At 42.8% G+C, this 114,068-nt stretch overlaps 3 protein-coding genes across 3 annotated transcripts in view; 2 read left to right on the top strand and 1 right to left on the bottom strand.

The window, feature by feature from the left end:
• Positions 1-227, top strand: part of SLC1A4 (solute carrier family 1 member 4) — a 24,218-nt gene extending 23,991 nt beyond the window's left edge. Inside the window, 1 exon segment of the mRNA XM_036873800.1 lies at positions 1-227. This exon segment is cut by the window's left edge and continues 2,435 nt beyond it. The gene's annotated coding sequence lies outside the window, so the exon portion shown is untranslated.
• Positions 228-36,341: 36,114 nt separating this feature from the next.
• On the top strand, positions 36,342-63,249 carry CEP68 (centrosomal protein 68). Its single transcript, XM_036873691.1, is given in 8 exon segments — positions 36,342-36,615; positions 45,530-45,718; positions 45,720-45,914; positions 47,941-49,470; positions 50,908-51,030; positions 54,683-54,779; positions 58,630-58,802; positions 59,774-63,249. Coding segments are annotated over 7 exon segments (2,289 nt in total). The 5' UTR covers positions 36,342-36,615; positions 45,530-45,571; the 3' UTR covers positions 59,798-63,249.
• Positions 63,139-91,769, bottom strand: RAB1A (RAB1A, member RAS oncogene family). The gene is made up of 6 exons (XM_036873692.1): positions 91,524-91,769; positions 76,097-76,169; positions 71,368-71,463; positions 66,634-66,729; positions 65,139-65,270; positions 63,139-64,885 (listed from the first exon to the last, which is right to left on the bottom strand). Exons 1-6 carry the CDS (start codon positions 91,544-91,546, stop codon positions 64,688-64,690), a joined length of 618 nt encoding a protein of 205 aa, XP_036729587.1. The 5' UTR covers positions 91,547-91,769; the 3' UTR covers positions 63,139-64,687.
• Between the last annotated feature and the right edge of the window lie 22,299 nt (positions 91,770-114,068).

The following is a 114,068-nucleotide window of genomic DNA, read 5'->3' as shown; positions in this document are numbered from 1 at the left end:
TCCCTTGGCTTTCTCCCTGTTTTTCTGTCCGCAACAGGAATCAGACCAGGAGTGACCCGGCTGGGGAAAATGCCACTTTCTCATTGTCTGAAGATGTCTCCCCTGCTCTTCTAACATGTTGTCGTAAATACTGTTCATCTCTGACTGTTTTGTATGTGTGACACTTGCCTTAAAACATAGCAGTCCTCAAAAATGAATACAGCCTTTCTACTAGGATCTGCATGTTCCTTTATTCCTTCCTTGTGTTTTGAAGTGGTATTTACTGGTGGAGCTCTTCTAGGGGAGGGCCTGGGGGTGACTGAATTGATTTTTTTTTCTAGGAGCGTTTAGCCAGCACGACCCCCTGAGGCATGGCAGGCCACTCAGGTGGCAGAGCTGCTGCAGGACAGTCACTGATGTGACTTGCCGTGGTGAGTGTCCAGGCTCCTGGGCACCTCCCACTCAGCACTAGCAGGGATCCTGAAACAGTGAGTGGTTTTGCCGCATACCTCCATAAAGTCAAGTCTCGTTAGGACAAGTAGGTCAACAGGCCTTAATTGACCATCTACTGTAAGCCTAGAGCCAAGCTGGAAGAATGCCCCAGTCTGTAGAATTACTGAGAAAGTCCCTGCCTAAAACAGTTGCCCATGCCTACCATCCTTGCCACCACACCCAGCCCATTCTTTTATATCATCTCATTTTCAGTGACACAGCATTCCAGCACAATTAGGGAATTTAGAAACCTCTTATAATACGATTATCCTACAAGCTCCCACTAGCAGCCTTAGTTTTCAGACCCTGGGGCCTTTGAAGGAAGAGATCTCCGTTCTTACCTGGACATTTCCAGCCCTTCATATAATATGGAAACCGGTTTTATTTTCTGGGCAAGGCCCAAAGGGGTGAGGAGAGAGTCTGCACAGATCAAGGGCCTGATGGGGCCTGTTACTAATGACAATTTAGATTCCCACCTTGGAGTGTGGCTGCCTTGATTCTCTGTTGTGCAGAGTGTTTGGAGGCTGATTAGCACTCAGTGATTCAGCTTTTCAATGTAGTCAAATCAAGAGGAGCAATTCCACAAGCCACCTCTTCCCAGGGGAGCAGAAAGGGCACTGATCTGTTTGTTGGGTCACCTGAGCCTGCTCAGAGGAACTTCCCATGACATCGTGAACGGCATAAACGATGGAGCAAGGAAGAGCGTGCACCGTCCGGGTACAGTCCCAGCTCTGCCGCTTGCTTGCTGTGTAACCCTGGGCACGATAACCTCTCTGTGCCTCAGTCTCCTTGTCTTTAAAATGGGAATAATAATCCTACCAATGGCATAGGCTTGTGAAGAGTAGAGGAGCTGATATACGTAAAATGCTCAGAAGAGTGCCCAGCACAGGGAAGGTCCTCTGTTAGTGCTGGCTCTCAAATCAGACACAGAGTGGCAGGAAAGCTTCCCAGCCAGTCTGTGGCCCTTTGCATCAGGCCCAACAAATGGCATGTCCTTGTTTGACCCTTTTCCCCTTGGAGAGACAGAAAGGAAGATCTATTTCAACTAGTAGGCCCCTCTGCCGATCCGTGCCTATGTGGTATGAGAGCATGCCCATTTTGAACATTTGTCCTAAAAATATTTGGATAACTGCTTAAAGGGAGCTAGGCTTTATAAACAGGTGTCAAGATGCACTTGAATGTCCCTTATACACAACTGAAGCCCTCTTCTGGAAAACTCAGGCTTTCCTTTCTTCAGCTATATCCTCCCAAGTTGCAACTCCAAATGCAGACAGCTGCTCCCAGCAGCGCCCTGCCTTCTCCACAGGAATTTGCTCTCCTGGGCTAAGCTCATTCCCTTTTCCTCATGCTCAGGGGAGGCAAAGGCAGGCTTCTGGTCTGCCTCCCAATCTCAGAGCCCTTGACCTGCAGCCCCCCTTACTTGGGGCTCTCAGTGAGTGAGTGAGCACATTAGCAAGAGGGAAATCTTGTCAATTGAAAGAAAATCTTCCCACCTCAAGGGAAGACTGCCATGAATCCCCACTGGTTTTTCATCTTTTCAAAGCGTTGGAACTGAGTAACCTAAAATTTCTTAAATCAGTGTCTCAAACCTACATTATTTCCTAGGAGCAATATATAAAAGAGTGTTGGGTTAGATTTTTTAGCAGATTTAGGATTATTTGGAGCTAGACACGAGACTGAGATGATAGTCTTGGGATTCTTAGGGTGGTTTGTACAGCTGAACTTCCCCAGGTGTCCCCTAGCTCCACCTTTAGAGGGAAAAGAAAACCATGCATCAATCTCAGGAGTGTTCCTTCTTTGGAAAAATTTTTTCAGCGAGTGTCCTGAGGTCAGTAGAGATTCAGTGTCTCTTCACTTTTGTAAAAAATAATACCTTTATTGAGATATAATCCACACACCATAAAATTCACCCCTTTAAAGTATACAATTCAGTGGTTTTTAGTATATTCACAGAGTTGTATAACCATCACCACAATCTAATTCCAGATTTTCATCAGCCCAAAAAATAAACCCAGGACCTCTGACAACCACTTACCTACTTTCTGTCTCTATGGATTTGCCTATTCTGGACATTTTGTACATGTAGATACAAAATGTTTCTTTTATAGATACATCCCAGATAAAGAGAATTGGTGTTCAAAATGTAAACACTGCCCACCTTCCCACTACTTCCATTCTCCCCCCACACACCCACAGGAGAGCCTGTAAGATCTCATTAATCATCAAATACAGATTCAATCATTTTAACCTATTGGGGCAAAAAAAGGAGGGGGTGGATTCCTGGATTAATAATGGATTAACGGACTTCCCTGGTGGCACAGTGGTTAAGAATCAGCCTGCCAATGCTCGACATGGGTTTGAGCCCTGGTCCGGGAAGATCCCACATGCCACAGAGCAACTAAGCCCGTGCGCCACAACTACTGAGCTCGTGCGCCTAGAACCCTCGAGCCACAACTACTAAAGCCCGAGGGCCTAGAGCCCATGCTCCGCAACAAGAGAAGCCACCGCAATGAGAAGCCCGCACACCACAACAAAGAGTAGCCCTCACTCGCCACAACTAGAGAAAGCCCGCGCACAGCAATGAAGACCCAACGCAGCCAAAAATAAATAAATAAATAAATTAATAATAACGGATTAACCAGAACACTTAACTAATTTGAAGAACTTTTCCCCAAACATGTATAACTGATGAAGGTCTAGGTACCCAGACCACATGTTAAGTTACAATGTGGTCTGGATCGAGGCAACTGAGTCTGCTAACATTCTACTCCCCACACTGTGTGGTTCCATGCCCAGCACCAGGCACATCATATTCTTTGTAAACGATGCCCCCTGGAGTTATGCAATGTGCAGACTTCATGGTTGTACATGGCAGCCCTGAACTCGGGAGGTGAGTTGCAGTTAAAAGATTTGACTCACGCTCAAACATAAAGCATGTGGAATACGTCTGCCCTGTAAAAAAAATTTTTTTCCTTTTAATAAGTAGTGGTTAATGAGTCTCAGAGGCAATGAGGCTGAAGTTAAGAGGAACATCCTTAATCAACTTCCCCGGTCAGGTTGGTTTTCCTGTTAGCGTGCCTGTCACAAGGGTTTGTTGCCAGCCTCTTTGTAGCATGAATGTACATTTTATCGCTAGGCCACAGAGCACCCTGGGCTGCTTGGCTGGGCTGCTCACAGGCCCTCCTGACCTCCAGCCAAGCCCATGTAAGAGAAGCAATCTCACGACAAAAGGATCCTGTGAGTGGTGGCCCACTCCATTCAGTCCTTCCAGAAACACAAGAGCAACAACGGCCAGGACTGAAAGAGGCCAGACACCGAAGAGAGCAATGCGCTGTGTGGTGTTATTCCATTTACACCAACAAAACTGACCTACAGAGTTAGAAGTCAGTTGAGTAGCCTGTTCAGGTGGAGAGAGGGGGTGGTGATTAGAGGGGGACAAGAGGGGCCTCCAGAAGTGCTGGCTATGTTCTTGATCTGGATGGGTGTTTGCTTTGTAATAATGAATTAAGTTGACCACATATATTTTATATACTTTTCCAGAAGTGAGTAATACTTCATTAGGAAAAATAATAGGGGTGGGGAGCAGGACCCAGCAGGAGATCCAACTCTCTGTAGGGGGTTCCCAGTTACTTTGGGTGACCATGTCTTTTCTTAGGTGTCCTGTGGCCCACGGGAAATGCTCTCAGCTAATTGCATCTTGGTCATCTAGAGCAGGGGTTCAGCCAAATGGCCTCCACGTCAAATCCAGCCTGCTTCTTGCTTTTGCGTGGCCCTCAGGCACTGCTCCAACAGACAAGCATTGTGAGCCATGGAGACCAAGCTTGGGTGGCCCCATCCACTGGGTCGGGGCCAACTCACCCATTAGGCACAGTACACACAGGGCCTAGGGCCCACAATATGTGTAGGAGCCCACAAAGATAATTTATTTTAAAATCAGAAGGAAAGCATATAGCCCATCCTGGATTATATTTGTGTTTATAAAATATAATCACAGTTATAAAATATAATCTTTAATATGTGCTTATGGTGGAAGGGTCCATGTGACAGAAGGCATGTGTGGCCCTGGTCCCTGTTCCTTCCTCCACTCCCAGCACCAGCCTCCCTGGTTGGTGGCTGCATATTACCCCTGCCCAGGGTCCACACTGGTCACCACCTGCATGTTGGGGACTTCACTGTTGGCAAATGCTGGGGACCAGGCAGTAGAAGTCCAGTCCAGGTGTTGGCAACTTGGCAAATTGCCTCCCCTCTGGTCAGTGGCCCAAGTTGAGATGACTGGACTTATGCTCCAGGCTCAGGTGACACTGGCAGAATGAAACAGACTGTGGCAGCCCAGCCTCCCGCCCCGTCTATCAAGCCTCTCCCCATCAGGCCAGTGGCTCTCTGTCCTGAAAATGTCTCCAAGATGATGGCACCTCGGCATCAAGGTGTCCACTCCTGGGAATGGCCCACCCCAGGCAAATGGGATAGGATGGGGCAGGGCAGGAATTTTCTCTTCTGTTATATAAGAACCTACACGATATCCTCTATTTGGCCCTTCTCCCAGAAAGCCTAAATAACTTACCATCTGGTCCTTTATGGAAAAAGTTTGTCAACTCCTGCTCTGAAGAAAATATGTTCCCTCTCTCCTGACCGATTTGCCACTGGTATGGTTTGGTGGAAACTGGAAAGTCATGTAAACTGTGCTGTAGTGTTCAGCCCAGGAAAGAAGGCCCAGCCACCTCAACGCTAGGACAATGGCCTGAGGTTTGTTGGTCGGCTGGTTAGAAGTTTTACTAGCTGGAAGACAAACAAAGGCACGTATCTCCGGGAGACTCCAAGAGGGCCCCCAGCAATCCCTGCCTGCAAGTATTCGTGCCCTGGTGGAGCTCCCATCCACACCAAGAAGGCCTCATCTGCGAACGAGTCTTTTAACCATAAGTTGGTCTCCAGCCACAAATCCTACTTACTAGAAAAACTTAAATCCTCAGATGCCAATAGTGAGAGGAGAAAAAGCCACATTCATGAGAATAAATGAGGCAAAGTAGAAAGTCCTACCCAGTGGTTCTCATTAGAATCACCTGAGCTTAATAAATGCTTAAGCCCCACCCTCAAAGAGTCTGATTCGATTGGTCTGGGTTTGGACCTGAATAATTTTCATTTTTTAAGTCCCAGGTGATCTAATGTGCAGCCAAGGCTGTGAACTGCTGAGCTAGTGATTTATAATAAATACAGATTTGGTTGTTCAGGTGACCAAAATCTACTTCTCATGTAGAGTTGGTCTTCATCCGCAGTTCCTGGCTCACAGCTCCCCAAACGCTTGGAATTCCCTGAGTGCTAGGAGCACGGCGGCATCTTTTGTCATAGTATTTGATCTCTTGTGCTCAGTTCCTGAAGTTGCTTCAGAGCCATAAGGGTGAAATGAATATCCTGTTGTTCATAACCAGCCCCTTTCTACAACGTGGTTTATGTTAATGATGTGACTTTTGGGAAGCACCTAAGGATGGGAGCTGGTTGCCAGGGGAATCAACAGGTATTAGAGGTTGGAAATTTCAATCCCACCCCCTAACTTCAGGGAGGGGAGACGGGCTGGAGGTTGAATTGATCACCAGTGGCCAATGATTTAATCATTTTTCTTTAAATAAATGCCATTTATTGTACGTCAGTATCACAATAAAGGTGTTAATAAAACCTAAATCTCTTCCTCTACAAAAATCGTATCTGGCAAGGTAGTATGTAATGAAGCCTCTATAAAAACCCAAAAGGACAGGGTTCGGAGAGCCTCCGGATTGGTGAACACATGGAGATTTTGGGGGAGAATAGCACATTCAGAGAGCACAGAAGCTCCACGCCCCTTCCCACATATCTTGCTCTACGCATCTCTTTCATCTGGCTGTTCCTGAATTATATCCTTTTATAATAAACCTGTAATCTGGTAAGTATTTTCTGTGAGCCCTAGCAAATTAATCAAACCCAAGGAGGGGACCAAGGGGACCCCTGATTTATAGCCAACCAGTCAGAAGCACAGGTGACAACCTGGACTTGCGATTGGCATCTGAAGTGGGGGCAGTCTTGTGGGACTGAGCCCTTAACCTGTGGAATCTGATGTTCTCTCCTGGTGGCTAGTGTCAGAATTGAGCTGAATTTTAGGACACCCAGATGGTGTTGGAGAATTGATTGGTGGTGTGAGAAAACCAACCCCCCTCCCACCTGCACGCTGGGATTTGGTGTTAGAGTTGGAGCTAGCCACTTTAGTCCTTTCTTAGCACAGGTGCCTTCTCTCAGTGTCTAGTCAGTGCTATTGACATGAAACATCTCTAGGCGGCCTTCAGTCCCTATATTCGATTTTCCTGCCATGTGTCTTTTTGTGCAATAAAAATATACTACATTTAGCATTGTTCTATGCAAAGCTGATAGTGCCATTCACATGAGGAATTACAGTATTGAAGAATAGGGTTAACAGATTTTTTTTTTAACAATACCCATTAGCAAGTAGATGGAGTATTATACGCCCTCGGCTGAGAGCTCTCATGGCATCCTGTACTGTAAGCCCTGATCAATGAGCACTTGTGCTTTGTTTCTTCATTTTGAGTCATGAAAGTCAATGTGTTCAGTACTCCGTGGTGTTTATGTTCTCATGGTAATAGCTGTCAAAAAATATCCAAGTGACAGTGCTGGAGGTGCCACAAAAGTGCCAAGGAAGAGTGTCAGCTGGCTTTCAAAATGAACACCTTCAGGGAACTGGATGAGGAAACAGCAGAATCTGCAGTCAGGTAGGGAGTGCTAGAACCTCCCTGACTGATACGCATCAGAGCACCTGGGAGGAAGAGATCCAAACTGTGAACAGGAACTAGAAGAAAGGGTAACAGGAGATTTGTTGCAACTTCAGGGGATTTAAAGAGAATGATGTCACATTTCCTTGAGCCAGTCTGAATAGCTTTGATTCAGACAGAGTAACCTATTGGTAAGAGTTCCGAGTTACAGACAACAGAATCCACTCTAGTTACGAGAAGCATCGATTACCAGGTATTAGTAAGAAGCAGAATTTCTGAGAATAATAGGGAAACAGACAGGTTGCTAATAGCCAGTAGCCAGGAACAATGCAGCTAAGAGTTATGAGTTCTAGAAGAACTGTTCTAACAGAAGTTCCATTGCTGGCACTGCCCACTGCCCCACACCTTGGCTACAAGGAACCAGGCAGTAGAACCCCGGCCCCAGCTACTGCATCTCGACGTCCCAATATAGCTCTACCCTGTATTCCTCACTTGCACCTTCCCAGGTGCACCTTTTAAGTTTCACACAGGTGCCTCTGCTCGGCAGAGCTTCGAAGGAGTCTGGAAAGGGGTTTCTAGGTTTTCAGGCTTTACTCCTGAGGGAGTTACAATGAGACTTGAGGGGTCAGTGGGCAGGGTCTGCTACAGCTCCCCTTTACAGGACATATCTCCCTACTCCAGACAAGGTCTGGATTCCCCTAAATGCCTGCATTATGACGCATGCAGGTCTCCACAAGTGAACAAATACCGCAAACCCTCTCGTGATACTGCTGCCCACTAGCCAGTGGGTGTGTCTCTGCGGTGTCGCCATCTTCGTTCAGCAATATCTGTTTTACAGCTATTTGAAGCTTTACTTCCCCTTGTTCTTTTTTCTCTCAAATGAGTAGAAAACAGAGATATGAGAGTAATGATATTTGTGATAAGAAACAAAGTTCTCATAAACTTAATAAAACTGAAACAAAGACTAAAGATTACCAGTAGTCCCCAAAGAGGTCCACCTATAGCCTCAGTGAGACCCTTTTACGTGACAAAAAGATCAACACATAAAGAACACATCCTTTCTGGGAATGGAAACCCCCTTGTAATGTGGAAGGCTGTTTTTTGTTTTTTGGTTTTTTTTGGAGTTCTGAGTATTTATTTAGATAATACTGTATAATACTAAATTATATATTATATATAAAAATGTATTTATAAAAATATAATTTATTTAATTATACGTTTTTGTAATTTAATTTTTTTGAATTTTTGAATTTTGTTTTATTTATTTTTTTAGACAGCAGGTTCTCATTAGTTATCCATTTTATACATATTAGCGTATATATGTCAGGAAGGCTGTTTTTAACTTTTGCACATTATCACTTGGCTGCATTTTCCGGGCTCCATGAATGTACGAAATGTAGGTATGTTTCAGCCTACAAAGAAAGAGAAGCAAGAGAACAGGTGTGCAGGGGAGAAGAGAGAGGAGCCATTCACTGAGTCCTTGCGTGCTGCCCCGCCCAGCACTCTCCACTTTGGCCCATCAGCTGCCAGCCCAGCCCCTCCGCAGGTACCAACACCTCGCCCAGGAAAGCGATAAGCCCTGTTCTCAATCCTCCGTCCTTTTCTCCGACTCCTGCTGGTCCAGGGCCCGCTTGGCTGGCTGGGAGTGAAGTGAAGACGCCGGGGAAGGGCGGGTGGCCGCTGGAGGAAAGGCGCCCTCCTCACCACAGTAAGGAGGGGGATGGAGGGGTGGGAGGGGTTGAGAGGCTGATCCGCCTATGCGGTGTCTACTGTGTGCAGGGCGCCTTGGGCTACACAGAGCTGGACGTCTGTCCTGTGTGTGTTTCCTTCCTTGTAGGCTACAACGAAATCTCCTTTCATTTTCTGATACAGTGTCTTCTCACACTTACACACCTATTTTCCCCTGCGTCATTTCCATGTGAAGGACAGTGGTGATTTCTAATAGAGCGCAGAAGCTTACATTGCTGAGGAGGCCACCAGCATGCCCCATGAGACAGCCTTTTGTGAACAGCAAACTACTGGCCCTACAGCTAAATTCACCAGAAAATAGGGAGGAAGGGAGGGAGGGAGGGAGGAAGGGAGGGAGGGAGGGAGGGAGGAAGGAAGGAAGGAAAAGAAAGAAAAGAAATGGTTGGGAACTTCTCCAAATAACAAAAGCTGGTTTAATTGGGGGCCAGTGGAGTCATTACCGGAGCTAGGGGGCCACCTTGTGGCTAAGTATTAAAAAAAAATGAGATCCGGGGTTTTTTTTTCCCCACGCCTGAACACCAGGAAAAAATTTGCCAAAATTTGCCAAAATTCTGCTCAGAATGTTCAGTTGACCTTCCAGGCTGGAATATTTAAGCCAAAGTATGTGCCTGAGTCGGAATCATCAGTCTCACCTGGGAAGTTATTAGAGATGCAGATTTTTAGACCCACCCCAGATCTACTGAATCTGAAACTCCTCTAGGGGTGGAGCCAACCACCTGAGTTTTAACAAGCCCTTCAGGTGATTCTGATGCCAGGTAAAGTCTGAGAACCACCAGTTTAGACCAGTTGGATAAAAAAAAGCATCTCCCTGGGCTGGGCTAGCGTAACAGCTTGTACTAATTGTTATATTGATTACAATTATTGTAGAATTTAATTCACTAATTCATGCATTCAGCAACTATTGGATTTCATTCATTCAGCACAGATTTATTGCATGTTTCAAGAGCAGCAAGAAAGCTCATGTGATGGCAGCAGAGCCGCCAACAGGGAGAGTGGAAGAAATGAGTTTGGAGAGGCAGGCAGGGGCTGGCTGTGTAGACAGTCAACCATGATGAGACGTGGTGTGTCATGGGAGCCACTGGAGAGTACAGAGCCGGGAAGAGACAGGATAAGACTGTCTTCTTATAAACAATCACTCCAGGTACAGATAGAGAACAGACAGTGGTGGAAGTTGGGGACAGATAAGGAGCTAAAACAAAACTCAGGAGAGGGAGAGAGGTGACCTGGACTGGGGTATAGTGGCAGAGGTGTCGGCTCAATCCTGGATGGATTTTGAAGGTGGGGTCAGCAGGATTTACAGATGGATTGGATGTGAGATGAGACCAAGGGAAATCTAGGATGACTCCAAGGTTTTGTGCCTGAACAAAACTATATTTAGTGAGAAATAAAGTGCCTACTAAAGATACACTTAAGATATATCTCATAGTTAAAGATCAAACGTTTTAGTAGGAAAGACAAACTGAAGATTATGGGTTTTTCCTTCCACACAATTTACCTAATTCTTTGTTTTAGTCAAAATATCTCATCATCTTTTATAAAAATGTGTTTTAATTTCAACAAGTAGCCTGGAATTTCAGACAATACTTTCGTACACTGGTATCTACAATGAAGGTAGGGGTTGTACTTAAGGTAATGAAGGGCTGTTCTTCATATTAGAAGTGGAACTAGAACTCCTTTATCAATTTGCTACTATTGTTCTTCCTGCGGTACAAATCAGCAGCAGTTATGTATGCCTGCAAACATAAATTTTGATGCATACTAGAGCCGCATCCCCCATTTAATTCTGTAGCCAGACTCCTGGCTACCTCAGCCATTTGGAACTCAGGTATGAATTCCCAAACTACCCTCAGTGGCTTAAGGGATGTGTCTAAAATTAAAGTTAATGATTTAATAAGCTTAATCATTTGATTTCCTTTGGCAAACTTCCATTCTTCCCAGGTTTAATCCAATTCAGTAAATGGTTATTGGGTGCTTACTGTGAGCAGGGCACCCTATTAGGCTGCTATGAGGAGTGTTAAGAGGGATAGAGAACAGACTACAGTTACAAGGTGGGGACGTGGGGAGCAGATATGCTGACTGCAGCAAGGAGGAGGAAACGGGAAGATCACCATCTAGAAGAGAATCAAAGCCTCAGGGCTTTTGAATTAACACTAATAACAGCAGGTAATTAAATAGCCCCTTAGGCTAGATTACAGCCAGCTCAGTGCCTGAGGTTTCCTGACAATGATTCTGAGTCATAAAGTTTTTTTTAAAAAGTTGTTAGTGACTGGATTTCCTAGGACAGGGAGTGATATAAGACATTAAAAAAAGTTTAATCAAAATAATTAGTATTTAACATAAAGAGGTTATTTTTTAGTCGCCTATATGATTAATTAAATCTATCTAGCTTTCATAAGAATCAATAGGGGGACTTCCCTGGCGGCGCAGTGGTTAAGAATCTGCCTGCCAATGCAGGGGACAAGGGTTCGAGCCCTGGTCCGGGAAGATCCCACATGCCGCAGAGCAACTAAGCCCGTGCACCGCAACTGCTGAGCCCGTGTGCTGCAACTACTGAAGCCCACACGCCTAGAGCCCGTGCTCTGCAACGAGAGAGACTACCCCAATGAGAGAAGCCCGTGCAAAACAATGAAGAGTAGCCCCCTCTCACCACAACTAGAGAAAAGCCCCGAGCACAGCATCAAAGACCCAACGCAACCAAAAATAAATAAATTTATTAAAAAAAAAAAAAAAGAATAAGATGTTATTACAAATGTGCCTGGAAAGTTCTATTAAGGAAAAATTTGAAAACTGAAATCTTGACTGGCCAAATATCAACAGATGGCTAGTCTTTGGATCTTTTCACATTAATGGGCTACAGGCTAGCCAGAGGTGTAGGTCTGGGAATAGAGAGGGTAATTGCTAACTTGTTGTCACCTTGTGTTCTTTCCTTTAAAGCCTTTTTATTATGGAAAATTTTAAATACACACAAAAGTAACAGAATAGCATAAAGAACCTTTATGTGCTCATTACCCACTGACCAATTCCATTTTATCTATACCCATCCACATCCCCCTCCTGCATTATTTTGAAGCAAATACCAGACATCATATAATTAGCCATAAATGTTTCAGTATGTATTTCTAACAAGTAAGGACTCTGAAGAAAATCCCCGAAATTCCATTATTGTATCTAAAAAACTAACAATAATTCTTTAATGTAATCAAACTTCTAGTCAGAGATCAAATTTCCAATCACTTTATAAAATTATAACTTTTAAAAGGTTTATTTGAATTAGGATCTGTATCAGGTCTGCACTGATACCGATTGATAGGTCCATACGTTCCTCACCCCCCTCACCTCTGCCCCATTTAATACTTTTTCATTGAAATGAATTTGTTGAATACAACAGGGCTTTTGGCCTGGAGAATTTCCCATAGTCTGGATTTTGCTGATTACAACTCTGTGGTGGCCTCATGTACTGTGTTTCACTTCGCCTTTGAATTTCTTATAAATTGGTTGTAGGCTCGTTCAGATTCAGGTTCAATGTTTTTGTAAAACAGCTTCCTAAGTAGTAGTATATTCTAGCAGGAGGCTGGCTGTCTCTTTTTGTTCTGACAAGAGGTGTTGACACTCAATACTTAGATCCTTTAATATATTAGGGCTTATCAAATGGTGATAGTCTAATTCCACCATTCCTTATATAGCACTGAAACAAAGAAAACACCCTTCATTTACTCTTTGGTTACCCAGTGGTACAGTTCAGAAAAACAGGATAAATGCTTGATTCTTTTTCTTTATTTACTGGTTTTCAAAACACTGAGTTGATTTCCTAGCATCCTCCAATCAGGAACAATACACTTCTTTTTAGTAGCATTGTTAACTTGTAACTTTAAAAATATTTGGCGTGTTTTAATCCATTGCAGTTCTTATCTTTATTGAGGCTGAAATCACCCCATCTTTGGCCAGTGGGAGGCATCTCAAGTTGGCTATTGAGTCCTTTGGGGATGACTCAAGTCATCTTTGAAAGCTTTCTTACTTTCTGGTATGACAAGACCTTCCAGGCTCATCTCATATATTTCCTGGAGCCAACAATTTCTCCAAGGACCGACTGGTTCCTTTCAGGGGGAAATGAATGGTATTTTGAGATGTATTAATCATGTTTTAAATTTATGATGTTTTGACATCTTGGGGAGCCTTGCTGACTGGCAGGAGACTGCCTCTCCCAGAGCTAGCTAATTCCTAAAATAATAAACAACTCACCTGCACTGTACCTTTCATATGCAAACCAACAAACCCTTAGTCCATACTCCCAACCACCTCCTTTATCTAACTCTCACATACCAAGCCAATATTTCCCCTGCCCCAAATCAACCCAGGGCCAGGTACCAGACAGCTAGAGACCATCCCAGAGCCCACCAACATTATTCAGACTATTCAGTCCTAAACTGTTTATCCTGCTCTGCCTTGCCTTTCACACAGAAAACACAATAAAGGCTCTGGACCATGCTGTCTCCTCACTCCTTATGCCTTCTGTCAAAACCTGTTGCTTCCCCACATGGCCCAGTGTGGTGTAACATGCTCCGCTCTTGGAAAATGTTAGTAATAAATTCTTTTAATGGCATTACCTCACTGTGTCATCACTCAGTCACCTCCATAAATTAATATCCTGTGGGTACATTTTAACACATGATGCCACAATCTGGAGGCTAGGAGTGCTCATAATTGGTATGGGTTGGTCATTATTTCTAGGACTTTTCCATGGACAGAGCTAAGAAATACATTCTGAATTCATCCCAATAGTTCCTATTCAAAATCAGGACCATAGCGATTTTACTTGACCTCTTCTGCCTTATACCCATATCACCTTTATCCCACACTGAGAATTCTGACTCTCATTTACTCTGGGAGTGACAGAATTGCAATGTCACATATTGTATTGCTTTATCATACTGCAACAAACACAACAATCTGAGAATAATACTTCTGCTAGCAAAAACATGATTACTTTATACATCTTAATACTTTCATTTTGGCCGTTCTTTTTTTGTCCTCAGGGTATATTGGACCAGGGATGTACACTTAAGGTTACTGTGTTTTGCACTTAGTAGAGTTCCTTCTCTGGGTAGTTATCCCCAAAACTGATTTATTTTTTACTTTTAGGGATGACTTTAAAATTTTAGAATGTTATTTTATATTTATGTAAGTCATTTACATGGCTCCAAAGTCAAATCTACAAATGAATTTGTGTTCAGAGAAGTCTGGCTTCTCTGTCTTTCTCCTCCCACATGACCTTGTTCCCTCTGTCCCCATAGGTAACCATTTTTAAATTTTATTGATTATTCTCCCATTATTTGGTTTTTAAATATAAGTATATGCATAATATATAAGTATATATATTTAATATTTTATATATTTAATATGGTTGTACACTTTTCTCTACCTTGCTTTTCTCACTTCACAATACATGCTGAAGACCACACCATGGTAGCATTTAGAGATATTCTTTTTTTTTTTTTTTTAATAAATTTTATTATTTATTTATTTATTTATTTTTGGCTGCCTTGGGTCTTCGTTGCTGCACGCGGGCTTTCTCTAGTTGTGGCAAGTGGGGGCTACTCTTTGTTGTGGAGCATGGGCTTCTCATTGCAGTGGCTTCTCTTGTTGCGGAGCACGGGCTCTAGGCACGCGGGCTGCAGTAGCTGTGGCACGCGGGCTCAGTAGTTGTGGCTCGCGGGCTCTAGAGCGCAGGCTCAGTAATTGTGGCACACGGGCTTAGTTGCTCCGCAGCATGTGGGATCTTCCCGGACCAGGGCTCGAACCCGTGTCCCCTGCATTGGCAGGCAGATTCTTAACCACTGCGCCACCAGGGAAGTCCTAGAGATATTCTTTATTCCTTTCATGTGGATAGCTGTCAACTGTGATTGAGTGCTTGGTTTACCATGTGCCAGGCACTGTGCTAAGTGGCTTACACAGATTATCCCATTTAATCCTCAGAACAGCCCAGTGAGTTTGGCACTATTGCCATTTTACAAACAAAAAAATTAAAGGTTAAGTGATTTGTCCAAGGTCACCCAGCTGAAAAGCAGTGAATAATCTTTTAAGATAGAAACAGGAAATGGGTAAATTTTAGGCCTACATTATACATGTATTTCTTTCTCTCTAGTAAAACATAGAGTTAGAGAAACCATTTATACCAGTGAATTGGTAGACATCAGTGCCCCAGAATACTCAGAAGTCCTGAATCGTTTGTAAACAAGGATTCATGGAGAAGTTTCCATGGATGCAGAGGGCTTATCAAGCAGGCAGAAAATTTAAATAGACCCATAAAATAACTTGAAAACCATTTTTTAAAGTTATCCTGGCATGTGAAAAAGAGCAACCTACTGTGTAGATTAATTATATATATAAATAATGAGGTAACTTGGAATCAGTGAGAAATCAAAGTAGACAAAAGTCATCTTGGAATTGTCGATTCTTTGGACACAAAACCAGAGATATGTCTACAGACATGCTCCACCTCGTTCTTCATTTTACTGTTGTTCTTTGTTTGTTTTCTCATAGGAGAGTCTCCTTCTGCCATCAGCTGTAGTTGGCCTCTACCCAAGGGCAGGTGGGCCAGACTGTAGAGAAAGGGGAATGAATGGCGGGTGGGGTGCAAACATACCCCAAATGGTATCTGTCTCAGGCCTTATAATGCTTTGTATCCTAGTTATTTGTGTGCTTATTTTCACCTTTTTGAAAAATTGTTAGCAAATTTAGGCAGTCCCTCATACACTCACTCCCGTATACCTTCCCCCATCTCAGCGTAGCTAGTGGACCAGGGCGGGGCACTTGACCCAAAGGGAGCCAATCAGACTCTTGCCGGACTTTGTGGTTAGGACCTGAGATGTGGAGCGGCCTTTGCTGGACACTCCTGATTCTCACCCCCATCACCACGACTCAGTATTCAGGCCAGCAACTGAGGAGTTCCTCTACTTCTTCTCTCACCTCCTACTCACCCACTTCCCACCCATCAGTAAGTCAATCATGCTGATTTTACCTCTAAAATAGGTCTCAGATTTGCTTGCTTTCTCCATCCCACGGTTGGCACCTGTCTGGGTCTCTGCCATCTTTCACCTGGACTATTGCAGCAAGTTCCAAATTAGTGCCCTTTTTCCTCAAGTGATCTTAAGATGTGAATTGGAGTAAGGCTCACCCCTGCTTCAAATCCTTTGGTGGCTCCTCTCTGCACCCAGAATGGAATCCACACCCTGATTCAGGAAGCCCTGCTACCTCTCCTGCCTCATCCAGGCAGCTGTGCCCTTTGCCCACCTCACTCCAGCCACAGCCACCTGGCCTTGTGTAGTTTCCTCAAGCACCTGGCACTTACCCACTCACAAGCCTGTGCACATCAGGATGCCTGGAATTCCTGCCTTCCCCCTGCCCTTGTTGGCTCCTCATCTCTCCAGCCTTGGCTAATGTCACCTCCTCCAAGGAGCTTTCCCTGACCACACCATCTAAAGTAGGTCATCAATATTTTTCTTCTCTCAGCACCTCATTTGTTTCCTTTCTGGCACTTAGCATAATGTAAATCGTCTCCCTAACTACACTGTAAGCTCCATGAGGGCAAGAACCACACCTATCATGCTGGCCATTACATCATATCCTCTTGGGGAAATAAGGACAGACTTTGTATTAGTCAGAGTTCTCCAGAGAAACAGAACCAATAGGAGATATAGAATGTGTATTACTCAGTCTACCTATTCAAATGCTGGTCTCTTCCATAAACACCCTCCTAGACACACACCCGGAAATAATGCTTTACTAGCTCTCTGGGCATCCCTCAGCCCAGTCAAGTTGACACGTAAATTTTACCATCACAGGCTTCAAAGAAAGAGATGGCACTTGGGGCGAGTGTGCTGCATCCCCTCCTCTTTCCATTTAGGACAGCCGCACCTTTGTTTTGTTTTGAGGGAATCACCCCTCATCTATTTCAGGCACAGGGTTTGGGTTGAAATGACCCCAACCTCAGCACCAGGGAAGACTCTTATTCGTTTAGGTGCATCAGCACATTTCCGTTCTCATCACCGTCACCGTCACCACCATAGTGATTGGTTCAGGAGTGGGTGAGTATACAGTGGAAGCCAAAGAATATCAATATATGTGCTGGGCTTCCAGGCAAGAAGCTTCATCTTCCTTTTATTGAAGCAGCTAAATGAGAACTGCTCCCTCCCTTGAACCATGCAGGATGAAGATGTATGATGTGGGACTGCTGCAAATCATTTTGCTACCATGGAAGGGGAAAGCCTGCTATATCAGTCAAGATCCCAGCGGGAAATAGAAGGCACACTCAGTGGGGCAGTTTGAGGAGCAATTAATTAATGGCCTATTTACAAAGGTAGGAGCAAGGTGCAGGGAAAACTCAAGGAATAGTAAAGTATCTTGGGGCCGTTACTACTCTAGACCCACAGAGGCTGGTTACTGGAATGCAGAGACAGCGAGCACTGTGTAGAGACTGTCACCTCATCGGGGAGGGATGTGCCCCATGAAAGACAGAGGTTTGATAAACACCCCAACCATCTTCTGAGCTCTTGCTGGTGCTCCACACTGGCCAAGCCCAAGTGGAAGGCAGAGAACACAGGAGCCCACTAATGTAATCCAGGTCAGCCTCCAAAGACATGGTGCACACCTACCACTGCTAGGAGAGGGGAGAGGGAGCCAACAGGGAAGAGAGGGTGTGTGAAGACAAGCTGATCCTGCAAGAGGCAGAAAAGAAGGATAGAGCAAAACCAGGTCACTTGTGGTGCTGAGTTGCTGGATCAGGCATCACCTGAAGCTACATACCTCTGTGTTTCCCAGTTATATGAGCCAATAGATTCCCTTTATTGTTTGAGTGTCACCTGAAACATAAAGAGCCCTCGCAGATGTAATGAGTCTTTGAATGTGATTGAGATTTCAACAAGCAGACATGGGAAAAGAACTTTCCAGAAATAGGGAACAGGATAAGCAAGACAAAGGTAGGAAAATGAGGGACATGTTTAGGGATCTATGTTTGGGTAGGCAGTTGGCTAGAACCTATAGGTCGAGTAGAAAAGTATTAGGAGAAGATACTGGAAAGGTCAGTTGGGATTATAGAGTGAAAGCCCTAGAACTTCCAGGTCAAGGGTCTGGGAGTCCTGCAATTGGCAATGGTGAGGCATGAAAAGTTGAAATGTGCTTATAATAATTATTTTCTTTATGATTTCTTTGGGGTGCTGTGGAGAGGGGGGCACTGAGGCTGGTACATGTCATTGTGATTAACTTGATAGCTTGAAAAATCAGTCACCACAAGGCAGGAGAAAGGCTAGATGGGACTCAACTGCAGAACTAGGCTGAGGGCTCTGTGGCTGCCGTGGAATCCTATCCTGCACCCTGCTAAGCCCCTCTCCTGCCCGGGTTAAGCCGTTCCCACTTCCGGTGTCCTCCCATGAAGCACCAAATGGTCGCCCACCTGGCTGTAATAATCACTGCAACAGTCAGCAGCACACCCGAGTGCTACTCCTTGTGCTGAGGAAGCTGGGTGCTCCTAACAGACTGTCAGAGAAGTTTGGACATAACCTCACCTCACACTCCCTTTCTCCTGGCAGTGACTCAGCTATTTACTTCCAGGAGTGGAAGGAAACAGTCTGACCATCAAAATATGAGGGACATGAAATTAGCTGGGGACTAGTAATGATGCCTTATTTCGAATACATTTATTCCCTTGGAAACCAACAAACTCAAGTTACATAATAAAACTGTCAGTCCGTGTTAGTCTACTCAGGCTGCTATAACAAAATACCACAGACTGGGTGGCTTAAGTAACAGAGATTTACTTTCCTGATTATGGAGGCTGGGAAGTCCAAGATCAAGGTACTGGTCAATTTGGTTTCTGGTAAGTGTTCTCTTTCTGGTTTGTAGACAGCCGCCTTCTTGCTGTGTGCTCATCTGGTCCTTCCTTAGTGCATCCAGAAAAAGAGAGAGAGAGAGAGCTCGCCAGTGTCTCTTCTTATAAGGACACTAATCCTATCAGATCATCCTTATGATCCCATTCAACTGTTATCACTTTCTTTCACCAAATACAGCCACACTGGGGGGTAGGGCTTCAACATACGAATTGGGGGTGGGGGAACAGATACATTCAGTCTACAACACAATTAACATAGTGATTAAGACTGCAGGTTGTGGAACCAGGTTGCTTGGGTTTGAACCTTGGCTCCATCACTTACTTATTGTATGGTCTTAGGCAAGCTACTTAATCTCTGTGTGCCTCAGTTTCTTCATCTATAACATGGGGATGAAAAAGTACATGAATATCAATAATAGTATTTAATGATAATAGTAAAACTGTTGGTGATTAAATGAGATTTATTAATATGTAAATTCCTTAGTGCTGCTTGGTACCTAGTAGATGCCTATGAAATGTTAGCTAGTATTATTGTAATGGACATTAGAAGTTTCAGTGGAAGCACCAAGATACAATAGATTTTGGATACTAATGTGAGTTGTGAGTAAGAATAATCTGTAGGATTTTCAAAGTAGAGGGCTGAGATCTATTAGACAAATTACCCAGATCAAGTGTATCAGAGAGTACTGGTGGTTGGAAATGAGAATAATTTCTGGAGCATTTCTTTAGAGTAACAAAGAAAGGATGTGGCAGTCATTAAGCTATGGTCTCTCAGCTTCAAACCCACCCTCTTCACTAGGCTTTGTGATTCCTGGTGGCGACTCTCCTTTGCCAGCTGCTCCTTTTAGGCTCTGCCAATAGGGGGCGATAGAGGAGCTCGCAAGGCTGGAGCGGGAGGAAGGGCTCTTCCCCTAAGTCAGCTTGTTTCTGTCGCCATCACCCTAACGATGCTTCTTCACCTTGGCAGCAGCAGTTCGTTCCAGTAGCAGCAGTTGGTTCCAACGCACAGTTTTCCCCCCTCTCTCTGATCCAGCTAATCACACCCCCTTGGGCATGCAGCACCAGCTGGCTGGCACCCCGTCCTCAGAGGTCTGAGTTTCAGCTCTGCCGGCCCCTCCAGCAAGCTTCTCCATGTAAATAATTCCAACGGCTTCTCTGTGCTCCCAGCCTTGGGCACGGTAGTGGCTTCCTGTCGTTGCCACCTCCGTGATATCTTCATGCTCTTTTGCTTTTTCAGTTCTTCAATACCTCGTTAACAATTCTTCACGTTAAATTCTCTTGGTTAAAATAACAGATGTGGTTTCGGACTCCTGACTGGACCCTGACTGATGGGGTAGGGCAGTGCCTGCCTTTGCCCAGGCTAAGCGACAGGGGCTTCAACCAGAGCCCTTAGAAAGCCGGATGCGTGTCCCCTGCAGCTACGGAGGCAGAGTGGATGAGTGCCTCGCCCTCACTCAGGAAATCTAGAGGTGAGAGGTGGTCTGCTGAGCTGCTGTGGGAGGAGAATGGAGAAGAGTTGCCTCTGCCCTGGGATGGACCTGCATGCCCAGTTTCTCAGGCCATGGAGAGTGAGAGTGTGCCTCGTGGACCTGACGGTAGCAGAGAGAAAGAGAGCCACTGGGGTCGTCTTACGCCACCACCAATGGGGCCGTCTAGAGGGACATTGGAACCTCAGCCAAAAGAAGACTGAAGTGGATTCTTAGGGACTGTGGAGGGAGCAAAGCAACTGCTGAATTCCCGGGTCAAGAGAACTCAGGTGAAACCAGCAGTGCTGGGATTCTTGAAAGAGAACCCCATGAGAAGAAAATCAGCTTTAAACACCTCCAGACCTGAAGAGCAGGAAGCCATCCTACTACAGTACCAGCTGAGTAACAATGAACCTGGCCCCCTCCCACCTCCTGTAATCCTGAGGGTCCAAAAGCAGAGTTAGAAAGTTGGGGTGGAGGGGCTTTGCCTGGAGCTGGGGACAGGAGCAGACAGACGCCTCCGTCCCCGATACACACTGCGTAGCGCGCCCTTGTAGGGAGAGGGGAGAAGGCTTGAAACAATGTTTGGAGTTTTGATTATCTAGGACTGACATCTCAATGGCTAAACTGAGACTGATGTGGAGTGATGACCTCTTTTTACTTAAAGTAACTAGAATAATACCGGGGCTTGCAGGGTTTAATGCAGATGAAGGGGGAAAATTACTTACACCCCACTCCCAAAAGGGATAATGGGATTTAAAACTAAATTTGCTGTTTGGATTATAACACATAAATCCATCTTCTTCAACATACAGTTAGACTAATAATGCTGATAACACCGTACTTCCTATTAATAAGGCATTTTATTTTCTCTAGATAGGAGAGGTTTACTGTCCCCCAACGCTCTCTACAGGGAAGATGTGTGCCTTCGGTCAGATTTGCGCTTTTCAAATGGGTCAGTGTCCCCGGTTTTTTTTGTTTTGTTTTTTGTTTTTAAAGGACTGGAAGGTAGGAAAGAGCTTTGGTAGAAAGCCCCAGGAAATCTCTTGAGTTCTGTTAAATGTTCTCTTTTTTCTAAGTGCATTGTCAGAAACAAAAAAGTACTTCAGGCTTAGGGAACTCAGTTTTGCAGTTCACTCTGCACCTGGTCAGATATATCAGTGACCAACCTGGAAGGAAAACTTCCCTGATTAGGTAAAGGTTTAAAACCCTACAGTGGTAAAAAGAGAAACTCACTGCCCTCCCACCAAGCTGAAGCCCCCACTATACAAGTCAGGAAGCTTCTGGAAGGCAGAGTCCAGTACAGAGAACATCTCCATGGATGTTTGGCAGATGAATACGGCGCTCCCACCCCATCAGTCAACAGTCTAGGGAGCTTTTGGAACAAAAGGGCCTCCACCTTGTGGTCATACTTGAGAACTGCACCACTGCCCAAGGGCAGCAGGATCACCACCCCTCTTTTCTAGTCCTTCTCATACATGTGGGTCTCTTAAAATAGTACAACAAGATAAACTCTACTGCATGGAACCTCCTGCAGACACCTTAAACACAGTTTCTCTCAAACCGCATATATTCTTTATTCTCCAAGTCATTATATCCTCTTCTATCCATATAATAGGTTTTCCTTAATTTCTTCAAAGCCACAATAGGCCAGGTGCTTTAAAAACATTTTTATATTTAATCCTGACAGTAACCCAGGAGACTAACATATGTTACTATGGCCATTTCACAAGTGAGGAAATCTAAGCATGTGGGCTCAGAGAGTTTCAGTAACTTGCCCAAGGCCACACAGCTAATTAGTGGGGGGTGGAGGGCTGGGATTTGAACTAGGTCCATTAGATCCATGACACAGGCTCTTTCCACCAAAGCTCACTGCTTCCTGATTGGATTTTCATCTACCCAGTTTTGAAACTGGAAATTAGTAAGGTGCTCTTGGTTACTCTCTCTCCTTCACCGATAGGCAGAGATGGTTTACTGACATCACCTCCTAAATGACACTGGAATTTGTCCCTTCCTCTTTCCCCACTGCCATAATATTACTTTGGCCTTTCCTCATGTCTCATATGAAATACTGCAAGAGCCTCGCAACAGGTTTCCCATCCCTCCCCACCCAACCTCACTGGGGAGAGGTCCTAGTTTTAAAATCTAAATCTGAAAAGTCACAAAGCTTCCAGAGGACATTAGGTCATATGTATCAAGAGCCTTAAAAATGTCTATACCCTTTCAATCAGTAATTCTTCTACTTCTGTGAATCTACCTTTCAAAAAGCATCCCATAGATAGAAAAAGCTAAGTGCACAAAGATGGTCGAGGCAGTATTATTGATGTAGTGCATTAATCCCCTCCAAGTTTTTAAAAACTCCATTATGGAATAAATTATCTAAATCAAGTTAATTTCACCTCCAAACAACAGGAAAGTCTGTCTCAGGCCATCCTTGGGAGGCCCTTGGAACACCCTGCCATTATGGGTCGTCCCTCGTCACTGCCAAGGCCCCCAGTCTCAGTTTACCTGGTTCCCTCAGTTCGAGGAGCCACTAGCTTACATGTCACCCTTGGGGCATGTGGAGATTTGGTGAGGTTGGGAACCCCTCACTGTTCCCTCCGAGGTCACCCAGCCCCTGGGGTGTTGTCAGGCAGCAGGGCGCAGGTCCTGGCTGTCACAGGAGCCTGGACCCTTCCCCCAGCCAGAGGACATCTATTATTTTGCAGAAACCCCACCAGCGCCTCTGCTCAGGTTTCCCTCAGAGCCATTTCCTGTCTCCTCTCCCCACTGTGCACTAAATCACCTCAGGGGGGCTAGACTTTTGAAAACAAAGCCAGGAATGGAATGTTTCCTAGGCAACTTCTTTCATCTCGCCACAAACCTCCCCTGAGGAAAGTAAACACAGAGCCTGCTACCTGCTTGAGGAAGGGGAAGAGGTAAAAATGGTTGAAGGAATAGATATTATTACAGCAGTGGCCCTCTGCATTTCCAGCTTTCTAATCTCTTCCATGCCGGTGGAAATCTCTTTCCTGTCTGTAGCTTTTGCTATATCATGTCTGCTGATCTAAAACAAATAGACTGCCAGATTTTTCTCCAGCAAAGATGGGTTTATTCGGGATCAGCCAACATTTGCACGTCAGGGTCTGCAAACCTGCTGTGCAAGTTCCCCACGGCAAGGGAAGGAGAACACTTTTATAGAAGGGAAAAGGAAGTGGGGAGAGCTGTAGTAAACAGAGTCCATGGCTTTTCCTTCCCAGGAAAGAAGAGGAGTCTCTTCTTCCTGTTGGGCTCTGCTATGGTCGCAGGGTGGGAGAGCTCCCCATTCTGGTCTCCAAATTATTTAATTGAGGTTTCTGCTTATTAATTTTTACATGTGTATATGACCAGTTATCCCATCTTCACCTCCAGCCCTGACTTCTGAACTTCAGCTCCATGTCTCTCTAAGTGACCACAAATCAGCACCACCTAGACGTCTCACTTTCACTTTATGTCCAAAGTCAACCTTTACCCAAAGTCACTTTCTCTGTGCATATCTTATTTTTGTCAGTGAGATGGAGTGTATAGGCCAAGCAAAGTTCCTTCCTCGACACTATGCCCTTCCAGAAGCACTGATGCCTGCTGAAGCCCCCAAGTTTAGGGGCTCTTTTGCAGAAGTTCTGTCTGGTACCACCTCAGAGGCAAATAAATGGACTGGAAGGTACCAAATAAAAATTGTCACTCGCCATCTGGTTCTATAAGAATGATGTCATTAGCCACTGCAGTCACTGACCTTCAACACACCCTGAAAGGAGTTCAGGGTGGAGATCAGGAATGAGGCCCTCTGTGCTCTGGGAAAAACTGGCAGAACAGGTCTTCAGATAGTTAGATATTTTCAGGAGGAGATTTTATGAGCCCAATTTCTTATATCTCCTCATACCTAGAAAAGCACTAAAATCATTAATGGAGACATCTACGCCTCATGACTAACAGCAACCTTCTGCCAAAATGTGTGCTTAAGTGCAGGTAACCCCTTCACCCAAATCACATACATACTGACCTCCTACTCTACGTCTTCAGAGCAGTTCCTCAGAGCTCTCTGAGAGGCTGTTTCCCAGGCTGGAGTCCTCATTTTGCCCCCAGTAATACTTAACTCACAACTCTCACATTGTGCATTTTTTTTCAGTCCGAAAGGGAGGTCTGTCCCAAGGGCATTGTATGCTAGTGGCCAATCTAGCACTGCTGAAGTAGCTTAAAGGTGAAGGCACTGACCATTGAGAACACCCTCTATTAAGTAGTGGCCAGCCAAACAATCAGATCATCTCTCTGGGAGAGACACAGATAGATGGGGTTAATACTGGCAGGAGAGTAAAAGTAGAGATAAAGATAGACAGTAGTTGAGCTACCATAATGATGTTGACTGAAAAAAAATGCACAATCTAAAAGTTGAGAATTATGTTTTATTCAGTGGACTTATTGAGGACTTAAGCCTGGGATACAGCCTCAGATAGCTGAGGAACTGCTCCAAAGAGGTAAGGGAGTAGCCAGGATATATAGGAGTTTCTGCAAAACAAAGAAACAAACAAAGAAACAAACAAAACCCCAGGTAGTCAGAACATCAAAAGATTACTGCTAATTAAAGAAAACCAGACATCTCAGGTTAATGGATTTAGCCCTTTTCTAACTATAGGAAGATGCAAGAGTCTGGGCTTATTGAAATTATTCCTTTGATATGCACCTTAACTACCTAGGGCCAGTATCCTGTTTTTCCTCATCCTGAATTCCCCTAAGGGTACACCTACCGGGGCAGCTGTGGTAGCTGATGGCTTGAGAGCCTCAACATCCTTTGTTTCCTGAAATGGCAGGCAACATTCTTTGTCTACAATAAGTACCCAAGAATTTAAATTAAGTCATCCTAACTCTCTGTGGATCTCATTCTCCCCTACAGCAGGTAAGCTTTCCAGACAGTTGGGGAACAGAAGAAAGTACAGGAGATGTTTTCTCTTCTCTTCTCGCTCTCCCGGCCCCCCCACCCATCTTCTTTTTTCCCTCCTTTCTCCTCTTCTTACTTTTCCCCATTTTTTTCCTCTTCCCCATTTTTTCCTCTACATCTCCATCATTATTATTTTTTGGTCTACCCAGCATCTGAATAACTTTCCCATCTGAGAGGAATGCCCCATTGCATGAGTCCTGGCAGAAGGCAGGAACACGGTTCCCACTATGGAAAGCTGAGAAAGCCAGGTAGTTTCTGGCCCTACACCTGGAAGCTTGAGCTTGGGCACAGGACGATCCTGCTAGTGAATCCGTTGAGAAATAATTTACTGCAGGAACATCAAATGTCAGCAGTGGCTGGATTCAGTATGCAGGGCCATGGTGCCAATAGCAGTGTGCAGGCCAAAGTGTCCCTGTGGTGAGAAAAACTGCAAATGCACAGAAATATTAAAAGAGTACAATAGATATATCCTTTACTTAGTGAATTAGTTCTCTATCACTGTGAAACAAATTACTCCAAAACAGCTACTTAAAGGAACAAATATTTATCATGTCACAGTTTCTGTGGGTCAGGGCCCCAGGCACTGCTTAGCTGGGTGTCTCTGGCTTAGGGTCTCTCATGAGGCTGCAGTCAAGGTCTTCAGACTCATGTGAAGGCTGGTCTGGGGAAAGATCTGTCTTCAAGCTCACTCATGTGGTTGTTGGCCAGATTCTGTTCCTCATGGGCTGTTGGACTGAGGGTCGCAGGTCCTCACTGGCTGTTGGCTGGAGGCCTCCCTAAGTTCCTTGTCATGTGGACTTCTCCATGGAGTGGTTCACAGCATGACAGCCAGCTTCAGTCCGAGCCAGTGAGGGAGAGAGAATGTCCAAGACAGAAGCTGTAGTCTTTTTGTGACCCAAGCATAGAAGTGATATCCTATCATTTCTGCCACATGCAGAAGCCAATCACTAGCTCATACTCAAGGAAAGAGATTACACAAGGGTGTGAATTTCATGGGGGAAGGACAGGATTCATTGCATGCCATCTTAAAGGCTGCCAACCACAGATTCATTGATTGTTAACAGTTACTATTTTTATATAGATACAGGTACACACATATACTTTTTTTTGTTAACCAAAAATGAGTTATAGACATCAAGACATTTACCTCTAATTACTTCAGCATGTGTCTCCTAACAAGGAGGACATTTTCCTATATAACTACAATCTTAATAATAGTGCTATCATATCACTCCCCCCAAATTTAATAATAGTGCTATAATATAATCTAATATCAGCCCAAATTCAACTCTCTCCAACTTTCCCTCCAAAATCTTTTATAGCTCTTTTTTCTTTTTGCTCCAGTATTCAGTTGAGGTTCCCATATTGTTTTTGGTTGTTTAATCTAGTCTCTTTTAATCTAGAACAGTTCATCCCGATACCATCTGTTTCTATTTTTTCATACCTTCGACATTTCTGGAGAGTCTAGGCCAATTGTTTTGTAGAACATCCCATATTCTGGAGACAATTATTTCCTTATGGTGGTATTAAACTTGTCTGAGTATCCACTGTATTTCCTGTAAGTGGGAAGTTAGGTTAAATATTTTTGGAAAAAATACTTCTTAGGAGGCACACATTTGGTAGTCCCACTGTTAGTGATTTTGGTCACTTGGGTATGGTGATGACTGCTTGATTTATCCTTTATGAATGTGTAACTTTCCTCTTGTAATTAGTAAGTAATCTGTGGGGTGATACTTGGAGTCTGTGTGAATATCCTGTTCCCTAACAACTTTTCCCAATAGTTTTAGCATTCATTAATAATCCTTGACTTGGTTAATTATTATATTTGGGGTTGCAAATGGTGATTATCTATTTTCTTATTCCTTGTACACTTACCACTTTGTAAAGATGAACTTTTCTTTTTCTTCCCCTTTTTCTTATGTTTTGTTTGTTCGAGAATGACAATGGACGTACTTTTTAAATTATTATAATTGATTAACATTATTCTTTTTGATGTGCAAATTGTCCCAAATTTGGCCAATGACAAACTCTTTGAAGCTGACTCCTGTATCCATTTTTTTTAAAGCTTTACTGAGATGTAATTCACCTACCATACAGCTCACGCATTTACAGTGTACAATTCCATGGTTTTTAGTTTATTCACAGAGTTGTGCAGTCATCACCACAATCACTTTTAGAATATTTCACCATTCCACAAAGAAACTTGTTACCCATTAGTGGTCACTTCTAATTCTCCCCAATTTCCTTAGCCCTAGGCAACTATTAATCTGTTCTCTGCCTCTATAGATTTGCCTATTCTGAGCATGTCATATGAATGGAATCATATAATATGTGTTTTTTTTTTTTGTGACTGGCTTCTTCCAACTATGTTTTCAGGGTTCATCCATGTTGTGCAGCATACATCAGTACTTCATTCTTTTTATTGCCAGATAACATTCCATTTTATGGATATACCACATTTTATTTACCCACTCGTCAGTTGATGGACATTTGAGTTGTTTCCACTTTTTGACTATTATGGATAACGCTGCTATGAACATTCATGTACAAGTGTTTATGTGAACATATTGTAAGCTCTCTTAGGTACATACCTAAGAGTGGAACAGCTGGGTCATATGGTAAATCTATGTTTAACCTTTGGAGGAGCTGCCAGACTGTTTTCCAAAGTGGCTGCACCATTTTACATTTCTACTAGCAATGTATGAGAGTTCCATTTTTTCACATCCTCACCAACACTTGTTATTACCTGCCTTTTTTATTATAGCCAACCTAGTAGATGTGAAGTGATATTTCATTGTGATTTTGGTTTGCATTTCCCTGAGGCTAATGATATTGAATCCATTTTTACCCCAGGTCCCTTTGGTCCCTTTGAGGAATTCATGTCTTATTTTATTTCCAGAAAATTGTCTTGTATTATAGTTTCATGGGTGTTTTTGTTTGTTTGTTTTTCTTCTCTGGGGACCCTGATGATACATATGTTGGCTCTTCTTTGTCTATCTTCTGTGTTTCTCACTTTTTCTCTGATTGTTTACTTCTTTTCCAAATTTATTTTTGGTTCTCCTGTGTTAATTTTTTTTCTCAATGTTCCTTACTGAAGTCTTAGTCTAACCCATTTTCCCTTAGACACCATATAATTTAGTTTTCATATCTCAAGATTATTATTTTTTTCTTCTTTTTCTTTTCTAAATCAGTCAATCCTCATTTCTCAGCTTTCTGTTTTGTGTCCATTTCTATCTTGAGCTTTTTAGTGTATGATTTTTTATGTTCTTTTTAGCTGCAGTTGCTTACCAAATGATATTTAATTCATGTTGAGTGCTGTGTTGCAGTATCCCCCTATTTTTTGGTTGTATTTTCATTAGCTGAAAAGGGTTGTTATTTTCTTCTTATAGTTGATTTATATGGATGGTGTTTGCTGTTTTCTGTTTACTTCAGAAAGTCCTGGATCTTCATGAACCAGAAATAAGTTTTTCTAGTGAGGGGAGATTACAGTATAGAAGGCCTAAGGTAAAATAATAGGTCAAGGTTGGAGCAAGAGGTTGGAAGTAAACAAGCAAGCAAGGAAGAGAGGAAGATTTCTTAGGAAGAAAATCTCTAGGGGAAAATGGCCATGGAAGAATATGTGATGAGTGTGAGCATTTTAAAACAATGGTAGAAATATGACACATTTGATGGAAAAAATAAGTATAGATACAATGAAATCTATGCAGTGAAAAAATCATTAGCTCCAGGGAAAATAAAAGTTTTAAGATAAAGAAAATATAACCATGGTATAGAACTTGGCTCAGCAGTAAACAATATTTACAAAGTCATAATGATATAAATGGTGTCTATTTTAAATTATAAAGATTGTGATATAGCAAATAAAAGGTGGATGAGAGAAAATGGGAAAGGGCTAAATTCTCATATAATAGAAAGTCAACAGATTGGTATCAAATTCATAAATCAATAATAACACAATGAGTATGTTATTTATAAATATGAAGATAATAGAAGAGAAAGCTAAAATTTTGAAAATGAAAGCCTCTAATAAAGGAGACCAAGGGGGTGGAATGGGCAGTGGACTCCTTTGTCTTATTAATCTTCTAGTACTACATGATTTTTAAAAAGAATACGTGCATATATTACTTTAATAACATAAGAATGTAATTTCAAAAAAAGATCAGTTCAAGTGCCAGCCAGGAGACAGTACTCTGAGAGTTTTAGTATTGTCCTGCTAGGTGAAGTGTATGTTCCGAACCAAGGACGAATAGAGTTTCTTCCTCAGCAGAATGCAAATGTCAGTGAACCAACTGGTTCACTGGTGAAAGTGGGTGTGGCACCTCTCAAATTATACCTAATGATTCTCCTCCAAAATTCATGCTTCCCTTTTACTCAAATCAGCTGATTTAGATATTCAAGTGCAATACTTTCACCAGAGCCTACAGCAATGGCTCCTGTTAACTGGAAACTGAGATTGAGGTGGTCTCCTCATGCCACTGGAGGTTACAGTGTTGGCTGGTGCCTGGTCCTGACTATCAAGGGGATAGAGGCAGGAGGGGTATGACTGGAACCCAGTAGGTCTCCTGTGACACCTCATCACTCCCACACCAGGGATACAAGTTAATGGAAAGGTGCTGTACTACATATAGGCAGGCTCACCAAGGCAGATTCCTCAAGAATGAAAGTTTAGTTAACCCCACCAGGAAAGAATCCTGGGCAGCTTGAAGGTAACTGGAAACCTGGAATAGGTATTGAAGATGGGAAATCATAAATGCAAATAAAGCCTCATTACTAGTTTCAAAAATGAGGATTGTAGCCTCTACTTGTATTTCCTTTCTTGCTGCATTTATAAATGTAAAGTTTTTAGTGACTGTCTTTTTCTTTCATCTTCCTTCTCTTCATTATTGTATTTAAAGTTTATTAGTGATAGTTAACTCCAAAATTTAGTCTACATATTACAACACTGAAATAGGATGATGAGAAAAACTTAGAAGAAGGATGTGTTACCAACCTGGGTTCTTGGACTCTTCAATCAATAGAAATTGATAAGAGAACAGACGAGGAATTCAGGCAAGCCTTTACTGGGACTCCTGCTGTAGCACAAGGGAGCAAAAACAGGTAAAAGATTCCCTTGCTCACTCCCTGAGGTGGAGAGACCTGGTTCCTGAAATGGGGTGAGGATAGGGGTGGGTCGGTGGGAGCCGGAGGTATGGCTTAGGTGGTCTGCCCACCCCCTTGGTGGTGCTGTGTGCAGGGATCATGCGTGGTACCCTGCTTTTGCTCCTGGCACCTCATTAGAGGCAGTTGGGTTTGGGCCTTTTTGTATTTTGTTGTTCATAATTTGCCCCAACTACTCATGCACACAGTTATTTTTAGTCCCTTATAGTTTCTTTGTATTCTGTTGCTCAAGAAGATGTCTAGGTGCCAGCATTGCAGTAAAGGGTCCCAAGTCCCAGGTCCCAGCCTGTCTCAAATGGACCGTCACCTGCAGACTTGGACTTGGGGCCAGATAAAATGACTGATGAGACTTTGAACTGTTCTCCTTTGAGGAGGGCATGAGTGCATTTTTGTTGTTGTTGTAGGAGAGATGGTTGCATTGTGCAGCCTAAGAGATGGACTATAGTGGAGGTCCTTTTGGCTACCAGCACCTGAATATCCTTCTAATTTGGAGGGAGCCCCCCTACTCCGAGTCTTGGAAGGAAATTGGGCCCCTCCTCCCACACTAGAAGCCAACTGATCCAGTACAAGCCACAGTAGAAACCAGAACTCTCCTTGCTTGTTGGCAGTTAGAACACAGGAACATGACCTACAGTTAGACAAGTCAGTGGTCCTGCCCAAAACTTGAATCTTGAGTGAATACCTAACATCACAGAAGAGTTGAAAAATAATTCATGGTGGCATTAAAAGTACGGGCATACACCCTAACCAGAGCAGCTCAAGCAGCATGACTTTGACTGAGTATCTTGCTGCCTGACCTTCCTGGATTTCTACCATTTCCAGACCTGGTCCTCCAGGTTTTCTGATAATCAGGAATACAACCATACACAGCTCTAGGTTTACTTTGCTTAAGCTTAGAGGCACCTGAGGAAATAAACTCTCTGCCAGCCTCATTCTTTAAAATCCCAGGCAAGGGTTCAGACCATCTCAGGTTGGGTCTCTGTGAAGAAGAGGAAGGAGACTATAGTTGGCCAGGCCTGGGCTCCATGCCTCCTCACTCTCCACCTTTCCCGCCTTGGAAGGCCAGAGAAATGAGATGCCCCTAAAGAATAATCTGGTCCAGGGGATTTCAGACAATTCCTCAAAGGAAAGATTACTTGTCAGGCAAAAGCAAAAGGTGCTCACAACACAAAAGTACAGAATGTCATAGCTGAAAGGAACCTCAGGAGTCATCCATCCTATGCCCTCTTACAGATAAGGAAACCACACAGGGTAGAAAATTATAAAGGCTATGGGAAAGGTGAACACAGATGCTGCAGAGTTCAAAGGAGGGAGCGTGTACATCTGGTTGAGGAGATCAGGATGGGATTTGACCTGGGATCTGACATACAGCAGGTATACTGGGCTGTTTTTTTGCTAACTTCAGAATTACTTTTATGCTCATAGTCTGCTTATCTCAAATTCCACCACCCAGGGCCTCCCGCCATCGCGGCCCCTCCCGTTGCGGGGCACAGGCTCCAGACGCACAGGCTCAGCAGTTGTGGCCCACGGGCCCAGTTGCTCCGCGGCACGTGGGATCCTCCCAGACCAGGGCCCGAACCCGCGTCCCCTGCACCAGCAGGCAGACTCTCAACCACTGCGCCACCAGGGAAGCCCAACTTCCTTGGCTTTTTGAGAGCTTATTCATTTGGGCTTGATTTTGTTTTCAAGTTCCCTTCACTTGGATTTGGTGCTCTGGTTCTATGCTTGACCTGGTTACCCATTTGGACTTGGCCCCATTCTCTGTCCAGCTGGTTGTCTTGTCTGGGAAAGACCCAAGTCTCAACCAGTGGGATTAGGTGACACCACCAGAGGTCTTCTGTGTATTCAGAGAAGATCAGGGGTCACAAACATAAACATCTTTCAGTGTCAGGCAGGTAATAAATGTGTGAAGTGGGTGGCTGTTACTTAATACAGAAGTAGTGCTTGTGGGATTTAAATTCTTTTTTTTTTTTTTTTGTAATGTCTGAAACATTTATATTAACATATTTCCATACAAATACAAATATAAGATTTTTAGAAATTTCATGTAATGTCTGAAACATTTATATTAACATATTTCCATACATATTTCCATACAAATACAAATATAGGATTTTTAGAAATTTCATGTAATGTCTGAAACATTTATATTAACATATTTCCATACAAATAACCCAATGAAAGTTTAGTATTAGTTGTTTTGTTTGTTTTTTTATACTGCAGGTTCTTATTAGGCATCAATTTTATACACATCAGTGTATACATGTCTCAACTTCTGCCCTGCAAACTGGCTCATCTGTACCATTTTTCTAGGTTCCACACACATGCATTAATATACGATATTTGTTTTTCTCTTTCTGACTTACTTCACTCTGTATGACAGTCTCTAGATCCATCCACGTCTCAACAAATGACTCAATTTCGTTCCTTTTTATGGCTGAGTAATATTCCATTGTATATATGTGCCACATCTTCTTTATCCATTCATCTGTTGATGGGCATTTAGGTTGCTTCCATGACCTGGCTATTGTAAATAGTGCTGCAATGAACATTCGGGTGCATGTGTCTTTTTGAATTACGGTTTTCTCTGGGTATATGCCCAGTAGTGGGATTGCTGGGTCATATGGTAATTCTATTTTTAGTTTTTTAAGGAACCTCCATATTGTTCTCCATAGTGGCTGTATCAATTTACATTCCCACCAACAGTGCAAGAGGTTTCCCTTTTCTCCACACCCTCTCCAGCATTTGTTGTTTGTAGATTTTCTGATGATGCCCATTCTAACAGGAGTGAGGTGATACCTCATTGTAGTTTTGATTTGCATTTCTCTAATAATTAGTGATGTTGAGCATCTTTTCATGTGCTTCGTGGCCGTCTGTATGTCTTCTTTGGAGAAATGTCTATTTAGGTCTTCTGCCCATTTTTGGATTGGGGTGTTTGTTTCTTTGATATTGAGCTGAATGAGCTGTTTATATATTTTGGAGATTAATCCTTTGTCCGTTGATTCATTTGCAAATATTTTCTCCCATTCTGAGGGTTGTCTTTTCGTCTTGTTTATGGTTTCCTTTGCTGTGCAAAAGCTTTGAAGTTTCATTAGGTCCCATTTGTTTATTTTTGTTTTTATTTCCATTACTCTAGGAGGTGGATCAAAAAAGATCTTGCTGTGATTTATGTCAAAGAGTGTTCTTCCTATGTTTTCCTCTAAGAGTTTTATAGTGTCCAGTCTTATATTTAGGTCTCTAATCCATTTTGAGTTTATTTTTGTGTATGGTGTTAGGGAGTATTCTAATTTCATTCTTTTACATGTAGCTGTCCAGTTTTCCCAGCACCACTTATTGAAGAGACTGTCTTTTCTCCATTGTATATCTTTGCCTCCTTTGTCATAGATTAGTTGACCATAGGTGCGTGGGTTAATCTCTGGGCTTTCTATCTTGTTCCATTGATCTATGTTTCTGTTTTTGTGCCAGTACCATATTGTCTTGATTACTGTAGCTTTGTAGTATAGTCTGAAGTCAGGGAGTCTGATTCCTCCAGCTCCATTTTTTTGCCTCAAGACTGCTTTGGCTATTCGGGGTCTTTTGTGTCTCCATACAAATTTTAAGATGATTTGTTCTAGCTCTGTAAAAAATGCCATTGGTAATTTGATAGGGATTGCATTGAATCTGTAGATTGCTTTGGGTAGTATACTCATTTTCACAATGTTGATTCTTCCAATCCAAGAACATGGTATATCTCTCCATCTGTTGGTATCATCTTTAATTTCTTTCATCAGTGTCTTATAGTTTTCTGCATACAGGTCTTTTGTCTCCCTAGGTAGGTTTATTCCTAGGTATTTTATTCTTTTTGTTGCAATGGTAAATGGGAGTGTTTCCATAATTTCTCTTTCAGATTTTTCATCATTAGTGTATAGGAATGCAAGAGATTTCTGTGCATTAATTTTGTATCCTGCAACTTTACCATATTCATTAATTAGCTCTAGCAGTTTTCTGGTGGCAGTTTTAGGATTCTCTATGTATAGTATCATGTCATCCGCAAACAGTGACAGTTTTACTTCTTCTTTTCCAATTTGTATTCCTTTTATTTCTTTTTCTTCTCTGATTGCCGTGGCTAGGACTTCCAGAACTATGTTGAATAATAGTGGTGAGAGTGGACATCCTTGTCTCGTTCCTGATCTTAGAGGAAATGCTTTCCGTTTTTCACCATTGAGAATGATGTTTGCTGTGGGTTTGTCATATATGGCCTTTATTATGTTGAGGTATATATAAAAAACAAAATATAATATATAATATATATATATATATAATATATAAAAAAACAAAAGCAAATAAAATCAACATGCTGCCCAAATAAAAACATCTGTGGGCTAGTTTCTGCTCTTGCTGTCAAAGTTTGTGACTCTTGGATTAGACAAAACCTCCAGCTGTCATGACAGGTTCTGGAAAACCCAACAATTTCCTAAACCAGGGGTCCTCAACCCCCAGGCCACGGACGGGTACCGCAGAGCAGGAGGTGAGCAGCGGGCAAGCGAGCGAAGTTTCATCTGTATTTACATCCGCTCCCCATCGCTCGAATTACTGCCTGAGCTGTGCCTCCTGTCATATCAGCAGTGGCATTAGATTCTCATAGGAGCGCGAACCCTACTGTGAACTGCACAAGTGAGGGATCTAGGTTGCTTGCTCCTTATGAGAATCTAATGCCTGATGATCTGAGGTGGAGCTGAGGTGGTGACGCTAGCGCTGGGGAGCAGCTGCAGATACAGATTATCATTAGCAGAGAGGTTTGACTGCACCACAGACCATAATAAATCAATTGCTTGCAGACTCATATCAAAACCCTATCAGTGAGTGAAGTGAAAACAAGCTCAGGGCTCCCACTGATTCTGCATTGTGGTGAATTGTCCAATTATTTCATTATATATTACAATGTAATAATAATAGAAATAAAGTGCACAATAAATGTAATGTGCTTGAATCATCCCGAAACCACCCCCCCTCCCCCCGCCCCGGAAATACTGTCTTCCACAAAACCAGTCCCTGGTGCCAAAAAGATTGGGGACTGCTGTCCTAAACTCTCTGACGCCCAAGAGCTCCATGGTAAATAATTTGTACTCTGGAATTCAAGTTGCCCACAGCTGGGGTTCAGACATTTACAGACATGTTTTATGAACTGGCGAGGCATTCATCGTAACCCAGATTGCTGAAAGTGCTGCTGGGCAAAAGCATCAGAAGGCAGGACCGGTCTGAGAGGGGTTACCATGTGATCCTTTCCCCATCCCAGCCCGGTGGGACTCCGCTGAGTGGTACAAGCTAAAGAGCTATGCCACTAGGCTCCCAGGCCTCATGCTGGCGGGAGCAGAGGGGAGGAGGTGGAGGAAGGAGATGTGCATCATGGCCTCCCACGAGCTGGATCCCACTTCCCCTCAAATTCCATTACCAATTTCCCATCGGACCAGGCTGCTCCGAGAGCCGCTAAGCAGCTCCTGGCTCATTTATCCACAACCCTCCCATCCTTTCCGAGCCTGCCTAAGTCCCACCTGCCCCCTAAGGCTGTCTGCAACCACCCGGCCTGGTGACCTCGCCCTCCTCCGGTGCTTGTGCCCCGTGACACCTGTTCAGGCCTCGGTTCACGCCTGGTTGTTTACATGCGAATGTAAACAGACGCACAAAGACTGTGGGTCCGCCTCCCTGGCAGCGGCGCGCCAGGAACACTGCCCGGCGCTCTGCGCAAAATGAATCATGACTCCGGCTGTGGCCTACTCGCAAGGAGAGCGCCCCAAGTCACCCTCTCCTCCTCGCTGCTCGGGACTACGCGCCCTCTCGCGACCCCATTGGCCCCAAACACGCAAAGCAAGCGGCAAGCGCGGAAAGGCGAGGGAGGACTGCAGATAGAAGAAGGTCAGGCCTCCCATAGGCCAAGACGGTGCCAGAGGTGGGCTCTTCTTGCAGGAGCAGGTCGTGCATTGGTCGAGACTTCGGACTGACGGCTGGGATTGGTCGCGAGGCTCCAAAGGCGCCCTCCGCGCGGAGGCAGGGCGGGCCCGAAGGGCGTGGTCATCACTCGGTCCCGCCCCAGGCGTTCAGGACTCCGGCGGGAGGGCGGCAGTGTCCAGCTAGGAATCTCGTTTCGGGGCCGCTGCGTGCGGCTGCTTTCGCCCCCGGCCCGGTCCGGGAGTCCGAAGGGTTTGAGGCGCGGTATGTAGCTGTCGGCGTACGGGCGCGGGGTTCGGGGGTCCGCGGCGCAGGGGGCTTTGGCCCGGCCCCCTCTGCCCTGCGGTCTCGGGGTCTGCGGAGGCGGGCCGGGCTGGCCGCTGGGCCTCGCGTCCCCCGCCTGGAAGGGCGCAGAGGCTTCGCGGAGGCGGGGGCGCCTCGTGCCTGAGACTCCATTTTGCAGTCCAAACGGCGGGTGAGGTTAGCGGCCGGGAGTCTAGGCGCGGAGGTGGGAGGCCGGCGTTGGAAAAGCCTGAGCGCCGCGAGGCCGGGCCGCGAGAGCGCGCGTGTCCGCGCATCCTCCGGTCGGAGCAGCTGCGCCGCGGGGCTGTCTCGGCTGCTGGGGACTCACTTTCCCTCGCGGCCTCGCCCTGGGCGTGTCTTGTTTACACTGCGCGCTCGCTGGGCCCGGGTTCCCCGGGAGTTAGGGGCCCGCGCTGCTCCCGTATCTGGTCTACCGCAGAGACCCTCTCTCACCCGCTCAGGATCATTACCACTGTTAAGATGGAGACGAACGATGCCTTCTGGTCACCTTGAATGCAGCAGCCCCGCTGCCGAGGGGAAAAAGCAATTTGTCTCACTTTTTTTGCCTGAAGGGGCCACCCTTTCCAACTGTCATCGCTAGAACGGTTCTCAGCCCAGGGGCACAAGTCCAAAACCTGTTTCAGGCCCTTTTAATTATTAGGTTGGGTTCGGTGTATTGTTTGTAATAAAAATGAGCGGAAACCTGCCAGTGCCAGAGCAAATTTGGACCTCACTGGGAATTCATTGGAGTGGGTGGGGGAAGGCGGGCAGGAAGATAGATGGCATTCATAAATACCCTTACGTTCCTGGACCTAGGGTGTAAAGGGTATCGTTAAAATGCATGACAAAATGTGTTGGGTCAAGGAGTCAACGATACAGGGCTTGGTTAAAAGAGGTAGAGGTCACCCCTTCTCATCCCTGTTCCCTCCACTACCTGGGTCGGTCAGTTCTGGGCCACCCGGTACAGAAAAGAGCAAACAATTCAGGTTTCATGTCTTCTGGAAAGCTTTTTAAAGCCCTTGCCCTACCCCACAACTAATAATCGCTCCCTCCTTTGCACAGCCTTCCATAGCCTCTGATTTTATACATCACACTGTATTGTGGTTTCCCCAGCCCGTAGCACAGTTCTTGGAACATAGAAGGCACTCAGTGATTGAAGGAAGCCAAAAGAAAACAAAAAATCAGCAGTGTAGCCAAAAGTTGACAAAATAAAAACTTTAATTCCTTTAACTCGGCCCAATTATTCTTACAGGCGAGGGAGACAGTTGAGCTCTGGCTCTCAAATCAAATCAGAATTTAGCTCCGCCATGTTAGTAACTCTATGGACAAGTTATTTAACTTCTGTATGCCTCAGTCTCTATAAAGTGGGAGTGACAATAGGTCCTACTCCATTATTTCTGAGGTTTAAGTAAAATATTGACATAAAGTGCTTAGCATAGTTCCTGGCACAAAGAAAATGTTCAGTAGCTGTTAGCAGTTGTTAGGATAAAAATAAACGTACTTGAACAGATTCACTAGTGCTAAATATCTGTATAGTATTTGACCCTTCAGGTTCTGTCTGCCTCTTGGTCCTTATCTGTTCCTTGATTTTAAAAAATCCCTTAAGCCATTCCAGACTTTTCCCCCCACTGTAAAAGTATTCCATGGAAGATTACTTGTTTATGCGTTTAGAGTACCTCTACCCACTGGAGATTGATGGAGTGCCAAATAACAATTTGGCCAAGTAGTACAGTAGTATTTGATGCACTCTTCATGTGGTCTGTTACTCAAAATGGTCATGTGAAAACAGAGGAGATGGGGGCTGATACAGCTGACAAAAATGTTGGTTCAGATGGAGGCGGACTTGAAGTGGCTTCTCTTCTTTTAACTTAAATCTGTTCTCCCTTAAAAACTGTCTCCTATCTTTAAAGTTGTTCACAAACATTGTGAAAAGTGGAAGAAGTCTTCTGGTAGCTCTAAAACTATTTGCCAGACCTTGAGGTGGCACATACATCCCCTAGGAGGATGTTGCCTCACTTCCAGGTTTTCCTGTACCACTTTCTGGTCACAGGAAACAGGCTAAGTTGTCCATTTCCTTCCAGCTGTAGGTCCCCTTGGCATGTCAGTTTCTCAAATTATTTGGAGTCCCCAAAGCAAAGACCGTACCTCTTCTCACTTATAACTATCTCAGGAGAATTCTGGTCTCTGATTCTGCTTTTAGTGTAGTCACATGAATCTTGAATCCTTTCTAGGGAATACTGTTCTTTCTGAAGATGCCCTTCCAGTTGTGACATTCTATAATTAACCATTAAAAACCTGCCACAAGGTGTGAGCTTTTTCTAGTGTCCTGTTGGAAAGACCTTAAGGACAAGGACCATAATTTTCCTTCTTTGTATGCCTCGCATAAGTAGGCGCTTGATGAATGGTTGTAAAGCCATCATAGTTCCCTTTCAAGGCCCTGAAACAGGCTTACTAACCTGGTGGTTCTGAAACATTACTGTGCTTACCAACCACCTCGAGAGCTTGCTAAAATGCAGATTCTGATCCCAAAGCTCTGGGGTAGTGCCTGAGAATCTGCATTCCCAACAGGCTCTGAGGTGCTGCATATGCTGCTTTTCCGTGGACTTTGAGTAGAAAGGTACTAACATAAGTATCTACATTTGCTTTTTAGATGTACTGGTAAACAGGCTTTGTTTCCTTCTGGTATTGAGATGAAGTCTTGGATTTAGGAGTTGTTGGGTTTTTTTTTCCTTCTGTTTTTAACAGTTCCTCTATTTTGTTCCAAAAATGATTTGAGGAATCTTTCCAAAATAGTTTCAGTGTAACAAGATTTTTAATAAAAGTGATTGAGGCAGATAGGGTAAAAGAAAATTAAGAGAAATCAAAGATAAGTACAAAAGGTGAGTGCCTCTCTGTGCTATACATTTTACTTGGGTGGGACTACTGATTTGGTTCTGAGCTTCCAAGCAGCAAGAGCAAAGAGGAGAATATTTTTTGAAACCAGTTTTGCCAGTACCTATATAAAGTAAAAACAAACTGGCTACTCAGTGAAACAGCTGTTTCTACTACTGAGACTTGAGAATTCTTCTCCAAAGAGAAGTGTTCTTAATAGTATCTCCAGAAAATCAGTAAGATTCTTATCAATCTTCATACGATGTAGCCCAACAGACTCACGGAAAACTGTCAGTACAGTAAAAGCAATGGCCTGTGGAACTGCAGCCATGTGGTCCAGGGCCAGCTTCTTCAGACAGTAGGAATGATTTTTGTTACAGGGCAGCTGTTTTTCGGCCTTGCTCTTTGGTGGGAACAGTGTCCAGTTGATTGACATGTTCAGTCCCCATCATCCTCATACTTCGAGCTTTGTTGGATGGCAACAATCTACTGACTGCTGAGGAGGCCATAGAGCTTGGGGTTGAGGGGAGGGGTTGCTGGAAGCTCAGCTAAAATCCTTGTAGATGTGACAGTTGCACCTCTTCAAAGGTCATCTAAAGACCTCTCATGACAGGTTAGAAGACTGGCCTTGCTGGGAGGTTCTTTGCGGCCCCAGTCAGCCAGCTATTGAGTGCGAGTGTGAAAGGAGGGGAGAGCAGTCTGGTGGCAGCCTTCCCACCACTTTATTAGAGGGACCCAGTGTGCCTCCTAGGGCCCTGGAGGACTCTTTGACTCCAAGCAAAAGGTAAGGAAGCTGCCCCAGTGGCGGGGAAGGAAAGGGGCTCCTGGGGCCAAGGATCCTGAAGACGGCGTCGACCTATTGCCAAGCTGTGGGAGATAAGTCTACCCCTTCATGGCTTTGAGCCTGTTCTCCCTTTTCATTTTGCTTGCTTTCACCTGCCAAGGAGGGGGACAGAACACTCAGGGTGACCTGCCCCACAGGGAAAGACAGGGCCAGTGTGGAGGGCTGATGGGCTGCAGGGCTCATACGTCCAAGGAAGGAGCAGGTGGAACGGCGGCAGGTCCGCCTCCCAGTCTCAAACCTCCCGCCACAGCGTTCCCGGCACCCCCCCACCCCCCGAGGCGGGCCTGGCCCTCTTGTGACTGCCCCTTTTGTTGGCCTCCCCCGCATAAGTCTTTACCCGCTTTCATGCTGCCTCCCGTGCCTGGACTGGCTTGTGCCTTTGAGCTCCTTGCTGCTGTCCCTCTCGTTCCCCCAGAAGCCTTCCAGCAACCTGACAGTGCTGGGTCCTCCCCACTGGCCCCCTTTCCTTGTGGGTAGCTTTATGTTCCTAGAGAAAGAGTGGCATTGAGAGCCTCTTTGTCTGCTTCTCTGGCCAGATTCTGCCACTGTGTGTGCATGCCGTGACCACTGACACCTGTGGCCTCCTGCAGAAGCAGCACGGAGCTTCAAGGCTTTGGCCCCTGAACTGGTAGGGCTGGCTCTGTCAGGCAGCGCCTGGCCTCCGTGGCCGGTACAGGTGCTGTCTGTGCACTTGGCTACAGAGACAGGCCCTGACCAGAACCCAGCTTCCTGGGCGGAGTTGGTATTCATCAGGTTGTTTGGAAGGGGAGCTTGTGATGTACAGAATTGTGGGGAAAGTCTTTTTGATCAGAGGAGGATTGCTCCCTAAGTCGATCATTTGTACATTTGAATGGTTGAGAGAGGGGCATCACCACCCCCCCCCCCCACACACACACGCACACCTCCCAGTCCTCTGTTCTCCATCCTGGACAGAAGCAAGTGGGAGGAAGTCCTGGTAGCTGTGACAGGCCTGCACGAGGGTGGTGCAGCAGGTACCAGGAAGCGTCAGGAGTCCAGGCTTACCCAGTTAGTGTGACCCCATACTTCTACTGTAGGGCCAGAGTAAGCCACGCCTACATAACTCCTAATTATATCTGGTAGGTCATACGGTCTCTGCAGGTCCTGGAAACTAATGGAGAATTTTAATACCAAACTCCAAGTGGTCCCTAGAACATCGTGAAGCTTATGTGTCTTGTCGCTTGGTTTGGCCAAGCACAGGGCTGAACTGGTGTGTGCAGACCTTTCTCAGATGGGAGGCTTGAATTCATTGTTCATTGTCTGTGCTCAGAGCTCTCCGGTCACTCTGTCCAATCTCCTGTTGCTTCCCGGTTAGGAAGGAGGCTGACTGAGGCCTCTGCCCACCAAGGAGCTGCTAGCCTCCAGAAACACTGTAAAATGTGTGATCAGAGAGCAGGGAGGACCCACGTAGAGTAGTAGGTTGTTTGAAGCTACAGACAGCATAGCAGGTTGTTTTCATCTGAGCAGTCCATTGGGTGTTTAGGAAAGGAGTAAGCTGTCTCTCACTGGAAGGGTTCAAGCAGAATCCCCATCTCCACCCTCACCCTCAGAGGGTTAGAAGGAATGATGATGTGTAAAATCTAGAATCTATGGAAACGAGGACTGGAGTTTCATGCAGTATTACAGATGCCCACCTGGCAGATGCAGACAGAGTTGAGCCCTAGAAATCCAGAGCTTATACATTTGCTAGGCTGATGTTTTCTTCGACGTGATTGATGTATTCAGCAGTCATTACTTCAAGGAGTTTCCCCTGATTATCTCGCTCCGAGTTGATTTCTCTTTTCTTTGTATTCTGTAGTACTTTACATAGAATTTGGAATGAACACTCATGGACTTTTTTTCTTTCACATGAATCTGTCTTAGTTCTCATATAAAACTCCTGTGGCACAGGAAAAATACAGCATGATTTGTTAGGCAGATTAATACGTAAGATTATGAAGGGACTGCGTATCCAGACTGAGAAAATAACCACCTATAATCTGTCTCTTCAGAAGTACCATTTCCATGAAAGTCACTGAATTTCAGACCTTCTTTCCTGGTTGCTGAAGGGCCTCTGGCGACACTGTTAACCTAGTTCAGGTTTGTATGTATACTTGAAAGTTATCTAGAGGTGTATCTCCTGCATAGCTTATAATTCTAGCTCACCACTCACCCCCAGAATGAATGGATACCTTCTTTTTTGAATAACGAGATCCAGACAAGACAAATCAAAAATACGTCATTAAAACAAAGACAGAGATCATTTGTTTGCACCCCTCTTTTGCCCCAGCATCATCTTATTCCAGTCCTGTCTTATGACCACACGCTTTAGTGGAGGGGGAAGGGACTAGGAGAGTAAAAGGGGTATTAGCCACCCATCATGGCCCAACTCTGGCCATTGAGAATTTCTAGAGGTGGAGCAAGAAGTAGAAATTGGGGGCTGCAGGCTAGGTTCAGCCGTCACCCTAATATTTCCAGCTTGTGGGCTCAGCTTATTCCTATAATTGTGAAAACACAGTTTGCCTGAATCGTCTTCATGTGCAGTTTCTTAAATAGCCACTAGGTGAGGATGTGGCTCCATGAAAATCGTTCTTGGCAGGACTTGGTCACTCATCTCTTTGTCCCTGTACCAGCCTCTCCCCTTTTCTACTTTGTGTGTCTTTCTGTTTTGTAACTTGTTCCCCAGTTCATAAAGAGCTTGGGTTCTGGAGTCATACAGGCCTGGATTTGACTCTCTCTGAGAGGTTTCCCCCTCTGTGAAATGAGGATAGGAGGACCTGCCTTCTGCGGGAAACTGGCACTCTCTCAGGCCACCGGTGGGAGTATAAATTGATGCCACCCGGTGGAGGTAGAACATATGCCAGAAGTACGCGTGCGGGCCCCCTTCGCCTCAGCAGTTCTCCTTCTGACTGTTGGCGCTGTGGGTGTGCTAGCACGCGTGCAGTGGTGTGTGTATGTGGTTCACACAGCGTTCTGTGTAGTAGCAAAAGGTTGGATCTAACGTGAATACCCACCAGTAGGGGACCAGTGGAACACACTGGCGTGCATCCTTACAGTGGAGTACAGTGCTGGGCAGCGGTTAAGAAAAAGAGAGCGCTGTCTGTTTATTGCTAAGGAAAGATCTCCAAGATATTTCATTTTTTTTTTTTTTTAACTTCATACCATATTTTATTTATTTATTTATTTTTGGCTGTGCTGGGTCTTCGTTTCTGTGCGAGGGCTTTCTCCAGTTGCGGTGAGTGGGGGCCACTCTTCATCGCGGTGCGCGGGCCTCTCACTATCGCGGCCTCTCTTGTTGCGGAGCACAGGCTCCAGACGCGCGGCTCAGTAGTTGTGGCTCACGGGCCCAGTTGCTCCGCGGCATGTGGGATCTTCCCAGACCAGGGCTCGAACCCGTGTCCCCTGCATTGGCAGGCAGACTCTCAACCACTGCGCACCAGGGAAGCCCGATATTTCATTTAAAAAAAAGAAGAAAGAAAAGCAAGGTTCTGAACAGCGTGTCCTGTACAGTTTGCTACTTTCATGTAAAAAGAGGGGGAAGGATGAAGTAGATTTTTGTGTTTGTCTGCATATACAATCAAGAGATGAGAAACACACACAACTTTAATTAGACTATTTACCTGTTTTTGTGGCAGTATGTAGTGGTAAGCATTTTGCTTGATTTATATGAAAAAATACCTGCTTTTTCTTCCTCTGTTGGACTCCTTCGTTCCTTGCAAGGTGACTTTCTGCACTGATTCCGCCCCTCCCCCCCCAAACACTAGCTGACACTCAGCATGCACTGTGCACAGGCGCTGTCGTCATGCCCCGCGTGCCCTGGCTCGTTTTAGGAATGGGGACAGGGCTGGAGGGAGACTTACATGTGCAGTGTATTTTATATTTGAACCACGTGTGACCGGTTCAGGACAGTCATTCTTCTGATTAGTCCCTGCGCGCGTGCTGCTGGCCGTGAGAAGGAGATGAGAGTGCGTGTGACGTGTGTTGTGCTCTAGGCTCGCCTCTGATTGTCTGGAGCCTCGCCAGGCAGGCGGGGCAGGACACTCTTGTTTTCTGGGCACACGGTCCGCACCAGTGGTGGTTCCCAGTGTGAGGGCCCAGCAGGATGAGCCCGCGGCCCCAGCCTCCTCTGCCCTCCCAGGCTTCCCTGCTGCCACTGGCGCCTCCTCTTGCCGTCACCCGCCTTCTCGTCTCTGAGGACGTGGGGCTGTTTCTGGCCAGGTTTTAGCTTTGAGGTTGACCCAGTGCATTCCAGGCAGCCGCCCAAATCCCGGGCACTTGCGCTTCCCTCACCTCCCTGTCCAGATCCTCCTGGAGTTCTCTTCCTGCCCGTTTTTTGTCCCACCCCATCCGGTCAGGTCTCCTGGCAGAGCCCCTGCCTGCACACTCAGGCTGGGGGGTCTCCCTCTGTGGTCCCTGAAGCTCCTGTTGGAACGGTTCTGTTTTCAGATCCAGCTCCCAGATTGTTCCTTCTCTCGCCCCGAGTGCTCACCCTGGTACACTGCCCCCCCCCCCCCCGCCCCACCTGCCCGCCGCCTGCCCGGTGTGCTTCTCTCTCACTGTCACGTGCACGCACGCGGCGTGACCGTTGCCGTTGTTACCAGCCGGATTTCCACGGTTCCCTCAGTCGCCGGTTACCTGTAACCCAGTCAGCAGGAGGAGAGCTGCCGCGGCCTCCGGTCACGGGCCATCTTGGAGCCCCACAGGCCGGGTGTGGGTGCGAGGCTGCCTCTCGGCCGCTGCGGCCTGGAGCCGCCTGCCGCCGGGTGTGTTGCCAGGACAACTGCTGCAGGCTGGCGCAGGGAGGGCCCAGGCCAGGCCCCTTCCCCAGCGGGGCTAGGCCAAAGCGACAGGGGCGGAAAGGCGACTTGAGGCGGGACAGACCTTGACTCTGATCGGGGCCTGCACTGAGCCTCCTGGCACCTGCTGCTGGGACTGCTGCCAGCCACGCAACAGCAGAGGACACAGTGACGTGCTCCCGTGCCCCTGTGGACGGGTCTGGAGCCGAGGAAAAGCCAGACCTCTGTTTTCCTTCAAGGAGGGAGCCATCATTTGCTCTTTTGGCCAAAAAAGTGTTTGTCTTAATCATTAAAATGTAAAAAAACAAGGTTTCTTAGCCGTAGATGCAGAAAGCTTCTCTTTTTCTCTCCCCTTCCCATTTTGTAGGGAGCTGAAGCTTCAGCAGAGCCCTGATCTAGGAACATCTCGATGGCCCTGGGAGAAGAAAAGGCAGAGGCAGCCGCGGACGCGAAGGCCCCGTGCCCTGGGGGGTGGAGCTGCCCAGAGCAGGAGCTGGATCCTGCAGGACCTGCGCACGGGGAGCAGCTGCCCCACCTGGACGCCGAGGGGGGGGCCTGCCTCCGCTGTCGGGGGTGCCCAGGGGCTCCCTGCCTGCCGCGGTGGGGCTGGCCCTGGCCCCTCGGGAGCCTGCCAGCCGCAGGCCAACGGGGCCAGCAGGGAGCCGGCAGCGGGTGGGTCTAAGCCGGCTCTCAGTTCCCTGCTTCCCCCTGCCAGCCTGGGGACTGGAGATTTGCACTCCGTGAGAAGCCAGGTAGGGGCTGAGGCAAGTGGGGCTGTAGCTTCACCTAAAGCTGTCCTCTGAGAGTACCTTCCAGCACTGTGTCAGCATCTTACACGCTTTCCCAGCCTCCGTACGAGGTGGGGAAGTCGGGGAGCTTGGGTGTGATGATTTCTGTTTTACAGCTTCACATGGAGAGTTGGGCCTTGGGGCCAGCAGGGGGCTCTGTCCACAGCATCTCCTGTTCCTCAAGAGTGTGACTGGTGACCTTTTGAGGGTCAGGGAGGCTATGGCCAAGACCTGCTGTCCAGAGGGCTAGGCCAGGGGAGCCCTGACGGGGGGGAGCCATGTCCTGTTGTTGTTTTTTTTTTTTTTTTTAAAACATCTTTATTGAAGTATAATTGCCTTACAATGGTGTGTTAGCTTCTGCTTTATAACAAAGTGAATCAGTTATACACATACAATATGTTTCCATATCTCTTCCCTCTTGCATCTCCCTCCCTCCCACCCTCCCCATCCCACCCCTCTAGGTGGTCACAAAGCACCGAGCTGATCTCCCTGTGCTATGCGGCTGCTTCCCACTAGCTATCTATTTTCATGTCCTGTTTTTGACTCGGTGATGTGTAGGCTTTACAGGGCCCCTGAGGAGATGTGGGAAAGGAGGGTCCGGGGCCGTGGGCTCCTGAGGGCTCTGAGACTGTATCCCCTTGGGACCCAGGGAACCTGGCAGTACCTTAGAGCCCCTATGGTGGGCAGCACCATCTCTGGGCAAGGAGAATTTTGGGGGCCTCCCTGATGACAGGGCAACTTCGCCTGATGGGAGTCACGTGGAGCAGGGAGTCCTGCCTGTGTCTGTGACCTCAGGCAAATCACTGGATCTTTCAGGCCCTCAGTATAGTCGGGAAGGTTACCTGATGGACCTGTCCCTCCCATCTCTACGTCCTGTTATGTTCTGCTTGCCAAGGCCTTTCATGGGAACGGCTTTGATCTCTTCCGTGTCATTGTGGCATTGACCGCCACATGCTGCCCCCAGAGCCCCATCTTGGGAGGAGGTGCTGAGCTGACTGTTGGGGAGAAAACAGAGGCTAGGCCCACCTGCCTGGGGGCTAGGGACGGTGCAAGGCTCGGGTACCTGAGTCAGATTCAGTGAGGCTGGCAGCACGTGAGCAAATGCAGAAATGGGCTGTTTCCTGAGTGCGGGTCTGGTGCTATTGTAACGCTGCTGTTTGTTGAGCTCTCACCCTGTGCTTTTCACCCTTGAGCTCATTTAATCCGCATTTCCTGAGGAAGCGGTCCTACCACTACCCCCGTTTTACAGGTGAGAGAAGTGAGGCTCAAAGTCGTACATCTGGAAGCTGGCGGCTAGGGCCTGGCCTCAGGTCTGTCTGGTTCCAACGCCCATGCCCTTAACCTCTGTGCTGTCCTGCCCGCCTTGGGGGCAGCCTCTTCACCGAGCATGTTAAAAACCTGAAGTGAAGAGGCTGAGGCGGATGACTCATTTTGCCACGCGTCACCGCTGGGCGTGAGCTGAGCCAGGTGGGCTGCCTGACTGCCGGGTTTGGATGCGAGTCCCGTCAGCGACAGAACGGTTGAGGTTCTGCCCGCCCAGGACACGGTTCTCAAAGGTTAGGCAGTGTGTTCCAACTTCAGCACGACAGAGCTCCGTGAGTTCTGCTCGCTCGCGAACTAGGCATCTGCGGAGGGAGAACTTCGGAAGGGACGGGGGGTGGGGTCAGCTCGGGGCAGGCAGTCTGCTCCCCGGAGCAGGCTGCGTCTCCAGCCGCCAGCAGCACACTCTGTCTGATTCTTGCACCGGGTAGCAGGCTGTGTCTCCAGCCGCCAGCAGCACACTCTGTCTGATTCTTGCACCGGGTAGCAGGCTGTGTCTCCAGCCACCAGCAGCACACTCTGTCTGATTCTTGCGCCGGCTAGCAGGCTCTTCCTTTCAAGACCTTTCCTCAGTATCATCTGGGTCCCCAGAGAAAAGCGCCAACTTGTCATTGAGGGAAGAAATTTGACGTGCTTATTTTCACCTTTTCCTTCCCTCCTGTCACTGCAGATGGAGGAGACTAGGCTTTCTGCCTCAGAGGAGCTACCTCAGACTTGCACCATTCCCAGAACCACCACTCTTTGCTCAGGACATGATGCCGACACTGACGATGACCCGTCCCCAGTGGAGTCGCCGCAGGTGCTAGCCCGCAGCCCACAGTCTCACGTCTCGGGGTGCCCGTTCCCGTCAAGGTGGAGGTCCGCCGTGAGCCCAGGTGCCACTGCACCTCAGTCTTCCAGCTGCAGCATCTCTGCCTCATCCCCGGGCAGCAGCCTCCAGGATCACCAGGAGAAGGCGGAGCCTCAGAGTTGCTCCCTTGCCAAGGTCTCCTCCTCCCTGGAGCTGGCTGTGCCGCCGTCGGCCCCCTCGGTGGTGGGGCTGGGGCCTCGGTTCCAGTGGTCGCCCCAGCCAGTGTCCTCAGGGGGCGATGCTCCCGGGCTGGGCAGGAGGCGCCTCTCCTTCCAGGCCGAGTACTGGGCCTGCGTGCTGCCGGATTCCCTGCCTCCCTCCCCTGACCGCCACTCCCCGCTCTGGAGCCCGAATAAAGAGTATGAAGACCTGCTGGACTATACTTACCCCCTCAGGCCCGGGCCTCAGCTCCCAAAACACCTTGACAGTCATGTACTGGCTGAGCCCATCCTGCAGGACTCAGGCGTAGACCTGGATAGCTTCTCCGTCTCCCCAGCAAGCACTCTGAAGTCACCCACTAATGTCTCGCACAGTTGCCCACCAGCAGAGGCCGCTGCCCCGCCGTTCTCAGGGCCCAGAGAGCCGATCTCTAAGCGGTGGCCCTCTGGAGTACCCCAGAAGCAGGGCAGTGTGGGGTTGGCATCTTGTAGCCCCATTGCCTCTACCCCCAGAGCCCCAGGCAGTAGGGACACTCCTTGGGAGAGCAGAGAGCCAGCCCTGAGGGGCATGAAGCACTGGCCACCTGTGGGCAAGCACCTTGAGCTGGGCTCTCCCCACCTGAGAACACGGGACAGAGGGTGGCCCTCACCCAGACTGGAAAGGGAGAAGGGGGCCAGCCAGGGTATCGGGCGCTTCGCCTGCACGGAGTCTGGATGGAAACCACAAGAGGAGGTGGAAAGTGATGACGAGTATCTGGCCCTGCCCTCTCGGCTGACGCAGGTGTCTAGCTTGGTTTCGTATCTGGGTTGCATTCCCACCTTGGTGCCCCTGCCCACTGATGCTGCCGAAGGGCAGAGATCCCTGGACGTGTCAGACAGTGATGGGCCAGCTTCCCTCCCGTCGGACTCCAGCCAAAGCCAGCTTCCCTCTGGGGCTGCCCTCAGAGGGTCCCGAAGCCCTGAGGACCACAACCACTGTTTGCTGCGCTCCTTCGTCCGTGCAAGGGGCTCAGCGGGAGAGGGCGGTCTGGTGAGCAGCCAGGCCCTGGGGGTCTCCTCTGGACCGCTGAGAACACGCGCCTCCTTGCCGGCGATGTTGGACCAGCGGGCATTCTCGGATCCAGATGCCGAAGGGCAGCCTCCCAGGAGAGGAGGAGAGCAGGGAAAAGAGTCGCTCGTGCAGTGTGTGAAGGTAAAGTCAGCATTTCAGAGGAGTCGTCTTTCTTCCCTCAGCCCATTAACCTCATAATAAAACCTAGTGACACTGAGTACTTATGCGCCAGGCACTGTATTGCACCTTCTCCTGTCTAATCCTCATGACTTTCTACTGGCGTTCTCATATCACAGTTGGAGAAAAAGGCAGTGAGACATGAGGTAACCTACCCGTGCACAATTAGCAAGGGCTGGAGCCTGAGCTGCTAACACTATCCAGGCTGCTCCCCGAGGCACTTGACCTTGAGGATTAACGGGTACTCTGCACAGGAAGGACCTGTGCTCAGATGCCTTCAGGAAATACGGGCTCAGTGAAAGTGTTTCTTGGCCGAAGGACTTCTCAGAGCTTCAGTTTGATAAGGCGGTGTAACTGCAGGGTTGGAGGTATCAGATGCACCATTTCCTAGGCTTCTCGGTCACTGAAGCTTCTCTTGTGGACCACCTGAGACTACCAGGAGGTGGAGCTAGTGCTCCGTGGACTAGGGTTGTCGGCATCAGGCAGATGTGAATTTCGGCTCAGTCTCTTCAGTTTGCTTGTTTGTAGAATGGGGAGCTTTGCCTCTGTGGGACTGTCGTGTGGATTAAATGAAGTAATTCATGTCGAGCGCTTCGCGTAGTCCCTGACACAAGGATGTTTGGAGCGTGGCTGTACACACACTCGGAGAGCCCACGGCCTGCCTTCCGGCTGAGCGCCCAGGTGCTGTGTCCACACGGCAGCAGGGCAGCCAGCCCGAGGGCTGTGTCCCCAATAGCGACATCACAGAAGGGCTTTAACCTGCCCCCCGATGTCCCGTGGATGACTTTATTTGTACGGTGGAGCAGGTAGGACAGGTGTTAGCGTGTGCCCTCCTTTGTGATGAAAGATTGAGAGAGACCGTGGGGTGAAGTGCTTGGGTCACAGCCACCCCTGATGAGTGGGTGGCAGGAGTCTAGGGCCCCAGCTCCCTGGGCGGGTGGGAGCAGAACAGGGACAAGCAGTTTTAATTCAGTCGTTTTCAGGCATAGGATCAGGTCAGTCACGATCATGGTCACGTATTTTACGTCCACGTTTTCCCCAGGAGCAGTTTTAGAGTTGGCGGTAGTGCTGACCCAGGAACTGGTCTCTGTGCCAGGCAGGCCCCTTCTGGGCTGTCCCAGTCCCTGCCCTCACCTGAGCTCCTCTGTCCCTACCTGTGGGGCTGGACTTTCTCAGACTGAGGGGGCCACAGAACCAGGTGCGCTCTTCTTATTGCCCTGGCGGAGGTCTGGAGTCACGGGGTGGGGACAGGCATGGAGGAGAGAGGAGACAACGCCTCAGTGGGGAATGCTCGCGAAAGGCGCACAGTCTGTATCCTGGGATTCCCCCAGGTATTTTTAGCCTTTGAAAATGTAAACAGCGGTTCCGTGTGTAACACCACGTGTTAATTTGTCTACACAGGCATTTTGCTGTCAGCTGGAAGAGCTGATCCGCTGGCTGTATAATGTAGCAGACGCTGCTGACCACCTGACTGCATCCAGGTCCAGCCTTACAGGCCTCAAGTCTTCTCTGCAGCTTTACCGGGTAATATGTGGTCCTGGCATCTGACTGTTCACTCACGAGAGTGGTGGCTAAATTACTTGATTAGAAAGTAGAAGTTCAAATAACTGATGCCATGTATGTTGTGGTCCATTAACTTTTACCTGAAATCTAATCAGAGGTTCTTTTCAAATTCTTAGTGCTGAAAAACTGTAACATGTATGAGTTATTTCCCAGGCCAAATAGAATTTGAACAAAGTGCATTTTATTTATCCTCAATCAAAAATACTTCAGGGTTATTTGTGATGTGATTTTCCAAATATCTCCGGGATTGATAGGCATAGATCTGCACTCTTCGGAAGTCATGAGTCACACATGGCTATTGAAATTAAGTAAAATTAAAGATCAGATTTTTCAGTTATCTGGCCACATTCCAAGTGTTCAGTCATCACATCTGTCTGGTGGCTACCATATTGATTGAACAGAGCATTCAGAACTTTTCCAGCATCACAGAAAGCTCTTTTGGACAACACTGACTGGATTTAAGGATCTGAGCAGCAATTGTACTGACTCCAGAATATACACAAGGCATTTTGATGGTATTTAAACAAAAATGGGATCCAGTTTGCTTCTGAAGGTATTTTTTGGGGGGTGGAGGTTGCCTCTTTTTAGATTTTGTTATTTAAAAAATCTCTTTGTGGATTCTGGTTAACTTTAGAACAGGTGTATTTTGGGTGACAGTTTGTGCTGTTCTGGCATAATTATCAGTATTTGAGCAGATACACACTCTAAGGGGCATCATGCCTGGGTGCAGACATGCTCTCATGGTAGAAAGACACCCTGAACGTCGCCTCTTGTCCTTAGCCTCCCTGTTTGAGGCCTGTGTCCCACAGATGACTGGGCCCCCTCCTGCCAGTCTTTGCAAAATGACAGTCATCTCCCTCAAGCCAAAGACACAGCACTGAAAAGCAGCTACCTCCATGCCCCAACTCCCTGCCAGCTCAGACAAGAAGCAAGGGTCCAAGCTGGGAGCTGCGGCACTAACCAGAGGTGTGAGGGCAGGACAAGGTGGAGAGAGAAGGAAAGGCTGCCCGGCAGGACTGAGGTAGCACATCTCAGAGCAGTGGCCTGTCAGTTAGCCAACAACAGGACTCCGCCGGCTATGTGAAGGCGCCGGCGCAGGAGTGTTTAACCGGGGCCCCATTTATCTGGAGGTAGAATCAAAGGGGCCTGTGAACATGGAAGGGAGGTTTTTTTAATCATTTTCGCTAACCTGTAAATGAAGTATATATTTTTTTTTTTTTTGCTGTAAATGTAGACAAAAAGCCACAGTAGTATTAGCAGTACCTCTGTCACCATCAGAAATCACTTATTTTCATTTCACATTACATATAGTTATAAACAGTTATCTTGAATTATCATTCACGTGCATCACTAATTTGAAACTTAGGTAGTTACCAGACCTGCTGCTGGATCCTGTTATTTGACACGTTAATAAAGAAGCACATCCTAAAAAAAAAAAAAAAAAAAATTTTTTTTTTAACGTGACCTCCATAATTTATTTTGATGTGCCAGTATACATCTCTTTATATTGTGTATCCATTAACATAATATTGTAGATATAGTTATTTTTAACCCTTGTCTCTTAGCCTGTATGGTAGAGTTCAAAGTGATTTACACACCACCACTACAGGATTTTTATTTTTTTAAGGTGTAACTGATGTTTAATATTATATTACTTTCATGTGCATAACATAATGATTTGATATTTTTATGTATTGCAAAATGATCACCTCAGTAGGCCTATTAACATTGATCACCATACATAATTACAAATTTTTTATGTGTGTGATGAGAACTTTTAAGATTTGTTCTCTTAGAGACTTTCAAATAAGCAATACAGTATTATTAATTATAGTCACCATGCTGTACCTTACATCCCCATGACTCACTTATTTTATAACTGAAAGCTTGTACCTCTGACACCTTTCACTCAAAAGTGTTCTGAATTGGATGATAATCAGTTACCCTAAGTATAAACATTAACTTTGACTGAAGTACCCACTGACTTCTAGCATGTCTGGTTGGCCAAGCCTTTCTCACCTCTTCTGAAGGAGCAGAGGTGGTATTTGTGGTCTGAACCTGATGCTAGTCTATTAAGGGTTTTCTGGGACAGTTCTTTGAGTAGGAGAGCGTGGGATTTACTTGTGCCTGAGCCAGGGCCGTACCGCCCAACTCAGAGCTCCCACCGCACCCAGGCAGGAGGGAGGGCCTTTGTTTTACAACTTGGAGCCAACTAAAGTTTGCGGCGGTGGTGGTGGGGGGGCTTGCCTGGGTGGGCCAGCTGCCCTACCCTAGTGGGAACGCTGTTTCCTGCTGTATGGAGAGAGGCTGCCAGAGTTCCTTTCCCAGAGTACGCTTGAGGAAGGAGAGGAAGGCCGAGAGCAAGGGTCCTCTGTGTGGGACCCCCGGAGAGTATGTGCAGAGCTGGGCAGGGCCCACCCCGGGAGGCCCAGGGGCACCACCACTGTGCGGAGAGGATGTTGCCTGGAAGTTGCCCTAGTTGGATCTACCTGGGTGGCCCTTCTGGAGTGCCCCCGCCCCGCTCCCATCAGAGCCGGTGTCATGTAGAACAGCTCCATGCCCTCCGTTTTATCCCGCATTCTGTCCTCCTGCACCTCCACTTCCAGGGTGGTCGTAAGCAACTATCTTGCTCTGTGGGTAGAGCTGAGATCTGAGCTGGGAGTTACCCCTGCAGGTCAGCGAAGCCTAGCCCACTTGTGTCATCCACACAACCGTGTCACAGAGTGGGACCACACTGTCAACCCCTCCCCACACAGAATGGGGCTTGGCTCAGGCATATGTGTGAGCTACCTTGACCTAATATAAGCATGCACGCTTGTGTTCACATATTTTCACTTGTGACTCTTGTCTTACATACTTTGTCTTAATAACACAGTGGGTTCCTGGCAGCATATAAACTGCAGAGAGTGCTAAAGAATAAAATAATAAGTATAGGTATTAGGGCAAAGGAAAACTGAAGACAGGAATACAGTAAATCCAAAAGTAAAATTGTAGATTCAAAATTAAACTGCCAGTTTCTGCACCCTGTACTAAAGGTGGTCATGGATTTGACTTTACATCTTAGCAGCTAAAGGAAAAACCAAAAACAGCTACAAGGCTTGATGCTGCGAGGGGAAAAGAAATCAGCTGCTTAGGAGACTGTCAGCTTCCCTGACGCCTTCCCATGTCCTGAAGTCCACAGAAAGCAGGACATTGAGGGGAGGATGTGGGGCGAGGCAGCAGCTCCCTGTGGTCATGTAAAAGGCGTCGCTCTTGTGGCTCTTACTTACCAGGTCCGTGTTTTGAGACTCTCGTAGGCCTGTGAGTTTAAAGAGAACCCTGTGAGGTGTGGCACAAGCAGGAAACTCTGACTCCAGGCTGTTCATGAGCTAGGCTCTGCCAGGGAAAAGAAAGCTTTTCTTTTGTCAAACTGTAAACAGAAAAAAGGATTGATTCTGTGTTTGCCTTGGGCTCAGAGAAGGTGAAGTTAAACTATTGTACTGTTTACTTGGATTCTGAAGACTGGGTGGGTTAAAGGGGAATCCAGCTACGGAACAAGGGATCATTTTTAATAACTTTTACGAAATGGTAGTAATGAAACTTTTTTCTTTTTTTTTTTTTGATATGCTTTAAGCAATTTAAGAAAGATATAGATGACCACCAGTCCCTGACGGAGAGCGTCATACAGAAAGGGGAGATTCTACTTCAGTGCCTGTTGGATAATACCCCAGGTGAGACGCTTGAGGTTTTGAATTAAGCCAGGGCTTAATCCCTCTCCGTGTAAGTCCGGGACCCACACTGTCACTGGGAAGGAGCCTAGTGCCAGAGTCCCTCCCATCCGTACCCGCTGCCTTCGACTCCCACAGCCGTCTGCCAGCCCCTCGAATCATCACGGCCCCGCAAGCACATGATGAGGCAGTCACAGCCCTGCAGGTGCTAAGAAGTTAGGCATTGAGCCTGCAAGAACGGTGCTCTCTAGTTTCTGCTTTTATCTTTCCTTGGTGGTGTCCTGGATGGGAATGCTGGCTTTAGTCCTGTCCTTGGCTTTCGGCTAGGGTGCTCACAGCGGGGAGCCCCTAGGGTTCCCTTCCTTTCGCAGTGCAGGCTGGACCCCTCTCTGGTTTGGGGAGGGATTTGCTCAGGATCTGAGAGCAGTCAGTCTGTTCTACAGGAAGAGACTGAAGGAAGAAGTGAACTGATGAGAGGGGACAAGTGGACAGCAGGGCACAAACTAAGCCTGAGCCCCTTTTGCAGGATGGGTTCCCAGGTTAGAAAGGTGTGAAAGTCACAGACTTCGAGAGTACATCTCAGCGTGCAGGGTGCAGGGGTTTACGATTGGCCTTGACCTTGCTGGGGGCAGATACGATAGGATGAGCTAGGAGAACACTAGGTTAAAGCAGTGAACTGATCGACCACCCCCACCCCCACCCCCCAGAGCAGTCGCTATTTTCCTGTAAGACTGAACAACCAAGTGTTGAAAGAGCCTGTCTGTATCTTGCCTCAGTTTTGGAGTGAAATGGGGTTTACGCTGGAAGCAAAGAGCGTAAGCAGAAGTGGGCAGGCCCCACTGGCTTGAGGTGGGACGAGGTGGCGCTTTCCTGGCCAGAAGTGGTGGGCGGTGTGTGGTGGAGAGGTGGTGGTGACCAGAGTTTCTCAGCCTGAGCACCGCTGACGCTCTGGGCCGTGCGATGCTTTGCTGTGAGGGGGCCGTCCTGTCGTTGCCGGGTGTTCAGCAGCGTCCCTGGCCTCTACCCGTTAGACGCCAGCAGCATCCCCCCAGTTGTGACAGCCCTGAACATCTCCAGACATTGCCAAAAGTCCCCTGGGAAGACAAAACCAAGATTGAAAACTGAATGGGCAGAGGGGCTTTGATGGGACGAGGAGCCACTGAAGGGTTTTCAGCAGGGCATGGCTTATCCAGTGTGAATTATGTGAGCCCTTGGTGATCCCCTGCCTGCGGGAGGCCTTTGTCTTGGCTCTTCTGATGTTCTCTTGCACTAGGGTTTTTAGGGTTTTTTGGTTTTTGTTGGGGCAGAAATCCAGTATGCCAGGCTCCTTTGCCACGTGTAATTACACCAATATTTTCTTGAATACTGTGTGCTGAAGCAGTTGGCATACCAGTTTTTTCGTTTCATCACAGCCCTGTGAGATGGATGCTATTATCGCTCTTATTTCACAGAGCTGTGCATTTGCCTTGGGCCACGCAAGGAGTGGCAGCCTGGCTCCAGCCCCTGTGCGCTGACCCCGCTCAGGCTCCTGCACCTCGAGACACAGCAGCACAGAAGAGCTCAGTACCAGGACACTTCCTGGAGGCCGCGTGTAACAGTGGGCTTCTGACAAGCTTCAGGTGCTTGGACCTTCGTTTAAAAACGGATTCAGTAGTACTTCTCAGTGCTTAATCTGTAATAACAGCCCACTTTGCCCTCCTCTCCAAAGGAGTCTAGAGGTATTTTACTGCCCAAATAAGAGGCTTTAGGGAATTCCCTGGTGGTCCAGTGGTTAAGACTCGGCCCTTTCATTGCTGTGGGCCTGGGTTTGATCCCTGATTGGGGAACTAAGATCCCACAAGCTGTACAGCGCAGCCAAAAAAAAAAAAAGACGCTTTTGGGTATTCTATGGTTTCAGAGTGACACCCTGCCCCTCCCGACCCTCTGCTTGGAATAATCAGGAACTTGGCTGTTTTGTGAAAATCACAAGTTTCCCTAGACATTCACAGGGTCTCTCCAGCTAGGTGCACAACTCTTCTTTCCAGAGCTTGCTGTCAGAGACAGTGGAGCCTGAGCATGGACACCTCCCGTCCCGTCCCACGCCCTCGCCCCCCTCAAGCTTCTTCAGAGCCTGCTTTCTTCCTCAGCCACAAGTATAACTTTAGGGACAGGAGGTCAAATTAATTCCTTCAAAACGTGCCCACCTCGGTCTCCAGCCAAAGGCCTCCGCAGTGGCTCTCTGGCAGGTTTTCACATTTTGACCCAGTTACTTTGGTGCATGAGTTGACGGTCCTGTCTCACACCCTAATTTCTCATTATACTGGATCAAATAACTAGAACCCATTGGCATCAAGCTGAACCAGGCCCCTGTATGCATGTATTCAATTAAAACATCAAAGTCTCAACTGAGAAAGATAATTTCATCACTGTTCCCAGCTTTCCTTTTCTTAAAATATTTATTTATTTATTTATTTATTTATGGCTGTGTTGGGTCTTCCGTTTCTGTGCGAGGGCTTTCTCTAGTTGCGGCGAGCGGGGGCCACTCTTCATCGCGGTGCACGGGCCTCTCGCTATCGCGGCCTCTCTTGTGGTGGAGCACAGGCTCCAGATGTGCAGGCTCAGCAGTTGTGGCTCACAGGCCTAGTCGCTCCGCAGCATGTGGGATCTTCCCAGACCAGGGCTCGAACCCGTGTCCCCTGCATTGGCAGGTGGATTCTCAACCACTGCGCCACCAGGGAAGCCCCAGCTTTCCTTTTATTTGGAGCCAACCAAATGTTCTAACATTCTAAAATAAAAGTTCAAAAAATAAAGGTCCCCTGAATTCCACTGACCACTCACAGGAGGACCGGGCAAAGGTCTGGTGAATGTGTGAGGGGAGAACCCAGCCCATTCGCCCTTCCAGGTGAGCTGTGCCGCGTGCCCCGGCTGCATTCCTCGGCCTGCCTTGCTGGCTCTCATAAAAGTTGTCAGGTCGGCACTTTGCCCCGGCGATGCTGCACTGACGTGGCTTCCCTAGGGGCTGATCTCAACACAGCCAGCCCCTGTTCTTCTTCCACCCATCCGTCAGTATCCTCTGCAGATATGCAGCTTCCCCTTTCCCTTCCTCTGTTAGCAGATGTTGCAGCTGTGGCAGGAAACCAGGGAGAGTGTGAACACAGCTGATAAAGGCGCAGGAAGCAAAAGCAGCCTTTGTGTTTAACAAAGGAAGTAAAGTTTTTAAGAGAAAAAAACAAGCCCGCTGTGGGTGATGCACTGTGAACCTAGCCCATCCCTTCCTCAAATGAACACTTGACCTGTAGGGGATGGAATCTTGGCCTCACTAACCATCTTGTCTTAGCCTGCTTTCAGGTAATTTTCTTTTGAAGTCTGTTCATTTAGGACCCACAAAAAAGGGTTCACAAGCATTCCCATATTACATTACCAGATCACCCATATACGTGCTAAATGACAGTCCCACAGCCAACAAGCTGATAGGACCTGGTAGCAGGACCCAGAGTCCTAATCTTGGCATGTTGTTTTGTTTCATTTCAGACTTCTGCCCCACAGGATCTGGGTGTGTGCCCTGGGTCTTATCTCCAAAAGTCAGATAATTCCAGTCACCAGACACCTATGTCTCTGTGCCTTTTTGTGGATTATGTAACTCCAAAGTGGAGCCAGTGAAATAATTCTCTCAGCTTTAATCAGAAGTTAACAGCATAGATCCTCCAGTGCAATACAGTCCCTGGAGAGTCACTGTCAAAAAAAAAAAAAAGTGGACATTGTGAAACTATTGCCGTGTTCCTGTCGTGTATAAAGTGCTACACCCTTATATGTTCTTTTGAAACTAGACTTGCATTGTCTCTTTGGCCTGACTGCTTTAAACCTCATTTGTTAGTGTTAAAGGACATCCTCGGGAGGATCTCCAGGCAGCCCAGCGAGCTGGAGAGCCATGCGGATCACCTGTATGACACTATCTTAGCCTCTCTGGACACACTGGCTGGCTGCACCCTCATCCCCGACAACACGCCAATGGCACACAGGAGCGCCAGTGTGAAGGGGATTAGCCTGGTAAGTAGAGCAGCCCAAGAGAAGAACATCTGTCCTTGGACCCCAGTGCCCAATTAGGGTACAGAGCTCCTGCTCTAACAGTTGGCTGTTTCTTACACACTTGTGGAGCTAAGAGCTGGTGAAACAAATAAGAGGCTGGGAGAAGCCCCTGAAACTGAAAAAGGGAGATGCTGCCATTGCCAGGAAGGGGGGGGGGTGTCTTCCAGCGATGATGAAAGCTCACTGTGGTGCTTCCCATTACTCAGTTTCAGCCCTGCACCTGCTGAGGACTAGGGTGCTCTAGCTTCCATTGTCTATGGGAGACCCGACACTACCCGCACCTGCCACGAGAACAACTGCAAACTTTACCTGTACCTACTTTTTTACGTCTGCACATGTACACTTCTCCAGTACAAGCTGCCTCTGTTCTGCAGACTCTTCTCACCCAACTCATTTGGTGCCCCATCTCTAAGCAGCTCTTAACAGCACCAAGTACCCACGGGGATCCAGAATTGCTGACCACTCTCCATACCTCCTTTTCCTGAAAAGGCTCCCTTCCAAAAAAGGCTAGGGGGATAAGATGGGAGTTCCATGCCTTGGAGACTTAACAGTACAACTTTTTATCTCTGGAAAAGTCAAGCAGGAGTCATAGGGAAGGGAGGCCAAGAGAACAGAGGGATCGCTGCTGGCTGTGGGGTTGCCACTGCCCAACATGATGATTCCACAACTGGAGCATACTTTCTCTGAGACTTCCTCTCCTACAGCCAAAGTCTGGCGTTTAGCTCAAGAGATTTTCTGGGTGAGAATTCACTGTAGACAAAAGGCGGCAAAAGATAAATCCAGGTATATCAAGAGCAGGGGAGTCCCTTTGTTTGCCTCAAATAAATCTGAGCGGTAGTCATTTTAATTCTAAAATGAATGCAGGTGACTGCCGTGTCATTTCTTCCTCTGCAGCATTCTGCCTGTAACAGATGCTTCTCTTTCTCTTTCAGGCATCTTCTCAGGAAGAGATGTAATCTGTTAGCCAAAATCTGGCTATTGGGAAACTTTCCGAACTCCTTGTAAGAGCCATTCAATACTGAAATCAAGGGGGAAACTTTCATGTACTAGCTTTAAAATGCCTTTCTCTTCGCTTAAGTAAGGGCTGTTGAGTTACTATTTTTATTTAAAATGAATCCTTCCAAATTAAGGTTTTCCTTTGGTGCCTCTCTACAAAGAGCACGTAGCTTTGCGGTTGTTGATAAAATAATGCAAATAAGGCTTACAGGTCTTTCCTCTCCTCTGTCCAGTTAAAAAGAGGAGAGAGCATTCCTAACTAGTCCACCTGCTGAGATCATTTAAAGAAGGTATGAGGAAGCAGGTACCCAATACTTGGTATTCTCAGGCATACAAGAGGATCCAAGAGACTGGTGGGCCAGGAACTTGGGTCTTTTCATAAAATGAAGCATAGGCTTATAAATCCCTCTTTGAAGATTGTAGAAGAGACTTTTAACTCTCCCAATTAATAGAAGGTTCTGAACAAATAGAACCTCTGTCAATTATTTTGGGCTGTTAGGATATCTTTTATCATCCTAAGTGCTCAGGGCTCCATCTGCCTGCCTAACATCTTGAAGGAGAATATGTTAGGGACTTGGGGAACTGCCATTGAGCTTCAGCCGGACTATGGACTAATTATCCGCTTTAAGGAGGTGCCTTCCTCCATTCCTGCTCTCCCTTGGAAGAGTAGTCCAAGGTCAGAGAAGGGCATGGATAGATCACACAGCCTGGTTAACTACAGAAGCTAAGGCTGTCGAAAGTGAGGGGAAAAAGGTAATTCTTCGTTGCTTTGGGAGTTGACATGTAAGTATCTTGTAGAGAAAAAAAAAAAAATCTATGGATCAACCACTTAAAGCCAATTCTATGGCTTTTTAAAGCAAAATGATCGGCTATTGCTGGTAACCACAGATTCTGCAAAAATAAAAAAGCACTTAAAAAAAAATTTTATTGGGCTGTGAATGAACACGGAAGGAGGAAAGCACTTTCCCCGTTTACTTTTAGTATTACCGTGGGCTAAGACTTGAGGAAAGGTTCTTCACACTTAAAGATCTTTTTTTCAAACTCCAGATTCTCATTTGAGGAGGGTGCTTAAGAAAGGAAGATCTTTTAAGTTTATAAAGAAATGAACAAGTCACCTGAACCCAGAGAAGGTAACATTAGAAGTTATTCTCATAAAGCAGACTTCTGATAGCCCCTCAGAATAAAACATTTAATACAAAATTAGCCTCTTTAAGAGAAGTTGTGGACTTTAGTTTTGGGGGCTGAGCCACATAATCTTAACACCATCTCGTCCACCTCGGTGTAAACTAAAATCCTATGAACCTGACTTTTCTGCTTCAAAATTTCTCAGACTTTATGCTGGAAAATGAGCTGTAAGTTCTAATATTTAAAGATTAACTATGAAGTAAAACTATATATAATTCAACAGTAGCTATATAAAATGCAGTGTTTCAAGTGCCTCTGTTACGCTGGTATGATTTATCATAATGCTTAAGGGCATGATCAGAACTAAACTGTGTATTATGATGCTGCCATCTCTATTTTAATCTTGGTTCCACACATAGTGAGATTTAAAAAGACAGAACACCTTCCTAGCAGATCATTAATATATGTAAAATATTCTTAAAAGCCTAGAATTGGTTAAAAAGGCCTATCTAATGGCCTCTGTTCTTAAACTGATATATTTCACCTTCTCTCTGTGGTTATAAATTGGTACATGCCTTTCCAATGAGTGTGTTACAGGATAGCCCTTGGGAGTTAAACCCATTTATTTACTAACATTTGATTGGCATGAAAGTAAGTCTTACTAGTAAGCGAAAAAATTGAAGATGACAACCCTATAGAAACTAACTGGCTGATGGTATTTTATAGCAGTTGAATGCTGAACATGCCATTCTACCATTCAACCTAATAATTATAATCAGCTTCAGCTGACAGGAATTTTCACAGACTATTTTATTTCGGAGTACCCTGTTTCCCAACAAAGTACTGCTTTTATCTAGAGATGATCTAAGATACTTTTGTTCACCTCCTTTGAAATAAGGTGTGACTGAAGGGTGCCTACTCTGGACCTAGTTGTGAATGCCACTGAAGAGTATCAACACAACTGGTTATGATGTCTTCGGCAGTGCTGTAAGAAGTTTAAGACCCCCCTTACAACTCAAGCTGAAATTGTTTCTGACTAGGAAGACGCTGCCAGCAGCATTCCGTGAGCAAATACGGCCAGGTTAGATTCAAGTGGCCTGGCTGGCCAGTGCACTGTGGTACATATTACCTTAAGGACAGCAGTGGCTTACAGTGACATATCATGTAGTTCCAAAATCCCAAGTTTACCTGTATTATAATTTCCTAGTAGTCCCCTTAAATTAGTAGAACTTAAGTCCACAGGGAAGTGGCAGTACTAGGAGCTGGATTGGCAGTTTCAAAACCTGGGTTCTTGTTGAAGCTCCATGGCTAAGCTCATCTGCAAATAGGAGACAGTGTCAATACAGGGCTGTTTTGAAGCTTAAATGGGAACATAAAGAAGGGCCGATGTAAAATATGCTGCAGTGGCGACATACATGCCAAAGGAAATTTTGGTCCAAGATCAAAGAACAGGAAGTTACTGCTCATACCAGAATGGCTATCATCATTCTGTAAGGATTCCCAGAGACTGTGACTGCTTAGGTTTAGAACACTCTTCACTTCTGTAAGCTAATTCATGGCAGCCACTTATATTTAAAATATGGCAAGCAATAATTCCCTTTACTGAGTTGAACGGATTATTAAAAGCCCATAATAGCTTGAAATATTTGTACTTGAAAATGGGGGTAGGAATGGGAATTCCCCCCCCCCCCTGAAACTGCATTTATTGGCAAATTCAAAATAGCAAGTAGTGAAGCATGCTGAAACATCCTGCAGTAAGCCCCAGTCTGGACTGCCATGGGGGAAAAAGAACGCTAGAATTTTCCAAACTAAATAAGTATGTAAATGTGCTTACATCTCAAATTCATGTAATGCTTTTGGCTAACTCACCAAGAATAAGCTGACACTTTGAACAACTTGCTGTATAAAACTGAACTTGCTGTATAAAACATCACACTTCTAACATTTGTATCATCTACTTTAAAACACAGTTTCTGAATTCTTTCCCCCCGTATACTGTATTGATAAGGCAAAAAAACAAACCTTCTGAAGCATTAAAAAAAAATCTTCACCCAAATACTACTGGTAACTTGAGGAATTTTTCAGTTGCCTTATGTGAGGATGAATAGATCCAACAAGCACATCTATAATACAAAGTAAACTGTGATTTTATTGTGAAATTCTCATAGATGGAAAATTAAATTGAATATTTATTCTGTCCATTTCATTTTACAATAATCTTACCACTTATTTTTGTACCGTGTATTTCAATTGCCTGTTTAGTGAAAATAAAGAAACCTATAATTTTTGGCTTGTTTTAGCTTAAATTTTACCATTGAATTAAAGACCCCACCATGAAATGCGTTGCCAACAGCCACATCCCAAGCCCCTAAGTAAAGAATGTTTTGGCTGCTAGTTCAACCCCAAGGAAACAATCTTTCTTTGACTTCTATCACCTTAAAATGCCAGTGTTATTAGCAAAAGATTTTTGTTCCCCACAATAAAAACCAACCCTAGGATCTTTAAGGTCCTAGTTAACAAAATTTTCACGTGTGCAAAATTCGACTGAAATAAATATATTTCTCTCATTTATCATTCCCACCCAGCATTCCTGTTTTCAGCTAATTTTAAGGGATATAATTTCTAAAATTCGGGCAAAGAGTAAATTTCCTGCTTTCTACTTCAATGCTTTAACTCTCCTCCAACCTACACAGTTGTGGAGGATAAAAGAGCTGACATGTGACTCCAAGCATGGAAGAAACAATATTAGCACACGTTAGTCTAATCATCTGCCAAAAGGAAAGGTGTGCTGCTTTCCACCTCTACCACAGAATTAAAGTGTTGATCAATGAAGCCATTTCAAATGGTTTTAGAGAAGGATCAGAGATAACAGGCTAGATAGCATACATCTCCCTGAACCACTAAGCTTGGTAAAATCCCTATGCAGCACGGAAGCCTCCCTACGTCATTTATTAGTTATATTATCTGGAAAGCATATTGGATGCTGCTCTAAGATAGGTCTACAATGCCCTGGTTGCACACACAAATGGCTGTTTTGAGTATAATGCAAGGCTCTATTTCCCTTTAGCCATAAGAATTAAAACAATACTTATCACCATACATTTTGATATTACTTCCAATAAGTACAATATTTATTAAACATATCTTCAGTTGTTTTGTTACATAGTGTGCAACAAATTACAATATTCTGCAGCCACAAATTATATGCAGAGTATGAAGAAACTATTAATCAGATAGTGTAATCTTTCCATTTATAACTCTACGAGGAAGAACTAGCAAATCAGATCTTACATATAACATCTCACTAAACTTTATGCATGGAAAGTGACAGACACTGGTTGTGCTGTTTGATACAAAATGGCTGAACTTCATCTTCAGAAGACTAAACCTGACATCTAAACATGCCAATATAAACATCAAAACAAAATATATTCTAACCAACCACGGGAAACAGTCTGGTATCAGGAAAGCAACAAGGATTACACACATTATTTTATAAACCAGCACACAAAGGTTTAAAACAGTTCTGAAAATGAAGTTAGCTGTCTTGAGTCAAGGGAATAAAAAAAAAGTCAGTATTGACCATTTACAATCTCTGACCTTTGTGGAGACGGTAAGAATCTGTTGTAGTGCAGCTACATACAGTACAATTCAGGCAATTTTGTTTTTTTCACTTGGGTTCAGATTGCAAATTCATTGCTGTGAGAAAAGGACGGAGGCAAATTTTAGCAGCAACCTCCACCTGACTGCTTGACCGGAGTGCTCTGAATTTTAACATTGGACTTCTCTGCACCACCAGCTGTTGCTCCAGGACCCATTCGCTTTTTAATCTCAGCTGCCATTGTCATGAAAGACTGTTCTACATTTGTTGCATTCTTAGCACTGGTTTCCAAAAATGGAATTCCGAGGGAATCAGCAAATTCCTAAGAGAATATATAAGGCACAATTAATTGAAAAATCTTTTTCACTTAGTGCATTTCATCATCTGAAAGGAGTGATGAAGGACTAAGTTTACTGAATCCAAGTAGACACTGCACAAATTATTACTGTCAAAGTATTCTGGCGCATGTATTTAAAAGCTAAGGTGGTTGCGGCCATTGTGTGACTCCATACCCATATATATAATTCAAATTCAGCACCTTACAATTCAGTTTGAAAATCAGACTTTAAACATACCTTTGCTGTTGTGTAGTCTACTACTTTCTTTGTGGTCAGATCACATTTGTTCCCTACCAACAACTTGTTGACGTTTTCACTGGCATAACGGTCTATTTCCTGCAGCCACTGTTTAACATTATTGAAGGACTCCTAAAAAGACAGGCATTTTAAAGAATGATAATATAGTTCTGGACACAACTGTTCTAATGAAGCAAGTGATAAACAGACACATCTCTCCTGACCTAAGAAAAGCTAGTGAGACAATCTAGCTACAAAAAAAGAACTCTAATGCTGGGAAAGAAGTGAACTGACATATTAAAATGATGATACATACGTACATGAATAAGAAAACAGAATTTGAAGGCTTGAGGATGAAAATGCCTTATCTGAGAGGGAAATACAGCTCAGCATTAAACTACAGCTCAGGCAAATCCAATTGTTTTGGAGTATGCCATTTATATGCACCACAAAACCTGGTTTTTGAAACGTGACAAAATTTTGGTTTATAAATAAGCCTACTAAATGTGAACTACTAGAGATGTCAAAAATTATTAAATAAACGGGTCCAAAGTAAAGATGCTTGTTTTCTTTTCTATAGCCATATTTAAGGGAGGAAATTTTCCATTTTTAAATATTACAAGTCATTACTTGAGATTTTTAAAACCAGCAACATTTTTTTCCTCATGTTGCTATCACTCACCCAGTACTCCTAATGGTGCTGAATCTAAAGCCTATAATTCTAGCTATCTCCTAATTACCTATGATTTCATAGTTGAGGTGAGATTTAACATCTCCTACAAGAATTATATATTCTAATTTTCAAAGTTCATCTTTCATTCTTTTCTTTGACAGGCAAAATAAAAGGACCCTGAAATTTTCTAACTTTCTGATCAAAAGAACAATTATGGCCCTCAGACCACATTCTTCACACTATCTCCACATCCCCCTACCTCCTTTCAAGAGCTCTCCTTTAGCTACTCACTCTCCTCTTAAAATCTTCCTCAAAGCTCATCCTATTTCTGAACCACATACTCCACAGGCAGAAGCCTCTAATCTTACTTTTGGCAATTCCGACAGGTCTAATTACCAGGCAAATTCCTGTTAACACTTAGCACCAAAAACACAGTATAAGCCAAACAACCCCAGTTCCCTACACACTCCTGACAAAATGATCAGTGATTTAGTTGATAATAAATATAACTTGGGTCCCTTGAAAGCAAATGTAAAACCAATTACTAAATTTCCTATTTACTAAAGGAAAATATTAGGAAATTTTGGTTGACCCATTCATTAGGTGTTCAAATGACGTAGGGGAGAAAAATAACAATGTACCTGTTCTTAAAAGATACATTGGTTTAAAACAAACGTTTTTTATGTCATTCACTTCCTTAGGGGTGGACAACGTTTTCTGCCATATAAATGATACTGATGGCTTATAAGTAAAATAGTCTGATAATTATCAAATAGTAACTTACTACTTTGTCAGTATAACACAATTTTTCCTGGAGCTTACCTGATCTGTCACATCATACACAACTATGATGCCATGGGCTCCTCTGTAATAACTGGAGGTGATTGTTCGAAATCTTTCTTGGCCTGCTGTGTCCCACTATTATAAAACAATCAAGAAATCCAAACAATTCCATTAAAACAGAGTTGGGGAAAAGGAGGGAGGAGGGAGAACAGTTTAGTTTACATAGTTGTGGACTACCAGGATTTGATATAGAAACATTAGCTCTCTGTGCTCACACTACTAAATTGCAGGGTAACTGCCAAATACCCGAAGGTCCAGAAAAGAAGGTAGTGTCTAATTTAGCTTGCAGTAATGCTACCAATACTATAATTATAAGCTCTTTGAGATCAGAAACTGTCATACTTTTCATACTCTCTACAGCCTTTAGCATTGTGCCAGGCTAGTATGAATGCAAAGACAGGCTGACTTGGTGTTAGGAAAGCTACTGGTCTACTAACATCCCTGTAACACAGTACAACTCTCACACATAAGACAAAATTATTTGCTAGCACAATTTATCATCATGGAAAGCACTGAAAGGACCTAATTCAGATAACCACCAGTCAAGATAGCACTTTAGCCATCTCAGGAACAATTATTTTAATCCTAGGGAAAACAATGTAAGGAAGATGATTACAAATACTTTTATAAAATTCATTTCAAGAGCAATTTACTGCACTTCATTTAGGCTCCAACACTGGAAACAAATAACATTGCTACATTAAAGTTCTGGGTTAAAAAAAAACTATTAAAAATATCAAGGGACTCCCTGGTGGCACAGTGGTTAAGAATCCACCTGCCAATGCAGGGGACACAGATTCGAGTCCTGGTCCGGGAATATCCCACATGCTGCGGAGCAACTAAGCCCGTGCGCCACAACTACTGAGCCTGTGCGCCTAGAGCCCGTGCTCCGCAGTAAGAGAAGCCACTGCACCTCAACGAAGAGCAGCCTCCACTTGCAACTAGAGAGAGCCCGTGCGCAGCAATGAAGACCCAATGCAGCCAAAAAAAAAAAAAAGAAAAATCAAGGAAACAGATTTTTAAAGCCACGATTTTAACCAGGGCAATGAGAATTTTGTTTAAATTGCTCCTAGACAATGTCCTTTTCTTAAAAAAATTGTTTAGAAAAGCTACCTACCCCACTAAAAAATACTGGTAAAAGATAACATCTTGATCGATGGGGAAATAACAGAATGGTTACTTAATGGTTACCATTAAAGAAACAAAAACAAAAAATGGACTTAAAGCCTAAGACAAGCGGAGATTAAGATGCAACAGCCTTTAGTGGGAAGCAATTGTAAAGTTTTGGAATATATCTGTGAACTTGACATTGATCCCCCCTAGTCCTAGGTGGCAAAAAAAAAAAAAAAAAAAAGTTCAGGAGCACTCAGTGAAATCACTTCCTTTTCTAAGACCTAGCCAACACAGAGCTGTTAAAAATAAGCTGCAATTTTGGGGAAATTTCAATACAAACTGGATATTAGATAACATTAAGGCATTAGTGTCAGTTTTGTTAGATGTAATAATGGTGGTTACATAGTAAAATAGAGATGCATAGTTAGTATTTCTGCAGTAAAGTATCATATCTATAATTTAACATACTGAGGGGGGAGGGCGGGGAGAAGTAATAATGAAGCAAATAATGTAGTAAGTTAACAACTGTTAATTTAAAACAAACAAAAGCCACCATAGCTTCATTACCTTTTTCGTCCAAAGTACTAGCCTATGAGAGTCAGGAGACTATCTAGATCTACTGTATCAGTAAGGAGCCTCAAGTCTTTCAGGATATCCTTGGAGAAGCATGACCTCTGGAGCCAAGGCAACGTGACTTCAAAACATCATCTTTAGCTTCCCGGTTATTTAACTCTAGGAAGAGTCACCTAACAGTTTCTTCGTCTATAAATCCCAGATACAGCTCACTTTATAGAATTGCTAAGTTTGAACTAATGCTTGTAAAATGCCTAGCACAACGCCTCATTATAGATGCTGCTCAATAAAATGTTAGTTTCCTTCTCTGCCCACCAACCCCTTTCACAAAGATAGCACAACAACAGGAAGAAAATGTTTCTGAATAAATGTTAACAAAGAATTGTAGCTGACTAAGCAATGGCACCCAAAGAGCAAAATTTCTGATGTCTCCTTGCCACTCTGAAAACTCTGCTGACTCTATATCCTAACAGTACCTTCCTCTGTAACTGATCACTCTTTATGTACATAATCCTCATTCCCCTCATAATCACAGGGTAACTGATTTTCCCGTGTTTGTCTCCTCCTATGGGGCTGTGTTTCATTCGTCCCTGCAACCTTGAATCTATCTGAATGTCTGTGTAATGTATGCATTTCCATAAAGCTTCGAAAATGAATAAACCATCACAGAAAGAGGCCTTTCATGGTACGGGACTAGACTCTGTACATGCCCCACACTGCTGAATGTTTTGTAATCACCAACTCTGATAAAGACCCAAATGGCACACTTGAACAGGAAAAGCAGAAAAGATAATTAAAATATAGATAAACCCAATTATTTTGAAAGACCCAGAAAACTTGGAAGGGTAATTCAAGCCAGGCAAGATGAAATGTAACAGGGTTAAAAGTAAAATCCTGCATTTAGATTTTTAATGCCCTAGTCACAAAATATAAGACTTAAAAACAAACAAAAAAAAACAACCAAAAACTAGTAGGTAAAATGGTTATTGAGATGGCAAATGTAGTAAATGCAGGTTTTCTTTTTATGTCCTTGAATGGGCCAATGATGAGAAAATGACATGAGTCCCTGAAGTGTAAGAGAAAAAAAAGAAATTCAGAGTCCAAATCAGTAGAGAATTTACCCCATGTAGCCACACTGGCTGGATTATATCTTTGTATTTGATTTTAGGAATCATATTTTAATAAACGGCACATATAAAATGTGAGAGTAACCGAAACCCAAATTGTAAAAGGTTCTGAAAACATGCTTCCAGATAAGAATGACGGACTTCAGAGGTAGAAGGTGTGGTAAAATCAATCTAAATGGCAGGCTGCCAATAGAAAAGAAATTAATCTCTATTAGGCAGCTGCAAAAGGCAGAGTAGTAAGAGACAGAAGTTAAAGGAAACTGGCTTTGGCTCAAAATAAAGAATTAATAACTAAGAGGTTATTTATAAATGGAACTAGCTGCTTTGAAAAATGGTGAGCTTCTCAGAAATGTTCAAAAAAAGGCACCAGATAGGGAAAGGAAATTCCTACTGAAGATGAAAGAAGACTGAGTGAGTGACCTATAAGATCCTTCCAGCCAGAGGAAGTAGCAATATATAAATGTTTCACAAAAATATACCCAAATGTTATGAAGACCAATGATCACACATAACACAATCATCTCACATCAGTAGTTACAGGCTTGGGTGCTTCTTTCTGAAATATTCTTTATGGTACCAAGTTGGCACTCTACATATAACGGGAAAAATCAAAATGGAAGATACTCTGTTCATTGGTTCAAAGTATTTCAAGGTATCTCTGATAACTACATCCTTGCAAGTCCTAATTTGGGATATCAAGGGTGTTCACTTGTATCAAAATCCACAATTCTTTTGTAATGTACCTTTCTTTTCCTTATCAGAGTCACATAAGAGAACAAATAAAAAAAATAATAACCTATCAAATATCCACTTGTCTGGGTGTGTGTCGCATCATCAGTAACAACTGTATATTGCCTAAAAGTTTACAAAGGGCTTTCACATACATTATCATACACACATACACAGAGCTATAGATTTGGTTCTCACAACTACCTTATTAGTTAGTAAATCAAGCATTATCACACTCATTTTAGAGGTAAGAAACTGAGTCTCAGGAAAAAGACTGAAGTAAGTTAAACCCATGACTCTGTAATAAATAGCAGAATGAAGACAACAAATCCAAGTTTTCTGACTACAAATTCAAAACTCCTTCCAGTTCAGGGTGTTATCAATTCTATATAAAGAACAGTCACTTGTTTTCTATGTTACCTCATACTAACAGCGAACTCTAAAAGATACCCAGAGATTTTTTTTTATGACCACAGGTATGTCCACACTGGTAGCACCCAGACCCGTATTAAGTTTCTACTACAACTGCCTACTTCTAATTCAGGGTTGAGGATATAAGGATGGATAAGGGAATGAGGATGGCACAGGGACACAAAATATTGAAAACAGAGAGCTATGGGTCACTTGGTTCTGCTAGTAACTGTAGGCAAGTCACCGAATCTCTTAGCATCCATCTTCTGAGCTGTAAAATATGTAAGAAAAGCTAAGTTCCCTTCCAATAAAATTCTACTTTTCTACAGAGTTGGTACATACTATCTAATAAATACTCTTCAACTAAACCACATATGAAGAACCTCTCCTAGGTTTCTTCTAATGTTCCATAGTATTCAGCACAATAAAAGACATACGAAAATTGCTCAATATACTTCTGCTATAAGACAAGGTAAACCTCAACTTAGACCCCTTAGACCACACTGATAAAAGCACAAGAAAAAGAACTAGGACCAAGTTTGACTTAAAAACATGTATTTCTCTGCTTTATGAATAGAAAATTCAATGAGGAAGGTAATCTTATATCATTTTTAATCTAAACAATTCTTATTCTACCACTGTCATTAGATGAATGATTCTTAAGATACTTTAATTTTATTAACATATTAAAAAATAACAAATACACTCTAAATTTACCAAAATAATTTCCACAAAAATTTCTAGTCCAAAAATTACTTACTATTTGAAGTTTGATTGTTTTCCCATCTAACTCTATAGTTCTTATTTTGAAATCCACACCAATTGTGCTGATATAGCTTTCTGTATATGTATCATCCTGAAGGGAAAAAAAGCTAACAATTAAAATGAATGTTCAATAGAGTAAATAAGAAAATATAAAGTTAACTTTTATCTACAAAGCTGATAAACAGTTTATAAGGCGTAACATGCTGAGAACAGCCACTCCATCCTCTCCTGCACTCTGTTCATGTTCTGAAGACAAAGTGCTATTTAACAATGGTTTCTTCTTAAAAGATTTTTTTTTAATAGCTATTCTTTAATTTTTCTAAACATCTCTTGGCAAATTCTTTACATACATATAGAAAAAGGTTTTATATTTTCAATGATTATGAATGATTTTTCTAATTTTCTAATCAGTGGAACTCTTGCTCCTCCCCATCCAACTTATTCACCACAAAGCTATGATCATGTCACTCTCCTGAAAATTTTTTAGAAGTCAATTTTATTTCTTAGTTATGACTTTTTAAACAGATATAATTCACATACATGAAACTCACCCTTTTAAAATGTACAATTCAGTGGTTTTTAGTATATTCAGAAGGTCGTGCAACCATCACCACTATTTAATTCCAAAACATTTTCATCACCCAAAGAACACCCTATACCCAGCAGCAGTCACTCTCCATTTCCTCCTCTCCCCCTAGACGCTGGAAACTACTGATCTACTTCATGTCTCCGTGGATTTGCCTGTGCTGGACATTTCACATGAACGGAATTATATACAATGTGGCCTTTTGTGTTTGGCTTCTTTCACTCAGCATAAACTTTTCAAGGTTCAGCCATGTTACAGCATGGATCATTCCTTTTTATGGCTTCATTACTTTTCATGGCTGAAAAATAGTACCCTGTATGGATATACCATATTTTGTTTATCCATTCATCAGTTCGTGGACATTTGGGTGGTTTCTACATTTTGGTTATTATGAACAATGCTGCTGTGAACATTTGTGTACAAGTTTTTATGTGAACAATGTTTAACTCAAGGTTAAACTTTTAAAATTACACTTTTTTTAAATTGAAGTATAGCTGATTTACAATGTTGTGTTAATTTCTGCTGTTCAGCAAAGTGATTCAATTATACATATATACAAATTCTTTTTTTATTCTTTTCCATTATGGTTTATCACAGGAAACTGAATATAGTTCCCTGTGCTATACAGTAGGACCTTGTCGTTTTTCCATTCTATATATAATAGTTTGCGTTTGCTAACCCCAAACTCCCACTCCATCCCACCCCATCCTCCCCTCCCCTTGGCAACCACTGTCTGTTCTCTATGTCTATGAGTCTGTGTGAACCATGTTTTGAATCATGAATCAAACCAACTATAACAACACACTTCTTAGACAACTAGGGAAATTTATTTTGTTAAGTCAACAAATGTATTTTATAGGAAAATGTCCAGTTCTTAGAAATACATATTGAAGTATATAAGGGGAAAATGACACACTTGGGATCTGCATTTGTGGCACTCCCAACAAAGAGAAGGGGAAAAAGGATTAAATGAAGCCAGTGTGGGGAAGTCTTGATAATGCTGAACCTGATGTGTACATGAGACTGAAACAAAGATCACTAAAGAATAAAATGTGATCAGAGAGAGTTCCAAGTGGCTAGAGGTAGTTATGCTGACTTATCCTCCACATATATTCACACTAATGCATACACAGAATCACTGGATAAAAGGATACTCTTGAAGCATTGAATGCAATTTGACAAAATGCTCATCATTAAATTAAAATTTTTTAATTGTCTAATAAGCATCAGGTACTATAGAAAGTGGATAGAGAACAAAATGAATGCAATAAACATTCATTCAGCACTCGTACATGCCACGTACTTTGTTAGAAATACTTATAAATGCTGTTAGAATTCTTATAAACCCCTAAATGACCCTCACTTGCGTGCCTCTGAGCCACTGCACATGCCCTTCCTACTGTCCAAATTCTCAGCATCTCCTTCTCCCCACTCCCAAGCTTTATCTCCCTACTCCCCCAGTCCCTGGGTCACATGGCAATTTTTATTCATTTTTCAATTCTGAGCTCAGGCAATACTGACTGTCCAAACATTCCCCAACTATTCAGCCAATAATTAAGAGATTCTTCCCTCTGTGCTCCCAAAGTTTATTATACATTTATCATACCTTTCGCAGCTTGTCTCTACTTCAGGGGTGTGAGAATCAGTATTTTCAAAATGCATCCTAGGTGATTCTACTGTGTAGGTAGTATGAAAACCTATGACTTACATCAACAGGCATCCTGGAAAGGATTTTCTTTGAAGCACAAATACCTCAGGCTATAGCCATTTTCCTCAAGAGAGGCCAGCTTCTTCCCACCTACCTAGAATTGCTGATTTAATACTAGGAATTATTCTTAATTTTAATTAATGTTAAATATTTGCCAATTTAATAAAAATTAAGTAGTATCTAATTTTAAAGTCCTTTAAATACAAATAAAATTGAACATTTTTTTCATATTTATTGGCAATTTGTATTTCTCCTTTTGTGAACTGCCTGCTCATGTATTTGCTCATATTTCCATCAGGGCAAACATCCTTTTATTATTAATGTGTAAGTGTGCTTTATGTATTGAGAATATCACCCCTTCCTCATATATATTTTTTTCCTAGTACCATTTGTCTTCCAACATTTTTATGTGCTCAGCATTAACTTCAATGCAATCAAATTTAACAATCTTTTCTTTCCTGATTTTTTTCTGCGTTAGAAAATACTTTCACACAAGATTAAAGAGCCACCTAGGTTTTATTCTGGTACTTCCATGGTCTCATTTTTTAACCATTATATATAGTGAAGTTTTATATGTATATATATGGGATTCACTAATATCACTTATATCATCAGAAAAGTCATATTAAGTATTTGAGATGCTGTCAAGCTTGCAGTGGTGAATTTTAAGTTTTCTAAAATTCTAATTTTCCTTTGAAAAGCTTGAATTTATTATTACAGGCAGCAAATGCTGTTAGATATTTTCCTTGAAGTGATAATGTCTGTTCATCTGATAAAATGCGTACCCAGTACTCAATTCTACATAATTATAGTTTGTTAGTTGTTCTTTCAAGTTAAAAAAAAAATGTTCAATGAGAAAAGCAGCTAGTTTAGCTCAAAATGGAAACAACTATACAAGTGCTTTTCTTTCCCTTGAGACAGCCAACATACTCCAGTCTTCAGTAAAACTACTTTATGCAAACTCCTCATTTCTTCACACAGAATATTTAAAAAAGAATACTCGAGGATCATGATTTTTTTAATTAATCATTTTTAGAAGCAACCTAAGTGTCCATCAACAGACTGAATGAATAAAGATGTATACATACACATACATATACATACAATGGAATACTACTCAGGCATAAAAAAGAATAAAATTTTGCCATTTGCAACAACATGGATGGACTTGGAGGGTATTATCATAACTGAAATAAGTCAAAGACAAATACTGTATGATATCACTTACATGTGGAATCTAAAAAAATAAACTAATGACTATAACAAAAAAGAAATAGACTCACAGTTTGTTCATAGAGAACAAACTGGTGGTTACCAGTGGGGAGAGGGAAAGAGGGAGGAGCAAGACAGGGGTAGGGGATTTAGAGGTACAACCTACTATATATAAAATAAAAAGCTACAAGGACATACTGTACAACACAGGGAATAGAGCCAATATTTTATAACTATAAATGGAATATAACCTTTAAAAATTGTGAATCACTATGTTGTACACCTGAAACTTACATAATACTGTACATCAACTATACCTCAATTTTAAAAAGTATGAAAAAAATTAATCATTTTTACTGTTTCATCAAAGACACTCTTAAATGAAAATGGTGTTTTTCCCCGCTGTGAGTGAACAGAGGTAAACACCATGACTATGAGTATAATTTGGGGCTTAGCACTACTTCAACATGGTGCTAATAAGGCACCGGCAGTTTTACCCACCACTGCTTTTGCAACATCAGACCAAAGATCAGTAGAGTGAAAAAAGGCAAATGTCTTTTGCCTTAGTACTAAGTAATTATTTACTTAGTAAATACTAATGGTTTAGTGTTATTGGGAAAGTAGTTTTGATCTCATGGACCCCGAGACGGTCCTGATAATCCCCACTGGTCCATACTCTTAAGAACCAATGATCTAGACAGTGAGAAGGAAAACATGCTAAATTTGAAGGCAGTTGATAAGACTATGAATAAGACTGTAGATTTTATTTATTAGGTTGAAAGTTATTTATCAGTTTGTAAATTTCAGCATATAGAACTCTATGCCATTGTCAAAAAAAGTTTGTACCAGGCCCCGCTTTTTCTTTTTATTCTACTAAAGTTTTACTTGAAGATTTGTTTTCCATCAAGTCACTTTCAACACAGACCTACTATTTTCCCCTTACCTCACTACTTATGTTGGAATGAAACACTGATCTCCAAGAAGAGTATTAGACACTCTGACTTTATAACTACACTTTGCTTGAATTTCTTTGAAGAGCAACAGCATTTCTCCTATTTAAGAGTCTAGATATCACTGGGGATGTACACTTGGAGGCTTTATATATGATATATAAATTCTGGAAGAATTAATATTCTGAATAAAACTGTTTAATCTTTTGTCTACCTAGAAAACATAAACAGCATTAATTTCTTTAAAAGCATTTTGATTTCAACTTACTGCAAACCTAAGAAGGAGGCAAGACTTTCCAACTCCAGAGTCGCCAATCAGAAGTAACTTGAATAAATAATCACTGCAAAGAGAAAAAGAAAATCACATTAATAAAAAGCATACTGTATTGTAAGTTCTACAACAACAAGAATATAGCCAACAATAACAGCTCACTGAGGAAGACTACAGCTCCTGAAGAGCCCATGAACGGCCTAACAGAAGACCGAACAGCCTAACAGAAGACCAAACTGCAACAAACAGCAGGAGCCCTTTTGATGAATCACTGAACATGACAGAATTATGTAAAAATAAGATAGGCAATGCCACCCATGATCTCTAATATCAGCTGAACTTCCACTTCCAAGCAATGAATGAAAGGAAACGTAAGTGATATGCATTCTTGGAGGGCCCAAGACTTATGCTAGAAAAATCCCACTCTTCTGCAGTAATACAGGCAGTTAACTTTTCATTGTTCTTGCCAATGAAACGTATCTCTCCTTCAAATTCCAATCTCAAGTCATTATTTCATAGCAATCCTCCAACGAAGGGCTTTTATGATCCTTCCCTAGCATCCACCTGGAATTCTCCCCCTTTAAAAAAAAAATGGATCGGACTTCCCTGGTGGCGCACTGGTTGGGAGCCCGCCTGCCAATGCAGGGGTCACGGGTTCGGGCCCTGGTCCAGGAAGATCCCACATGCCGCAGGGCAACTAAGCCCGGGCTGTATAACTTAAAAAAAAAAAAGGATCATTTAACTTCTGAAAGTCTATATTATAAATATCTTAAACTGGAGATGCAGTAAAATCAAAGGCTGTTTGTATAAATGCACAACTTTACCAACATTCTAAGCTTGTATTAAAGCATTCTTCAGAAAACACTGAAAGCTAGGCTATGTTTATGCACCTTTACCACTGCCAAACCTAACTCAAAAAACCATCCCCAGGCACGGACACATATACACTACCAAATGTAAAACAGATAGCTAGTGGGAAGCAGCCTCATAGCACAGGGAGATCAGCTAGGTGCTTTGTGTCCACCTAGAGGGCTGGGGTAGGGAGGGTGGGAGGGAGATGCAAGAGGGAGGAGATATGGGGATATATGTATATGTATAGCTGATTCACTTTGTTATACAGCAGCAACTAACACACCATTGTAAAGCAATTATACTCCAATAAAGATGTTAAAAAACAAAACAAAACAATACATTCCCAGGGATTCTTTCATGAACCTGAAGACAACACAGGGTCGGCCCACGGTCTCCAAAGGAATCTCTCATAGATTCTTCCCAACTCTGACCAGTTCTGTATGTTCTTTTAAAGCAATTTCAAAATGACAAAAAAATCCAGAATTTACAGATTTTTTTTTAGAAGATATACATGATTCTTAATTTTCTTCCTTGTGATTTAGTTTTTAAAAAAATGCTACGTACTTAAAGTGAACCCCAAATATCACTTGCAAATGAAATGTAGATTACAATTATCAGATTTACATGTAAGCAAGATGTTTAGAAGTGATTATCTCTGTGAATATTAATTAATCAACTGTTACCTAGGTTTATACAGTGATTTATGTATTACTTAAAACACAGCTTTCTGGTTTTACTGAGTTACCATAGTACACTTACTGTTCCTAATTATACCTAAAGGAAAGAATTTTTTTAAAAAACCAAAGTGCCATAGTCAGCAGCAAAATAAAGGTCACAGAAGGAAGTAAGCTTTTAAATAAGTCATTAAGAAGAGTTGATTGAAACACAGGATGAACTTAATAACTAACATCCTTTCCAGTTTGAGATCCTAAGGAAAAAAGGGAGTAGTGGGGATAATGATTATAAAAATTTACTCTTAATAAATTATTGATACCTAATACCAAACAACTTTTATTTTAGTCAGTACAGTTGCTGTGCTGACTCGCTTCAGTACTACTGATAGCTTTCTCTTTAATTAGACCAAATGAATTCTCAAGAATGCTGAACACTGAACATTAGCAATGAATTTACATTTCAGTCAGCAAGAAAAAAATCACACCACCGATACTACTACAATTACTTAGTTTTTAACAAAAATTTTGATACAACAAATGCCCTGAATTTACCAGTTTCCCTCAGGACAGTGCCAAGCATCCAGTAAATACTCAATAAACATCCTCTGAATCAGTGGTACTGGACCCTTTTACAGTAAAAGACAGCACTGGGCCACATATGCTGCCTGTGGTATCATTCATTACCTTAAAGATCAATTTCTCTCTTTCAGAATAACCATAAGGCTGTAAAAAACATGAATGCTTCCTAACTGTGCTACAAGTTACATTATGATTTCAAGGAAATTAGTAGTCAATTTTTTAAAAAATCACTTTTCAATTATCATTCTTTTTAAATTTTACAAACAGCATTATTTTGAAACGTTATTTAATTTATGAGTTCCTGATAATTTACGGCTCAGAGCCATTGTAAATAATATGAAGAGGGCTTCCCTGGTGGCGCAGTGGTTGAGAATCTGCCTGCTAATGCAGGGGGCACGGGTTCGAGCCCTGGTCTGGGAAGATCCCACATGCCGCGGAGCAACTAGGCCCGTGAGCCACAGTTACTGAGCCTGCGCGTCTGGAGCCTGTGCTCCGCAACAAGCGAGGCCGCGACAGTGAGAGGCCCGCGCACCGCAATGAAGAGTGGCCCCCGCTTGCCACAACTAGAGAAAGCCCTCGCACAGAAACGAAGACCCAACACAGCCAAAAAAATAAAATAAATAAATAAATAAATAAGTCAGGAGCTCTTTAAAAAAAAATAATATGACGAGCAGAGCACTGTGTCCCAAATGAATCTTGCTAAAGAAGGCTATTTTGTTCTCTCCCAAACCATTAGCTTCACTAACACGGCAAGAGACATGGAGGAGAATGGCAAACAAAATCAACTAACAAACTTCTTGCCTTATTGAGTTCACACACCAGGAGACTGTGATCAACAGCATGTTACCTGCACTGGAACGTTTTAAATTACCTACTCCTATAGTACCTTATTTCTAAAGTATTAATATACAGGATGTAAAATAGAATTCAGATTTGAGATCACTTAAAGACATTTCTGTAACTATAATTTACAAAACAGAACACAGTAAAAATGTTGATAGGAAATATACAAATCTAAAGTTAGAAAACTCAATATCAGAATTTTGGTACAAAGAGTCAAGAATAATTTAGCAAATAGTAAGATTTTAAATGTATTTTTCTTTTATTCTCAAGAATTTGGATTAAGTTTTCAGTCTGCAATACCATTTTGACTTAAGTGAAAAAATTGAATTATATCAGTTGAGAAATCTTTATAGAAGTACAACTGTAATCACCACTCACCTAAATCAGATAGTTCTAGTAAATCCTATCCACTGTTCCCAATGAGAATTTCCTCAGGTTTTTTTCATGTCTAATTTACTATGACAATGACACTTCATATTTTCTCCCCATAAGTAGTCTGGAGTCTGTTTTTCCCCACTCTTATGTTTAACATACCTATCTGTGTGAAGGTAAACTGACTTATTCATCCAAAATGTAACACTGTGCCTTTTACAAAGGACTGTGCTAAGAGATCAGAGAACATGTTAATTTTGCGTTTTTAATCAGGTCTCTTTCATTGTGAGAAACACCTAAAGAATATCTATAGCCATCCTTAAGTAACATTTTGGGCAAAATGCTAGAGAAAAAAATTTACAGGGACATGGCATGTTAAAAGGACAAACACCAACCTCAATGGCCAAGGCAACAATTTGAGCCACAAAGTAAACAATCATGTACTGGATTATAACCCAAAGAATAAAATAAATATCCATGAGTCCATAAGTGTATAAATCATTAATTAAATAAATAGGAGAGGAGAGACAACACTTCCTTACCCGAGGATTCAAACTAATGCATGTAGAAGGAATGAGAGAAATAGAAAATCACTGGTAGATTAACTGCTGCAGGCAAGATCCACTGATGAATGCTAAAATTAGTGGGTGAAACTTCAAGGAGAATTAGGATATTTGCACGGCCTCAAAATTTGTCCCCCCCCAAATATTTATTACTGCAGTGGTTTTAACAAATGCCCACAAATTCTTTGAACACTCCTTCCTCCAGGAAATGGAGCTTAGTTCCCTTCCCCTGAGTGTGGGTTCTTAACGACTGGTTTCTAACAGAGTGTAGGAAGGGAAAAATAGTAATTTTACACTGGAGAAACCTGACAGATGCCACCTTTACTAAGTGATCAACGTGAACATCACCAGCAATAAGTCATATTGGTATCATGTACCTTCTGATATGATGTAATGAGTAGAGTGCTTCACCTCTATGGTATCTCTCTCCAAATCCATAACCCCAGTCTAATCATGAGAAAACATCAGACAAATGCATACTGAGGGAAATTTACAAAGTACCTAAACTCTTCAAAACTGTCAAGGTCATGAAAAATAAGATTGAGAAACTCACAGACTGAAGGAGGCCAACATGATATAACAATTAAATACAATATGGTATCTTGGATTAGGTTCTGGAACAGAAGAATGACATTAGTGGAAAAACTGGAGAAATTGGAATAAAAGTCTATAGTTTAGTTCATAGTTTACCAATGTTAGTATCTTAATTTTGATAAATGTACCATGGTATATAAGATGTTAATATTGGGAAAGCTGGGTGAAGGGTATACAGGAATTCTCTGTACTACTTTTGCAACTCTTCTGTAAATCTAAATTTATTTCAAAATAAAAAGGTTTTAGAAAAACAAACTATGAGGACATTAGTGAAATAGGTACAATCTCGTTTAAAAGCTAGCCCCTGATATTTTTTAAACATGAGAGACATATTTTGTGTTTTCTCGAGTTAAATCAACAATCATAAATCATGCTGGATTCTGTAAAATAAAAACTTTGCTTTTGAGGCACAAGTATTTTTTGAGAATATTAATTTAAAGTGGAAATAATTCAGTGAGAAAGTAAGACAGTTAAGACTGACATAGATTAAGGCTCGATGGAAAGGGGCAGATTCAACCTTTTAACAATTGGATGGTGGGATGTCAAATATAGTAGCAAGTGAAAAATTATTTTTGCTATCAGTTTCTCCTTAAGTCTACTCCTGGTCTACTTCAGCAATACTCTAGATCCTCTATTTCCATTATTTATGATCTGAACATAATCGTGATACCCATGCCATTTTTGCATGTAAGCATTAATATTTTCTGTACCTTAAAAAATGTCACTATTGTGAGAGCATGAAACAATATTTTTAAAAAGTTACCAAAACCCATTTTGACTCAAAATTCTATTTAGGTAAAATGTTTTCCTTTTTATGAAGTTACCAAACTACATCTATAAAATATGAAGTAGGAGATGAATCTGCTTGTTGCTGAATCTAAAATACTACTCGGAATTCTATAATCTCAAAAGAGACTACTACATGATACTGTTATGTAAAAAGATTATATACTATGTTTGTCTAGTATAACCCATTTTTGTTAAAAAAAATTTGTACACACATAAAAGATTTTGGGGAAAAAATGGACACTTCTAAATTGTACGATTACACTTGATCTTTTCTTTATATTTTTAAAAAATAGTCTGCAGTCAGACTGTATTACTTTTCTAACCAGAAAAAAAAATGTCATTTGAGGGGAGGAAAAATTTTTAATCAATGATTTATTCAATGACTGAACAACCTTACAAGTCCTTTCAGCATACCTGTCCTAACACAAATGACATCTAAGTAGGTAGCGTAGGTCAAGGTTGTAAGCAGACAGCACTGGCACATTCCCAATACAGCCACAAAGATATGAAGTCAACTTTTTGGATTAAATAAGAATAAACAGTTTTTTCTTCTTTTATGAAACAAAATTTGGATTACCAGACATAGTTCACCTGTCAATGAATATAAGAGATAGCTGACTGACATTAACACAAGTTTCAACTACCCTTTGGAAACACACCAAGGAAGACAAAAGTAAACAGTGGAAAACTATATAATTGTTTTTATCCAAACAGTACCCCCAAAATACAAATTTCACAGTGTCAGCTGTAAGTATATCTTAGAAAAGGCCTACTATTTTAAAAAGTTCAATGGAACCTAAATTTGTTCTCTTTCACCTAGAACAAGTTCACTTGCATGATAGGAATCATGTAGTTTTATCTTTTTATAAAATCATACTTGAAAACAGCCTAAAACTAAGCTTACATAACAAATTTAAAACAGAATCATGGTTATGATATTATGATATAGTGGCCAAATAAACTTGAATTCACTTTTAAACTACACACTAGTCTATTAGTCTTTGGGGTATGGAATGATTAATAAAACTTGAGCTGCAATAATTGTGCTTGACATCTACTTTTCTTCTTCACTCACTTTAAGTATGCTCCACAGAACACAATTCAAAATTGACCATCAGGGGACTTTCCTGGTGGTCCAGTGGTTAAGATTCTGCACTTCCACTGCAGGGGGCATGGGTTCTGGGCAGGGAACTAAGATCCCACATGCCATGTGGTGTGGCGGCAACAACAACAAAATTGCCCATCAGGCTGGATAAAAGAGGTAAGAACTTTTAGTTACTTCATATGCTTCTATATCATTTGAATTTTACAGAGTACATACTACTTTTGTGATTAAATTAATAAAAAAACTAAATAAACCTTCAGCTATGGACAAAAGCAGCCTGTTAGCCAAAATAAACAATTACCAAGAATCTGAGAGGGCAACAGTCTTTCCACCATATTTAAGAAAATAGCCAAGCAATTTTTTAAAAACTCTCCCCATAACTGACCCCTAAAACTACATAAAAAAAAAAAAATTTAGAGACAATAGGTTAATTTTCCAGGTTCCACTTTAGCTCTGCTTAAAACAGTGTTCCAAAAATCCAAAGCTGGAATTCTGAAAATGAGGGAAGCTTTGGTTGTTCTGAAGAAGTAGTAAGCCATACAAGAGGACAAAAGAGTAAATGGTCTTACCACGTACATAACAGCAAATATTTAGTGAAAAACGCACCAAGGAGGGGCTGTAAGTGTCCATACCTCCTTACCTTTCAAAGCCTGCATGGGTTTTAGACCTGGAAAGAACTGTATTTGAATTCAGGCTTCATCACATACTAGCTACAAGATCTTGAAGTAAGGTACTTACCTATCACCATGAGGCTCTATTTCCTCATCTGTAAAAAGGTTCAATTAGCACTCTCTACCACCCAATTAGGCTCTGGTCAAGATTATAAACATTGTCTCTAAAGCATTTAGCACAGTGTCTGGTACAGGAGCACAATAAGTGGCAATTATTATTATTTTTCCTTCCTCCCTCCAAATCAGGATGCAACCTGATGAAAAATCTCAAGAGCTACAGACAAAAACTTTGAAGCTATTTATCCAAAGTTTCAGTACAGATGATGGATGGGTGACGAAGTATCACAGGAGTTTACCAGTATAATCTAAAGTAAAAGTGTAAAAATTACCAGCTAACAGTTATAAGTACTATGATCACAACTCCCAAAGTCTAGCAACACATGAAACAGTAACACGGTCTGCAGCAAATGTGCCTGCCTCTCCAGCAAGAGACAGGCGTTCTCTGCTTTACTTGCTTTTCTCACAGAAAGACATCCATGACTTTAAGGCCCCAAGTATAAGTATTCAAGAATAGTCAGGAGGGTAGAAAAACTGAGAATGGATAAGATAATTAACTTCAAGCCTAGAGAAGCTTTAAATATCAACCCAACACAAGATGTAAAGAAAGTCAAAGGGCCATTCACAATACATACCTCACAAACCCTTCTTAACATTTTTAAAAAGGCCTCTCCAATCACGAATTTTAGACAGAACTGACCACAGAAATGCTAGTTGCCTAATTAACTGGCTTAATTTTAAATTCCTAGAAGTTAACCACACACACTAAACTGGAAACAGCATACTTGGACTGTAAAATCACAGGCCCTTGAGTTAAAATTACAATTCTACTGCTTCCTCTGAATGCCCCTGGGCAAGCCATTTAACTCTTCTCTGGCTCTGATTTCTATAAAATTAGGACACTATTTCTTCATACTATTAGGGGAAATAATGGACAGACATAAAACTTCTGACTAGTGGTGGGAACTCAAATTGTTATTTGTTGACCTTATCCCAAGACTAGTGTCAGGGCTTCTGGAAAGTCCTCCTCAGTGCTCTGTTCCTCTCCAGCTAAAGCAATATAACTAAAACTTTCTGTTAATAATAGAAATCCTAGGCCCCTTCTCCAAATCTTTTGCACTATTATGCCATCTTATTCTTTAAAAATATCACAAGATTTAATTTGTGCTAATACTGTTAAATTGACTATGCTTGCTTGAGCTTGAGTCTTCTTAACTGGTAAGCACCTGGGAGCAAAGTCTGTGTTTTATAACTAAAAAATAAAAACCCCTCAACTCCTAGCATAGTCTAACTGATAAAAGAGAAAGAAAGGGCTGGCTATTTTCTTTACCAAGCTTTTTTTCCAGGGAAATCAGATTGTGTGTGCGTGTGTGTGTGTGTGTGTGTACATTCACAGGAAGATTTTAAATATCTGTACTGAAAACATTTTTCAAATAGACAAGATCAGAGATCAATGTGTAATGATTAAATGTGTTAGAAAAACATTAAAATTGAAACCACCTGCATATATATATTACATATATTCTTAAATATATTCTAACATCCCTTACTGGAATACAGGTGTCAACTCCTGCATAGCACTGTACAGTTTACTCTTGAGACTCAGAACTGAGGCGGTACTAATCACGTTATAAAGAAACAGGCTCAAAAGGCATAAATGACTTTTATGAGGTAAGTGGTGGTGTGAACTTAAACCTAGGGTTTACAACTCTAAATGCTGGGTTTTTTTTGTTTTTTTCATATCTCACCACATTCCCTCAATGATATATACTCAGATATGATAAAAATGTCAGTAAACATGTTAAGTCCTACTTTGTATATAAAACCTATCAGAATGAATCAAACCACCTATGAACTAGCATAAAGACCTGACCAAATATAAAGAAAAGTGTAATTCACTGCTTAAATTAACTTAGAACATTTGTCTTAGTAGAGAATAAGTTAGTTCAGCTCAAAAGAGCACGGTAAATTTTGGAGTTCAGACTACATTAGCTTTAGTAAGTGATGAACCCAGTTGCTCTTTATGAGGACAGATGCCAGCCACCAACCCAAAAATTAAGCACTAAATAATTATCCAGTGTATATTTGACAAAGTTGCTTCAAATGTCCTTTTATAAATCTGGCTACTTAACTATTTTTATAAATCCCATCTAATTCAATTAAGACTATATTACATATTACACTTGGCTAGGCATTTATCCTAATTACATCCATATGAATTTTAAGGTAGTAAAGATACTGCAGAGATGACATTGTTCTTAATGTGAACACTAATGTTCTGTGAACTTACTGTGCCTTTGTTTCAAGAATCTTGGAAACACTTCATATATTAGTAACCTAATGAGAAACAAACAGGTAAGCATTTTAATAAAAGGAGAGGAAAAGCACAGACTAGGTCATCAAAACAAAGCCATGCCCAAACAAATCTCACATTTCGAAATTAATCAGTTCAGGATACCAGATTTAAAATTAAACTCTGTCCCTCTTGGGTTTCCACATTTCAAAAGAATTGGTAGTGAACATTCTCTTTTCTGTTTTCAATCTTCTAAGTCAGGCATTCTTAACTTGAGGTTCATGAATAGGCTCAGGGAATGTGAACAACTTGCAACTTCATGCAAAATGTTATGAGTATGTATACACATAGGGAGCAGATCCACAGGGTTCGTCAAATACTCCTAGGGGTACATGACCATAAATGGGTTAAGAATAACTGCCCTAAATCAAGTTACTGGAAAATATCTATGGGCAGAGTAGCAAGGACAAAGAACAATTCCACTTAAGTACTATTGTTATTCAAAAAAAATACATTCAGACAAGTTAAATCCATCACTGTTCCTAGAAAACTTCAATTATATAATTCACTCAATTTCCTTTGTAAAGGTCACTAGTTTGAGATGCAGACTGCATAAAATGCCCTGGGTAAAGACCCTAGCCAAGTAGCTGGCACAAAGAGTAAGCACTTGTTAAACAGTAGCTATTATTATTAAAAATAATGTTTCCAAAGAGTGGTCACCATTGTGAGCAAAGGTAACACTACCTGTCAGAATTGGGAATCTATAAACATGGAACAGAGTAAACAACTGGAACCTATCAACAATCTTGGATTTAATAAAGTGGGGTGTTCTGACCAACTGAGCCATCAGTCACAAAAGTACTGATGTACTTTTGTGACTGATGGTCACAAAAAAGTAGAAATATTTCATTTCCTACCTCTCCTTTGTACCCTATTTCTTCACGTTTAAGTCAGTAAACAAACCAACAAACACTTGTTCTCTGGTTGCCTAAGGCCTCAGGATTATTTTTTTCCCCAAAATATCATTACACCATTACCCTTTTATAATCTGAAATATCACAGGGTGGTTCCAAAGAAAGGCCAAGACTTTGTTTTTTTTCCCTAAATTCTATTCCAGATATCAAAGAAGCAATCTCTTCTCAGCCCCACCTTCTACAAGAAAACAGTGGAATAGTCTGACTGTTCCCCTCTCCCTGTAAGATTAAAAAACAAAAGGGGCGGAGGGGACATTTTGCCTAAATCTCTTACTAAAACTCCAAAATGTAGTTCAGACAAACAGTGGTAAAAAGCAGGTAAGTTACACATCTAAAATATCTCACGCACTGGCATCCTACACCCATTTTCGGTTTCTCTTCATCTTAAAACACTCAAAGTATTTTTTAGCAAATCTTTAAAAATCTCAAAATCTTAAAAAGCATTTTATTTAACCCTGTTTTTATATATTAGGAAAGAGACAAGAGTAGGTAACATTAGCAAAAGGAAGCTATTCTTAACTATCAAAAATGAAACTTAACTATTACAACTACAAATAGTAAAACCATCATATTATGTACAATCAAAAGTTGCCAAGGAGAGAAAACACACACGGCCAAAGGACTGCTGATAGGATATGAATCCAGCAAGATGCTTAGCACTTGTTAATCATAATAACTTAGATAAATCACTAAGATTGCTTCTAGAATAAAAACTGAAATATTAAAGAAATTACTCAGAAAGCAAAATTCTCTTTAAGAGTCAACTAAACAGTCGGCAAGAGAACACTTGATTCTGAAGCTCTTCCACCTTTAAGACAAAAAAAAAAAAACCAAAAAAAAAAAACCCTTGAACATGTAAGAAACCGTCAACATCTTATACTTTAACCTAATTATGATGAAAAAGAAGAAGAAAATTTTAAATGCAAAATTTCAGTTTCTTTCAATGATCCTTCAAGATCATCCATTCACACAAAACTCTTAAGATGGAAAGTCTATGTAGCTACTGGTAACTTACATTACCCAAAGAATTACATACATTGATTCTCTACGGACAATAATCATATTCTGAATAGTGAGAATACCTCTTCTTTAAACTTCTTTGAATTTCTCAAATCATTACCAACACGACGAAAAAGTCATCAAGGCAACCAACAAAAAGAAAATCTATTTTTAGTTGATTTCTGCTTCTTTTCTAATAAAAAAATTCTAACTAAAAATTATGTAAAAGGCAGTAATGATATACTTATTAATGAAATTACACTCTGTCAGACAGATAACAGAACTGATTAACTTGTTTTTACCTTTAAACCCTTAAGTTAAAAGACAGATTTATTCAAGGCAGAGCGCTGGCAAAAAAAAAAAAAAAAAAAAAAAGTCAGATGTTCCTTGAGTCTACCATGACAGAAAACAAAGTTTAAGAGACTGACTAAAACTTAAGCCATGATATTTTAAAAAGTTAAAAACAAGGTAAATTTTTTTTTAAACAAATTTTTTCTGCATTAAACTAGTCGATTCAAAGAGACTACTACATATAGTTCCTCCTACCGTAGTTAACTGGCATATTCATGATAGGTACACCTACTTTATTCTTAACACACTCCTTGATGAAGCGGCCAAAATTATTTTCTTGACACTAAAAAAAAAAAAATCTGCTAGAAGCTAATGGATTAGGAAAAATGCTTCTGGTATGAGAATAATGTTAAGTATTTCTTAAGCAATGTGCTGAAATAATCACTGCCTGCTTCACCACCTAGCTCAGGAAAATCAAAATCTTTCCTCAAATCTCCAGAAAAAAAAGAAAGCTCTGATCCTTTCCATCTACTTTTTCCACCGCTCAGATTCCACTTCAGTTGCATTTTGTTTTTGTTTGCAGCATTTGTAATTCAAGCGAGTCAGTCATTACCCTTAATTTCTACCATAAAGATAACCCAGGGCCATCATTTCTCCCAAATCAGCCAAATAACATAGAAAGTAGTCAAAGAAAAAGCTTAAAATTTAATCATTGATTGACATATTTCTTATTCTCCTCACTCCCAAACCAAAAGCTTACAACTTAAAGATCATAAAGTAAAAGCATCCAGTAATAAAGCTAGCAACAGATAATCGTATGCCAACCTACCTATATAAATCTAAAATCCTGTTCATTCTGAGAGAACCAAACTTTTTCTTTTATCAAGAACACATTTTCAGTACCAAATTCAGCAGCACCCATAAAGCAGATTTTGAAAGTTTCTAAAAGGATTAAGATAAATAGTAGATGATAAACCAAAACAAGGAACATTTGGGGGTGCACCTGTAAACATTACCTAGTATACTATTATTTCAAATTAGCATATAAAGTATACGCTATAATACACATGTATTATAATATACAATATTGTACCTGGCATATAATAAGTGGCCATAAATGTTAGCTATTAGGATAACACTGTGGAATCATGAAAGGCACTCATCCATTAAAAGTTTTAACTTAAGAAAAAAACATGCGATTTTAAAGTTTAGAACAAGGTTTTAAAGCAAATGGATTTGTGTTTGGGTGATTAAACTGTAAGAATTTCCTTCTTTTCTCTATTTTCCAATTTTTCTCTACTTTTATGATGGTAACAAACTATTAAAGATAAAAAGAAGAAACTGCTGAACTCAGATTTCTAAAAATCTGCTTGCTGGTTGCCTTTGTGACCTTCTGTAATAAAATACCACCTCCTCTCACCTTAGTACTTTTCACTAGTGCTTTTCGAAACGTTTTCCCAAACTCCTAGGTTATTTTACTTAAGAGACAGTCTAGAATATAAATACAGTAGCCCAGGTACAGGCACACTCAAGGCCATAAAAATATACAAATGATTTCTGGGACTGATTCTGTTGAGGTCATTAATCTAGAGTCCTCAAAAGAAAGAATGGTTTGGCACTCTATTTACTTAAGAATTACTACCCTTGCCATTTATTAACCATTCTTCTTTCTTCTTCCCTCTTGAACAATCCTTCTCACTCCCTCTGCTTCTCCAAATCTAATGCTAGTAACTCCCTTACTGGTTTGTTTTCTATAAGATCTTTCTAAACCCTACTAGCCAACCACAAGCCCATACCTTCTTTTAAAATCTTGTGGCTCCAATCCATGCCACACAGCTGGAACTTGCCATACGTATTGGTATTTAACATATATAAAATCTATTTTTTATATTCTATTATAAGTTCCTTGCAGGTAAGGATTATATTCCTAAATCCCAGCACTACTGGAATGCCTCACATAATGATGTACACCATCTACAGTGCTCTCACAGTTTACGAAATTGTTCTACATATACTTGAGCCTCACAACTACCCGGACAGGAATAAAGATGACTGTCCTATTTTACAAAAGGAGAAACAAATTCAGAGTCTAAATCATTTGTCATGGTTCTGTCCAACTAATCTTCAAGAGCTATTTACAGTACTAAATATATGTAGCAAATTTAAGAAACTCCCTGAACAGAAGAAAAACCTCCATAAAATGGAAAATCCATGTACTTTACTGTTGCCAGGAAAGCTACTAAATTAGGGACCTCAAGTTCAACTCTGCCCAACTATGCAAAACCAACTTTGTCCTTGGAGCCCTTGATAAAAAACTGCCAACACAGCAAATCTGACACTACTAGAACACTGTCTTCAACTTCTTAAGGTATATAAAATTTTAATAAAATACTATGGCTTCCATTTAGAACAAAAAGGGACATTTCAGCGTCAAACCACAGTATTACAAAACTTGAAGTCAGAATGCATTTTGCAAGAGCCATGTGACACACACATGACAGTCAGCTAAACCCATGGGCGGGCCTTTTAGGGGAAATGTTCAGCAGTAACTGACCAAAGCAGCAAATAAACTCAACATTTAGGTCAAACACTGATCTTTGCTTTAAAAAATTCCCCCGTTTCCCTCAAAGCCTTCTGACACTGAAGAGGAATACCAATTAAATCTCCTTCAATTATTCCTAAATTTCAATATGCAAACTGTAGAAGGATGTTTTTAAGGGCCATTAAGGAGAACCCAAGAAAGTCTTCCCAAGGAAAGCGAACACCAGTTCCCAGGAAAGGTGCCAGGTGTGTCACATCTGCTGTGATGACTTACTGAGTAAGCAAGAAAAAGAAATGCATTAACTTTTCATGACACGTCATGGAACCTCATTCCCTATCTGCAAGCATTCAAGTAGGTAATCCAAACCCTACAGATCTATCATAGAGCCCATTCGTTTCTCTTTCAACTTGAAAGCAAAGCCTTCCTTTCAGTTGGTAATATCACAAAGATGTCCCTAGGTTTTAGCGCTGGTGTTTTGTTTTTCCCTTGACCTACACATGGCAAAATGACTGTAGTGTCCTCAAAAAAATAAAAAATTCTCACAAATGCCCAGGTTTTGGGGACGGCAATGGGACCGCTGAGTTCGTAAAGAACTCCAGGAAAAAACTAAAAAAGAGAACTAAAAATTTTAAATCGCTTCTCACCATCTACCCATTCCCCTAAATCCCACGCAATCCTGAAAAGCATCCATATTACCTACAACCTGGCGCGGAGGGTGGAAGAGAGAGCCAACAAGCTCAAGATTTGCAAGTAAAGCTGGTTTCCACCCCGACGGCTCTGACAGCTCCGCAGACCGCGGGCGCAGGGTCTAACAGTGTCCTCTAGTAGAGTTCTCCCACCCCATCCCCTCCCTCCCCTTAAAAACAGGTCCTCCTTCAAAAGTCACTGCCTCCAAGAGAAGCTACCCCTTCCCACGACCCCACCACCGACTCCCCGACGCCCCAACCCCCTTACCAGACTGTTTCTCCGCACCGGCCTGGCACTCAGGCCAGGACTCCAACCAGACCGGGTCCAGGCCCGGGCGGCTCACCCCTCCGGCCCGATCCCTCCCCCCGACCGCCCCTCCTCCGTCAGACAATGGGGCCCGACTCCCCGCCGCCAACCTCTCCTGCCCCATCACCCCCACCTCACCCCGGCCGAGGCCCCCGCCTCCGCCCTCCTCGCCCCCTCTAAGCTCTCCCAAGCTGGCCCACGGACCCAGCCGACCGGTGCTCTCCTGCACTCACTATTCGGGATTCATGCTGGACATGTCACTGCAGCTGCCGCCGCCGCCACCGCCGCCCTTGCTGCTGCAGCCGCCGCCCTGACTCTCCGCGCCACGGGTAGTCGAAGGGAGAGGAATGAGATACGCTGTTCCGAGAGAGCAAACGTCTTCCCCCGACTCCGTCCCCTTAGAACACAATCAGCAGCCGCCACCACTCAGCTATCGCTTCCACCCAAAATGGCCGCCGGCGAACCAGGAAATAGGAAAGCCTTAGACCAAGGGGCCTTTACACAGCCCAAAGGGCGGCCGCACCGCGTGGCATGCCGGGAAAGAGAGTTGGGAGCGTGGCTGCGGGCGCTGGGGAACGACGGTACGGCGCCGCGACCCGGACTCAGCTTCCCGCCAAGCCCCGCGTTTCTGGCGCACGCGTACTTGGGGGGTTGTCGCCCGCCCTATTCCCCCCCCTCTCCCAACACCCCCCGCTCCGCCCCTCCCTGCTCCCCTCCCCTCGGACTCGCTGGCTAGGACTTCGCTAGGACTCCCCCTAGCGGATTGGCTAAGGCCGAGCGGCCCTGGTGATGTCATCAGTGAGACGTGGCAGCCAGGCGAGTCAGCGCCCCACGGGGGAGGGGAGGGACTGAGGGCTGTGCTGGCCGCTGGCGGAAGAAGGGGATGCGGATCAGGGAACCCTGAGCGGCGGGGAGAGAGGGGTTGGAACCCGAGGGACGCCTGAGTGTCTAGGCGGAGGGAAGGGGGACTAGAGGTCTTGCCTCCTGTGCGCCTTTTGTTGGCCTGACCAGCTTGAGGCTTGAGCTTCCCGGCTGGTCCCAGGACCTCCGCTCTAAGGATGGAAGAAGAGTCCAGGGGCCTCTGCGGAAAACTTTGGGTCTTTGGAAAACACGAAGCCGTTCTTTCAGTTCTCTTCCTCACTCACCCAACCCCACTGGGTCTGGTCATCGACCAGTGTTGGCCGCAGGCACTACCATTTTCTTGTTTGATCTCTTACCTTCCCTTTCCAGCCCCTCTCTGATCACGTCAGCCTGGATATTGCAGCAAGCTCCGAGTGGACTATCTGCCTCTGTCTCTTCTCTGCCCCATGCCATTTGCACCCATATCCAGACGTATCTTCCTGAAACAACATTTCCCTCCCTAACCCCACATCTTTCAGTGCCTCCACGTTGTGTGGACGGAGCACAACCCGGAGCCAGACAAAAATAGTGATCTTCCTGCCCTGGTTCCAGCCTTCGGGTTGAGTTATACTTATTTTTAGTTGTTATTTAATTCTGAGCCATTCTACAAGATTGACAAGTAATAAGCAATAGCGCAGATCATCACTATACAATATCTGGAAACTTCAGGAGTAATATTAACACTACATTTTTAAAAAAGCTTATTGTCTTAACAGCTCTCTTTAATCAGCTCAGGAATTTAAATCTCCACTAAACTTTAACACATTATCTTGGGTTACTTAATTACAAAGGGCATAGTGTAATACATTGGCCAAAGTTTATCTTCCAACTTGTTCTAAGAACCAAGAAAATTATCTCAAAAGAGTGGTTGCATGATCACTTTAAATTCCCATGACATCAAAATATGGAAAGAAGGCAGTTCTTATTTCTACCCATTTACTAACTACACCCCTTTAACGCACAAATTTAACGCATGCGCTTTAGTTGACTACCTCATCAAACAGTACACTAGAATTCCTTCTCATCATGTTGCCTTCTGAAATGAACGTGGTCAACACATCAGAAGTACCCAGAATGGATCAACGATAGACGTCAAAAAGTGTTTATTACCCTAGACTCTCGTCCCTTCCTGCTTATTGTGATTTCACAGAAGAAAAACTCAGAAAATCTCTAAAGAATTCATCTTGAGGGACTTCCCTGGTGGTGCAGTGGTTAAGAATCCGCCTGCCAATGCAGGGAACACGGGTTTGATCCTGCCACGCAGCACCTAAGCCTGTGCGCCACAACTACTGAGCCTGTGCTCTAGAGCCCGCATGCCACAACTACTGAAGCCCGTGCACCTAGAGCCCGTGGTCAGCAGCAAGAGAAGCCACTGCAATGAGAAGCCCACGCACCTCAACTAAGAGTAACCCCTGCTAGCCACAACTAGAGAAAGCCCGCGTGCAGCAATGAAGACCCAACGCAGCCAAAAATAAATAAATAAATAAAATTTATTAAAAAAAAAAAAAAAAAGAATTCACCTTGAGCCAAAGATAAAAATTCTAACCTGTTCCTCCCCTTGGAGGTATACCCCTATACTTTCTTTAATTACTTATTTCCTTTCCCAAGAAATAACTAGTAACTTTAACCTAAGCGAGAGTAGTTGTTAGATTTAAATGAAACATTGAAAAGCATGTAGTACAATGACTTTGGGAGCACTTAGTAAATGGTAATTACCTTCCTGAAAGTTTTTTTTTTGGCTGTGTTGGGTCTTCGTTGCTGCATGCGGGCTTTTCTGTAGTTGCGGCGAGCAGGGGCTACTCTTCGTTGCAGCGTGCGGGCTTCTCATTGTGGTGGCTTCTCTCATCGTGGAGCACGGGCTCTAGGCGCGCGGGCTTCAGTAGTTGCGGCTCATGGGCTCTAGAACGCAGGCTCAGTAGTTGTGGCGCACAGACTTAGTTGCTCCGCAGCATGTAGGATCTTCCCGGACCAGGGATCGAACCCGTGTCCCCTGTAATGGCAGGCGGATTCTCAACCACTTCGCCACCAGGGAAGCCCCCTTCCTGAAAGTTTTAAGTGTACCTGCTGTATACCAAGGACAGAATGCCTCATATCATAGTTGTGATGTTGTAGTATGCAAGGAGATCAGAGGCAGTGGTGGATGGGTGTTTCCCACCCCGTACTACACCTTATATGTCATTTACATTAAGACTTCCTTCCCCCCAAAAGTGACAGTTTTGCTGATTCAAACTAATATATTTTATATTAGGTGTTTGAGTAGCTACTTTTATAGTTCAGATTAATAACTCTGTAACTCATTAAACTAGCACGAGCCCTGTTGATTGCCCTATTGTTAAATCAGAACTCTCCTAGGGCCATTTGGCTATTTGTTCTCTGACCCATTCTTTTCTTTCTTTCTTCATTCCTTCTTTTCCTTTTCTTCCTTTTTCTTTTATTAAATATTTATGACCTGGCATGTAATAAATGTGCTTGGAACTTGTGCTTGGAACGATGAGGAATACAAAGGGGAATGATTACAGCTCTCTAGCTGCAAGATAACAACCTACTGAGAGAAAGATGTGTACACAAATAAGGCTTAGAGGGGAAAATGCAAAAATAAATTTAAATAATACAATGTGTATAGAGACAGAAATCAGATCAGTGACTGCTAGGACCTAGAAATGGGAGGAGGGAATTGTCCACAAAGAGACACAAGGGAACTTTTGGGTTTGATGGAAATACTCTATTGCTTCACTGTGGTGATGGTTAGTTACTCAACTGTATGTGCTTGTCAAAACTCATAGAACTATACACCTAAAAGGGGTAAATTTAATAGTATATAAATTATACCCGGATTATGAACCTGACCATCAAAAAATGATATGAGGTAGAAGTACAGAGGAGGGAAACAATTTCAACTCAAACTATTGGGAATGCCTTCATGAAGGAGGCAGTATTTGAATTAGGTCTTGAAAAAGAATAAAATTTTGATCATTGGCAGAGATGGGGGAGAGGGAGCCATTTATCCCAGAATGACAAAAGAAAGTGAGCACAAGCCTAGAAATGTGAAGACACCCATGTGTTTAGGGAATGGTGATCACAGGTTCCACGGGAGTTGAGGTGGGAGACGGTTAGGTTAAGGTGAGATCATGGGGAGCCCTAAATACCTGCTGAGGAGTAGGCAGTGGAGAGCCAAGAAAGTTTCCAAGAAGGAAAGTGAGGTGATCAGCTCAGTATTCTAAAAGGAGCACTCTGGAGTTCTGTGGAGACTGGAGGTAGGGAGATTAGTTAAAAGGTAATTAGATTCATTTAGGCAAGAAATGATGTGTTCTTGGGGAGACGCAAGAGGGAGGAGATATGGGGAATGTGTGTATATGTGTAGCTGATTCACTTTGTTGTAGGGCAGAAGCTAACACACCATTGTAAGGCAATTATACTCCAATAAAGATGTTTTAAATAAATAAATAAATAAATAAATAAACAAGACAATAGAAATAACCAAAATGAGTAGATGTATAATGCATCATGAAATATCCAAATAATAAAGTACTGTATGAACATTAAATATAGTGTTTCTGAAGAACATACATTCTTCAGTGCTCATAAGTGAAAAATAAAAACTACATAAAATTTCTTTAAAATATAACCATTAGCATTTTACCTGGAAAAAAACCACAAAGAGATGATGTGTTCTTTACAACAGAAACAGACTCACAGACATAGAGAACAGACTTGTGGTTGCCAAGGGGGATGGGGGGTGGGGGGAAGGATGGATTGGGAGTTTGGTATTAGCAGATGCAAACTATTATATAGAGAATGGAAAAACAACAAGGTCCTACTATATAGCACAGGGAACTATATTCAATATTCTGTAATAAACCACAATGGAAAAGAATATGAAAAGGAATATATATATATGTAACTGAATCACTTTATTGTACAGTAGAAATTAACACAACATTGTAAATCAACTATACTTCAATAAAATAAATTTTAAAAGAGAGAGAGAGAGATGATGTGTTCTGACCTAGGGCAAATGCATATAGAATGGAAGGGAGGGGAGATTCCAGAGAAGAGGCGATAGAATCTGAAGGTGTGAAGGGAAGTGAGGGGCTAAAATTGGCCCAGAGATATCCAGTTTAACTGACAGCTTGGGAACAAGGCCCCAACCAAGTCAGAGAACAGGGGAAGAGGGGCTTGGAGTGAGGTAGAGAAGGAGGAAGACAGGCAGTGCTGTGTGGTTCGAGGTCAAAGTTAAAGCTGCCCTGGTGTGGAAGGACTAGAACTACCAGAAACTGCCCCCTTCTGAATAAGCACAAGAAACCAGAAGATGGCCAAAGACAAAGCCAGACACCTAGTTAAAGCGGTAAGGATAGACTTTATTCAGTAATAGCTATTGTAATAGGGAAGAGGGCCCAGTGTGAACTGAAGTCAACAGTAGCTGAAACCCAAGACAGGCTTTTTAAAAGCTGGAGTGTGCTAAGGAAAAGGCACTAAGGAGTGATAAGGGGGTTGGTCCATGTGACTGGACCATCTGGGTTTGTTAATTGACACTTATCTAGAAGACCATAACCATAGTTGATTTACAGTATTGTGTTAGTTTCAGGTGTACTGCATAGTGATTCAGTATCTTTTGTGGTTCTAAATAAATTTTAGGATCATTTGTTCTAGTTCTATGAAAAATGCCATGGGTATTTTGATAGAGATTACATTAAAGCTGTAGATTACTTTGGGTAGTATGGCCATTTTAATAATATTAATTATTCTAATCCAAGGGCACAGGATATCTTTCCATTTCTTTGAATCATCTTCAGTTTCCTTCATCAATGTTTTATAGTTTTTAGAGTATAGGTCTTTCAGCTCCTTGGTTAAGTTTATTCCTAAGTTTTGTGGGGATTTTTTTGATGAAATTTTAAATGGGATTTTTTTTTAACTTTCTCTTTCTGATATTTCAGTATTAGTATATAGAAACACAATGCATTTCTGTATATTAATCTTGCAACCTTGCTGAATTCATTGATTAGTTCTAATTGTTTTTGGGTGGAGATTTTAGGGTTCTCTATATAAAGTATCATGTCATCTACAAATATTACTTCTTCCTTTCCAATTTGGATACCTTTTATTTCTTTTTCTTGTCTGATTGCTGTGACTAGGATTTCCAATACTATGTTAAATAGAAGCAGCAAGAGTGTGCATCCTTGTCTTGTTCCTGAATTTAGTGGGAAGGCTTTTAGCTTTTTACTGTTGAGCATTATGTTGGCTGTGGGTTTGTTGTAAATGGCCTTTATTATGTTAAGATATGTTCCCTTTACCCACTTTGATGAGAGTTTTTATCATGAATGGATGTTGAATTTTGCAGAAGACAAACTTTTTGCATCTTTATCACAAGAGGCAAGTTAGAGCAAGTTGTCCACTGAGCTGGGAGTAAGAGTTATCTCTTTGAATGTTTGCATTTCAAAGATATAGGAAGCAGAAAAAGATTTATAATTGCAAGCTTTCTAAAGTAACTGCTCTAAGAGGGGGTCCTGTGGCCTGTCTGGCTGTCACCAAGTTTTGGCTGGAATAAACAGTAAATTCTCCAGGCAGTATTGCGCTTTCTCAGGCAGGTATTTTAAGAGGGGCTGGGGTCATCCTAAGAATGTAGCCTCGAGCTGTTAGAAACTATCCTGGTGTTTGTTCAAATCTCTTGGTGTGTAGGGGTGAGTGGGTGGGGTGGGCGGTGTAGACAAAATCATTTGTGCTGAAAGTCCATAGTATTTACAGGCCAAGGTTGAGACCTAGTTGAGAAGAGGGCTCAAAGGAAGTTGACCAGATTTTGGCCAATGAGAGAGTTTTTGTCAAGACAGAACTCTGGCTTTAAGATGTCCAACAACTGGGCTTCCCTGGTGGCGCAGTGGTTGAGAGTCTGCCTGCCAATGCAGGGGACACGGGTTTGAACCCTGGTCTGGGAAGATCCCACATGCCGTGGAGCAACTAGGCCTGTGAGCCACAACTACTGAGCCTGTGTGTCTGGAGCCTGTGCTCCGCAACAAGAGAGGCCGCGATAGTGAGAGGCCCGCGCACCACGATGAAGAGTGGCCCCCACTTGCCGCAACTAGAGAAAGCCCTCGCACAGAAACGAAGACCCAACACAGCCAAAAAAAAAAAAAAAAAAAAAAAGATGTCCAACAATTGTGTGAGAACCATCCCTTTATTTCAATGACTCTAAAGTACCACATTTGATACAGATAGTAGGCAGCAATGGTGAAATATCTTAGTAAAGTTGGAAAAGGTTTCCAGGACTTGAACTTCTGTCACCACCTGCCCCTTCCTCCAGATACCCCCTCGCCATACCCAACTTTACCCTAAAAGTATATCCACAACACACATTCAGCTCATCCCCAATTCAGTTTAAGGGGTTTTCCACTCCTCCTCTACTTTTCCTCACCTCTCCCAACCTACGGAAGATCTCCTATTGCCTTAGGGCTGAGAGAGTGTTTCAAGGCGAGGTTACCACTTCACCTCTGCTTTCTCCCTCCAAAACAGGAAGGTGGAGAGGATGTAGACTCTTGCTTCCCTACATCCCCCCCCATCGAGTCTTCTCAACCTTGCGCAAGACTTGAAGCTGGATGGCATTGGCTGACCCATCCTGTTTCACTAAAATGTGGTGGGAATCAGGGAACACTGGTACGGGAGAGAACCTTGGAGAATATTTACTAAAGAACACTTGATTAATTTTAGGCAAGAAAACTAAATCCTGTGGGTGAGTTAACGACACAGGAGGAGTAGAACCCATCCCTCCCAACTCGCATTCTAGTGCTCTTCCCATTGCCCTTAGGATTATTTGCTGAGGCCCCAGGAAAGGAAGTGTCAGAGGGCACTTAAAAAAAAGAGCACTGTCTCATCAAACCCAACCATCTTTTTAACACAATAGATGAAATGAAAACCAGAAGAGGACTCTACTCTGTTCAATATTTACTCTCTAGTACCCCCAACAGGGCTCTGAAAATTCCCAGAAGTTGGTACTATCTTCTACTTATTCTCCCGTCAGAATTCCACATATTCCTAAGACCCAACTATAATCACACCCCTTCCTGGAAGCCTTTCCTGTCCACATCAACCTGAAGTGGGTTACCTTTGCCCTCTTGTTTACCTCAGCTCTTTTTTTAGTGCTCACATAATTCCTCATACAAAGCTGTCTAATTCAGAAGCCATGATCCACATATGGTTATTTAAAATAATTAAAAGTAAGTTAAAAATTGCACTATCCACAATTCAGATGCTCAACAGTCACATGTGACTAATGCCTACTTTATTAGACCATGCACATTATAGAACATTTCCATCATCACGGAAAGTTCTATTAGACTACATACCATTAGTTATAATATTTTATGTATATGTTTTATTTTTTCCACCTAGACTATGAGCTCCATGAGGGCAGGGACCACACCTTACCAAACTCTGTATCCCTTCCCACCAGCACTTAACATAGTGATTTATACCTAATAAATATCCAACATATTCATTGATTGGGTCCTCAGGAAAGCAATTGCCTTATTAGTAAGCTCTAGGATTACTTAAATCATTTTGCTTTTTCCTCAGCCAAAAATAAATCTCAGTCCATCTTCCCAGAAAGAGAAACAATGCATCGAAGCCTAACAGATAAGAAACTCCTGTCCACCCAGGCATGGTCAGCAGGAAGAAAGGGCAAAGGAAGAGACTGGCTACAGTGTACTACGGCTGGCATGCATATCAAACTCCAGGCCTTTGACCCTCTGAAAAGAACTCTCTCTGAATGCCTAGTTCCTTGACTTCCACCTCCTGTGGAGTTGTCTCCAATGTGTAATATTTCTGTGTTGCCAAGACCACCACAGTGTTCAGCAATCAGTAGGGCAGGCCACAGGTGTGTCGAATAAAATCAGATTGAAAATCCCCTAAATAGCTCTCAGAACCATTCCAGACACCCCAGGCCCAGAGTGACAAAGGGCTCAGCTAGTGAACTTGGACCTCCAACAGAGCATACCTCCAACAGCCTGACTTTCCCCAGCTCTCGGGTACCAACCTGATCTCAATCAATTGGGCTTCTGGACTCAGTTACTAAAACCTAATCTCTCCCAGAAATCCACTAGCAAGTAAGAGTTGAACCATGCTTGATTCTATTCAGTCCAGTATTTTCTCCTCTAACAGCTTCTTTTATTTTCTGTTTTAAGCGTAATACTTGTACCCTTGAGAGCAGAGACCTCCTTGCCATCACTGTCCTCCACATTTTTTGAGGTGATTAAATGAAGACAATGTTTGTGAAAGTGCCTGCCATGGACGAGACCTCAAAAATGTCAGCTCCCTCTGCTGTTGTCTCCCTCTCTGGCATCTAGCCCAGAGCTACGCCTCCTTCCCTCGTTCCTCTAAGTCTCGCCCATTCTAAAGATGCAATTTAAAGTCCCCTTTCTCTCCAGGAGGTCCCTCTTGACCACCCAGTGGAAAATGATCTCTCTCTCCACTGAACTGCCACTACCAACATCACTGAGTCCTTCACAACTCTGCTGGCCTGGGTATTTTGTTAGTTACCCTTCTGTGTATGCTTCTTTTTATTTTTTTTATTTCTGTGGTATCATTTTATTTTATCTTTTTTAACATCTTCATTGGAGTATAATTGCTTTACAATGGTGTGTTAGTTTCTGCTTTATAACAAAGTGAATCAGCTATACATATACATATATCCCCATATCTCCTCCCTCTTGCGTCTCCCTCCCACCCTCCTTATCCCACCCCTCTAGGTGGTCACAAAGCACCGAGCTGATCTCCCTGTGCTATGCGGCTGCTTCCCACTAGCTATCTATTTTACATTTGGTAGTGTATATATGTCCATGCGACTCTCTCACTTTGTCCCGGCTTACCCTTCCCCCTCCCCGTGTCCTCAAGTCCATTCTCAAGTAAGTCTGAGTCTTTATTCCTGTCCTGCCCCTAGGTTCTTCATGACTCTGTATGACAGACTCTAGGTCCATCCACCTCACTACAAATAACTCAATTTCATTTCTTTTTATGGCTAATATTCCATTGTATATATGTGCCACATCTTCTTTATCCATTCATCTGTTGATGGACACTTGGGTTGCTTCCATGTCCTGGCTATTGTAAATGGAGCTGCAATGAACATTGTGGTACATGACTCTTTTTGAATTATGGTTTTCTCAGGGTATATGCCCAGTAGTGGGACTGCTGGGTCGTATGGTAGTTCTATTTTTAGTTTTTTAAGGAACCTCCATACTGTTCTCCATAGTGGCTGTATCAATTTACATTCCCAGCCGTGTATGTTTCTTGAGGACTGTAAATTTCTTTATGTCTCCAGGGCTTAGCCCATAACAGATCTTCTGTAAATATCTAGTGTTTGACTTGTTTGTAAAATCAACAAATATATTTTAACAAATGTTCAATTATATTGAACACACAGGTGTTGGTGTCTTTCTCCACGAGAGACTATATTCAGGACAAAGGCTGAATGTATAACACATAACAGTGACCAGCTTTTATCGACCACACCATTGACTGACAAATCTCAATGATGGCTCTTCTTATGCGGCCTGTCCCAGTGCTGCTGCCATGGCACCACCTATGGGCATAGCACCATAAACTTCTGCACAGGATCACTCAAATTTCAGCTGATGCTCTTGTAGAGGGAAAATATCTTTTTCCTCTACTCATTTTAGGTTCATTGGCTAGTGCCCCATAAATTAGACTGATAAAAGACATTAACAGGAGAAAAACAAACAGAAGTTTATTAACATGTGCATTGTACATACACATGGGCGCACTCAGAGAAAGTAACTCAGAGATGAGTTTCTCACATGGGTGTTAGCACTTTAACAAAAGAATAATAAACTTTTAGAGAAGTGTCAAGAGGAAGCGAAAGGACTTTGAGTTTCTAGCAGCCGGCAAATTGTGGAAAGGTATATATATGGGGGAACCAATGGAAGAAAAGGGCTAATTAGTGAGATTTGTTATGTAGATTCCTCTGGTGCCATCTCTGGGCTGATAAGGGTCTAGAATTGTCTCTGATGATTAACTTCTGTCCTTCCAGGTAGAGAGGAGAGAGTGGTACATCTTTACAAATTTATGTCCTGCTTTTAGGCAACTATGGGAGGGTAGAGACGTTTTCTTACATCTGCTTCTTCTCTATTGCCTTCAGCTGAAAATAATCCTTATGCCAATGTGGCATATTTTGGGATGGCATATTCTGTTCCCCTTCATTCTTCAATCAGCCAAGCCACAATGACATATCATATGCAAGGAACTCATTTTTACTCACTTTTCAAACAATGGCAACCTGTGTGGACAACTTCTATTTCATATAATAGCAATACTATGTAAGTAGGCTGAGCAAATAAAAATTATGATCTAGTAGATAAGCAGCTGTAGGACAATATGAGATCACCATAAGCACTCCATGTAAAATCCTGTATGACTGCATGATGTTCTCTGGAATTGGGCTAGAGTGGAAAGGTAAGAAAGTGGAGTTATCTTTTCTGAGTCACTTTGCCACAAGAGTCTCAGTCAGGAAGTCTCATCACTAAGAGTTGCCTTTGCACGCCACGAAATCCGTCTTGGTCTCTCATCTACTCTTTGATCCACTCATTTATTCAACAGTTGTATATTAAGCACCTATTCTGCTCTGACACAGACATAAACCAATGAACAAAACTGACCAGGTCTATGTCCTTACAAAGAATGTAAATTCTCATGAGAGGTCTATCAATGAACTACTGTATTTCCTCAAAGCTAAGGCATCATTGATTTCCATCATGGATTTTTTTTTTTTTTTAAAGATTTTATTTATTTATTTATTTATTTTTGACTGTGTTGTGTCTTCGGTTCGTGCGAGGGCTTTCTCTAGTTGCGGCAAGCGGGGGCCACTCCTCATCGCGGTGCGGGGACCGCTCTTCATCGCGGTGCGCGGGCCTTTCACTATTGCGGCCCCTCCCGTTGCGGGGCACAGGCTCCAGACGCGCAGGCTCAGTAGTTGTGGCTCACGGGCCCAGCTGCTCCGTGGCATGTGGGATCTTCCCAGACCAGGGCTCGAACCCGTGTCCCCTGCATTGGCAGGCAGATTCTCAACCACTGCGCCACCAGGGAAGCCCCTCCATCATGGATTTAATAGCAGTTTTTCAAGAAAAAAAAGTGCTAAACGTGTACACTGATTGGATGTTAGCATCAAAAATGCCTCCCTGCAAATATCACCAAGGCAACGAGTTGCTATGACAAAACTCAGTTTATTGCTTACCAAAGTAAGGGAGAACACTAGACAGCCTTCACAGCATCTCAAAGAGGAGTAAGGGCAAATTGGGCTATTTATTGAACTTTAAAAGTCTGGTTTAAGGTGGGTCTTTCACTGAGGAAAGAGGGAAATCTTGGTTAGCACTGGATAAGGATCATGATAAAATAGTTTAGGACTGGTAGACACAGAAATTGAGGCAATGGGCTCAAAGAGTCTTGGAGTATAAATTGTCATTTGATGCTTTATTTTGAAGAGTTTATGGGCCTTTCAAGAAGGCCCTGGAATCAACAATAAAGTCATTTGTAACTTTTATCTTCCTGGTCAAGAGTTTCCTAGAATAGTAAAATTATGTTGATGACAGCAGAGGAATAGTAAAGTCATGTTAATATATGGAGTAAGCTATGTAGGTGGGCTTATAAACATGAGAAAAATATGCATCTTAGGAGAAATAAAGTGATTACACAATTAATTATTAATTATAATTGCAAAATATGTTGTGATGGACAAATATATGGTGTTATGGGAGCATGTAACTCGGGCACCTCACCTACCCTGCAAAGGCCAGGAAAAGCATCTTTATGGAACTTGTGTTTAAACTGATGCAAAATGATGAGTTTGGCTTGAGGAAGAAATGGACAAGTGGGTATGGGAGGATAATATAGCATGTGTAAAAGTCCCGTGGCAGGAAGGAACATGGTGTATTCCAGGACTTGTTGAAAGGTCAGCAAGGCTGGTGCACAAGGATTGAGAGGATAGAGGCACATAGATAAGCTAATTGGCTGGGGGGTGGGGAGGAGATTGCTGTCCACTGCTTCAGAATGATTTTTTTTTTTTTGAGACAAAAAACACTTTGTGCTCTTAGATCTGAAGATTGTATCCCCAGAATCTCAATCTAACATTCTCAAAGCTTTAAAAGGGGTGACGAATGAGCTTCCATGCTAGGCTCATAACATCAGATTCAAACTGTTGCCCAGCAATAGCAAAACCAGTTCTAGGATATCCTCCTACACGAACTCAAACTTGTGATCAAACAGGTTGTCTTGATACTAGTTTGGAGATGTGGCCATGCCTAGGAAGCCAGATAAATTAAGGAAGAAGAGTAATTCTCATGTGTTTGATTTGTAAATGAGCTAGTCAACATTCTTTTTAAAAATCTGGGATTAATCATTCATTAATTCATAAAAATACTTCGTTAATGTCTGCTAGGTACCAGCTGCTATGCTAGTTCTTGAATAAAACCTGCTTCCTGTTTTTAAAGATTCTAAGCAATTGAGGATGGGTTTAGAACTACATGGTCAAGTGAAATTCTTTATTCAGGCTCTCTTTGTTCCAGTTCTTTATGGCTGTGTAACAAGCTACCCTCAAACAACAAGTTATTATTATCTTTTGTGGTTTTGTGGGTTGACTGGGTTCAGATCAGCAGTTCTTGCTTGGTGTCTCTGATGCAATTGCAGCTGTAGGTCAACTGGGACTGCAGTCATCTAACGGCTCAACTAAGTTAGACACCCCAGGTGGCTCACTTACCTGGCTGGCGGTTGATGTTGAATGTTGGTCAGGAGCACAGCTGAGGCTGTCACCCAGAGCACCTACATATGGCTTCTCCTCGTGGCCTGGACTTCTCACCGCATGAAGGCTGAATTATGAGAGGAAGCAGCCCAAATGCAACCTTCCAAGAGACAAGAGCAGAAGCTGTTGGGCCAGTAAAGGACAACGGGTGGAACTTCCCCAGTGTTACTTCTGCCATGTTCTATTGGTCAGAGAAGTCACAGGGCCTTCCCAGATTCATGGAGATGGAGAAATAGACTCCATCTCTTGAAGAGGGAGGGAAAAGGTCACATTGCACAAGAGCAAGGGGGTGGGGTGGGAGATATCACTGCAGCAACCTTTGAAAAGTACGATCTACCATATTAGAATAGCGATAATATTTGGGCAGAAGCTTGTGCCAAGCCTTATAAGAAGGAGGAGAGGCTTGCAAAAGAATAACATGCGTGGCTCTTGCCTCTGAGGTGGTTGTTGGCAACGCTAAACACTTGAGAGAATGAGTTAAGGTACTTCCAAAACTACATACCTGTCAGTATAGAGAAATGCACAGGCAGCTTCCACTCAGGAGCAGAAAAGCTCTTCTGAAAAGTGGAAACTCTGTGTAAAAACCCCAACTGTGAGGCCAGTTTGTATTATTTAAAGGGGAAAAAGTATAATCAGTTACACATCAACCCCAAACTCCTGATCAATCTTCTCAGTCAAAACTAAAACACTGTAATGCACCCATGTATGAGTGACAGTCAATTATTTTAGGGTGTAAAATGCTTAAAACATTTCTTCCTGATCATCGGACAATTAATATGAATGTTTATAAATAGCTGCTCTGTGTCAAGAACTGTGAAGGATTTGAGATTTTTATCCCACTTACAAGCTAACAAGTTAGTCTGCCACAGTTTTGCGGAGGCTGACCAAAGACAACTCTCCTGGGTTAGTGACAAAGGACACTTTAGCGCTTAGAGCAGCAGCAGTAGCCAGAGAACTATCATTTTCTTGCACCGGTTCTCTGACTCCAGTTCCTACAGGTGTCCCAAAGGAAGACACTATCTTTATTATACTGCATAGCACACAAACTTTCTGCTCTGGAGGGAGACCCTATCTCCATCTTCCCATGCTACACTATCCTTGAAAAAATAGTGCAGAACAAAAGCCTGTTGGTGCCTTTGCTCACAAGACATGAAGAAACATGAGAGACCCATGGAGAATTGTCTCCCAACGTTTTGTGGGCAATCAAATGCTATTTCCCGCGTGCTGCAACTACTGAAGCCCGTGTGCCTAGAGCCCATGCTCCGCAACAAGAGAAGCCACCGCACTGAGAAGCCCGCGCACCGCAACGAAGAGTAGCCCCCGCTCGCCGCAACTAGAGAAAGCCCGCGTGCAGCGGTGAAGACACAACGCAGCCAAAAAAATAATAATAAGTTAAAAAAAAATCAAATGATCAAACAATTGCTGAATCGTGTGCCCCCTTTGTTGACATTTGGCATTTTCAAAATATCTACATGGAATTCTGATGTTCTAGCACTTGTTTTAGAATATAATAAGAGACTTTCCCTGAATATCATTTTATTATTCAGTTTCAAAAGAGAAAGAGAATGGGCAAGATACATTTTTTTTCCGGTCACCAATATACTGAAAACTGAGGCCATGAAAGGGGATGATGAGATCACCATCGAACCACTTGTTTATTTCTCCATTCATGCACTCATTCATTTATTCAACAAGTAATTATTTAGGCTCTGAGGATTTTGGAAGTAGAAAAGATAGTCATGTTTCCTGCTGCCGTGGAGCTTATGGTCTAGTGGAAGAGACAGACATTAAACAACTAATTACACAATGAATTGTTGTTAGAATTGTGGTAAGTGCTCTCAAAGAGGGAAAGCTGATCCTACCTGGGGAATCGGGGAAGGCTTATTGTAGAGAGAGGCAGGTTAAAGGATGAGTGGTAGTTAATTAGGCAGCAAAGGGGGAAGACTGAGAGCAGTGAAAAGAGAGACAGCCGAGGACAATCCCTGGAGATAAAACATTGAAGAACACCCTTATTTAAGGGACGGTAGAGGAAAAGAAGCCCACAAAGAAGATTAAAAAGTAGGAGCTAGAGAGGTTGGAGGAAAATTAGTATTTAAAAAAATTGTCCGAAACTTTGGAAATGAGGTGAAGAGGACGACTGCATCTTCTTTCTTTTTTTTAATTTTTTTTTTTTTTTTTTGGCCTCACTGTGCAGCACAGGGGATCTTAGTTCCCCCACCAGGGATCGAACCCTCGCCCCCTGCAGTGGTAGCACAGAGTCTTAACTACTGGACCCCCAGGGAGGTCCTTGCATGTTCTTTCAATGTTATGGTGAAGCACTATTTAACAGGTCCACCCAAGGATGATTCAAGTTTTGAGGAGAATGTGCCATGTTTGGCTTTGCTCTTTATTACTAATTAAGGACTGAGACTCTGTAAAATTACTTACTGACATGTGAATTTGTGTCTGGTAGAGATTTGAATAATTTATTTCCACTAGAAATGGCATGCTGATAAACTGGCTGAGGGAAGAGGGACTGGCTTACAAAGTTCCTGAATATTTAACAATCAGCTGGTATGACCCAGCTCCAGCACAACACGTGGCAACCTCAAAAGTTATGGTTTATTACCCTGTAGGACGTTAACCAATTTTGTCTCTAACCTAGCAATATTATTCTAAAATTCTTTTTTTAAAAGGATTATATAAACTCTGGTTTCTCAAAATACTTTTTGAGCCAGCTCTACCATCTTACTTGTTTCCTCATTAATTAATGAATTGATTACATCTTGACACATTTTCATTTTAGATTTGTATAAGGGTCATGTTTTTAAACTTTTTTGAAAATTATATTTTGATCCTAAGTGTGTAGCTTCTTGGAAACCAAGGTAATCATTTATAGTCAAGAATAATGGGGGAATTCCCTGGCAGTTCAGTGGTTAGGACTCCACGTTTTCATTGACGAGGGCCCGGGTTCGATCCTTGGTCCGGGAAGTGGGATCCTGCAAGCCGTGCTGTTTGGTCAAAAAAAAAAAAAAGGAATAATGGTGTGTCACAATGGAAACCACTTCACACCCACTAGGATGACTAGACCAAAAAGTCAGATATTAACAAGAGTTGTCAAGGAAATCAGAACTCTCATACAGCACTGATGGGAATGTATAGTGGCTTATTACAGGTGATGTTTGTTTGATCCCTTGGTTAAGATGGTGTCTGCCAGATTTCTCCATTATAAAATTATTACTCCCCCCATACTCCATTTATTAGAAGTCAGTCACTAATTCCAGCCCATATTCATGAGGAGGGGAATTCTGTGTTTCTGGGTTTTTTTTTAACTTAAAAAATTTTTATTTATTTATTTGGTTGCGGCAGGTCTTAGTTGCGGCAGGCGGGCTCCTTAGTTGTGGCTCATGGGCTCCTTAATTGCGGCTTGCCGGCTCCTTAGTTGTGGCGTGTGAACTCTTAGTTGTGGCATGCATGTGGGATATAGTTCCCAGACCAGGGATTGAACCCGGGCCCCCTGCATTGGGAGCGTGGAGTCCTAACCACTGCACCACCAGGGAAGTCCCTGTGTTTCTGGTTTTAATCTTTGCAATGAAGTTTAGCCCCCAAATTCTATGCTTCTAGGCTGTTTTCTATAGTTATACAATTTGAGGGGAACCAAGAAGTTTGCTAAAACTAATCGTCTACCTATCTTAGCCTATGATTGAAATTCTGAAATTAATGAGGCATTCCTTGGCATTTTGTGTTCCTTATATCTTTCAAAATGCAGTCCTTTCTGGGAGAATCAGTATTGTGAATGGGTTGGAGTTTTGGATTTAGAAGGATGCTTGGAGACCAAATAGTGCAACCTCCCATACAAAATGCAAACATTCCTATTGTGTGTATGCATATGTAACCTGAAATTGCCTATGTGGTTAGACCTTTTTTTGTCCTTTGCCCTGCCTTGAGACCAGACATTTATTTCCTTATACATATACCCCAAAAAATTGTTCCCAAAGCATTGTTGAGTCATATTGATTTCACTGATATTTTCATGGGGAGACGGAGCCAAACAACAGAAAGTTCCCATCAGACATCTCTGTTCTCTTTCTCAAACCACTCCTACCTCAACTGACTATTCCTAATCTCCTTCCACAGTCTGTCCCCTACCTTACTCTCCATGCCCTCTATTATCCCCATCAATAAACTCTCAGCATCTTCCACTAGTAAAACAAAACCCCAAAGCTGGTGAAATGGCCCCTGGGGTGGATCTTAAGCCTGCTTGTCTCAACTGGGTCATACCTCTTTGAGACAAAAAGCTAAGAACTCTGTTCCCGAAGAACCAGCATCTTGCCAACATCTCTAGGGGCATCACTGGACTCCCAAAGTCCATCCTTAACCCCACTCTCCAGATTCCCAGTGCTCCACTTCATCCCTGACAGCTGGCCATTCACCTCTGCTTGACCATGTCTGGGAAATGGAGTCCTTAAGTAAATCTGTTCTCTGCAGTGACAAATAATAACTCAAGTTCCCTTCCATATCACTGCTTTTCCTATATTTGAGGACTGTCATCATAACCCTTTTGGTTTTCTGATTTTTCTAAGTAGCCTCGTTTTCTTCAGTTATTTCTTAATGTGATATGTTTGTATAATTTTCACCAACCTCAACACTCCTCATTGGATATAAGACCAGTTTTCAGAGGCCTTTTAAAATGTGATACCCCTAATGAGATTCTACTTCACACCCATCAGATTGGCAAATCTGACAGTACTAAGTGTGGCAAACTGCTACTGGGTAAATAAATTGAAGGATATATCCATCAATGGACTACTATACACGATTAAAAGTCAGTGAACCTGAGTTACATGTATCAATACAGATAAATCTCACAAATGTAATGTTGATCAAAGTGTCAGAAGGAGGGACTCCTCTGGCGGTCCAGTGGTTGAGACTTCGCCTTCCATTACAGGGGGGTGTGGGTTCGATCCCTGGTTGGGGAGCTAAGATGCCTACAGGGGGGTGTGGGTTCGATCCCTGGTTGGGGAGCTAAGATGCCTTGCGGCCAAAAAACCAAGAAACATAAAACAGAAGCAATATTGTAACAAATTCAATAAAGACTTAATAAAAAGGTCTACAGGGGCTTCCCTGGTGGCGCAGTGGTTGAGAATCTGCCTGCTAACGCAGGGGACACGGGTTTGAGCCCTGGTCTGGGAAGATCTCACATGCCGCGGAGCAACTAGGCCCGTGAGCCACAACTACTGAGCCTGCGCGTCTGTAGCCTGTGCTCCGCAACAAGAGAGGCCACGATAGTGAGAGGCCCGCGCACCGCGATGAAGAGTGACCCCCACTTGCCGCAACTAGAGAAAGCCCTCGCACAGAAACGAAGACCCAACACAGCCAAAAAAAAAATATATGTATATATAAATAAATAAATAAATAAATAAATAAATAAAAGATTACTATAAAAAAAAGGTCTACATCAAAAAAGTCTTTTAAAAAAAAGTTGCAGAAGGATACATATAGTATGATTTCATTTATATAAAATATGAATACATGGAAAGCATCTCTATACGTGCAGATTAATTTTTTATATGAATATAAAAATATATGGGAATAACAAATACCAAATTTGGCATAGTGGGGTTCTCTGGAAAGAGGGAGGGGATGAAATGGGAAGTACGTACAGAAGGCTTCGACTGTTGGCATTGTTTTACTTAAGTTGGGTGAGGGATACATGTGTGTTTCTGGTACTGATCATAATGTAAAAATAAACAAAAGTGGATCCAAGATCGGCGATTTGTATTAAAAGCCTCATAATTGTTTATACCCTTTATCTGCTCATTCCTTTTACAAGGAATTTTCCTAAGGAAATAATAAAAATGTACACAAATATTTATATATATGGATGGCTGTGGTGGCTTTATTTATAACAGGGGAAAAATGACAAACCACCTAAAGTTTCAACTCTAAGGGTTTAGTCAAAGATTATGTTCCATTTGTATGATAGATGGATACAATGTAGCCACTAAAATTTTTGTGTTAGGAGAGTATTTGGTGGCATGGGAAAGTGCTGACCATTTACTGTAGTTTTTTTAAAAGGATGTCACAAAGTAATACATACTATATAATTTCAATTAAAAAATGAAGATACATGGACATGGGGAATGAATAAACTGTGACATATTCCTGCAATGCAATACAAAATAGCAATTAAAAAATGAATTAACACTCATGTATCAGCTACATAGAGCTCAAAACTATAAAGCTGAGCAAAAAAGGATACAAAATGATACATAACATATGCTGTCATTTATTAAAAGATTAAAAACAGACAAAATAGTATCACATCTTGATTGTGGATATGTACAATTTGTAAAACACTTAAAATAGTACCCGGCACATAATAAGTGCTTGCAGTAGGCTGCATTTTCCGAGATAGCCACAACAAGACTTCTCATCCTACACTGTGACACTTACATTCTTCCTATCAAGAAGTGGGAGGGTCTATGTTCCCTCTTCTTGAATCTGGATGCGCCTATGACTATGGTGGAAATAATGCCATGTGCTTCCAAACACAGATCATAAGAGGTGTTACAACTTCTACCTGCTCCTCTTGAAATCCAGCCACCGTGCTGTGAAGAAGCCCAGGCCACACGAAGAGACCACATGTAGGTGTTCCAGCTGATGGCCCCGGTTGAGGTCTTAACCGAGAGCCAGCATCAACCACCAGATCTGTGAGTGAGGAAGCCTTCAACGTGACTCCAGCCCCAGCCACCATCTGACTGCAGCTTTATGAGAGAACCGCCCAGCTGAGTCCAGTCAATTCACAGAACCGTGAGAGATGATCATACAATTATTGTTGTTACTTTGTGCCAGAGAGTTTGGGGGTGATATGTAATGCAGCAACAGATAACTGTATGGTGTATATACGTGTTTATTAAAATAAATAAAACAGTAAAAGTATAAAAACAGAGACAGGAAGTGTACCTGCCAACTTCATGATAATAAATACATCTGGGAAGGGAGGGAAGAAGGTTTAGACTGGGGAGAACTTAATGTGTTCGTTTTTTTAATACAAACAAAAAATATCTGGAAGAAAGATAAAATTGGCATTTGTTAATTCTAGGTTTGAAAGTTTTTAATGAAAAAATTGTCCATTTTCCCCCTACCCTGCAATACACACATACTGCTCCAAAAAGCAGATATAGGTCTACAGAAGGGACCCTAAACCTTTCAGTTTTAATCAGATGCTGTGTCGCCTGCCAGATGAGCCCTGAAGCTATGAGAGGCTCCTGTCTGTGCTTCTCAGGGTGGGGAAGGGCTTGCGGGCTGAAAGGATAACAAAGAGGCTAGGAGGGCGCCTAAGTCAGCGCCCGCTTCCTTCACAATCTATGACGGAATGTGGGAAGGTCATCTCATCTCCCATCACCGGTTACCTCACATCTCAGCTAACCTAACTCGTCTCTGATACAAGAATGATAATAACACACAACTCCTCCTGGAATGGAACGGAGGAATGCGGAGGCACCAGAGAGAGGAGATATTCATCAGCACCCTCTAAGCACAGGGGCCCGGCCAGTGTATCACACACACATTATAAAGGGCGCACTTTTGTATTGCATAAGTTCTGGAAGGAAATGATTAAGGAGACTACTGGGAAAGGATTAAGGAGGCTAGCAGGGCAGAAGGAACGGAAACTGGTTCTCCATCAAAGAGCTGGTATTTGCTCCAGTGAAAACACAGGATGTTGTATGTCTTCACACTTTGAAGTAGAGCAGCTCAGAAGGACAGAACAGTATTATTCTGTAGCCTATGAAAAATTTATGTAGACAGTTATCCTTGGAGAAGATAGCATAGTGCTGAAAGATTCCCTACACAAGCACTTCTCAAACTATCTTCAGTGAAGGACCAGATTTTTTTCATTTCCAGTCCAACATCTACTGACACTTTTGCCAAATGAAATGAAAATAAAGTACTAGAAAAACAATCACGTGCTTAGATTGCTGTAAAACTTCCTAGATACTTACTCTCAATTTCTGTGCTTATGTTGTCAAGGACAAGTAACAAATAGTTTGCCAACTGATCACAGTCAATGGATCCCACTTTGAATAGCAATGCCCTACAAACCTGTCTTAAGAAGCAAATCTCCTACTTTCCAGTTTCACAATAAATAGGTCTCTTGTAAATGAACTACTTACAGAAAGACGGGAATTCAACGTCTATGTTTCTTTCTCATTGCTGCATCAAAGGAAGTTGGCTCATTCTAAGCAAATATATTTTAAATGGTTTTGGTGGAAGAAATTAGGACAGGCTGGCATTTTGTAAAACTCCATCTCAAGCCTTAAATATAGACTATGACAGATATCCAGAGTCTCAGGAGGTAAGCTACTTGTCTTATCTGGCAATTTTTATTAATTGATCCACCAGTTAATTAAGAGAGAGAGAGAGCGCACCACCTGTTTCCCAAGACAATTTCAGAGATAATGCATCTAGTCAGGGTGGCAAGGAGAGCCATGAGTTTCATTTGGGGCTTAATGAGGCACATAGGACTATTATTTATAACACAATCACCATACGCAATTTACAAAGTGATTAAATCTTGTCCCAGAAGGGCTCACATGGATCCATGCCATGAAGACCCGATTATTTAGAAGATTTTTTTCTATTCTGTCATAATTTGCTCTCCTGTGACCAAAAAAAAGGATTTGAACTACTCTGAGATAAAGTTCAAGGCCATAGCAGCCTTTGTCTTCCCAAAATTAAATGGTAGCAGAAACAAAGACTCAGCTTAAAAAGCAAAACAAGTTTAAAATAACCTCATCCTGAACCCTCAGATGCTGCCATGCACGTTTTGATCTTTGGGTTTTCATCCTTGGTAATTTAATATCCTTTCATTCCCTAAGGCCTTACATTTATATGATTGTTATTCTTTGAAAGTATTTTTAGTTACTGTACAAGATCCTTCCAAACTCTCTGGGGTGGGTGGTATAGTTATTATATCCACTTTCTGTGGCAATAGTAAAAATATTTGGCTTGGGCACCACGGGTCTAAATGAGGCATGAACCAATAAGAAGTGACACCGGCAGTGAATTCTCGTTGCAGCTGGAGCAGAGCCCACGAGGA

The sequence above is a fragment of the Balaenoptera musculus genome, chromosome 13 (assembly GCF_009873245.2).
Source record: "Balaenoptera musculus isolate JJ_BM4_2016_0621 chromosome 13, mBalMus1.pri.v3, whole genome shotgun sequence".
Lineage (NCBI taxonomy): Eukaryota > Metazoa > Chordata > Mammalia > Artiodactyla > Balaenopteridae > Balaenoptera > Balaenoptera musculus.
The sequence above is the reverse complement of the archived record's forward strand: the minus strand, read 5'-3'. Positions and strand labels throughout refer to the sequence as shown.

Coding starts and splice junctions, on each gene's coding strand:
- RAB1A (XM_036873692.1), bottom strand. CDS start 91,546: ATGTCCAGCATGAATCCCGAATA. Junction 76,170..91,523: donor TCCAGCATGAATCCCGAATA/GTGAGTGCAGGA, acceptor TTCTCTTTGCAG/TGATTATTTATTCAAGTTAC. Junction 64,886..65,138: donor TAGACTACACAACAGCAAAG/GTATGTTTAAAG, acceptor ATATTCTCTTAG/GAATTTGCTGATTCCCTCGG.